Source organism: Suncus etruscus, chromosome 7 (assembly GCF_024139225.1).
Source record: "Suncus etruscus isolate mSunEtr1 chromosome 7, mSunEtr1.pri.cur, whole genome shotgun sequence".
Taxonomy (NCBI): domain Eukaryota; kingdom Metazoa; phylum Chordata; class Mammalia; order Eulipotyphla; family Soricidae; genus Suncus; species Suncus etruscus.
The window spans coordinates 21,521,633-21,665,811 of NC_064854.1; the positions used below are offsets into that span (position 1 = coordinate 21,521,633).

At 46.3% G+C, this 144,179-nt stretch overlaps 1 protein-coding gene and 1 non-coding gene across 2 annotated transcripts; one reads left to right on the plus strand and one right to left on the minus strand.

Annotated features, from left to right (window-relative positions):
* Positions 1-5,920: 5,920 nt before the first annotated feature.
* Positions 5,921-71,175, minus strand: FAM171A1 (family with sequence similarity 171 member A1). The gene is given in 9 exon segments (XM_049777760.1): positions 5,921-6,297; positions 6,299-7,859; positions 8,925-9,039; positions 14,328-14,444; positions 24,903-25,079; positions 27,014-27,172; positions 30,042-30,134; positions 31,622-31,849; positions 71,050-71,175. Coding segments are annotated over 9 exon segments (2,694 nt in total). The 5' UTR covers positions 71,135-71,175; the 3' UTR covers positions 5,921-6,138.
* On the plus strand, positions 32,979-33,170 carry LOC126014908 (U2 spliceosomal RNA). The gene has a single exon (XR_007497857.1). It is a non-coding gene; the product is annotated as a U2 spliceosomal RNA (small nuclear RNA).
* Positions 71,176-144,179: the final 73,004 nt, after the last annotated feature.

Consider the following 144,179-nt stretch of genomic DNA (forward strand, 5'->3'; position numbering starts at 1 on the left):
ATAAATAGCTCAAGAGACAAAAATATGTTTTTGGTACTTTGGGCCACACCCAGTGGTGCTCAGGGGTTTTGCCTGGTTCTACGCACAGCGATTAATTCTGGCAGGCTTGTGGTCGGGGGTGGGGGTGGAAAACATGTGGGATGATGGGGATAGACTTTGGTTGGCACTAAGCAAGGCTAACGCCCTCCCACTGTGCTATCACTCAGGACCAAGAAAGACAAATTTAATTGGCCGCATTATAGACCAATCACTGTGGATGTGTTCCAATAATGGTGGACCAGTGTGGACCAATCACTCTGCTCCTCTAGTAGATGGTTGGTTATAAGATGCTCCACCTTTTCTATTGGTATCATTCCAAGAGAAGGAGGAATTAATAACTAGAAAAAGGCATGAATATTTTCTTTAAACATATGAGGAGAAATGTCATTTTGGTATTCTAAGAATATAAAAAATGCTAATTATGAAGAAGACTTAGCAAATAGCTTTTCATCTGCCAAGTGACATATTCTATAAATGGAGGAGATATCAACACTTACTACATAGTTCATTAATTTTGTTTTTAAATAATTTAGTATGTTCATTTGTCAATCAGTATTTCTTCTGAGTGCTTATATATATTCTCTCTTACATATATTCTCTTTGCCCTTATATGTGACATACACACACCTTCTAAGTCTCAGGATAAATAGATGAGTTAAATATGAAGTTTCTGGGGCCGGGCGGTGGCGCTAAAGGTAAGCCTTGCCTGCGCTAGCCTTGGACGGACCGCGGTTCGATCCCCCGGTGTCCCATATGGTCCACCAAGCCAGGAGCAACTTCTGAGCACATAGCCAGGAGTAACCCCTGAGCGTTACCGGGTGTGGCCCAAAAAAACCAAAAAAAAAAAAATGAAGTTTCTGTTCTAAGGAGGAATTGCACTTCTTTTTTTTATACTTTTAAGCAGCATGAGAGAGAGAGAGAGAGAGAGAGAGAGAGAGAGAGGAGAGAGAGAGAGAGGAGGACAAAGGGAGGAGAGGAGAGAGGACAGAGGGAGAGGGGGAAAAAGAAGGGGAGAGAGGGGGCCGGTGAGGTAGCGCTAGAGGTAAGGTGTCTGCCTTGCAAGTGCTAGCCAAGGAAGGACCGCGATTCAATCCCCCGGCATCCCATATGGTCCCCCCAAGCCAGGGGCGATTTCTGAGTGCATAGCCAGGAGTAATCCCTGAGCATCAAACGGGTGTGGCCCAAAAAACCAAAAAAAAAAAAAAAAAAAAAAAAAAAAAAAAAAAAAAAAAAGAAGAAGGGGAGAGAGGCACAGGGAGAGAGGGAGAGGGTTAGAGCAAGGAAGACAAGGCAAAGAGAAATTACACTTCTTCCTTCCCTCTCGGTTTTCAACTTTAGTGCACTAAAGTTTTTAGAAAAATAGTTCATATAATTCATCCAGTAAATATTTCAAAGTAAAGAAAAGTGCCCTTTCTAAGCACAAGATTATATGAGGTTCAAATTTTATTGTTAGTTGGAAGGAAAGTGATGGTTAAAGCAATTTACACATGTTAGTCAAAGACCCACAGATGGCTAACACATATATGAAAAAAAGTGCTGACCATCAGAACCTTAATTATCAGGGAAATAAGAGGTCCACCTCACACCTGGGAGAACAGTCCATATCAGAAGGATCAAACCAAGTTAGCTACTGCAAGGCAAGTGCCTTACCCATTCTATCTCCCCAACCCAGTTTCAAGAACTAAGTACTCTTTCTTAATATATTGTTTCCAGAGTCCTCACGATGGTCAGTGTCACTTCCTCACCATGGCCCCAGGACGACAGAGTAGCATCTCTCTTAGTTCTCCCCATACCCACCCCATTTACCCTACTGAGAGCACCTGGGCTCCCCCAGATGCATTGGGAAACTCACCAATAGGGGGGTAGAGGCAAGATGCTATGGATGAATTTCGTTCTGTCCATACATCAGCTTCATCCCCTGAACTGCACAAGGTTTGTCAAGCATGATTTCTGAGCTTAGACTCAGAAGCAAACCCTGAGCACCTCTGGGTGTAGCCCCAACCCTCCCCACAAAAGACCCATTTGGGTGTGAGTAATAGGCACTTGCCTTGCACACAGCCAACCCAACTTTGATCACAGGCACCAGATCTTGGGACTACTTCTGTGCTATATGGTTAGTCCTCACCAGATTGGAGAGAAGAAAACAGAAATGTCTCCAATATAATGTTCTGATACTCAATCCAGACAGTTCTGGTCTGGTGTGTGGTGTGGGCATCCTGAATAAAAGAAATGCTAACCCTGAGCCCTCATTTGGGCAGGTATAAAAGCAATTAAGCTTTACAGTCAGCAGATCCTTTGGCAAAGCCATTTGTAACTCACTCAGCACACAGGGGTCTTGGATTGTCTGATGCTTCTAAAATTTTTGTGTTGTACTTGCTTCAGCAGCACATATACTCCAACTGGAATGATATGGAGTAACTTAGTGTGGCCACTGCACACAAATGACACGAAACTTGTGTCTCACGCTGACATGCCCCAGTTGATAAGGAGTGGAAAGCTCCCATCCCTTTCCTTTCGGCTAGTTGTTAGCACTGAGAGTTAAAGCATGACCTTGTTTCTTAGGGAGAAGCATTAAAACCCTCTGGGAAACTGGGGTCATTGGGAAATAGTTCCTTGTGACTTCTGGCAGACTGGGACCTTCCAGCAATTCTCTGGTGACCAAATGGTGGCCCTTGGGGTTGGCCACAGTATCCTTTTTTTTTTTTAATAAATTTTTATTGTGATCGAAGTGTATTACAAGTCTTTCACAGAATTATTTACGGTACATAGTGACAATGAATGAAGGGCATTCCCACCACCAGTATTGTCCTCCCTCCACCCCTGTTCCCAGCATGGATAGATCCCATATCTCCCTCCTTTATCCCCAAGAATACTAGTGTAACTGGTCTCCACTTTACAGCTTGTTGTAGAATGGGTATCTATTCTGTTGTCATTGACTTTGGGTTTGGCTTTCAAGTCTGATCATTTTTCATTTTCACTTCATGTTCATATGACTGGTCCTGGTATCATTTTCTCTTCTCAATTTATGAGGCTGAATGTTTATGTGATTCTATTGGAGATAAAAAGGACAAGGAAAAGAGAAGGAAAAATTGGGTAGCAACTACCAAAAAAAGAAAAAAAGAGAGAGAAAAAAGAAAGAAAAGAAAAATGCACCCAGCAACAAAACAAAACAAAACAAACAACAAACAAACAAACCCCCCAAAACAAAACAAAACACCAAATAATATCCACATGAGTGAAAAAGAAAGAAAAAAGAAAATGAAAATAATATTAAAAACAGACCAAACAAAACAAGAAAAGGAGTGCTGGAGTGGCAGGGTTTGGTATTACCCGCCCCCCCCTTTTTTTTTTGCATAGGCACAGTAAGTATTGGAGAATAAAGGGAATTTCTGTGGCCTAAGAGATTCAGGGTTTCTCCCTTCTTGAAGCATACTTTCATGGGAACAACCACTGGATTCATATATACTCATTACCATATCACAAGGTTTTTTTTTGTGTGGTGTCAGGAAACTTTCCTCTCCATTGTGGATGAGAAAATCAGGCCACTGTAGCTAGCAACCTTGGTAATTGCGCAGGTCATAGGACAAGTTCTAGGATAGAGTCACACTATCCTTTTTTAATTAGGGTCCCCTAATGGATAAATGGCATTAACTCTGGAGCCTCTATGATTTTTTTTATTTTGCTATTTTGCTTTTGGGGGGCACACTAGGCTGTGCTTAGGACTCTGAGGTGCCAGGGATGAAACCTGGGCTGGTAAATGAATATCTTAGTTTTCTCAGGGTCCTCTTGGTGAGACTAGCAAGGTACCATCTTGCCACCTATTGGTGAAAATATTCATCTTGGGGCCGGGCGGTGGCGCTGGAGGTAAGGTGCCTGCCTTACCTGCGCTAGCCTAGGAGACGGACCGCGGTTCGATCCCCCGGCGTCCCATATGGTCCCCCAAGCCAGGAGCGACTTCTGAGCGCATAGCCAGGAGTAACCCCTGAGCGTTACCGGGTGTGGCCCAAAAACCAAAAAAAAAAAAAAAAAAAAAAGAAAATATTCATCTCTCACCAAACTATCCCTGACTTGTAAAACCACTAACTCTTCTTTATCTGGACATCCCAACTGTTCAGGTGTGTTGAAGCCATGGCCCCCCTTATAAACAACATATTGAAGACCAACATCTGGAATCAGGACAGTGTAAAGCAGCAGGATTCACTCCCTGCCAGCATAAAATAGACACATACCTGGCAGATATGCCAAGACTAAAAATCCTGGGAACTTGAGTTACCACCACCAACTCGTGTGCAGATATGATCATTCAAGATGGGGCCAATCACCTAAATGAAAGAGGTTTAAAGCCAGCCCCAGATGCCCTGATATTGAACACAGAAGAAAATAATATTTCTTCGAAGAGTTCCATTGTTCCTTCTCAAACAGCACAGTAAACTGCCTGGCATTTTGAAGTGAAAAACAAAACACAAAGTGGGCAGGAGGATTTTTAATGGTGTATAAATTCCCTGGCATCTATGTGGGAGCTTGGACCATGAGTTCAGCAATATAGATCACCCAGAAATGAAGAGCTAATGCCCAAGAATGACTGTTGAGATGTAGAAAGGCATAGAAAGAATGAGGAGAGATGGGCCGGGCGGTGGCGCTAGAGGTAAGGTGCCTGCCTTGCCTGCGCTAGCCTTGGACGAACTGCGGTTCGATCCCCCAGCTTCCCATATGGTCCCCCAAGCCAGGAGCAACTTCTGAGCACATAGCCAGGAGTAACCCCTGAGCGTTACCGGGTGTGGCCCAAAAACCAAAAAAAAAAAAAAAAAAAAAGAATGAGGAGAGATTGTCCAGCAATGAAAGATTTGGCCTTGCATATAGCTGACACAAGTTCAATCCCCATAATGCCATATGCCCCTCCCCGTAATATTGCCAGGCACATCCTGAGGTACTTCCTTCACTCCCCAAGTTGGGGTGTTCTGAGTAATCAATCCCTGGAGAAAATAAAATGGGCCACACGATATGACTTTTTTTTTTTTTTCTTCAGAGTTTATTTTGACTTTTCATTTTTTGGATCACCAAGCAGCTGTTTAAGGAGAATGCACAGAAGAGTCATTCTGGCACTTTTGGAGAGTACATGAGATTTGTTTGTCACATTCGGTCCCCTCACTCAACCCGTCACTCGGATTGGATGATCAAGACCAGCCCAGAGGGTTCCAGGGTGAATACGTAACCGTCTACACACAGGCAAGAAAAACCATGGGGGCCGGTAGCCGTGGGGGGAGGGGGTGTAGGATGGGAGGGAGGGGTGAGGGGATAGAGAGAGGGCAGGTTCTCCCTAAAGTGTCCTCATCTCCACTAACCAGAATCCGGGTCACACCATGCCAACAGGAGAATTCTGCACCCCCCTCCCAAAAAAACGGGTGACTTGGCCGCATGCAGTTGAAAACAGAAAAGGAGAGCGGTTGAATCGCTTTATAAAATCCAGGCAAGTTCAACGAAAGGAGTTAAGAAAAAAACAATCCCCCCCCCAAACCCAACTTTCTCCTTTCTTTTGCTTTTCTTTTGAGGGACTGTCTGTGGTCACTGTAATAAAGGCACTTGGAGTAACTGGGACCGGAACTGAAGGGCTCTTGGCAGAGAGAAATTCCATTGGAAGGCTAGGATGTTGCAGAGACGTCGCTGAAGAGTTCCTGAAAGGAGACCCTGAAAGAAACCACCGAGAAGCAGAACAGATGAAAACGAAGGGGTCACATCTGTACAACCAAACCGGACCACACCGCACCTAGCTGGCCTAGCTGGCCTGTGCGTGCACAGTCCCACACCCCAGAGGCACGCAGCCATGCAGGAGGGGCAGGGATTTCCACCGGTGTTGAGGCGGGGGTCCCTCTTCAGTGTCTTGGGCATGAGGGGTAGGGCAGATGACATTCAGACCCTTGCCCCGGCCCTCTCTGGAGGCGAGATCCCCTGGGGGACAGGCCCCCCCAAAATCGCTTCTGTGACCTGGAGCAAAGCAGGAGAAAGTCCACTGCCTGTGAGGCTGCCTCCAAACACCGGGTGAAATTTTTGGCAATTGGGGGGGGGTTCCACTTTTTTTTGGGGGGTGGCCCCTGAGTCGGCTCATTTGATGTTGAAGGCCATCAAGGGCCTCTCCTCCCGCCGCTGCCAGGGGCTCTTCTTGTCCTCGCCTTGGTCATCATCATCATCGTCCTCTTCCTCCTCCTCATCTTCCTCCTCCTCCCGGGCAGGTCTCCGGCTTTGGGGGCTGCCTGTGGGCTCTAGGGGGGGCACCGGCAGTTCGTCGAGTGGTTTCCTCCTGCAGGCTGGGCAGCTGCCCGCCGCTCCGCCGGCCCCCAGTGTCCAGCAGGGACAGCAGTGTGCTGTCCTCGGGGCCACACGCCCCGGCGGTCCCCCCCTCGTTGCTGCCTCCGGCCACGTCCATTCGATCTAGATGCACCAGCTGCGCATAGGCCGTGCCATCTGCACCCCGCACCTCCTTGGCTGCCAGCTCCTGGCCCTGGTGGTGGCTCTGCGGCAGGGCCAGGGGGTCCCCTCGACCCTTGCGGGCCGACTTGGGCTCGTTCATGTCCACGCCCGAGTCCAAGCTGGCATCGTTGCTCCCATTGCGGCCAGCCCGCTGCAGGTCAATGTAAGAGTGTCGCACATGGGCGTTGGAGCGGCCATCCAGGGATACAAACCAGGCTCGGGGGTGCGGCAGCGGCTTGCCACCTCCCAGCTCCATCAGCGCCTTTTCGGTGAGCAGCTGCACCTCGCTGTTCATCTGGGCCAGAGCCGCCTCGTTGAGGGACGCAGGGATGGAGAGCGACTCGGACATGCGTGCACCTGTCTCCTGCAGGTGCTGCTGAGACATGGCCTGGCACGACAGCGGCTGCCCGGGGATCTGGGTGGCGGGATGCGCGTAGAGCCCCGCGTGGGGGCTGGCCAGCTCTGCCTGTAGCCTCTCAATGTCCAGCTGCTGGTCGGCGGGCATCACTAGGGGCTGGCCCACGTAGGAGTGGTCCCCGGGGAGTTTCATATAATGCGCCGGAATGACCAGGGCGGGCAGCACCTTTCGGTACACGCTGTCGTTGACTTGGTCCACGGAGCTGCAGCAGATGAGTTGGCCGGGCCTTGGGAAGGAGGAGGGTCGCTCCAGGTGATCCACGGAGCGTGACATGAGACACTCGGTGGCCGGTCTTCGCTCTAGCAGCTGCTCCTTTTCAGGCGAGGAAGAGGAAGGTGCCGGGTACAGGCTCTCCGGGAGGGTGAGTTTACTGCCCGCTGCCAGGGAAGCCTGGCTGTCCCGGTCGGCCCTTTCAAACAGTGGCTGGGGGAGCAGAGCAGCATAGCTGGCCCCTCTGTAGTCAGCACCCTGGGACTCGTAACTGTCCCTCTCGAGGGACCGTCTGGTCTTCAGGGGGAAAAGCTCCACCGACTTGTGGTAATCCGGGGCCTTCCCCAGGGTCCCGCTGGGCGTCGTGGTCAGGTTGTCAAAGGACGCCTGGCTCTTGTCATCTTCCCGATGCGACAGCAGCTCCTCCCGGGAGCTGAATTCAGGCGACGTGCTGTAGGCCAGCTTGAGCATGGGAGCGCGAGGGTCTCCTTCGCCAGCTGCCTCTCTGGGGCCCCCCAGGCCGCCACCACCCAGCAGCTCCCGGGCTCCAGGCACATCAGGGCGGTTGTGGCCCATGACAGAGATGGGCCCTGGGAAGTCGCCGTCTCGGCGCGAGAAGAGCAGGTTGATGTGTGACATGGATGTGGCCTGGTCCCTCTTGGCACTCTCCAGCGTGGCCGGGAGGAGCAGCTTGCGGTGATGCTGACGAGGCTTCAAGCATTTCCGCCTGCGGGCAGAGACCCGGACCCCGAGGTTAAAGCTGCACAGGACAGGTACGTTTCCCCAAGTCTCCACCAAACCAGTAAAGTGGAGGGTCCCTCCCCACACCCTAGCAGGGGTCCTCAAACTTTTTAAACAGGGGGCCAGTTCACTGTCCTTCAGACTGTTGGAGGGCCAGATTATAGTAAAAACAAAAATTATGAACAAATTTCTATGCACACTGCATATATATTATTTAGAAGTGAAGAAACAAAATGGGAATAAATACAATATGTGGCCCGCGGGCTGTAGTTTGAAGATCCCTGCTGGGGTGTTAACTCTAGGGTGGCTTCCTCCAGAGATCTCAGCCCTGGTCACTCCACTGCAGTGCTGGGCTTGACAACCCGACAGATACGGGAGCAAACGAAGAATTGGTTTACTGGGCTCAAGTCATAGCACAGCAGGGAAGGCGTTTGCCTTGCATATGGTCAACCCAGGTTTGACCCCCTGGCATCCCATAGGGTTGCCTGAGCCCTACTAGGAGTGATTCCTGAGCGCAGAGCCAGGAATGTGTGACCAGGGGTGTGTGATCCAAAAGCCAAACCCAAAAGAATTGAGAATTTGTCCCTGAAAATGTCCTTGTTCAAACTTTTGAAGATTCCAGGAAGGCAGCCTTTGATCGCTAGCTACCTATATTTACTGTACTGCTAAGCCATGTTGCAATGCAGAATGTTGCATTCTAGGGCCAGAGTGGTAGCATAGCGATAGGGTTGTTGCCTTGCACACGGCTGACCCAGGATGGATGGGAGTTTGATCCTCGGCATGCCATATGGTCTCCCGAGTCTGCCAGGAGTGATTGATTTCACAGCACAGAACCAGGAGTAACACCTTGTGGCCCAAAAACCAAAAAAAAAAAAAAAGTTGCATTCTAACTCAAGTCACAACTTAGATGAGAAGATTTGGATCTTAGCTGTTTTCAAGAGCATTATGATGCAATGATGGTGATGATAATAATAACTTCAGCATCACTAATACAAGAACTTTTCTGAGCTATAAGATAAACGAATGCCAGTCTCCCCCACCAAGACGTTACCTGCAGTAATACAAAAGGAGGCACAGCAGAACCAGGAGAATGAAGGCCATCCCTCCCAGGATGGCCAAGAGAAACAGCGTGTGGTATGCAGTGATGTCCTGGGTGACGATGGGACCTAGAAGGGTAGAAAAGGGCATTTTAAGTGGGCGAAAGTCTGCAAGTCACAGATGGATAGGCCTGAAACACTGATCATGTTGCCCTTTCCCCACTTTCCCCAGAGATGCCTTGGACCCCAGTGTGTCTACTTCTGAGCTTCTCATGGGCCCACTCAGTGCAAAGGGTTTTCTGCTGGTACCTGCTGAATTGTGGGCAGGAGCCATTTGCATATGTGTGTGTATATATATATATATATATATATATATATATATATACACCAAACCAGGGCAATGCCCACAGTCTCCCTCTCATTTTGCTCAATGGACCCCCTTTGATGAAAGAAAGTGAACACAGGAAAATGCAGTGGGCGTGGCCCTTATCCTTAGGAAGATGGCCCTAGTGGCAGATGAATTTCTAACACAGGAGAAATAAAAGTGCATCTGCAGGCCTTGCTATCCCTGGGAGCCAATTATTCCTGTGAAGGGGGGCAGCATGGAAGGGGCTCAAAGACATAAAAGGACATTTTTTCCCTCCAGGACCAGAGACAGCTTAGTGGGCACAGCACATGATTTGCATGCAGGAGCCCAGGGCTTGGTCCCTGGCTCTACCACATGGTCCCTGAGTACTGTTAAGAGTAAGTCCTGGGCACAGTTGGGGGTAACTCCTGAGCACTGCCAGGAGTGGCCCCAAACAAAACAAACCACCTGCTCTCTTTATAGGTTGTCATGGTATTCTAAAAGGCCTCGTTACAGAAGTCAACTCTGCTCTACCTTTTTAAGTGGGTTCGATACACCCACAGGCCTCCTAAGAGGGCCTGGAGCCAAGCTTATCCAAACAGCACAAACTAGCTATTCACATTCACAATTTCAGGCATTCCAGGAGGCTGCAGGCCTGGGCCTTTCAATGTTTAATGGCGGCAAGAATTAAGCCCCATGGGGCTGAAGCAATGCCACAGTGGGTAGGGTGTTTGTCTTGCACACGGCCACCCCTAGTTTGATCCCCGGGATCCCATATGGTTCCCTGAGCCTGCCAGGAGCGATTCCTGAGCACAGAGCCAGGAGTAATCCCTGAGTGCTGCTGGGTGTAGCCCAAAAGACCAAAAAAAAAAAAAAAAAAAAATTAAGCTCGATGTCACAACCACAGAATGATAGAAACACAAGAAGCTTTCAAACTATAGCTGGTGGGGGTGTTCTGGTTTGGAGAGTCCTGAAGTTCCCTGAGGTAGAAAAATAGGTGCTTTTTATAGTAGATATGATAATTTAACACAAAAAGCACCCATTGACTTCATGATTTAAATTTTTTTGGAAGGTCATACCTAGTGATGCTTAGGGTTTACTGTTGCCTCTGCATGTAGGGGTTACTCTTGGTGGGCTAGTAAGACCCTATGAAGTACCAGGGATTGAATTTAGGTTGGCATTGCAAGTTAAGTATCCTGGCTCCACTTCATAATATTTTTTTTTTTTTGTGTGTTGGGGTCACACCTGGCAGTGCTCAGAGCTTATTCTTGATTCTGCGCTCAGGAATCACTCCTGGCAGTACTCATATGGGATGCCCAGTATTGAACCCAGGTTGGTCTTATATAGGGCAAATAGGATATATATTCCCTCCCACTCCACTTCATGATTTTCCCAAGTGAAAGATTTACTCAAAAATCTTTTGTGTTTGTTTTGGGGTCAACCCTGGTGATGCATAGGGATTACTCTTGGCTCTATGCTCAGGAATCACTCTTTGGTGGGGCCTTGAAAGATCATGTGGGGTATCAGGAATTGAACCCAGATTGGCTGCATGCAAGGCAAGCACCCTATCTCCTGAACTATCACTTGGTCCCCTCAAAAATGTATGGAAAGAGAGGTGGGAGAGATAGCACAGTGGTAGAGCATTTGCCTTGCAAGCAGCCGATCCAGGATGGATGGTGGTTCAAATCCCAGCATCCCATACGGTCCTCATGCCTGCCAGGGGTGATTTCTGAGCCAGGAGTAACCGGGTGCCACCGGGTGCGACCAAAAAACCAATCCCCCCCCCAAAAAAAAACTCTCAAAAGAGACAAATCATCAGGAGAGGCATGACATTTTGGAAGCTGTGACATCATTTCTGTTCAAAAAGATCATTGGCTTTTCAGGGCAGGAGGGCTGGGAAATTAACTGAAACCTTATATTGCCTTAATCAGCCAGAGAAACATTTTTTCACACAAAGATAATTCTCGCAGGCCCAGAAAAGACCTTGGCTGGAGTCACCAAGAAAGATGCAACAGCCAAGAAAATCACATCCGAGTAACAAAAGCTCTTGCTACAAGGGGACTGAAAGTGCCGTCATACTAACTTCTGCCAATGGAAGCTATTTTAATTTTTCCAGACTTGAAAATGCGCTTCATGGCCTTCTTACCTAGCACATTAGAGAACTCCTAGTTCGAGAGTGTATCACCATGTCATTGTCCTATGTTTAACCAAAGGGAGAGGTCGCTCACCTCTCTGGACCTCTCCTGACTGCAGGGGCTGAATAGCTTTTCCAGGTCTCTCCTCATGACTTGAAGCTTTGGTGAGGTTACCTCAACATTTCTCACTCCCCTCTCTATGGGAACCTCTCTTCACTAAAGACAGCTGAGATGGTTTGAAATGTACCCCCCCCCCAAAAAAAAAGAGACTTTAGGCAGAGCACTTGCCTTGCTCTTGTATGCAGACAATCTGGGTTTTATCCCCAGCCTTCCATATGGCCCCTAAACATAACCGAGAGTGACTGTTGAGCCAGAAGTAGCCCAGAGACCTCTTGGGGCCCAACCCCACACAAAAATTTGCATGCCTCCTGTCTGTGGGCTCTTCTTTAAGACTTAAGAATTTCCTTCCTTCCTTCCTTCCTTCCTTCCTTCCTTCCTTCCTTCCTTCCTTCCTTCCTTCCTTCCTTCCTTCCTTCCTTCCTTCCTTCCTTCCTTCCTTCCTTCCTTCCCTCCCTCCCTCCCTCCCTCCCTCCTCCCTCCCTCCCTCCCTCCCTCCCTCCTCCCCTCCCTCCCTCCCTCTCTCTCTCTCTCTCTCTCTCTCTCTCTTTCTTTCTTTCTTCTTTCTTTCTTTCTTTTCTTTCTTTCTTTCCTCTTCCTCCTTCCTTCCTTCTTTCCTTCCTTCTTCCTTCTCTTTCCTCCTTCCTCTTCCTCCTTCCCCTCCTCCCCTCTTTTTCTCTTTCTTTCTTTTTTTTTTTTTTTGGTTTTTGGGTCACACCCGGCAGTGCTCAGGGGTTATTCCTGGCTCCAGGCTCAGAAATTGCTCCTGGCAGGGCACGGGGAACCATATGGGACGCCGGATTCGAACCGATGACCTCCTGCATGAAAGGCAAACCGCTTTACCTCCATGCTATCTCATCCGCCCCTCTTTCTTTCTTTCTTTCTTTTCTTTCTTTCTTCTTCTTTCTTTCTTCTTTCTTTCTTTCTTTTTTCTTTTCTTTTTCTTTCTTCTTTCTTTCTTTCTCTTCCTTCCTTCCTTCCTTCCTTCCTTCCTTCCTTCCTTCCTTCCTTCCTTCCTTCCTTCCTTCCTTCCTTTCTTTCTTTCTTTCTTTATCTTATCTTTTCTTTCTTTCTTTCTTTCTTTCTTTCTTTCTTTCTTTCTTCTTCTTCCTTCCTTTACTCTTTCCTCCTTCCTTCCTTCCTTCCTTCCTTCCTTCCTTCCTTCCTCCTTCCCTTCTTCCTTCTCTTTCCTCCTTCCTCTTCCTCCCTCCCCTCCTCCCTTCCCTCCCTCCCTCCTTCGCTTCCTTCTTTCCTTCCCTTCTTCCTTCTCTTTCCTCCTTCCTCTTCCTCCCTCCCCTCCTCCCTTCCCTCCCTCCCTTCCTCCCTCCTCCCTCCCTCCCTCTCTTCCTTCCTTCCTTCCTTCCTTCCTTCCTTCCTTCCTTCCTTCCTTCCTTCCTTCCTTCCTTCCTTCCTTCTTTCCCTTCTTCCTTCTCTTTCCTCCTTCCTCTTCCTCCCTCCCCTCCTCCCTTCCCTCCCTCCCTTCCTTCCTTCCTTCTTTCCTTCCCTTCTTCCTTCTCTTTCCTCCTTCCTCTTCCTCCCTCCGCCTCCTCCCTTCCCTCCCTCCCTTCCTCCCTCCCTCCCTCCCTCCCTCTCTTCCTCCTTCCTTCCTTCCTTCCTTCCTTCCTTCCTTCCTTCTTCCTTCCTTCCTTCCTTCCTTCCTTCCTTCCTTCCTTCCTTCCTTCCTTCCTTCCTTCCTCCCTCCCTCCCTCCCTCCCTCCCTCCCTCCCTCCCTCTCTCCCTCCTTCCCTCCCACTTGCTTATCCTGTCTTATTCTACTAGTTCAACAATGGAGACAAGGCCGTTTTCCTACCGTTCATACCTATCATACCCTAAGAACCATATTATAAAGGGAAACAGCATTTCTGACACACAGACACACACATTTCTCTGAACTGGACAGAAGGGGATAGATCCCAGCTCCTCACCCTTCCTGCCCCTTCATAGAAAAAAAATCACCAATAACCTTAATGCCTCCTTGAAAACTGTCTTCTTCCATCCACCCTCTTTGGTTTTGGGCTATACTGGGTAGTACTCATGGTTTACTCTTGACTCAATGCTTTGGGATTATTCTTGGCATATAGGATGCTGAGATCAAACCTAGGGTTGTTATGTGCAAGGCAAGTAAATTGCCCACTCTGCTCACATCTCCGATACGGACACGAATATTCATTTAGACACAGATCTGGGAGTTCACTTAAGCTGAGTCAAGTCTTTCCACCCTCTCACCCCCCATGAACCTGTAGTGAGGACTTATTACTAAGTTCTCTCTTGTCCTGTGTGAACCTACAGGGTTCACTTGTCCCAGACCACTGATGCTTCTGTAATTAGGGAGATGGTCTGAACTTGCTCTGTGTGCTTTAGAGAAAAAAAAATTCCTGGGGGTAGAGGTGAGAGTCAAGAACTATTTCCTTGCTTTCTAGTATTCTTTTTTTTTTTTTTTTGCAGGGGGGGGTGTGTTTAGGGCCACACTCAGCAGTGCTCAGAAGTTACTCCCTGGCTCTGTGCTCTCAGAAATCACTCCTGGCAGTTCGGGGGGAACATATGGGATGTTGGGGATTGACCCGGGTCAGCTGCATGCGAGACAAACCATCATCCCAACTGTGCTATTGTTCCAGCCACTTTCTAGTAATATTCTTATTCTCAGTGGGAGATTTCCAGCAGGACGCAAACCCTCCCTACCCCTGGCAACCCCTCTTTCCCCATGCAATGCCTAGTCCCATGTGGGGCTTCTTAGACAAGCCATGTTTGAAGTTGATCCTGGCAGAAGCTCTTTCAAAATCCTCCCAGCAGGCCACATGCAACCTGGGCACACCTGGTACCTGGATTGGGGGGAGACATGGCGGCCGCCCAGTAGCCCAGCTGTGGGGCGATGTAGGTCCAGGTCAGCTGGCTGCCCTCCTGGTGTACAAGCCCTAGCCCGCTCTTCAGCCACGTTCCTGAGGGGAGGGGATGACAAAGCAGAAATGTCACAGCTCAGGACCTTCCAGCGCTCTCTTATGAGTTCAGCATTTTGGACAAATCCCCTTGATGTCCTGTTCGTGACCAGCAGGCCTAGGCTGTGCCACTTGGGTTTTTCTTTGTTTTTCCAAAGTGCCTTCACCACACTGATGCCAGCAGTATGATTGATGCTAATTAAACCACGTTCAAGCATGAATCACTCACTGGTGGTCCACGCCAGCATGAATGTGTTTGGCAGACAGCCCCCAAATGTGGGTGAGTTCCGCCTCTGGAGTTTATTTGTTTTATTTTGTTTTGTTTTTACAACCACACCCGGCAGTGCCTAGAGGTTACTTCGGGTTCTGCACTTAGAAATCACTCCTGGCAGACTCAAAGGACCATATTGGATGCTGGGGATCGAACCTGGATTAGCTGCATGCCAAGCAAGTGCCCTCCCTGCTGTGCTATGGCTCAGTCCCCCCCCCCCACCTTTTTTGGTGTTGTTTGTTTTGGGCCACACCTTGCAGTGATCAAGGGTTACTCCTGGCTCTGCACTCAGGAATCTCTCTTGGAGTTGCTCAGGGTACCATATGGAGATGCTGGAGATTGAATGTGGGTTGGCCATGCACAAGGCAAGAGCCCTCCTAGTTGTGCTATTGCTCCAGCCCCTGTCTCTGGAGTTTAGTAGAAGAATCAAGGCAGTGGAAAGTGGACGGTCAAGTCCAGTGGTGGGGAATTCAGAGCTGTTGAATACTTTTCACTTGTAAGCAAAAAAGATGGTTTCTGGGGTTGGAATAAAGGCACAGTGGGTAGAGAATTTGCCTTGCATACAGCCAACTTGGGTTCAATTCCCAGCAACTCGTGATTCCTCCAAGCACTTCCTGAGCGCAGGGCCAAGAGTAAACCCTGAGTACCCTGCCAGGTGTGCCTCCCACAAAAAAACCCCCAAAATATAAGTCAGGTTGTTTGCTTGCATCACAGGCTATGTCAGAGTTAGTCTAGAGAGTTTTTTTTTTTTTGGGCCACACCCGGTGACGCTCAGGAGTTACTCCTGGCTATGCGCTCAGAAGTCGCTCCTGGCTTAGGGGACCATATGGGACACTGGGGGATCGAACCGCGGGTCCATCCAAGGCTAGTGCAGGTAAGGCAGGCACCTTACCTCTAGCGCCACCACCCGGCCCCTAGAGAGTTTTTTTATTTTTATTTTTTTTAGTTTAGTTTTTATTTAGTTCCCTTAACTTAAATATCCAATGACAATGGAATGAATTATGAAGATGCAATACACACACATACACACACACATACACACACACACAAACACAATAGAAAACCATGCAGCTGCAAGAAACGATGAAAATCATGTAATTTGCCACAACCCGGTTAGAACTGGAAGATAATCACATTGAGTGAAGGAAGCTGGAAGAATAAAGACAAATAGGATAATCTCACGTATCTGTAATATATTAAAATAACTGGATGAGAACATGTAAAGATGTAAAAGGGGAATTCCCAGATCACCCTTAATCTCATATCGTAGAGAGAAGGAGGAGAGACATGGAAAGAAATCAAGGTGGGAAGATAAGAAAAGGAAATAATGGGGAAAGGAGCTGAGGTTATATTGGAGAGTGGGAGAGAGGTATAGCTATCAAGTCAAAGCAGAGACTCAACAACACTGAAAACATAAGGTTTAAGCTGCAAGCACAGAACTTTGTAATGTGCCTGTCAAGGTGGCAGACAGGGATTGGGGGACTGTGGGTGATGGAATATAGGGGCATGGGTAATGGGTGATGGGATTGGTTTTGAAATATTTCAATATTCAGCTATCAATAACTTTGTGAACCACAGTTTTGGAATCAAATAAAAAATTTTAAAAAGAAAAATATAGGGGCTGGAGAGATAGCATGGAGGTAAGGCGTTTGCCTTGCATGCAGAAGGATGGTAGTTCGAATCCCAGCATCCCATATGTCCCCTGAGCCTGCCAGGAGCAATTTCTGAGCATATAGCCAGGATAGCCAGGAATAACCCTTGAGCGCTGCTGGGTGTAACCCCTCCCAAAAATTGATTTCCTTGTCCCATCTCTGGGAATTCTGACCTTATTGGGCCAGCATAAATGAGTATTTTCTAAGCTTCCTATCAGTTCTTATGCTCATTCAGAAGCAAACCAAAACTTATACTTTGTCTTTTGGTCCTTCTTCAACTGGTCCTGACTCTGAAGGCCTCCCTGCCATGTGCTGGTCATTGCTTCAGCCAGAACCAACCCAATCTAAGCTCTGCTCTCCACTGGCTAGGTCAATCACTGGGTTGTACAGATGCATTTTGCGTAATCCTTGCTAGGCTGAGTAGAACTTCCTGTCTGGTTTAGGGGAGGACACTGAAGAGGGGAGAGACATGGGCAGTTTTCCAAGGATCTTAGATGAGCAGTCACGCCTAAGGCCTGCCACCCTATCAGTTCCCATCTGCCTACAGGCTGCTGCCTTGTCTCTTACTCTAGCCGTACAGAACTGTTAGCCCTCCCCAAGGCCAAATGCTAATCTTACTTGATGGCCAAATCAGCCCACAGCAGGGAGGGGTCTGTGGTTGGTAATTAAGGCCTGGGGGAGGTGTGAAAGAAGAAGCAGGAGGAAGGAAGACACAGCAGAGGTGAAGAGAGATGAGAGACAGTATGGATGGAGAGGAGCAAGAAAGAGGCTGGTTAACTTATGTCATGTGAAATATGCACATGATAGTTGGGGCTTGTAATAAAGCTGGATGTCTCCTGACTGACTGCTGTGGGTCATTTCTTTGGCATCATCCTGACTGCTGTGAGTCATTTCTTTGGCATCATCCTGATATCTGCCAGGCCAGAAGGGCTGCAGGCATGGGCTGGACCGAAAAAGGCACCACCATCCACCATGCACCGCTAGGACTTTATAATTGATATTTAATACAACACCGAATGTTTTGCCACCTCCCTTTACCCTAAGTTCCTAGAAGGCTGCCTGGGAGATGTGGATGGACATATCCCCATGTGTGAGTCTAGACCTGCCTCCCTGCCAAGTGCCTGGATCTGGGGCATCTCAATGACAGCTGGGAGCAGATGGAAGGGGATGATGGAGCTCTGAGCCCAGCAGGGGTCTGGGGTCCTACCACAGGCCTGATAAGCTGCTCTCTTGACATGACCCATGCAGGATGCTGCAGGCCACACAGCTGTGCATGAAGCATCCACCTCTCTCTCTGCAGAAAAGAGCAACCTTTGGGGCTGCTTCAGTGGCCACAGCGAGGCTGCAACGTAGAAAAGGGGGCAGCGACAGTGAGCAACAGAGGCTTCGCGTGTAACAGGCTGAATATGTGCAAATTCGTTTGACTTTGGAGTCAAATGAAAGCAGAAGGTGGCCATGAGTTTCTGGAAGATGCTGAGACAGAGATCTAGTTCCTCTCCAGCATAGCTGGACTGTTACCCGACAGATGCCACGTAACTATTGCTTCACAAGTAACAGTCATTCTATGTATCCCAGGGGGAGAAAAGTTAAGATGGACTTCTTGCCAATGTGAATGTCTTCCAGCTCGGGCTTTGGGGCCATGGGCCAACATCCAGCATGGCGGGGCATTAGGGCATCTGTTAAGTCAGGGACTTACTGGGCTCTTTGTGGCCAAGATAAGAGGACCTTAACTCAGAATATAAGGTTCATGGGTACTAAGGAGAGTCAAAAGGGTGGCTTTTATTAATTATTAATAAAGGTGTACTTTATTATTATTAATTTTTAAACCAAGTTCTTGGTTCCAAAGGAAAGCAGGAGTGTTTGAATTGCTGTTTCCTCCCTTGGAATTGATTTTCCATGAAATCAGCACAGAAGAAAGGGACTAAATGAACTAATTCCAAGGCACAGTGTTTGGAGGTGGGCGGCAATCTAAACCTTCTTGTGAAAAGCACCCACAAGACAGTGCCAAATTGCTTCATCTCCTCTGGCTGGATCCTTCCAGCTCCGGATAAGCAGACTTCAGGACCAGTTGAAACAAGAATAAAAGGAAAATAATTCCAACCAACTACTTTCAGTTGGAAGCATCACGTCCAAGATGTGGCCACTGGTAGAAAGGGGTGGGAGATCAGGCCCATGGAAGGGGAAAAAGGTAAGAATGGGGGCTGAAGTCAGGGAAATGTCCAGAAATCCTGGGAAGGCAATGCACAGATCTGCGGGAAAGCTAAGTCTGAGGAGATGCTCAGTGGAGGGTAAGCGGGTGATGGATCTTGCCTTAGGAAGTCTGATGGGGCCAGGCCGTGGGACAAACTCCCAAAAGGCCAGCTGGGTTTTAGGATGGGCAGTTCTGTGGAAATTTATTTTTGTGTAGCTAGGCAGCAGGCAAACAAACATGTATGCTGTGATATGAGGTCACCAATATGTCCTCTTTGCAGACAGCCCTGGACCCTGCCCTTCTCTCCTACAATCACAGCCATGCAGGCCAATAGCTAAGAAACCAGTTGGTCTGAACCCCTGCCTCAGAGCTCCAGCCAGGGGCATCCTCCCATAACACACACTGGTTAAGTCTCTTCTGGGATGAATCTATCAGCTGTCAGGGACCTGTCTTGACCTTCTTCCCTCCTCTTACACACTGAAGAATGCTCAAGTGGACTGACAACTCTGCAAATATTGCCATACAAACATCTTTGTGCAAACATTACCATCTCTTAGATTCTGGGGTGACCCTGAGAGGACAATTGTCTTCCCAGGCTTAGGGGTTCTGAAGGCTGATTCCAGCTCCTTCCTCACTCACATTCCTAACATATAGCTCTGACTTCCTGCAGGGCTCTGAAGTGCATCCGGGTGGCAGTGATGGCCTCAAAGGCTGGGGCACAGGCTTTGCACGAAGAATCCCAAGTCACCAGCCCTGCACTGCAGGGACCACTGCCTGGAGTGGCCCAGGGAAAGTCCTGCTCTCTACCCAGTATGCTCTCTACTAAAAAAAAAAAATCAAAACAAATAAACTGAACACCACACAGGGAAGGGAACTTCTGCTAGTTAAAGCCTCTGCTTCTAGCTTTGGCAGAACAATAAGGCCTCTGTCCTGTGATTCTGTCATCTCTTTCCCTGCTAACATGTTAACCCCTCGTGACAGACACCTATTTGACACAGAGGAAAAGACTTTGTTATTTTTGGGGGGGCCACCCTGGTGGTGCTCATGGGTTTACTCCTGGCTCTGCACTCAGGAATCACTCTTGATGGTGCCCTAGAGACCATATAGATGCCAAGGATCAAACCTGGGTTGACCACCGTGCAAGGCAAGTGCCCCATCCTCTGTGCGATCTCTCTGGCTCTTAAGTGTGCAATTTGCTTTATGCCTCTATCATGCTGGGTGGTAACTGGAAAGCTAGTTAGATGGGATCAAAGAAAAAGTAGTGCAGTGGTTCAGACGAAAGAAGGTGGTAGCTTTCCCCAGGATTCTAACTATCGCATTGTGAAAAGAGTCAAAGAAAAATTCAGAGTCAGGGATAGAACCTGGGTCAACTGCATACAAAGCAAGCACCCCTTGTCTACTGTACTATAGCGTTTGGCCCCAAAGAGTAGATTTTTTTTGGGGGGGTGGGCGGCCACCCGGCGTTGCTCAGGGTTACTCCTGGCTGTCTGCTCAGAAATAGCTCCAGGCAGGCACGGGGGACCATATGGGACACCGGTATTCGAACCCAACCGACCTTTGGTCCTGGATCGGCAGCTTGCAAGGCAAACGCTGCTGTGCTATCTCTCTCCGGGCCCAGAGTAGATGCTTTAATTTTATTTTCTATGTCTCTGTCTCCTTCATCTTTTGTTTGGTCTTTGGGCCACACTTGGCAGTTACTCAGAGGCTGCTTTCAGGTCTAAGCGAGGATGGCTCCTAGCAGTGCTCTTGGGGTTTGGGGGTGGTGGTACTTAGGGGGCGGGTGAGAGGCCAGGGATCAGTTACACCCAGTTTCTCCTGCATGTAAGGCAAGTGCTCCATCCCTGAGCAATCGCTTCATTCCTTTTCATTTTCTCAAAATGGCAAATGCTATGCTGTGTTGTACAGACACCTAGGCCCTCACTCGTGGCCTTCCTGTGGGAGATGGTAGGACGGGAGAGAGATTGTCAGTCTCTGGAAAGCTTGCTCAAGACCCACCGTTGTGTGGGCACTCATGGAAGGGGCCAGGTCAGTGGCATAGCCCAGCCATTGGCTTCTGCCTGGAGATGCAGCACTGGTGGTCTGGCATGGGTGGGATCCTTCTGAGTAGGCCTGCACAAGCCCCATCCTTGGAAGAGGATCACAATGTCTCCATAGTTCTACAGATGCCCAGGCTGTGGCCAGGCTGGGGAAGGCACTAGACTAGAAGATGGGCAGAACCATGTTCTGGGCTTTGGAGGCAACTTTGGAGCACAAAAGAATGTCGACTTGAGGGGCTGGAGCAATGGCGCAGCAGTAGGGTGTATTGCCTTGCATACGCTAACCTAGGACGGACCACAGTTGGATCCCCCAGCATTCCATATGGTTCCCCAAAGCCACGGAGTAATTTCTGAAGTGCATAGCCAGGGAGTAACCCCCAGGTGTGTGGCCCAAAAAAAGCAAAAAAAAAAAAAAAAAAAAAAAAAAAAAAAAAAGGATGTCAAGTTGAGGAAACACTAATTTCCTGGGTAAAGAGCTGGCAGGGATTTCATGCAGCCATCTTGAATCTGGGGCACTCTGGCCTGGTTGGTCCCTTTTCAATTCCAACCAGACGAGCTTGGTTTGTATGAGGGCCCAGCCCCAGGGCAGCCAGCAGGGCACAGACTGGCCCGCCTGGTACTGAGCAGGAGCTACTGGCTGCCCCCAGTTCCATACAAGGCCAAGGACAGGTGCAGACATGCCCAGGCAGCCATGGTTGCACAGTTGTCACTTGGCCACCAAGTACTCTTGGCCAGGGCTAGGGAGGAAAAAGCTGAGTGGCCCACAGTAGGTGGGTGTAAAGGTGGTGACTTGTTCCACAGGGACACACAGACTAGAAGTAACATTCCCTGCCCTGCCCCTCGGGCCTGCATCCATGTGTGCTCCATGTCTGGGTGCTTTTAGACTGGAGAGAGGATTCAGGGCTCAAGGTACTGGCTTTGCATCGGGCTGACCTGGGTTCAATCCCTGGCACCGGGTCTCTTGAGTCCTCTCAGGAGTGATCCCTGAGTACAGCCAGGTGTGGACTCACAAAAACACCCAAATAAACCAAAACCAAAACCAAACAAAAGAACAACCCATATCCAGGGAGCTTTATAGTACCATTTCTGGAAATTGGGACAGAGAGCCACCAGCCAGTAACTCTGACTACCTTAAAGCCCCTTCAATAAATATGGCAGTGGGGGCAAGCAGGAAGAGGCCCTGTTTTAGAGGAAAGCCTGTCTCTTCCAGATGAAAAACTCAAAAGACAAACAGAGCTATTAAACAAACCAATGAGAAGCTGGGAGCAGGCTCAAAGGTTGGGAGAGCATGTTGCATGTGGGGGTCCTGAACTCTTGGCTTGACACTGCTGATAGTGACCCTGAGATATGCTGGGAGGATACCTTGACTGCTGCCAGGTAGCCCCCACAAAGCAACATCCATGAGAGAAGGCAGTAGAATCCCTTTGACAACATGCATAAAGTTCTTAGGCTGCTGGTATGCATGGATCAAAATGCCCAGGGTATGTCAAAGAATGGTCATCCCCAGGTCTCTCCAGCATGGCTGCCCCCTGGGCTCTCCAGCATGGCCGCCCCTGGGCTCTCCAATATAACCGCCCACATGACTTCCCAGTGTGGTTCACCAACATGGCTCTGTGGCATGGGTCTCCAACATGGCTCCCAGCATGTTCTGTGTGGTTTCCTAGCAGGTTCCTAGCAAGACGCCCCAGAACCTCCCAAATTGAGAAAACACTCTCTTTACAGTTAAAAACCTCAGGCTGGGGGTGGGGTGGGAAGCTATTGTTGCTCCGAGCAGTGATGTCTACCATCAACATCCTCTTGAGGGTGTCTCGGGTGATTGGGAGGTATTCATGATTAAAAAAGACACCCAGGGTGGTGGCAGGTGGTTTGCGAGGTATTTGTCTTGCATGCATCTGATTTGATGAGATGGTGGTTTGAATCTCAGCATCCCATATTGTCCCCTGTGCCTGCCAGGAATGACTTCTGAGCACAGATCCAGGAGTAGTAACCCCTGAGCGCCGCTGGGTGTGACCCCAAAACGAAAACAAACAAAAAATATACACTCTCAATTCTTTAACTTTTTGTTTGTTTTTGGACCACACTTGGTTGTACTCAGGGCTTACTCCTGGCTCTGTGCTAAGAGATCATTCCTGATGGTCTGATAGTACTTGGAGACTGTATGGAGAGCTGGGGATTGAACCTTGGTCAGCTGCAGGCAAAATAAATGCCTTCCCTGCTGGACTATTTCTCTAGCCCCATCTTCCATATTTCAAAATGTAAAAAATCTCAGATGTCAGGTCATTTTACCATCCGGTCGACGGAGAATTCTTCCTGGCTGTCTATGTTGTTATGCCCAGGCATTAATTCCTTTGGGATTACAATTACTTTGATTTGTGTTTTATTTTTGGGGGGGCACAGCTGGTGGTGCTTGGGCTAGTCTGGTTCTATGCTCAGAAATTACTCCTAGCAGACTCAGGGAGTCATATGGGATGCCAGGGATCAAACCTGGGTTAGCAGTGTGCAAGGCAAACACCCTCCCCATTGTGTTATTGCTCTAGCCCTCAATTTGCATCTTTTGATGCCTTGCATGAAGCCGACCCAGGACCTACGATGGTTCGATTCCCAGCATCCCATATGGTCTTCCAGTGGTGATTTATGAGTGCAGAGCCATAAGTAACCCCTGAGCATCGCTGGGTGTGATCCAATAAATAAAATATAATAATAGGAAGAGAAAACAAAATATCTAGTCTTCTATATATTGAGTTTGAGGAACATATGGTTTCCTTGAAACATCCCTTCAATCCTAAAGTTTTCAGAAAACATTTTCTAATTCATTTGATTATTTTGGATGATGAGCCAAACATTTTTCTCTGCACCCAGACAATCTGTCACAATTAGGAAGTTGGCAATTCATTGTTGATAGGAGATGCTGAGTTAAAAAGACCCTTGAAAATACACAATGATATCCCAGTGGGGTAAGGCTCAAGGTTCTAGGGATTATTTCCAGAGAAGACAGAACTTGATAACATTTCAGAGATGTATTGGTAACATTTCTATGTTTCCATCGCAGTCATTCATTTCCTGTGGCTCCAGTCATTAAACAAATAATCCCAAATTTGAAGAGCTTAGAGCCAGATGTATCTCTTCTCTCACTGGGACTAACATCGAGGGAGAGCAAGGCCGCTTTGTTGGGGTTCTGCAGAACCCCTTTCCCTGCCCTCTTCACCTCACAGCCCTGAATCAGGGTCCCTCCAGCCTTATCAAAGCACTTGCCCAGTGAGACTTCTCCTCTGACTCAGTCTCCTCCAGGATCCCATGGTAGGTGCTGTGTAGTGGAAGCCCCATCACCAGACACCAGAACTCAGTCCCACCTACATGGTCCTCATACCAGGGCCGGCTCACAGGGCCCTATGGGCTGGTGGGAACAAACATGTAATCGCAGGTATCAAATTTGGGTCTCCATATGTGAGCATGTGTTCCGGCTCATCAAACCAATTATACCACTGAAGGAGGTTGCCTTTCCCTTCCTTCCCCCTCCTTCCCTTTCTTCCTTTCTCCCCTTCTTCCTCTCTCTTTTTCTCCCCTCTCTCTCCTTTCTCTGCTTCTCCCTTCCTGTCCCCCTCCTCCATCCCTTCCTCTCTCTCCTCTTTCCTTCTCTCTTCCTTCCCTCTTTCCCTTTCTCTCTCTTTCCAGTTTCATAGAGCCAACAAGGGAAACAGCAAGACCATGTGTGGATCTAAAAAGACCTTCTGAAGGCTAAAGATGGAAGAGCCTATTTTAATTCCAACAACCTTTGAAGTTCATTGCTGGCATGAGCCAGGACATCACAGAGAATCCAAGCAGGTGTCTGGTGGGGACCAACCCCTCTTTCCAACCCTGACCATGCAGGAGGATGGTGGGGATGGAGGGAAGGATTGTTGGGAGGGTAGTGGGAAGGATGGTGGGGAGGGAGGACATTGGGGAGGGAGGATGGTGGGGAGGATAGTGGGGAGGGTGCTGGGGAGGATGATGGGAAGGGAGGACGATGGAGAGGGAGAGGAGAAAGATGGGGAGGGAGGACACTGGGGAGGACAGAGGGGAAGATGTTGAGTAGGGAGAATTGTGGGGAGGAGAGCAGGGAATGAGGACAGTGGGGGAATTGTAGAGAAGATGGTGGGTAGGGAGGAGTGTGAGGACAGCAGAGAGGAAAGATGGTGGGGAGAATAGTAGGGAGGACAGTGGGTAGAGAGGTGTAGGGGAGGGAGAATGGCAAGGAGGATGGTGGGTGGCGTGCACAGGCCTCGAAGGATAGGTGGCAGCAGAGCGATGGATGTCCGACTCTGCCCTGCTTACCCAGTTTCTGGTCAAAGCGCCAGGCGGCCACGTAGGCATTGTGTCTCAGCGTGCTGTGTGTGGCCAGTGGCACGGTGACATACATGGGCCCGTCCACCAGCACTGGCGTCCCATCGCTGCCCAGCAGGTGCACACTGACAGCTGTCACGGGTGTCAGGTCGTGCCGGGTACCATTTCCTGGAAGAGAGGAACACTGGGGTCACATATCCCAGACGCACCTCCCAGGCATCTGAGCTCAGCAGACCAAGGCTGGGCCGGTCCTGAGCATCCACAAAGGGAAGTTTTAGTCCAGGAAGTAGGGAGCTGGAGGCAGAACCCTTGAAAAAAGTGAGGCCCCAGACACAGGGAGATCCATGGCTAACCAGTAGAAACAATAGCTTCTCTGAATGAGGCTTTATTTTTGGGAGGTGCAGGGGACATTTTTCAAGCTGGTCTTCAATCAACTCACTCAATCTTAAAAAAAAAATGGCCTGAAATTCAGTCTTGAAATATTTATGCTATTTCAGCCACCCCCGTTATTCTGCCGGGTTCAGGAGGAATTTAATACACCAATTATTCAGCATTTGAGACCTTTTGTCTGTGTCAACGCTGCAATGAACTGTCTCCTTTCCAGAGAGCTCAGGGGATGGTTTCTGAGTGTGACATTATATTGATACACTTAAGCAAGACTAAAAATGTCCTCTCTAGCGAAATAGGATATCCCCCACCCCCGCATTCTGTCCTGATTGGAAATCTTTCCTTAAACACACCGTTAAACCATGCTAAGCTACCTGAGCAGCCAGAAATGCACCTGATTTCTTAGCAAGCATCTTCTATAGTTTTCTTCCTGTCTAACCAGCCCAGCTAATGCTAAACCCACCAAAGACGAGCAATCTGGAAATGGTTAAAGTCAAACTGCAGCGCTTCACCAAGCAGCAGTTCCATTCTCTGCTCGACCCACGTCAGCCCTGGCGTGGACACAGCAATTGGTGCCCAAGTTTCTCCACACCAGGACAGCCATGGGGCAGAGGATATGACCATGTATGTTCAAGTCCAAAAGGCTTTTGGTCTGCCACTTCATTCCAAGGGAAGGAAACTGAGATACAGGATCTATTGTAATCTGGGGATATCCCTGAGGATCCAGATGTGTTGACAATGCCCCAGGAAACCATGGAGCAGAGCTGGGCTCTTGGCTCCACTCTGGCTTTTGCTAAGCAGTGCTCAGAGCTGGGGTGGACAGAGCCAGCACTGATCTGGCATCAGTCACCCAGGGCTGAGGGGTTTTAGTCTGTAGCACCAATGCCTGAGGAAGCTGGGATGAGGTTGAGAATGGCAGGGATGCGCTGAGACCTAACATCTTGCTCTTCTTCCCCCATCCCGCTGCTCCCGAGGGTCCAGCCAGGGTTTTAGACATCTCCACTCCAATCTCAAGGTATAGCTCCCACATTCCAAGTCCACTAACAGCACTTTGGAAACTGTGTCTTTTAACTCTCACAAGCTCCTCCTGCATTTTTGTTTACTATTTTCTTATCAGGGACTGAGGGGGAGATTGGACTCAATGCTTCCTGAAGAGTTTGGCAGTCAGTGAGCCTGCTGCAAGGACTTCTGCATGCAACACACAACTGTGTGTTGGGGCCGCATGGCTGGGGCATCTTTGTTAAGAGCTTGCAATTGCTCTGAGGCAGTGCCTGTGATCATGTGAGCTCTGGGGGAGCCTCATTCCTTTCTGGGTTAGCCCCAAATCGGGCTTCTGTTTCCCACCTCCAAATGACTCTCCCAAACCCTCCATACCAGGGCCCCTCTTGCTTTCCCTCCCCAGAAAATGAGTCAAATTCAGGCACACAAAACCCTGGGTCCTCCCTAGATCTTTTCTCCCTTTTTGGACAGAATGTTGCCTGCACCCCCACAATGTTACCAGAAAGAAAGGTCTTGGCCAAAGAGGTGAGTGGGGCCAAGGCTTCAGGAATTTGAGCCAGGGAAGGGCTCAGAGTACATAAAGGGGTGGGCTTTAAGAGACGGAACTTCCAAGTTGCCTCCTTGCAAAGCTGAACTGAGTTGGGACTCTGCACAGAGGCTGTATTTGCTAGGTGGGGGGCTCCTCCAAATCCCACCCAACCCGACCCTGTGGGTACCTGTGCTGTTGGCATCCTGCCCTCGCAGATATGGGAAACTGTCCACTTCGGCGGGAGAGCTGGCAGCTGTGAGGAAGGCGGTCAGGTCGCTGTAGCTGGCATTACTGGGCAGCCGCAGGGCACGGCGCTGGAAGTGCACGCGGGGCTGGGGCCGGGCCCCTGCAGGAGAAAGAATGCCTGTTACCTTCTGCCAGGGACACCCCAAAAGGAAAGCAAATGCGTCTCCAAGGCTGCTCAGCCCCTTCCCCCTGCACGCCTCCTCCTCTCCCCCCTTCCCTCCATGGGAGCAGGACACAGGGCAGTGACAACGTGCTATTATGGGGACAGAAATAATAGCCCATTGTCACAGGAGTTTTGACACAGGATGTGATTTAGGTTTTTCACAAAAAAACACCCCAAGTGCTATTTGCAAGTCCTGTTTCCACTTCACTGGGGTGGGGGCTTGTCTATGGAAAGGGGGTGACTCTTATGGGAGGAAGACATTCAGAGAAGCAATGTCAAGGGAGGGCCAATGTCCTTAGGGGTTCCCTTTGCCTTCTGAATGTTTCTGGCAAAAATCCAGTCGAATTTTTACTGTACTGTACTGCATGGTGGGGTTCGATCCCCGGTATCCCATAGGTCCCCTGAGCCCAGTTAGGAGAGCCCCTGAGCACAGGGCAGAAGCAAGCCCTGAACATTGCTGGATGTGTCCCACAAACAAACAGCAACAATAGCAGGAAAATCCCACTGAAGTCTCCCCACCCATCAAAGCCCCTTCCCACAGCTGCGTTCAGCTGCATTCTTTCTGGAGAGACCCTTACAGGAAACAGTGAGGGATGAAGGGCCCTTCGCGCAGGACCAAGATAGCCCCCTCCATCCCCTCGTAAAACCTGGACTTATTGTTTGTACCTAGTGCTGTGGATTCAGGAATGTCGCTGACCTACTGAATCCCTGAGCACCAACACCACAAAGTCAGAAATTAAAGAGACATATAATGACCAACTGATCTACACATTTCTTTGGGTCAAAATAAGGGCTGTCCCCCAAAAGGCATCTTTGAGCTCCTTCCTCAGGCTTGTTGGAGACCCGGTCCCACTGCAGCCACCAGGGGGCACCTGCTTCCCACTCATATCTGCCAGGGTTGTGGTCCAACCCTAGTCCCTAAAATTCCTTGTAACCCCTACAGAAAACTTAGGCAGTAGTGAAGATGGCTAACTCGTGTTCTAGAAGGTATTTTAGCACTCCAAGGATGGACCAGCCCATTTTTTTTTTCATCCTGCAAGTGGTGAGATCACAGAAGTCCATGGACTGACCCTGTGACTTATGCTTGGAGGTAGGAAAGGTGACTAGTGACTGGTATGGGGTGAGTCTGAAATGTCGTGGAGTCCCCTGAGACATTATAGACCTGGGGCTGGAGCAAAAACACAGTGGGGAGGGCATTTGCCTTGCACGCAGCCAACCCAGGTTCAATCCTCGGCATCCCATATGGTCTCCTGAGCCTTCCAGGTATAATTTCTTTTCTTTCTTTTTTTTTGGGGGGGGGGGGCACACCCGGCGTTGCTCAGGGGTTACTCCTGGCTGTCTGCTCAGAAATAGCTCCTGGCAGGCCGGGGGACATATGGACACAGGGATTTGAACCAACCACCTTTGGTCCTGGATCGGCTGCTTGCAAGGCAAATGCCGCTGTGCTATCTCTCCGGGCCCATGTAATTTCTAATCACAGAGCCAGGAGTTACTGTTCCCTCTGTGCTTTCTCCTGGATGCAAAGTCTCTGGCATCTTCAGTCAGTGAACAAAATAACCGCCTCTGTTGGTCTCAATGTTCTGAGCCTCAATGTATGGTCCCCACTGTTCTTCCATTTCCAGGATGCTGATGGAATGGGCAAAGGACCAGTGCTCAGAGCTGACTCCTGGTCTTATGCTCAGAAATCAGGGGCCAGTTTGATCCCTGGAATCCCATATGATTCCCCCAAGTCCACTAGAAGTTGTCCCTGGGCACAGAATCAGGACTCAACCCTGAGCACCGCTGGTAAGAGCCCTCCCAAGAGATCTCAGTATCCCCCCCATAAATGACTCTCTCCACCCACCCCCGCCATGACATGGTTTTTCCTTGGCTATGGGCCTCCTTGGAAATGTCAACGGATGGTGGGTGATTTGTGTCCAGCTCATGTCTACTCTCTGTTCCCTGTCTTGGCAACCTCTTCACAATGGACCACTCTGTTAGCTGCCCCCATAAGTCAATGCCCCCAGCCTCTCAGGCATGCCAACCTTGCCCTCTGCCTGCACCCCTTACCCTTGTCTCTGAAGAAACACAACCCCCAGGGCTCCTGGCCTCTCTCCTGAGGGGTCCCTCCCCGAAGTGACCTTCATCTCCTCGTTTAGACCATCTGGCCTGGGATGTCCAGTGGGTGGGGGCTTCACCCAAGTCCTCTGGGTCACCCCGCTGGTCTCACTGCCCCCTTCTGGCCAGTGCACATATCTGCCCTCCTGTGGGAAGGGCCAGTCTGGGGGGGATTGATTCAACTCCCCCCCCCCCTTTTTTTTTTTTGTGGTTTTTGGGTCACACCCGGCAGTGCTCAGGGGTTATTCCTGGCTCCATGCTCAGAAATTGCTCCTGGCAGGCACGGGGGACCATATGGGACGCCGGGATTCGAACCGATGACCTTCTGCATGAAAGGCAAACGCCTTACCTACATGCTATCTCTCCGGCCCCTCAACTCCCCTTTTCTGTTCCTGCACTCCACTGCCTTCACAGTGTATTGCAAGTCTCCCGCTTGTATTTCAGCGTATGTGTGGGGCCAGCACTGCCCTCACTCTGCCCTCGTAAACCACCCCATCTTCCCTGACTGTGCTGTGGGGCTCTCAGGGTCCCAGTTCAGGGCTCTGAGGCTGGAATTCTCCCCATCCAAAGGAGCTATCTCCTTCCTGTCCTGACAGGGGAGACCATGGGGGATCCGAAGTGATGGCAAGAGATGATCCCCAAGTCATTCTGTCTGTGGGGGCAGATGTGAGCATGTCCCCGCGCCCTTCCTTGCTCCCCACTCACCTACCTTGGAATCCTGAGACTATCTGCACGACGTCTTCATACACCATGAGGGTTGCTGAGCGCTCCGGAAGAAGGCCGAGGCTCAGGGAAGAGAACACTGCAGACAGGAAGTGCACATTAGGGCATCTGGTCTTTTCTCGGGGGGCTATACCCAGCTGCACTCTTCAGGGGTTATTCTGGGCTCTGCACTCAGGGATCACTTCTGGTGGTGCTCAGGACTTACTCCTGGCTCTGGACTCAGGAATCACTCAGGGGACCATAAGGGACGCTGGGAATCAAACCTGGGTTGGCCACGTGCAAGGCTGTGCTATGGCTTCGGCCCTGAATTCTGGCCTTTCCTGCTGCAAGTGTCCACTATAGTCTGCCCGCCACCTTGTGACCTTCAGTCTCTGGACTGGCATCAGTCGACATAACTTTCTTAGGCCATGGCCAGTGTCAAGAGACAATGTGGTCTCCATACCTGAGCCTGGCAGCACTTGAAAAATCCCCCCTGAGAACCCCCCAAAAGATCAGAGCATCTCTGGTTTCAATGAGGCAGTGCAGAAAGAAGGGCCACGAGGAAGAAGAGTGGAGCCCTACTCCTGGACTCGAGGTGCAGAGCTGGGTGGTTCATTGCACATGGGGCATACCACCACAACATCTTCACACTGTGTCTTTATGAAAACCCCAGTGCCCGGGGACAGTGCTCCCAAACTCCATAGGAACAGGCTCTGGGGCCCTGGGCCTTTTGGGGATCACCTTGGCTGTGTCTGCATCTGAGTGATCATATCCCTAAAAATATCCCTTTAAAATCCTGGGCAATGAAGAAAGGGTGTCAGGGACCCCTAAATATTGGTCAGATGCCAGCACGGGCCCAGGTCTACATAGGAGGCTTGTCTGGGGGATCCGCAACAAGTCCAGAGGGAATCTCAGAACCCAGGGTTTGATTCAGTTTAGTTCTGTTGATATGGGGCCGTACCCAGCGGTGCTCAGGATTTATTCCAAGCTCAGTGCTCAGGAATCTCTCCTAGCAGTGCTCGGGGACCATCTGCAGAACTGGATTCAATCTGGATTGGTACATTCCAACCTTGACCCCTGTGCTAACTCTGTGGTCCCACAGTATAGCTATCTTTAAGTGGGTGAGAGCATGTGTGAGAATGAATGCGCATAATGAGTGTGTGAATATGTGTGAATATATGAATGAGAATAGGTATGAGGATGTGTGCATAACTGTATTTGTGTGTGATTGTGTATGTGAATATGTGAGAGTGTTTATGTATGCAAGTCAGAATGTGTGTGTAACAGTGTGGGCATGTGAATATTCGAGTGTGTGTGTATATTTGAGAGTTGTATGAATGTGTGTATTTAAGTATCTATGTGTCAATGTGTATATTTATATGACTCCTGGAAGCCCTACCAGCTCCAAGGCGCTCTCTCTTTCTCTCTGTCTCTTTTCCTTCTCCTCTCTCCCTCCCTCACCCCTATCCCCTCTCCCTCTCCCCACTCCCTTTCTCCCAGAGGAGGCCCATCATCAGGCCAAGACTAGAGCAAGTTCAAGTTCTGGACATTCAGTCAGTTGGCCCAACCCCGCCGGGCCCCACTCACCAGGCAGGCGGACAGGCTTCCATGGGGCCGAGTTGGGCACGTAGGCGTGCTTGGTGGCTGTGACCATCAGCGGGGTGCCCAGCTTATACTGAAAGCGGATGAAGGCGACACCATCTGGGCCCGAGGTGCCCGAGGCAATGGCCACCTGGTTATTGAACACCTCAATAAGGGCTTCCGGGATGGGCTGGTGGGTGCTGGCATCACTGACGTGCACTTTCAGGGTGACAGCTACAGTGGGGACAAGAACAGGCTCTGTGAATGGGGCCCCATATCTGTTGGGGGCAGCATGAGTGGGGGAGAGGCAGAGGGAATTGGGAAGAGCCGTCAAACCTGGGCACCCCACAGTCTTTCCCAGCTCCTTCTCCCACCTGCCACACTGTGTCCGGGCCAACTTGTCATTGGGGAAAGGCTGCCTCTCACAGACACCCATCAGGGATCCCCTGGGGTGCCCCAGAAAACAGAAGCCAGCGGCGGGCAGCACAGTGGTCCTTCAACTCATGTCAGAAGCCTGGAAGTGAGTAGCCCAGGGGACCTACAGAATTCGGGCTGGAAAGGAATCCCAAACACTCTGAAGGGTGAGAAGAAGGAGAAAGGCCTAAAGTTGGGGCCAGAGCTGAGACTCAAGTCATGGAGCACTACCTAACAAGAACCACAGAGGGTAGATGGCAGCTCCTCCCTTTGTCAGGGGAAAATGGGCTAATGCAGGCAGCAGGACCCCCAAAGAGCAGTCTTAGAATGTCCATAGCTTCTGTCTTCCCCTTTCCTGATTTCATGAGGCCTTCCCAAGGACAGGGTCAGGTGAAGTAGGTTTCTATCACACAGCAGGCCTTCAGCACTGTTTATGCCACACTGAAAGGATGCCGGGTCCAGGCCAAGGTTTGTCACCTCTGGGTACTGCAATGTTTACTAATGGTTGGGGTCACCCCAGACCCTGCCTGCTCTCCTGTCCCCACCCATGAATAAAACCTGGCAGACAGATCCTGCAAAAGTGGCAGATGGTTGGACAAAGCCAAAGGCAAGGAGCTACATTCATGTCCTAGACTTGGCTGAATTTCCTTGCCCATGCCCTGTGACAGTTTATCTCAAAGGAGATGGTCGAATGACTTCTCTTGGGGTGATGGTGCATAAAACAAAGACAGTGTGGTAAGAGGCTGGCCAGGAACACAAGCCATTGGGGTATGCATATACAACTCCTTAATGTTGCTGTTTGCGTTACTTTCCTTATGAAAGGCCGTGAGAGGCCCCCTCTTCGCCCTCCCCCCCAAGTTCAAGCGGCTCTCTCCACTTTTTGGAAGACACTTTTTTTGACCACACAGCTCAGAGGTTACTTCTGACTTTGCATTAAGAAATCACTCTTATTGCTTCTCGGCCTTTTGGCTAGGATCAAGTGTAGTATCTGTTCTTATCAGTTTAATATCTGATATGTCGTCTATCCAACGACAATATATTAAATGGATTTTTGGCACTAGGAACTGGAATAGGAGCTTGCTCCGTCCATTCCACGCATCGTACCTGGTATTGCAGTACCTCCAGGAATGCTGCATGCCCCCAGGGGGAATAAAAAAAAAGAAATCACTCTTGACAAGCTCAGGGGATTATATGGGATGTGGGAGATCAAACTCAGGTCAGTCGCGTGCAAGGCAAACACCCTTCTTGCTGTGCTATCACTCAAGCCTGGACACTTTATTTTTAGAGCAGCGATAGGATCTGAGCAGAACTGAGTCTGGGGGACAGGAATTTCCTGAGGGATCATTTATCCTTTTTAAGAAGAGAGGCTCAGAGAATCCACTGGCCAGTAGGACTTTCCCTACTACTAAATGCCAAGTGTGCACGCTGAGCACTGGAAAGCAGTCCAGTGAGGACATGGCCACACTTCCAAGAGGTCGAGCTATGACCCCAGTTGGTTAGGAGGATACAGAGCCAAGGGGTTCACACTGATATAATTTTTATCTCCGTTCATCACAGAGCTTAGTTCACTGACGTCTCTATGTGGAAACTTCTTGGCTACCCTTACTAAGCCTCTTTATGGGGACTAAATGGTATGTGTATTGAGTGGATGGCATGAGATTAGGGGCTGGACAGTAGGACAGTGGCCACAAGAAAGAAATGAAGTCAAAACTAGGTCAGTAGGTTGGGAACCACTACTTAGCTATACCTTTCAAGGGCTCTATATAAATAGGAGGTTATGTTCCTGCAGGAAAATGACCCAGATCCTCCACCAAGCTCCAAAAGAAAGTAATGATGGCTGAGATTTCCCAGGCAGCTGGTCCTGGCAGGTAACTCTGTGGCATCCTCATAAAGGAGGGGTACAGAGTCCCCATTTCTACATGAATTACAGCAGCCCACGCCACCCCCTACACCCTCTCACAGTTAAAACTCAGCACCATGACTTAACTTTATCAAACTTCCAAGCCACCAAATTTGTTTCAGATCTATAAATCCTGGATACTTCAATATTTCATATTAGTGCCAGCCCAGTAAAATTACATAAACTCTGCTGGGAAAGTCACATAGTAATGAACTTAATAGTACTAATAATAGTAATAAATAGTAGCAGGACTAAACAGTAACACAGAAGGCTCCATTCAAACCAACCACAGCTCAGTAAATCTTTAGACACTAACTTCAGTAACACCATGGAGAGATAGAACATTGACCTTGGTTGACCTAAGTTTTGCTAATTCCATTTGCCTTTGTGTTGTAACAAGCAATAGGAAGTAAATTTGTTTGTACCTGCACTGGGGCAAACTATAGTGGTAGGTGAAAATTTGGGACTCTGTTGAAAGGACATGGGATTGGTATTGGAAAACTTAACTCCTGAAATGGCTGTATTATGAACCAACTTGGAAAATCATAATGCTATAATAAAATTTAGAAAAAATAGGATTACTGAATTGGGGGACTGGATGCCCCCCAAATTTTCTAACTGATTTCAATAAAAGAATGTCTTAGCATTCAAAAGAAATAATTATAGTTGTTAAGTCCCAGACTGATGCTAAATATAGATCTTTTTTTTTGGGGGGGGGGGAAGGCACATTCAGTGATGCTCAGGGATTATGCCTGGCTCTGTGCTGAGGGGCCTTCCTACCTAGAGGTCATTGAGAGGATCGCATGATGTAGGAGAGAGAACGGTGGTCAGCTTCATGCAGGTTAGGAGCTTTAAGATGCATATGATGCCCCATAAAGCAATTGTACCCAGACACTGCTCCAAGGGGTGTCTGTTTTGTAGGTGTTTGAAAATTTTTGCAAAGACATGAAATCCCCTTAAGAGATTCTGGAAGGCTCGGGAACTGTGGAGTTAATGAGCAATATTAAGCTTGTCTGTAAAATTAACACATGCACCTTCGCCAAGCTTTAAAGGATCTATTGGAAGAGGGGAGCGGAATGGTTGCCAGGGGAACAATCAGAGGGAGGAAAAGAGAGACAGAGAGATAGAGAAAGACACACAGAGAAACACACACACACACACACACACACACACACACACACACATACACACACACAGAAACAGAGACAGAGAGAGCACATAGGGTTTTCCAGATCTCCCTGGTTGTGTGTGTGTGTGTGTGTGTGTGTATGCATACACTCACATGTGTAGGTTTCCAGGCCTACCCATGTGTTTTGTTTTGTTTTCTTTTTAGGGTGAAGCCCAGAGCCAAATTAAACTCCACATGTTTTGAACAAAGCAGGCTTCACTGCTGACTTTTCGGGAGCTTTTTCTCTCTTAGGTTAGAGTCGCAGAAGGTGCAAATGGCAGAGTGGGGCTTGCTCATGATGATGAGCTGAATGAAAGCAAAAGCCAGTGGGCCGGTAGGAAGTGGGGTGCCTTGCAGCACGTGAAGAATCATAGCAAAAAGAACGAGGTCCAGAGGCCACAGCTGCAGCTCCCCAAAGCCTCAATGATAAGACACACAAAAGAATAAAAGTATCCCAGATGCCTCTTAATGGTGTTTTCTGCTGTTTCAACAGAGCCCAAATATTGTGGTGGATCACTTGTGAGTCTAGGTCCGGGTGGGGACCAACACTCACTTCTGGATGGGCTAGCCACAGATCCCAGTTTTTTCCCTTTGAGCCTCTCTACTCTCTCCACCAAACAGAGGTGCCTGCCTGGCATCTCAGGGTCACAGTTGGATGTAGCAGCGGAGAGACATGTGGGCAGAATCCAAGGGCTCCAGATCATTCCTCAGCTGCCTCCCTGTCTGGCTGCTACTACCTGTACTAGGTAATAACAAACAAAATTTGAAAAACTTTTTTGCCCCTGTCATCTTCCTCTGCAAAACAGAACTTCACCTGGAGGAGCAAGGGCACAGGCTCTGAATATGCATAGCCCCTCCTCCCCCCCCAGAAGGCCCCACTTAGCACCAACACTCAGCTTCTGTTAACAACTTTCAATCCAACACTATGATAGTGGGCTCAGCAGTGGTGTTTTTATCCCAAAGATGTTCCTGGGGGTCTCAGCTCCCCATGGATGGCTGTTCCCTAGCCTGTTCCCATCTTTGAAGAAAATGAAGGGAGGTGTGGGAAGAGAGAGAGAGAGAGAGAGAGAGAGAGAGAGAACATGAGAGAGAGAACATGAGAGAGAGAACATGAGAGAGAACATGAGAGAGAACATGAGAGAGCACATGAGAGAAAGCACATGAGAGAAAGCACGCATGAGAGAGCACGTGCATGAGAGTGTACAGAGAGGGGTTAAGACATTTGCCTTGCACGCATCTAACCCTGCTTTGATCATCGGCACTATCTGTGATCTCCTGAGCACTGCCAGGGATCACTCCTGGCTGGACACAGAGTTGAGAATAATTTCTGAGCACTATCAGATGTGGCCCCCAAAACCAAAACACAAGCAAGAAAAGCAAGTGGAGAGGTAACCTGCCTCTTCACTATGCAGGTAATGCTGCATAGGTAAGAAGTATACAATGCCTAAATGTAGCTAAGTATTACAATACATAGGACATAGATGGGAAGTATAAAAGACCTAGAATGTGAATAATAAGTATAAAACTCCTACAACATAGTAAGTACAAAATGCTTAGAATGCAAATAATCAGTATAAATGCCTACAACACAGAGTAAGTATAGTATAGGATGTCTGGAATGCAGTAATAAAGATAGACTTGCCTAGAACACAGATAATAAATATAAAATGCCTAGAGCATAGGTAAAATGTATAAAATACCTAGAATGTTATAATAAGTACAAAGTGCCTACAACACAGATAAGATGCCTCAGACTTAAAAAAAAAAAAGTAAAATGTCTGTAACACGGATAACAAGTGCAAAGAGCCTAGAACGCAGACCTTGTGGGAGGGATGGCTGGTCCTTTCCAACCAACTCCCAACACCATCTGTCACCCTCTCTCTCAGCACCTCACTCGGGGCCTTTTGAAGATTCACAAAGGCCTGGAAGGTCCCACAGGGTCCCTCCCACATCTGCCTGCTGTCTGGGGGGGGGGGTATCTTCCTGGCCCGGGAGTCTTCAGGCAACCCTGAGATTTGGGAGGAAACAGCAGCCTTTAACCCTAGGACCTAGCAGGACACAGGAACTGGTCTGTCCTAGAGTGTAGGGGTGGATCCCTGTCGAGCGCCTAGATTCCATTGGCTATGCAGCAAAAGAGCAAGGGACTCCTGACCCCTGACCATGGCCATAATCTTTGGCAATGGCTTTGACCTCTGACAATGATGGTGACCTCTGGCCATGACCGTGACCTCTAGCCATGCAGCCTTTTGCTCCTGGACTGGATTTTCCAATGTTTTGCCTCCTTTTGTCACAGGGATGACTCCACTTGCCCTTTTTCTCTTGGCAAACTCTGACCACTCCCCTCCCTTATGCCAGCTTGCTCCCCATCCACCCACCCACCCACCCACCCACCAGCCACTCAGCTCTAGTTCAATAGGACCATTGTCTAGATTTACATTTCACAAGGGCAGGAAGATCAAGTGAAACTGAGGGATGGGGCTGTAGTCTTGCTGCAGGCAAACTCGGGCTCTGGGAGGCTCATTTCTAAGGCAGGACTCATTTTCCCTCTCTTAAACCTCAAGGGTAGAGAAACCATAACTAGATCACCATGGGCAATAGAATGAAAATCACACATGATGAGCTTCTAGAAGATTCAAGCAACACTTGGAAACGTACGTTGGCTTTGTGAAACGCCATCTTTGTGTTTCCTCATGTTTACATGCATCAATACTGCAATATGTAAATAAATATATAAATAATAAATAAATAATATATAAATAAATACAAGTTATTATGTATATAATAATGTTGAGTGTATTTGATATTGCACAGGTGTAAATTTACAGGGATTTATTTTGTTTGTTTTGGGGCCACACCCAGTGGCTTCCAAGGATACTCCTGGCTCTACACTTCTGGCAGTGCTCAGAGGACCACATAATATGCTGGAGATTGGATCTGGGTTGGCTCACGTGCAAATCAAACACCTTCCCACTGTGTTATTGCTCTGGCCCCAGGAATGCATTTTAGAAGATATATCTTGTACTAGTGACACAGCATCAGAAATCTGATATCCTATCATATTGAGATATCATAATAAATACAAAATACCTAGAATATAGATGTTTAGTAGACTGTTTAGTATGTTCATAATAAGTATAAAGTGCCTACTACACAGATAATAAATAGAGGGTGCCTCAGACTTAGAAAATAAGTGTAAATACGATATCTCTTCATATCTCCTGTCTATGTCACACAATGCCATCATCCTCTCAGTCACACCAGCACCTGTTCTTTTCGCCTTAAAGGGGTTTTCTAAGCAACATTAACACTCACTAACATTAACATTTGCTAATGTTCCTGCCTCCTCTGAAGAGAAATCTCGGATTGTGGTGAGAACATGGGTACTTCGGTAGAGTGACTTTCCTTTTCCCAGCATGAACACTCACATCTAGTATTTTCCATAGTCTGTGAAAACTTTTCATTTGTACTCAATGGATTAACAGTTTAGTTCTTAGCTTTTATAGCTCACGTACAGGAATCTATGCCAACCAAGGGAATTATTTAATCGGACAAAGGGACTTATTCAAAACCAGAGCTCCACATGTCCCATCCTCCCCTGTCCCTCCATCCACGACTCCAGAATATCAAACACACATTCATTTTTCCAACTTGTAGATACGAATGGACATGTTGTCTTGGACATGGATATTATGTTTAACACTCCTTCATCATAGCTTTATTAAGTGTCATCTTCATAAAGGGCCACCAAGGTATATTCTATCTGGAGTCATCAACTGGATCACATGCGTGTCACAATGGAGCATCAGGGCCAGTGAAAACATCTAGGCAGGAGGGTCACTATCAAGCAAAGGACAACCATAATTGGTAAGACCTGCAAGGTACTTTCTGCTGATGAGCCCCCATCTTCCAGAACAAAAGTACATTTATCTGAATGTTTCTATCATCAAAGATGGGGGCCTCAAGGGCACAGGTGAGGATCTCGGGGAATAAGTATTTCTGGGTGTCCTTTGCAAAGGTCCCATGGAAATGTCACATGCATACCATGAAAGGGTATGTACAGCTATGTGATCCGTCAGCTGACTTTTGTGAGCCTTTGTGGATGATAGGACCTATCTTATGTTAGGACGATCAAATTTAGGCATGAGAATGAACCCCCCAAAATCTCAGAAGGGCCAGGGAAAAACATGGCCACCAACAGATGGATGCAGAGCAACTGAATCCCTTCCAACTTCTCTGCCACGTCCCCAGAATGCAACCTGGCAAACATCCATCATGGTGAACCCTCCTGGAGGACATTTGCCTTCAATGCAGCCAACCTGGGTTCGATCCCCAGCATCCCATAGGGTCCTGAGCCTCCCAGAAATAATTTCTGAGCGCACAGCCAGGTGTGTCCCACCAAAAAACAACAAAAAATCAAAAAACCCCAACAACAATAAAAATCCACCAAAAAACAAACAAACAAGCAAACAAAAAACACTTCTAGAATTTGGCTCCATCATACAATAGCCACAATGGAGTGAGTCTCTGGTCCCTTCCCCAGTATGGAATTGCAGCATTCAGGGAGTGTAGATGCAGCTTCCTGATGGGCTGATCTGGGGTGGGTGGTTTGGGGATGAAGATTTTACTTCCTGCTTCCATGTGGAACAGCAGGGGCCGACGCCCACACACCCAAAGTGGAGCAGCTCCCTCAGCGAAGCAGTCCTTGAACTCCTGCAGAAGCTGTGAGTCAGCAGAAAGCAAGCTGAGGCTGCTTCCCACTCATTTGCCTGATGTGGGCAATGTCATGGTCACAGTCATACAGGGCTGAACCAACCATGGTGGAACCCGTGAGTGTGTGTGTGTGTGTGTGTGTGTGTGTGTGTGTGTGTGTTTCTAAAAGGTTTAAGCTGAAAGCCACACATAGGATGGCATGGTTCACAGGTCATCCTTGCATAAGAACCAAAGCCACTTGGGTTCAATCACTTACCCCAGTGAAGTAGTTCTTGAGACAGGTTAAAAGTTTAGGTAAGGCAGAGAGAGTTAACTCAGAAATAAAACCAAAGTTGGTGCCCTTCAGGAATGAGGAACTATGGGTTGAGTGAGCTTGGAATGTTCTATCTGAAAAGGCTCCCTTGACAACCAAAGTTTGAATCAGAGTATCCCTTGACAGCCAGGGTTCGAATCAGAGTATCCCTCGACAACCAAGGATTGAATTAGAGTATCCCTCGACAACCAAAGTTGAGCAGAAAAATCAGTGATTAAGACATCTATACAATGAAATTATTGTACTGTTATGCTTGTGATTTCTATATAAACTGCTTAAAGGTTTGACTCAAGGTTCTTGTCAAGACTCCCTTAGTTGGATGAGACTTGGACCTTGGCTAGCTGAATAAACTCCCTATTGCATCTTTCAAAAGGTTGTCTTTGACTCTTAGCACCAACCGACATGGCTGTCAACTAAGACCCTAACACTCGAATGGAGAGACTTGGAGGAAGATTCCCCAACAGTGACATTTATTGTTATTATAGCTCCCTAAAGGGACATCGCCCCAAAGTGTTATTCTTGATTCTTCCAGGATTGAATGTTTACTTTTCCCATCACCCAGTCACTGACCTCTCAGTGCTTATGTTAGAGCATTAGTGGTATAGGACAAAGAAAAACTTTTCATTTTCAGGAAGAGTCAATCATTGTTTTTTTTTGTTTTTTTTGTTTTTTTTTTTTTTTTGTATTTTTGGGTCACACTTGTTTGATGCTCAGGGATTACTCCTGGCTAAGCACTCAGAAATTGCCCCTGGCTTGGGGGGACCATATGGGACGCCAGGGGACCGAACCGCAGTCCTTCCTTGGCTAGCGCTTGCAAGGCAGACACCTTACCTCTAGTGCCACTCTCCAGCCCCAGAGTCAATCATTTTTGAGGTCACTGTCACACTGTCCACATTCAGGTATGAATCTTTCCAGACAAGTGACTGCTAAGGAACCCACCCAACACTGCATGTCGCACCCACATTGGGGTGTCCAGGATTCACTGATGACAGCAAAGCTGTCAACCCAGTGGGAAATTCATCAATATAGAGGAATAAGGACAGCCTCAGAAACAGACACATTCCTGCTAACATTTAAGGTTTTTTTTTTTTTTTTTTTTTTTGGTTTTGTTTTTGGGTCACACCTAATATGCTCAGGGCTTACCCTGGGTTCTGCACTCAGGAATTCTCAGGGAACAGATGGGATGCCAGGTCAGCCACATGCAAGGAAAGCACCCTCCCGGCTATACTATTGTGTTGGGCCAACATTTAATTTTCTAAAACATTTTAATTTTCTAAAGTTATAGTTTGAAAAAACTGAAACAATTAGCCACACTATCAATGGCTCCTGGGTGTAGAATGAGATATTCAGTCACCTGTGAATTTGAATCTACAAAGATCACAGCATTTCTGGAAGTTAAATGCTTAACAGCTAAATAGCTGCTTTTGTCTTCAGAAGTTTTTCCTAGTCTTCTTTGCTGCCACAACTTCTGCTTAAAAAAAAACACAGCAAAAAAACTGCTAATATTTGAATACAGAAAATCTAAGTTCTTTCTGCTTTAGGGCAGGATAAACCCTCAGTTAGGAAGAAAGAACAGTCAAAAAACACTTTCTATTTTCATGCTCCAGCCTCCAACATTGGGCCAGGTCTGGCAGTTGCTGTTTAAACACAGACACCCAATTGGGGTCCAGGTAGAAGGTTCATAATGGTAGAGCTCGGCCTGCAGACTGTTTGATGACACCGGAGTGACCTAAGAATGACGAGTTTCTTGCTTCTGCTGGGTTCAGTCATGAACTTCTCAAGCCCTTCATTCCTGCATCATGACAGAAGTTCTGTGAAGGATGGAGCCTAGCACCTGAGCTGAACTAAAGAAGCAGTTGCAAGGAGAGGCAAAAGTGGGAGTCTCAGAGCAAGGGTAACCTCTCTACTCCAAAGGCAGCAGTTACACACCCCTCATCTCCCCCAAACAGCAAATATTCACTACTATCCCCTTCCTTTACAAAAACTCCTGAATCTTAGTGTCTGATGCCAACAGAGGGAGCTGGCATCTGTCTATTTGCTTTCAGGCCCTCCCAGTGAGGCTCAGGGGTGCAGTGCTGGCTGGAGGACCATGTGATCTTGGGGTGCATGGACTCTGAGCCTCCCCCATGCACAGCTCCCTGAGCTATTGCTTTGTAGGCCCTGAGCTTTGTTAGTGGAACAATAACGTCAGATCTCAAGGCTGCCCTTGGCCATTTCCCATTTGTCTTTATCATTACTAGAGAAATAGGATATGGAGACAAAAACTCAGCCTCTATTTTCTTTTCACTGCTTTGTTCCTGTTTGCTGCCAAAGAGGACAAAACCAGGGCATGCTCCCCAACACTGAAGAAGCCCCTCCTGCCATCGAGCAAGCAGCAAACAGGCGTGGCTGTACACCCCGAGTCCCCCTTCAAGGTTCTGAGACTGCAGGGGTGGGAACTTGGCTGGACTCCAGTTTGGCATCTGCCCTAGGTCGCAGATCTCCATATCTCACCCAAGCATTTGGGAGCAAGAATCTAGGCCTGGCTTTTCAGAGGGTCACTAGCCACAGATGCCAAGTCTGTGCTTGGCCTTGGGCTACAGTGGGTAGAATAGAAAGAAAAGTTTGTTTCTGGTGACCAAGATGCTGGGACCAAAGGATAGACAGTGCTTAGATAGGCATTATCTCCCCCAAAGTCCCATCAAGGCTTTGGAGAAGCAAAGATGCCAAGGCTGCTCAGATAAGACCAGCAGCATGAGGTACTGGTGACTTGAGACTCACTGTCTTGCATGTGGGGGCATATTTTGAGGCTCACAGTCCTGCTCATTCCCCACCCTGTAAGATGTCCGGTCTTTAGTACCTTTTTCTTGTTTGCTTTGGAGCCACACTCAGCAATGCTCAGGTTACTTCTGGCTCTGAGCTTAGAAATCACTCCTGGTAGGCTCAGGGGACTACACGGACTCTGGGGATCAAATTCGAGTAGGCTGCAGGTAAAGCATATGCCCTACCCACTGTACTATCACTCTGGCCCCTGAGTGTAGCACTTTTTGAACTCCCAAGGGGATGAGTTAGTGGGGGAGACAGAGCCCAATGTTCTGGTGATCAAGTACCCGGCCTGTGTGACACTGAGTCTATCTGGGGAATGCAGCTCTGAAGAGCCCCTGGGCTTAGAAACTGCAGACACTGCATATGCACCAACTCAGAAAATTCCCCAGGCTCAGAGAAGCTGGACCTATCACCACACTGCTTGGTGGGTAAAAAGAACCTGCTTTTTTGCTGGGTGCGGCCCAGTTTCAGGGAGAAATGGACTGGACGAGACTTTATGTGCAGGAGCCTTAAGAGCATGCTGCAAAGTCCAAGGTCCCCATGGCCACACAAAGTCCAGCAAATGCACAGGGTTTTCTGCCCTGTGCACAACTCCAGAGTGTGCAAACGCTTTCCTCTGAGCCAGGAATTCCTCCTTTCTGCCCTTCCTCTGTCCTCATTTCCTTTTTTATTTGGGGGGGGGGGTTTGGGCCACACTGGGTGATGCTCGGGTTACTCCTGGCTATGCACTCAGAAATCGCTTCTGATTCCGCAGATCGAACCCCTCTCCGTCCGAGGTTAGCCGCTTGCAATGCAAATGTCCTACCGCTGTGCCGCTGCTCTGGCCCCTGTCCTCATTTCCTAACAGGACCTTGGCGGGGAGTGGGGCATGGGGGGGGTGAATCTCAAGTTCCACCAGCTGGGGGGGGGGCGCAGTATGAGGCGACAGCCCAGAGGCGACTGACCCCGTGTGCTGCTGAGACAGTCAGCATAGCAATGGTCCAACTGCTAACTCTCAACTGTCCAGCCTGCGGTGCAGCCACTGCTGCAGCTAGTCCTTAAGCAATATGGACTTGAACAAGCCAGTTGGGCCAAAACCAAGTGTGGGTCGCTTCATTGCGAGAGACTTGGGTGCTATTTGCATGTCTTTTCTGAGGGTGGGCAAGAGCCTAGAGGAAAGTCAGGCTCAGACAGAGACCTGGCAAAGCTGAAGGGAGCCTGGCTGCTCCCACGCACAATGTCATCCTTTCACCTTTAATGCACAGAAAGGAGGCACAGCAGGGTTGAAGGGGAGGAGACACCCCTTTCTCCATCAGCACCCCAAAGCAAGGCTGCCAGGGCTGGGGTCCACCTTCCACTGTGATACCTCTAGTTTGATCCCTGATATCAACACACACACATAGATACTCATACACACAAAGACAGATACACAAACAAATATAGACATACAGAGACATATCTGAAGATGCCCAGGGGTTCCTCCTGGCTCTGCGCTCAGGGATCATTCTCGGCAGTGTGCGGGGTACCATATAGGATGCTGGAGATGGAATCTGGGCGCAAGGCAAACGCCCTTACTGCTGTGCTATTGCTCTGGCCTTCCCTCCTCTTTCTAGCTACAATAGAGCAGGACTTGGCTGGGCCTCCTGTGAGTGGGAAGCATTGTCCTGCCTTATCTCCTTAGTGCCCAGAGAGGACAGGGATGGGGGGAAACACCCAGCAATGCCTATGTGTTTCTTCTGGCTCAATGCTTAGGGGGGGATCCAACCCCAGCCTCCTGCAAGCCAAGCCTATGCCAACCCACTGATTGACTCTGTTGTGTTTTATTTTATTTGATTGATCACAGAGCTGCAAAACAAAAGGTAAACTCAGCGGTTGCAGGCCACACCATAGCTCTTCCAGGCCACACTGTGCAAACTTCGACAGGAAAGAAAACTTGAATGGTCAGAATTCCTTTCTTGGGATACCCCCATGTTATCTTTTTATGCTGCAGGAGGTGAATCTCAGGCCTACAGTCATCAGAGTCAATTAGAAACTTTCAGGGGTTAAAAAAACTTTCTAAAGGTCCTAAAACACTGCTTTCTGGACAGCTGTTCAGTAACCGAAAGCAGCTGCAGTGAGGCCACGGCCAGCAGTTTCTATTTGGTCCGCTACCAGGTTCTCTGCTCCAGGATGCTTTCCAGCACACAGCCCCGCAACACTGGTCTTTGGGGCACTGAAGAAGATGCTGCTAATTTTAATGTTATTTTTTTTCCCCTCCTGTTCCAGGAGAGAGGAGAGGAAAAGAGAGAGGGAGGGAACCTGCTGTGCTATCACTCTGGCCCCCTACTGTAGCACTTTTAGATCTCCCAAGGGGACGAGCTTGTGGGGGAGACAGAGCCTGATGTTCTGGGGAGGGAAGGAAGGAGGGAGGAGAAAGAGGGGAGAGAGAAAAGAGAGGAAAGAGAGGAAGAAGAGTGATAGGAGAGAGAGGGAGGGAGGGAAAGAGAAAGAAGAAAGAAAGAAGAGAGAGAGAGAGAAAGAAAGAGAAGAAAGAAAGAAAGAAAGAAAGAAGAAAGAAAGAAAGAAAGAAAGAAAGAAAGAAAAGAAAGAAAGAAAGAAAGAAGAAAGAAAGAAAGAAAGAAAGAAAGAAAGAAAGAAAGAAAAGAAAGAAAGAAAGAAAGAAGAAAGAAAGAAAGAAAAGAAAGAAAGAAAGAAAGAAAGAAAGAAAGAAAGAAGAAAGAAAGAAAGAAAGAAAGAAGAAAGAAAGAAAGAAAGAAAGAAAGAAAGAAAGAAAGAAAAAAGAAAGAAAGAAAGAGAAAGAAGAAAGAAAGAAAGAAAGAAGAAAGAAAGAAAAAGAAAGAAAGAAAGAAAGAAAAAAGAAAGAAAGAAAGAGAAAGAAAGAAAAGAAAGAAAGAAAGAAAGAAAGAAAGAAAGAAGAAAGGGACTGGGTTGAATGTCAGGAGCTAGATTTAAGATGGAGGTTCTGAAACTTCTGGGAGAGACAGAGACAGAGACAAAGACAAAGACAGTCAGAGACAAACAACAAGAACTAAACTGTAAGGAGCTAGATTTCAGATGGAGATTCTGAAACTTCAGTAACCGAGTCCATGACCCAGGCAGGGTCCATGACCTTGACATGACCTCCATGGGAAACCCCTGTTCTCATGCTACACTATGGTCACACTCAGCTACCACTTACAGGGACCACTGACAGGGAAGCATCCTTGCTGCTTCAAAGGGGCAGCACACTTCTGGTGGGTGCTCTTGGCACACTTCCATAGAAATGCCTGTGCTCTTTGGAGGGCTAGACTCCTTCTGTCAGGCTCACTCATGTCCTGGCATATCTCTCTCTTGCAATGCATTCAGCTGGAGGGGACAGTTTTAGTGGTGAAACGGGCTGAGCCCCGGAGCGCCCACACTCCTCTGGTGCTAGGCATAGTGTGGGATGCATGTGGGTGTCCCTGGAGCTCAAGCTCATGGTTTCACTTCTGCAAGGGCATTTCCCCCCCCCCCACGCCCAGCCTCATCCCAGGCCTCCCAAAACACCAGTCTAATTTGCAACGGGAAATGCATCTCTCCTCACGAGGCCAACTCTCTCATCAGACAAGCAAACCAAGCCCAGAAGCCAAGGTATAATCAGAACATCACCTGGTGGCAGCCACAGAGAATTAGGGAGAGGGGAAACTAATGATCGGCTTCAGTGGCCCCAGGAGCCCAGTGTAGACAGCTCTCCAAGTCAGCAAAAGCCCCAGGAGAAGCCATGGAATCTTGTCTGGCTGGCTGGGATTATGTTTGCCTGAGTGGGGGGCACCACCATCAGGCTGAAAGAACTGGGCATCTCTGTGGCAGCCAGCCCCATCTACACAGCACAGTCCAAGTCTGGGATTTGCCCACCCTGAAGGCTCTTTTTCAGAACCACCGCCACAAACTGGTAGAAGAGTTCATGCTCTATGTGCATGAGGCCCCGGGTTCAATCCCTGGAACCAGCCAAACTGGACAAAGCCACAGATACCTAGAAATAGGGAGCCCAGGGGCTGGAGAGATAGCATGGAGGTAAGGCATTTGCCTTGCATGCAAAAGGATGGTGGTTCAAATCCCGGCATCCCATATGGTCCCTGGAGGCTGCCAGGAGTGATTTCTGAGTGTAGAGCCAGGAGGAACCCTGAGTGCCTCCGGGTGTGACCCATAAAAACAAAAACAAAACAAACAAAAAAAACAACAACAAAAAATAGGGAGCCTAGGGGCTGGAGAGATAGCACAGCGGTAGACTGCCAGGAGCGATTTCTGAGTCCAGAGCCAGAGTGGCCCCTGAGTGCCACTGGGTGTGACCAAAAGCCAAAAAAAAAAAAAAGAAAAGAAAAGAAAAAAATGGGGAGTTCAGAGCTTTTTCAGGAAGAAGGCAGTGGAGACCAGGCAGTGCCCAAGGGCCTTGAAGCCAACACAAGAAAATTCAGAGGGAAAGGCAGGTGGGGAAGGGCTGCTGGGTCAATGCAGCCTTTGTCACTACCCCAGATGTATAGGGGTGGGGGACGCAGGCGCCCCAATTAACATGTTGGTTCCAGCACAGCAATTTGTGTTAGTTAAACCATGGCGGGGTGTGAGTCTTTGGTGCTCTGTGCAAGTGGCTGTGTGTGACCGGCCTGGGTGCGGGCTGGAGCTGCTGGTTTATAAACGAGGCCTGTCTGGACTCCCAGTTGAAAACCACAGTCATCTGAATTTCACTTCCCACAGGAGGCGCAGGCCAAGACCCAATTCCAGTGGCATTGCTCTCAAACTGCCTGGGATTAGGAACTGGGTGAGGAAATGTTTAGAGAAAGAATCTGCTAATTACCCTCTAATTTATCTGTTGGGCAAGTTTAGAGCCTTCTATTGTATATTCTATAAATAGCCGGCAGGAATCAAGGACTCAAAAGCTTCAGAGTCTCTCTGCAGCCCACCACTGCTTGCAACCTGCTTGCAACTACTTTGTTGGAAGGAGGCTGGTCAGGGATGAAGCATCATTAGATCTTGCTGCTCCCCCCCCCCCCAACTGGGACAGGCCCAGGGTGAGACTTCCATCTCTGAGTGTGTGTGTGCACATGTGTGTGAATGTGTGTCTTTGGTATTTGTGTGTGTACATGTGTGTGTTTCCACTATTAAATGGTGACCCGATGGACCTGAAATGATTCGCCATGTCTCACTTGCCTCCAGTACCCATTAAAAAAAATCAACAATCGAGGCTGGAGAGATAGCAAAGTGGTAGGGCATTTGCCTTGCATGTGGCCAAACCAGGATGGACCTGGGTTTGATCCCCAGCATCACATATGGTCCCCCAAGCCTGCAAGGAGCAATTTCTGAGAGCAGACCCAGGAGTATCCCCTGAGTGCTGCTGAGTGTGGCTCCAAAACAAAAAACAAACAAACAAAACCAATTTGCTCAATTTGCTTATTCCTGGATGAATGTGGAAAGTATTGAGTGAAATGAATCAGAGGGAATTGGATAGATAATGATTGCACTCATCTGTAGGATATAAAGCAAAAGATATTGTAATAATATCCAGAGACAATAGAGATGAGGGTCAGGAGGACCAGTCCACGGTAGGAGGCTTGTTGCAAAGAGCAGGGGCTGCAGTTAAGAGTAGAGAAGGGACCACTATGGCAATGCGAGTTGGAAATGATCACTCTGGACAAGAACTAAAGCTGAGAGGAAGTAAAGTAATATGCATGGTACCCCTTCAGTAACAATAGTGCAAACCATGGTCTAAAAGGAAAAAAGGAAGAAAGACTTGTAATCTTGTCATTTTTTTTGGTAGAGGCCACAACTGGTAATGCTTGAGGGTTACTCCGACTCTGTGCTCAGCATTCACTCCTTGGGGAGCCCAGGGAGTAGAATCTGGGTTGGCCACATGCAAGGCCCTACCTTCTGTGCTATCATTCTGGCCCTTTCATTTTCATAATTTTGAGGGATGGAGACATTGGGTCACACCTGGCTCTGTGCTCAAGGAGTCATACTTGAAGGTGCCGAGAGTGTGGGAGAAAAAGACACCCTTAGTAGTGCCAGGATCTACCAACTGTAGGCAAGCACTCTATCTGCTGTACTATTTATTTATTTATTGCTCTGGTCCTTCTAGCATGGCTTCCAAACAGGAGAATATAAAACAAGGGCCCAAGGAGAAAGTGAGATTGGACCAAGATTTCTCCTCAGCTGTGACCTGGAGATTTGCAACTCACAAGGCCTACCTGCTGTTCCCACGGGCAAAAGTGACCACACCTGCCTCCTCTCTCCACTGGGTCTAGAGGTGGCTTGTGGGTACGCGTTCATTTTCCAGCAAAACCAAACAGTGCAAGAACAGCCCAGTTCTGTCCTGGTTTCCACAGGGGGTTATCAGAATATGGGACCTTGAAACAGGCGCATGAAAAGGTACCACAGATGTGAGATCATACGTGGTGGGGACACATACATCACCTCCAAGCAGAAGGGGGGGGGGGATTCTGCTTGTTTGTGACCTTCTCAAGTAGAGCTGGTGGGCTGGGAGGCCCGGGTGAGTGAGCTGTGAAGGCCTGGTGAGTCATTTGTTTTGTTTTGTTGTTTTGTTTTGGGGGCATCACCGGTCCACTGGACTCTCCAAACACACTGAGTGGACAATCCAAACAAACCCTGTCCCTAACCCTAACTGAGGTGGCGGGCAGGCTCTGACTAGACCAGCTTCCTCTGGGCCAAGCTCAGGATGGTGCTTGGGCTGGGGAAGGCCCCAGAGGAGGACGGGCACCTACCTGCCTTTCTGTTTCTTTTTCTAGGTGCTTGGGGCCTCCTCTAGACTCCTGGCTTTCGGTTCACTCATGGTGGTGTTTGGGAAAATCAAATGGTGTACAGAATCGGGTGAAAATTTTCAATGACTGGATCTCCCATACTCAAAAGATAAGCTCAGTACAGGAAAAAGGTGAATCATTGTCTTCTGGGTTTTCTTTCTTTTTTTTTTTCTTTTGATTTTTGGGTGACATCCGGCAGTGCTCAGGGGTTACTCCTGGTTCTATGCTCAGAAATTGCTCCTGGCAGGCTTGGGGACCATATGGGATGTCGAGATTCGAACCACTGTTCTTCTGCATGCAAGGCAAAGGTCTACCTCCATGCTATCTCTCCAGCCCTGTCTTCTGGTTTTCAATCTCTTGGGCAGGGGATAGTGTTCAAGAGGTAAAAGCACATGCAAACATATATATTTATATACATATACATATATATATTTGTTATATATGTACATATATCTAACATATATATATATATATATATATATATATATATATATATACATATATCTGATATATCTGAGGCTCCCAGTCTGATCCCTGAGACTACATACTGTCCTCCAGGGAAAGGCTAAAGTGACCCCAGAATAAATCATTGGGATCTTTTAAAAACACCAGCACACTTTTATCTTGTTCTCATTCAGATCCGAAAGCGTTAAGGAGAAATCTCTTTTGTAGGTACTTCCACAAGAAATACAAAACGAACTGGCTTATGATGTCACATCTAAACTAGACTGAAATAATGAACATCCCTTAATCAGGGAAAAGTAATTAGCACGGTCATTAAGGTCATTAATTATGATACCGCCTTTGTTCCTGATGCCGAAACCAGCCATCTCCTGTGACAGCTTCTGTTTTATTTGGGGGGGGGTGAACCCAGCGATGCTCAGATTTGACTCCTGGGCCTGTGCTCAGGAGTCTGGCAGGGCTTGGGGGATTCAAGGGGGTGCCTGGGATCAAATTGGCTAAATTGCATGCGAGGCAAGCGCCCTCACTGCTGTCCTGTCTCTCCAGTCCTATCCTTATTAGGCTTGTTAATAAATTCATGAGAGACCTCATTGTTCTCCTAGGACAGATCCACATGAGGAGCATCCTCCGATCATGGTCAGAGTCCTTCATCCCAGCACTGTGTCACTTTCTTCTCCCCTACCCAGGTGACACCTTGAGCATCATCTCCTCAGGCCTTTTTGTTTCTATCCCAATCTGAACAGTTGGGATGATTTTGTTTCATAGAAGAAAAAAAAGTCCTTGGGGCCAGAGTGGGTAGGGCAGTTGCTTTGTATGTGGCTGACCCAGGTTCAATCTTTGGCATCCCATAGGATCCCCAAGCCTGCCAGGAGTGATTTCTGAGTCAGGAGTAACTCCTGAGTACTGCCGGGTGTGACCCCCCCAAAACACAGAATAAAAACAAAAAAGAAATCTTTAAATTTTTTAAACAATTTTCAATTTTTGGCAACACCCAAAGCAAAGTTTCCCAGCCCATCTACTCTAACCCCTGCAGCCAGTATCTACTCTGAGGGGGGCAGTTTGCTGAAAGCTCCTTCTCACAAGTCTGAGTGGATACTTCTACTGTAATGCTCATGGCATGCCCTGTTGCCCTGCAAGAAATGCATGAAGCAAGTTGAGCATTTTCTATAGTTTCTCTTCATTTGCTCCTCAGAGCCTCTCAGCACCTCAAAGAATAGCTGACTGGGAGCCTGTTTTCTTGATTAACCCCCTCTGGTCCCTTATGTGTCCTTTTCCCTCAGGAAAGGCCCTTCCACTGAGGCTGGGACAGTCCTTCAGTTTTTCTAGCTCTTGGCCTTGACCTCTGAGGTGGCCCTTGTGCTCCTGTGATAGTGGCAGATTGGGGATGACCAGCAGACAATCTCATGTCAGGACACCACAGAGGGTCCAGGTCCCCTAATAGCCACACCGGTGGTGTTTGAGGCCTACTCTAGCCTCTTAGCTTTGGGGGTCACTCATGTTGGTGCTTGGGGGAAATCAAGTGAGATTTCCATAGTTAATGTCCCATAGTCTGTACGCTGCCATCCTTGGAAGGAAACTCAGCCTGGCTTGGTGCTGATCCAAATCCTCTACCAAGTACCAGTATTGCCTCCACAGCCAATGTTGGTCTCCCAAGACATGCTTAGGAGGGAAGCCAAGGGAGCCTCCAGAGATTCTCAGACATTCCAGTTGGCAAGTCCAGAGATGGCTGAGAAATTGGGACTCCTCAGGGCTGGGGTCCTAGAGATTCCCCAAGCTTCTCAGAGTCTGTGATACCCAGGCTATACCAGCAGTGCTTGGCCTGCACCCATTATTGCTCATGGGGACCATAAGTGCCAGGGTTAGAGGCAGGATCTGCTCCAGGCAAGGCATGTACTTCCCCACTGCACTCTTTCTCTGCACTTGTGTAGACATAAAAACAATCTTCCTTCTGGAAGGTTCCTTAGTGTTGATTTTTTTTTTTCTTCCCCAATGGCTGGCACAGGGCACAGTTCTATTTCCAGCCCGACTGTGCCTCTATGAAGACTGGTGATAAGATTCATGGAATGACTCAGGAGCGAGACGGGGAAAGACTCCATTCAGGGTTTAAAAATAGGTCCATCTGCCTTCAGAACATGCCGAACTAAGTAGGAAGCAGTGAGAGGGGCAGGCGGTGGGGAGCACAGAGCGGCTGTGCCCTGGCAGCTACGCCCACAGCGGACAAGACACACCCTAAAGAGGTCCCTCAACTCTGAGGGTTGCCCTCATGCCTTCGAGCACATCATAGGGGTGAGTGGAGAGGGGCACCTTCTGCAAAGACGCAAGAAACCTTCACAGCTGCAAACAGAGAGCTCCGCAGAAATGACATTGTTGGTGATGATAATTTACAACAAAATACATCAGGCTAGGCTACTGGCTCTGCTCATCCAAAGCAGAAGATTCCCCAGAGACCCTGAGTATCCCCCTCACAGGCGGGCTCTAGAACTAGCAATCAGAACCCACATGCAGGAGGTCCATGATGCCACAGACTTGTTGAAGCGATGGCTGTGATTCACCTGCCACTGCATCCAGTCATGTCTGGGGATTGCCCCATCATGTGAGCCCATGGGGCATATGTGACCAGCATCCCGAAGACCAGGAGGAGGTCAGCAGATGGCCATGGTGGCAGCAGCTGATGCTGGAATTTACTCAGCAGCTCACATAACTTTGGAGTCTCCCCAGGGATATCACCAAGACGATATCACCAGACTATACCTGTTTCAGTAGCAGCAGCAAAGGTGAGGGGTGTGCCACCACCATACCCATGAGATTCACCCCTCTGGCTGGCCCAGCCTCAACCCCTGTAGCCTCCTGATACCAATGCTGCCCACAGCACAGTGTTCATCCATGGGTCTGCCTGACCACTGGAGCCACTTTAGAAAGAGCTGGAAGCTTCCCTGCTTGAGTCACTAGGCTGAGTTTGGCCTGCTGGGTCTCCACTGTGAGCTAAGGTTCTAGAACTTTCCATTCCATTCTGTGTCCAATGTCCTGATGATACACAAATGCGGAAGACTCTGTAGGTCTCAGCCAGGGAGCCCCTTGGCCTATCATGACAATAATGTGAGAAAAATAGAATGCTTGACTCAAATACAAGCAAGGGGTGGGAAAGGAGGGAGTTGGGGGGCATTGGTGGTGGGAATGTTGCACTGGTGAAGGAGGGTTCCTTTTTTTTTTATTTGGTTTTTGGGTCACATCTGGTGGTACTCAGGGGTTACTACTGGCTCTGTCTCAGAAATCACTCCTGGCAGGCATGGGGAACCATATGGGATGCCGGGATTCGAACCACCGTCTGTCCTGGATGGGCTGCGTGCAAGGCAAATGCATTACTGCTGTGCTGTCTCTCTGGCCCTGGGGGGTGTCCTTTTTTGTAACTAAAACCCAACCACAAACATGTTTGTAATCATAGTGCTTAAATAAAGATATTTAAAATTAAAAATAAAATCCATGGGGAAGCTTCAGAAAAGTGACTTGCACCCAGTCCTTCCATTAGTCCCCCATTCCTGACTCTTGACTCAAAATCTCAGGGTTGTCCCAAATGCTTCCAGATGATTCGAAGGTCCTTCCCAACCCCAGGCTCAGACTCCATTGACAATACCTTATGAAGCAACTGAGGCATTCTTGACTGCTTCTATCCTATCCCACAACAGAACCCCTAATCAGTGATGCCAAAGAAACACCCCCTTAAGTCCTATGCATCCCTAGAGTGGGGGTGGAGGCTGCCTACCTTGTCTGTGCTGTGCCACATCCCCGTATCACAGGAGGTAGGGGAAGGGTTCTTGGGGTTGGCAGTGCCCTAAACACAAGCCTGACTTTCTAGTGGGCCATACCCAATTCTGGGGTCACCCTGGGTAAACCAGATTCACCCCCCTCCAGGCTGCTATCCCATCATAGCTGAATTTCTGCTAACCCACCTGTGGTTTTTCATTTTTAATTGGTTATGTAGTGCTCAGAGGTCACTACTGGCAGGCTTAGGGAACCCTATAGGATGCCAGGGATCGAACCTAGGTTGGCCATGTGCAGAGCAAACACCCTTTCTGCTGTGCTATCACTCTGGCTCCCCATCTGTGAAGTCCCCACTGAACTAAGATGTCTGAATCCTCAAGCCTAACTCCTCGAAGCTGACGAGAAGAGCTGATGAGGGAGAAGCCAGTCTCCTACCTTGTCTATGACTTTTCTGCTTAAAAGCCCCCACATAATTGGTCCAGATTCCCTGGTTGTTTCATATGGCTGCACTGATTCTGGAGAAAGGCAGAATGGTTTTATGGAAGGGAACATTTACAAACCTTGAGTTTGTGCCCTGACAAGCCCACGAGCTCCGGGGGAGCTGAATGTCCCCTCCTCAGTGGCCAGGACTTCTCCAAGGACACAGCTTCTGGCCCTAAACAAAGGCTGTGACCGCAACACTGTATTGTTGGCTACAGCTGAGCAAATGCATTGAACAAAAGGGGCATTCAAGTCCTGCTCAACCCACGTTCACGGAAACTTCCAGTGGCTCTGTGGGGGAACACAGGGAATGGCCAGGAAATGGCAGTGGCTGATCTCGAGATTCTGAGGGGCTCTCCTGCTCTGGGTCCCAAAGAAGGCCAGAGAAGACACCCACGAGAAGGGCAGGGTTGGGGGAGGATCATGGTCAGCTTTGCTCCAGAGAAGGGCCCATGCAAATCACCTGAATCACCAGGCTGAGTTTGACCTACTGGGTTTCCGCCAGCAGCGAAGGTTCTAGAACTTTCCATCCCATTCCAACATCCAGACAATACACAAATGCTGAAGGCTCTGCAGGGCTCAGCCAGGGAGCCCCTCGGCCTTCAAATCAGCAGGTAAGCTTCAGAGAAAGGACCTACACTAAGTCCCCCATTCATTCCCCCTCTCCTGACTCTGACCCAGAATTTCAAGGCTGTACCCTGGTCATAGTAGGGACCTTTTGTCTGCTGACAAGATTCATATATGAGAAAAAATAATAAAGGGAGACAGGCTCAAGGTTGGTCTTAATGGCAGAACATTTTGTAGCCAGCAGGTACAAAACGGCCAGTTCTATGGTCAGAATATCCCACAAGCCTGAGTGCTATCCCAGTAGCACTGCTGCTGGCTGAGAGGTCTGACAACTCCCAATATTGTCAACCCAATGGACGGGGTAGCAACAAAATAAAGGGGGAAAGATGGGGGATTAGGATGTGGGAAATATGGGGCTCTAGTCTTCTAGTCCAAACCACAGTTAACTATAATTTCTTTAAATGGACTCCCAGCCCCTAACTTGCCATACATGATTTTTGTTTTGTTTTGGGCCACACTGGCAGCACAGAGATGACTTCTGGCTCTGTACTCAGAAATCACTCCTGAAAGGTGCGGGGGACCATCTGGGTTGCTGGGAATTGAACCCCATGCAATGCAAATGCCCTCCCCACTGTGCTATCGTGCCACCCTCCCCCATACATGGCTTTTACTAGTTGCTTCTTGCACAATACTAACAGTAGCCTAGACATCAAAGTGACTGAAAGTTGCCAAGGCTTCTGGCTGGGAAGGAGGAAAAGCTGGTTCTGTGGTCAGGGAGGGTGACCTGGAACTAGGCCAGCCCTGCTCCTGGAACTGTTTGCATTGGCTCAGACACTTCGCAGGCAGCTGCAGGTGTAAGAGAACCAAGCCACTGGCCCAACTCAGGACAGTGGAGCACTGAGCACAGGAGCAGTCAGCACTGCTGCCAGATGGCATGACCATGTGCTGCTTCCTAGAAGAGATGCATCCATGTGCCACCCAACACCGGGTCACACAAAGCTGTTGCCTTCCCCAAAGCCAGGGGCTATGGAAGGGAGAAGTTAAAACTCAATGATAAGCTACAGGCAGTGTAGTTGCAAGTGGAGGCGAGCCTGGGCGTGGATAGGCATCAGGCTCACAAGCTCCTACCTCGGACTTGGGGCCATCAAGGAAGAGCATTTAGAAGCACAAGCCAAATGGGGTCCAGGGGACATGGGCCAGGCGCTGCGACAGCATCCCGTCAGGAGCTTTTCTGCTTCCGTTTTCTTTACTCTGTCTCACATCAGGAGCCACTGCTGTTTCCCCGATGGCAGCTTCAAGCTCTGGTCGTGCCAGTGGTAATTACATTCATTAATAAAAAGGGCCAGAGGAAACGGACAACATTTCCCCTGCTCTGTTTGGGATGTGATGATGTTATGGGGGTAGCATGGAACAGGAGAAATTGTTCGTTGGTTCATCAGACAACCTGGATTTTCCTGGAAATTTGGGAAGTCATGGAGACCACAGGGCTGGAAGGGGCCAGAGTGGAGGCTACATGAAACCCAGAACAGACCATATGGTCTGTCATTAGAGATTCCTCAATCTAGGAAAACCAGATCCTCTGCAGGACAGGAACCTGAGTCTCTCCTAAAATGCCTGGTGAAGGGCAGGAGGGGAATAGAGAACATTCTGTGACCGTGTGAGTGAATACAAAATGTCACTTAGAGATAGGCTCTCCCAGTTGCCCTCTGCTCCTCTGCTCCACCTCGTGTAAAGGCAAGAAAAGGAAGGGGGTGAGGAGTCCTGATCCATTCCTGACTGCCAGGAAGTCCCCACAGTCCCCAGATTGTGGCCTCTCCACTGTGGCTCTCACCAGAAGGAAGCTCCCTCTTCAGGGAATAAAGCCCATTCAAGCCCACCTTAGTCTCCACACCTGCAGTCTCATGTTTGGACACTATAGGCCTGTTGCCCCACTGCAAACTCCGGCCTTGAGCCCTTTCTTCAGAATCCTTCTACTGCTGAAACTGGCCTCGAAGGAGCTTGAACTCTCTGCGCCCTTTCTGTGGTGTGGACACTTTCCATGAACAAGAACCAGGGGAAAAAGGGAACCAGGAGCCAGGAGCACAAACGGGAGCCAGGAGTACAGTTGGCTAATCCTACTTGGGATGAATCACATGGGACTGGCAGGCCCTTTGATATGGGCAGAGCCAGGAAGATCAGCTGGGTCAGTGGCAGCAGGACAAAGGAGTCCAAGGATTTCTCCCCAGTTGAAGGAGGAAGAAAAACGCATGGACAAGGAAATAGGTTCACGGACTCAAGCAAAGGCCAGTCCTCCCTGTGCCCGGTGCCAAGAGCTCTCTTTCCCCAGGGCCTAATAGATACATCCCAGAAAATTGGCTGTGATCCAGCCATTATTCTCATTTCTCCTCCACTTCACATGGATGTCACACAAGATGCAGGTTTTTTTCCCCCTCATATCTTCTTGTTTAATCTCTGTTTGCCCCCCCTCCCTGGGGAAAGTTCCTGGAGAGGCAGAGCTGGGTCTCGGTTAGCTTCGGCTCTTCAGGGTACAAGGATCCCCTAAGCTGGGACTGGAAATGGTGAACAGAAAAGTGATGCTCAATGGGCCATGAGTGAGTCTGGCAGACCCTCTGTGCAGAAACCACGCAGTGTGTGGGAGAGCCTCGTGCCACGGAGGCACCCGCCCAGAGCAGGGAGAGGGAGGTTTGGGGGTGGGCCATCTCCTACAGTGCCAGCCGCAGAACTGCATTCCCTCTCCTGAATGCTTCTCAGTGTTACCAAGGGAGCACAACAGAGAATAGATGTGAAAGCACTTCAAAATCTATAATGGGCTGTACCGATTCAAGAAAATAATATTCATGTGTTAGCAGTGAAAGGCAGGTAGAGACTGCTGGATGGATGCAGGCATGAGTGGGTGGGCAGATGGGTGGGTGAGTGGATGGAATAGGGGGTAGGTGGGTGAGTGAATGGATGGGTGGAAATGGATGGTGGATGAGTGGGCAGAACGGCAGGTAGGTGGATAGATGGGTTAGATGGATAAGTGGATAGATGGACAGGTGGAAAGATGGAAAGATGGTGGATGAGAGGATGAATGGTAGGTGGGTGGACAGATGGATGGTGAACAGAATGGTAAGTGGGTGGAAGGATGGCTAGAGGGGTAGAAAGATGGATGGGTAGATGGTTAGAAAGATGGATGGATGGGTAGATGAGTGGATGGATGGATGAACAGATAAACAAGTGGAGAGATGGCTGGATGGGACAAATGAATGAGCTGGAGAGTAGAAAAATGGATGGGCAATTGGAAAGATGGGTGAATGGATGAATGCCTAGGTGGATGTATAGAAAAGTGGGTGGAAGACAGAGTGACAGAGCTGAAGTTGACAAGAGGGTAAGGACAGGAACTAGACACCTTTCACGTGTGTAAGCTATTCCCTAAAGATTCTTCATTTAGAAATAGGAAGATAGAATCCAGGAACAATCACCCCCGCCCCACCAATTAACAAAGCATTATCTGGGAGCCAGAGAAGTAGGAAATGGACAATCAGGGTCAGGGATGGGGGAATTCAGAGCTATTAAATACTCTTCACTTGCAAGCAAAGACGATGATTTCTGGGCTGAGCACTGCCAAAGTGCGGTCCAAAAAAATAAACAAACAAACAAAACCAAGTTTGAACACAAGTACTGATTCTAAAGAAACCACAGGTGGACATGAAAAAACAATTTTTGTTTGTTTTTGAGCCACACCTGGCAGCGCTCAGGAGCTTATTCCTGGCTTTGCACTCAGAAACTACTCCTGGCAACTCTATGGGATGCCAGGGATTGAATCCAGGTCAGCTTCATCGCTGTACTATAGCTCCAGTCCAAAGAGACATTTTTAAGAGTTGGCTTTGATGATAGGTGGGTGTGTGGGAAGATTCACTTTCTGTGGCTCTGGGTTCACTGGAGGGAGAAAAGGCATCTTCAACAATGCCAAAGGAACACTGCTCAGGACCATTTGGACACTCCACAGAAGGAGGGGCACTGCTCCAGAGCTTGGGGAAGCAAAGCCGCCTTCTCAAAGGGCTCCCTGTGTGCTGGCAGATGGACTGTAAACTTGACCACACTCACCAGTCGAACGCCCCAACTTCCCTGCCCCTGGCCCATCTGCTTTTTTGTGCATTCAAACACGGGAGGCAACAGATGGCAAGCAGCAAAGACAGACAGATCCACGAAGCTGGGAGCAAAAAATCTGGTCAAAAGGGGCCAACCCAAAGCCACCCACCTGTACCCTCAGAAGAAATATTCTCAACAATTCCCATCAAACATGCACCACTTTTTTTGTGCTGTTCATATACAGATGATCATTCTTGTGTGTTACCATATGTGGGGAAACAGATGTGTGCTTATCCAGTGCTGCTGTTTTCCAAACAAGCAATTATCATAGATTTTCAATTTTATATATATAGGGGTTGTTTTGATTTGGGGCTACACCAGTGGAACAGCTTCTCCCAGACTTTCTCCTGGCTGTCTGCATAGGTATCACTCCTGGCAGGTCTCAGGAAAACATGTATGGTGTTCTGGAGAGAACCAAGGTAGGTCACATGGAAGGGAGGACCTGAACCCTTCTTCTATCTCTCTGGCTCCTCTATCAGGAATTTTCCTAATATCAGAAGGTATCAGAACCAAAATGGGAGTTCTGAGGCAGAGTGTATCCACCTCACATGTGAGAAACGTCAGTACCACATGTTCCCCCCCAAATAAAAATGTTGGCACAATAATGAAGCCACCTGTAGCACCCAGAGAATGGCTTCCTGTGGCCATTTCTGAAGGTCTATGATTAGGAATCAGACAGATCTAATTATGATCTAATCAGATCTCATAAAAAAAAATTCTCTGTTAAAAAAAAAGCACCCTCTTCTTTGGGTCAAATCTCTTCCTTTATTATAAATAACAGAGAGGGGTTAATCTGCACCTCCAATTCTATCTTTGTAGCTGCCCCCCAGGAAGGCAGACAATTCCACAAGGGAAAGAGCCACCAATTGAGTTTTTTCTCAGCACAAACACAGTTCCTGGGTTTGGTGCCTAGGACAGGAGGGCAGTTAGGAAGGCTGAATAAGTGGAAAAACAGTTCTTGGCTGGGGGGGTGGTCCCATTTCATCACCACTTCTTCTCTGACCCTAACTGTAGTGCTCCATGTCATGAACTTTCCACGTGGGCACAATGCTAATGCTGGCAGTGGTCCACTGTTTGGCATGAAGGGTCATTTGCATGGCATGGGGGCTGTGAGCTGGTGAACACACCTCCAGGCCAGAAGCAGAGAGAGCCCTGACCCCCCCCCCCCATCAGGATGGCAACAGAGCAGCCTGACACCCCGTGTTGGTGCTTCAAGTCCCTCTCCAGTCTCTACACTGGGTCCAGGAGCTCTGGCTTTTGGGGCAATGCACCAGGAACCCTGAAGAAATGGAGGCAGACAGATGAGTCTTTCCCAACCCCAGCTCCCATCAGGAGGAAGAGGTGGAGGCACGGGTAGGGGCTGTGTGAACATTACAAAGGCTCTAGCCTTGCCTTTTTCACTCCCCTACATCTCCAGGAAAGAATGTACAGTCACGCCCGCACTGTTTTTTGGTTTTTGGGTTATTCCTGGCTTTGTGCTCAGGAATCATGCCAGGCAGGCTCATGGAACCATGTGGGATGCCAGGGATAGCACCCAGGTCAGCTGTGTGCAAAGTAAGCCTCACTCTGTTCTGGCCCTGTGCCTACATTTTCTAACAGTATCCGGGCCTCATTCATAGAAGCACCTGCTCTACCACTGGCCTAACACCCAACCCCCACAACGTCCACACACCCAGATCTTACAGGGACTGTTTAAGTCTCACGAACCACCTCTTTCTGCCACAGACCATCTCTGGACATGTGGGGCCCCTGTTAATGTTCTGCCTTCCTCAATTTTCTTAGAGCCATTTCTTCCCCCAATTTCAAGAACAGACATTCAGATGTAAAAAAAGGAATTCAGAAAAATCACCAAGATTCACGAAGGGTTAATGAAGGTTGCCCTGGATGACTTCCAGAAGTAACTTGATGAGACACACACACAGAGAGAGAGAGAGAGAGAGAGAGAGAGAGAGAGAGAGAGAGAGAGAGAGAGAGAGAGAGAGAGAGAGAGAAAGCAAGAGAGAGAGAGAAAGCAAGAGAGAGAGAAAGCGAGAGAGAGATCCAGGCATTTAGAGATCAAGTCAAGCCCCTTCCAACTGGCACAATCATTTAGAAGAACATAGCAGAAAATGTCTTTAGTCTAAGCTTTGCATCAGCTTGTTTTCTTCCCCCTCATTCTTTTCCCATCAAAACACACAGTCTCTCTCTCTCTCTCTATCTCTCTCTCTCTCTCTCTCTCTCTCTCTCTCTCTCTCTCTCTCTCACACACACACACACACACACACACACACACACACACACCAGCCTTATCTGGTAACACACATGCACTTACAAGCACACACCAGCTAATCTGGTAGGTACAAGATAACATGTATCTGCATGACTGAACTCTGGTTATTTGCCGAGATCATCAGGTCATGTGACGGGCTTACATACAATGGGTTTTATGTCTGTATGAACACATGGTGAAAACGAAGGAGAAACAGAAAGATCAAAACTCATGGAGTCTAAAAGTGGCCCATGTGCTTCAAAAACAATGTCACTTATGTCTGAAAAATGAAATATGTGAATAATATATATTTTTATAGGAACAAGTGTTTATACATGAATATATGCCTATAAATATATATAATACATAGGAATATATATGAATATATAAAGTCCACAAAAATGGCTAAAATTGAAAACATACCAAACATTAGGGAGGATATGAAACAACAGATTTCTTACCTACTACTGGATGGGAATCAACCAATTTAGAAGAAAAGTCTACCAACTTCTTTGTTTGCCTTAGTGCCAGCAATGCTACTCTTCAGTATTTTCCCCAAAGCAATGAAAACCTTTTTTTTTTTTCAAAATACAAACTTAATTTTAAAAAATGTTCAAAGCAACTCTATTTACAATAGTTAAAAATCAGAAGCAATTTGTCTATCAATAGGCAAACGAATAAACCAACTGCTTATTATGAAATTAGTGGCAGTCTATTCTGCAAAAAACTTTATTTTTCAATTGCAGAATAGAATGCCACTAATTTTGGCCACTCATGGTAAAATCCTTTCAACAATTTTGTATGGCCCAACATTTTCATTAGGGATAATAAATAAAAAACCACCTATTCTAGTCCCATCATAAGATCGTGTGACTCTTCATTCTCAGAGGGCCAGTACATAAAACACGTATACTGCCTGTGTATGAGGCCTTAGGTTAGATCCCCAGCCCTACAAAACGAAAAGAATTTAATAGGGTCACAGTAGAAGTCCAGAGGAAGTAGGAATCTTATTCAGGATAAAAAAAAAAAAATCTAGCCTTTGGCCAGTTTGTACAAATATTGAATAAATACCAGCAGTTCACACTTACTTTAGGGTGGATAAAGCCAGTTCTGGAGCAAGGGGGCCAAAGAGCATCTGGCTCTGCTTTCTGAAGCCAAGTAAACCATACAGACTGTTTCACCACCACCCCGACTTTCTGTCCCCCACCCAGACTCCCCAATTCTCCTACTGCTGCAATCAACCCATTTACCAAACATTCACAGGCTTTGAAAACCAGCCAGAAGCTTCTCCCCAGCCCAGCAGGGTGTAATCCTAAATTTTTTGCCTGCTTCACTGGACCACCCGGGGGGTCCCCTGGGAGCTTTCTGGGCGCCTTTGGAAGGTTTGCTCACATCTGGATCCCATCCACCAGCAGCACCCAGCCTGGCCACTTCTTGGGCACCCTGGGGAGCAGAGACCACACAGCAAGGCACCACCACGGTGCTCAGCCTTTCCCGAGCCTGGGATTTAGACCTAGGGTCTCTGTCTAGGTGCCTGGTCCATCTAGACCACACTGTGGACTCGGGCCTTTCCCACATGCCTCTGGGCTTGCTTTCTGTCTATACCACACAGTGGCCTGAGCTCTCTGGGCCTCCCTCTCAGTCCCTTTCCTGCAATCTGAGAAGGCGCTGGCTCAGTAAATGAATCCGCTGGATGCTGGGCACCGAATTGGGCATGGAGCAGGCACCAGGGCTCCTGGGAGAGACTTGAGAGACTTCACCTTTGCCCAGACAGGTGAAGGGTGCGCTGACTCCAGTACACTGACTTTTGGGGGGGGGGGCTGCCTCAAATGAGCGCTTAGAGCAGCGCTAGGACCTTTGTTCATTTATTTATTTTTGTCAAAAGCCTTGTAGGTACCTGTGTGTCACTTGCAGCCAGCCTTCTGGGGAGGGGTATTTGTGTCTGTTTGGTCCAGCCTGGACCAGGGCAGCAGCCCCCAGTCGTTCCTGTCCCTTCTCTGGCCCATAGCTGAACTCCCACACCACACAGGGCCTCCCCCTGGAGGCATGCTGTAGGCCAGAAAGCTGCTTTCAAGGCTTGTGGAATCATCTGGGATTCACCCCCCACCTTGAACATCAACAAGTCAAGCTGATCTTAAAAACTGTGATTCTTTAAATGCTTGGAGTGGTGGTGCAAAACAGGGAAGAGCCCTGTTTGCCTACCAGTGAAGATGCCCTAAATGCCTGATGCCTTTACTGTGTCTTTTAAAAATGAAAAAAAAAAAAAAAAGTCTTGGGGCCAGAGTGATAGTACGGTGAGGAGGACATTTGCCTTGCACTTGGCAGACTCAGGTATAGTCCCCAGCATCTCATATGATCCTTTCAGCCTCCCAGGACAGGTTCCTGAGTGCAGAGCTAGGAGTAACCCCTGAGCACCACAGGGTGTGGGCCAAAAACAAAAAACAAAAGTCTTGACCAAACACTGTCTTCCACCACATAATCATCATCCCTGTTTAATCTCCTCACTCCATTTTGTTCTTATTTATTTTTCAGCACAAAAGCTGGTTTAGAACGATGCATTGCATCATCCAGGGTCTGATTCTGGGTGGTCAACAGAGGTATGGTGAGGTCTCCAGGGTTTCTGGGCAGGTCTGGATATTCTCTTGCACACTCTGAGTTCAGGTGAGGGCCTCTCAGCGCCTTCTGCTCATCTTCCCTGACCAAGAGCAGACCAGCTTGGTTTGTCTACAGCCAGGCAGGGCTGAGGGGCTCGATACTTGCCCGATGAGGAGCCTGGGGGAGGCCGCATGACCCAGACACGCATCTTTTTGGGGGAGAGCACAGCATAAGTCAGGCCTAAATATCCATGGGAGACACGTTTCCTCCCATTGTAGATGAATGTAAAAAGGGCTGGAGTGAGAGCACAGCAGGAAGGGACCTTGCCTTGCACACAGGTGATCCAATTTTAATCCCAGCATCCCATATGGTCCTCCAAGCACTGCCAGGAGTAATTCCTGAGCTCAGACCCTGAAGCATCACCGGGTATGGCCCTCAAACAAAACAAAAGCAAAAAACCCTTCTGTAGGCTTCCAGTCCAGAGTAGCGGCTCGGACTACTCCATTTGCACACTGAGTCACAAGTATGTCCCAACATTAACGTCACACCCAAGACAGTTTAGTAATAAAATCATTTCAAGATCAGCGACAATGTTCGGAAATTTCCCATCATGGTTATATTTCACTTAAAAAAAAAAAAGCAGCAAGTTAGTGTCAAATCTGCAGTAACAATATGGTGTGAACCTTTCTGGGACAGTCTGGCATAGGCAGGACTGCAGCCATCCCAGCAGACTTGTCTCAAGAAAGCATGAGTCTCTGAATAATTCAGGTGAGCTATTGGGGGGTGCAGGGGAGAGGCCCAGGAAGAGGGCATGGGCTGGTGTTAAGGGCAGCAATCTGGAGCTCATAGGTAACCATGGCATCAGATGCTGCCAGGATGGCAAAGGGTAAGTCAGAGGATCCCCAGGAATGGAATTTGTGGTCAGGGAGAGACCTGACTTCTGCCTTCTGTCTGCCCAGCAAATAGTGCACCATTTGGGGACAAAGCGAGAACTCAGTGAGTGGACATCGAATAAGGAGTTTGCCTTGTATGCAGCCAACTTGGGTTTGATTCCCAGCATCCCATAAAGTCCCCAGTCCCTGTTAGTAGTAATTTCTGAGCTCAGAATCAGGAGTAATCTCTGAGCACTGCAGGGTGTGGCCCAAAATCAAAACAAACAAAAAGACCATTTACAAGATTCTTGTCTGGGGGCTACAGACACCAGGCCCGGGGCTTCTGTTGTTTCCAGCAACCCACACGGACAGAACCACAGTCTCTTTTTCATAAAATCTAAATCCCAGAAATGCCCTCCTGCAAGTCACTAAAAGTATTACTGCCTGACTCCATGATGGCGATGGTCAGTGATGAGGTATTAAAATTTTACATCATAAAACAGCCCGTTTAAGTGCTGGGCGTTCCACTAATAGCAGTTTCCATTAAGAAATGCTTCTGACTGACCTTCTTGGGGGAAGGAAGGGTGCCAGGCCAGGCTGTGGAAGGAACAAGCTAGAGACACATACACAAATGGGAGGAAGAAGGGAGGAAAGAAAGCATCACACTGGCATAGGGCTGATGCTACTAAAGTTAGAAGTTTTGCCAGCATGTCTCAAGTCTTGAGCACTGGCAAAAATGACCCATAATGGGCTGGAGCACTGACCTCTGAACACTGCCAGGAGTGAGTGACCCCTGTGTACAGAGCCAGGCTTGACACCGATCACCACCAGATATGGCAATAAATCCCTGGGGGTGTGGGACCAACCACTTGCTCAATAAAAATTCAATCCTTTTTTCCTATTCAAATTCTGACCTCAAAAAGCAATGCTTTCACAAATAAAATGACATTCATATGACCAGAAAAACACTTGTCCTTTCCTCATTAAATTCATGTTTCTCCATTCTGATGGGGTAGAACCAAAAACAAAACAGCACAGGACCATGTCTTGTGAACTCACTCCGCATTTCCGGGTTGTCACTTCCTGAACCCTCTGCCCCTATGCCAAGGTCTTGGCAGCTCTCAAATGTGAGTCTAGACGTATAGACAAAATTCAGGGTTCAAGACAGTCGATGAGAATATTATGTCATCCACCTCAGAAACGAGTTTTCCTGAGATATTTCTGAGATTATTACCCAGAGCTTCAGCTAAAATGGGAGATTCACTGGGACCCCAATATTGGATATACTTGCTACTCAAAATATTTCAGGACCCCAAAGGTGTCTCTTACCCACCGATGTTTCTTGGAAACATGGAGTGGAACCTGACCCCCTTTGAAATCAAGGTTCAGAGTCCCCCAGAAATAAATCCTTAAAAATTTTAGAAATAAACATTACTAATGACCAATAGTTGGCTAGGTTTTGCCATATGTTTTGCCAGACTAGGTGCCCCTCTTTGAGAGACTCTTGGCCTTCTTTGACCTTTCTGCAGCCACATTTCCTTCCTTTCTCTCTGAAGTCTTCCATCCTCCCTCTCCCAGGGTTCCCTCCTTAGAGGTACAGCGGGCACACCTGGATCCTGAGATCATCATTGGAAGAGCCTTAAGTCTAGCAGGTCCACTGAGTCAGTCTCTTTTGCCCCAAGAAATGAAAGTCACAAGTTCCAGGGATTTCTTCAGCACAAGAAGAACTTGAGTGCCCAGAGCATTTTGACACTATGTGAAATGCCTAGATAGTCATTCCAGGACATCTATCTATGTATTTGAGTCATGGCTGATTTGATGTGGGGCAAGTGGAGCCTGCAGCTCAGAGGACACTGGTGTTGAAACTGGTTGGTGCAGAGTGTGAAAGGCACAGGCCCGAGGGGGCAGGCAGGGGCCATGCTGCTAGGTGGCTCTGTCCATGATCATGGGAAACAGACTGGAAAGTAGGGGGCCCAAAGCCAGAGAAAGGCAAGGGGAAGCCAAAGGAGTAGTAAATGGCTGTAGGGAGCATGGATCAAGGAGTCTCCTCTAGCTCATTCCCTTCCTGCATGAAGGAGAAAACTCAGTCATGGCCCCAAGTGGCAGGGGGAGACATTATCCTGAAGCCTTAGACCCAGTGGCTCTCTGGCTCCATCAGTGACATGGAGGAAGGGCAAGCTGCTGACTCAGCGGCTTCTCCCCAGGAAACCTACCTTGAACCCTCTTCTGTGGTTTGCTGCACCCAAGTCTATAGCCTTAATGCAAGCAGGGCATGGTGCTGGGCTATACCCTAGACTTTCTTTTAAAAGAGTGTTATTTGGTGAAATAAAACCATCTGTTTGGACACTTAATTTTATAAAGACATTTCGGGCCATGCTCACTGGGTGTGGCTAATTGAACCCCAACTATGTGTGGTCTTTACAAGTCCTGAAGATGTATTTTGGTGAAATCCAGCTAAATTGACTTGTTTTCAACAAATCAGCCTCAAATGGCATTAATAAATCTATGAAAACTTAATGAATCTATGAAGACACAATGTTCATTGCCAAAGCAGCAAAGGGTGTAGCTATCAATAGACAAAATTCTTTCTTCTAGATCTCTAAACCCTATTTATCCCTTTCCCTCCAACAGACAGTACCAGGTCCACCCAGTTTATGTCCATGTGCATTTTTTAATTTTGGTTTTTGGGCCACACGCAGTGACACTCAGGGGTTACTCCGAGCTATGCACTCAGAAATCGCTCCTGGCTTGGGGGACCATCTGGGATGCTGGGGATCGAATCGAGGTCTGTCCTGGGTCAGCCACGTGCAAGTCAAACTCCCTACTGCTACACCATCACTCCGGCCCTAATGTGCATCTTTTGTTTGTTTTGTTTGTTTTTGGTTTTTGGTTTTTGGGTCACACCCAGCAGCGCTCAGGGGTTATTCCTGGCTAAACCACCAAATATCTATCAGCAATAATAAAGATGTAAAGTCAAGACTCACAGAGATCAGAGTTATTGGTTAGAAACCAAACATTGATTAAACCCTAGAAAGTCTTTTCATCTGTAACCTCTTAGTCTGAAAGTCCACATAGTATTTGTTCCTTTGGGCTGGGATTATTACATTTAGGGATTTACATTTACAAAATATCATATGATGTGAGCAGAGGGAAAGGACAGCGAGTAAGGCTGTCATTACTGTGCCTTGCATGCAGCCACAAGGACTGATCCCTGAAACGCAGAGTCCTGATTACCCCCAAACTAAACCAAAGTATCCTAAGAACCAATAAATGGGATACAAAAGCCCTCAATGGACTCATGTCCAAGACTTTTGTTGCTTCCGCTGACACCAGACTTGCATGAAAAGTCCCTTATACAATTTCCCAGATATATGAGACTCGAACCTCTCTTGGAACCTCGGACCCTTAATATAAGATCAGCACCAGACCTACAGGGGAACCTACACCCTGCACTGGTTTTTAGCAAATCACGACGTGCTAATAACTGATTGATCACTCAGTTATTGACAAAGATCAGGGAAAGAGTCCCACAACCACTCACCTCCATGCCATGCCAATTGTAGTTTTGTCCAAGATGCACAAAAAAGTTAGCATGGCCTTGCAAGCTGTCTGCGTCATAGATAACGAACAGCAAAATAAAGATCACACACTTCCGCCTGTGCACGTAGTTCCTGCCCCAGCCCTGACCTTTCCTCTTGGCTCATGGGCCTGGCGCCTGCATTGCTCTGCACATATGTGCTGCTCGCTCACTTCTTCCAGGCCAGCCCCTCTCCTCTCCCCAGTGGGCCTCAATGCACAGCCTTATAAGAGGTGGAAAAAGTTGAAAGAAGAAGAAGAAAAAAAAAAAAATAGAAGTCCATGCGCTTCCATAAAATTCCAGGGAGGGGAAAGAAAATCAGACATTATAAACACTTTCTAGCAGCTGAGTACATTAGAGATGAAACACATTCATGGAGTCATTATAGATGGGGGTGAGTTTCTATATTAATTAAGATCTGTTTAATAAAGAAAAACTATTAAATTCGGGAATCTCTTTGGAAACACTGCAGTATATACTTTTTATGTGTCACAGAGCATTTTTGTTTTGTTTTGCTTTGAGGGGGACAGCCAGCAATGCTCAGGAGTTACTCCTGGCTCTGCACTCGGGAATAACTCCTGGCAGTGCTTGGGGACCCAGAGGGCTCCAGGCACCTAGAACACTTTATAATTTGCAGCAAGCTCCACCCCACCCCCCTATAACTTTTCCTACAATAATCACAACACTCTTACCCAGGAACATGAAACAGGGTAGTTCTCACCTTCAAATTCAACCCAGCCACAAGGACACACTGCAGGCACTAACCCTCTGCAGCATCAGCATCAGGACAAAAACACCACAACGTGCAGTGGGAGAGTTTTTCCACCGCCTTGTGGTCCAGGCGGATGGAGAAGCCAAGCAGAGCATCGAAAACTGTCACTAGCACAGCGTCAAGACGGTTTGGTTTGGAGAACGGGAGGGAAGGAGGCAGATCTTGCCTGTGGCTCTGTCCAGTGGCCGACACGTGGCGGCCTTGAAGCCAGAAGCTGGGATGTGAAGCCCTGCCCGCTGGCAGCGAGCCGGGAACACCATCCCCGCCCAAGGAGGACCACATCACAGTCTTGGGGCTTCCCACCCTGGCCACACTGGCCTATGAGCATCCTCACAGCCTCACTGCGGGGACCACAATACCCTTCCCCGCTTCCCAGAATATTCTGATCCTATTGCCCAATCTGCTATTTTAGCAGCAGGAAACGGTGTCCTTCGACCTAACATGCCTAAAAAAAATTTTTTTTCCAAGAGAGGGCCAGTTTCTTTCTAAGCATTAGTGGACTCGGTGTGCGTCTCCACGAGGGTCTATTTCAAGCGTAAAACCCAACTCCGACCCCTGTGTTTTGACACTAAAGGCCTGGCTGGAGCACAAATACGACATTCATCTCATAGAGAGCCCTCGAGTTTCATGAATGAGGCTTCAATCCCACAGTAGTGACCTAACCTCCCAAACACTCCAGTGCCCGGCCCCCTGAGCCATGCGGGCCCTTTTTCGGTGCCTTAGCAATGACATCCCTTCCACCATACATATGGCTAAGCAGATACCCAATTTCTAATGGTCAGATCATACTGGGGGGGGGGGGGCTGCAGACCCCGCCAGACAGCTTGGAGAGATGCGAGCAAAAGGCACTGCGGTTGGGGTTGGCGGTGGGAATGGAAACCTGCCCTTCACCAGGCAGGAAACAAATGCACCCACGAAGGGACGGGGAGGGGGGGCTCATGCGATGAAGTCTCACGGATTGAGCATCCACAAACAGGGGTTCGAAATACAAGGGGAGCATTTGATAGAAGGGAAAGGTGGGGGGGGGTGAGCAAAGGGAGGTAAGGCAGGATTCGAGGAAAAATGAAGCTGTTTGCAAGGCACTATCCAAGGCACCCCGTTTTCCAGGAAAAAAAAGGCAGGAGGCATGAAATCTGGGGGAGGGGACATGCGCTGAAAAACACACCAAGGGGGTCCCTCCCTTGAGACCCCTGTCTGCCTGTCCCCGGCTTGAGGCCCAGCTAGCTCCCCCTTCTGAAAACAGAGGCCAGCAACCAAGCCACCCGATTTTGATTTTGATTCCCCACCAACGCGTGCTGCAAATGGCTTCAGGGTGCACCCCACAGAAATTCTGGTGCTAAAATAAAATACAAAAGCCAAGCCAGGGGGGTGGTGGTGGTGGTGATGAGATGGGGTGCCTTTTCCAAGGCCACCACACCAGCCCTAGGGCTTCGGTGAGGATTTGCAGTGGCCAAAGGAGACAAAAGACAGAAAGAAGGAAGCAGAGACACAGACCTGGGCATGATTTTCTTTTCTTTTTTAAATGATCGGGGCCTTCTAGGGGTGATAGATACCCTAGGTTATGGGGGGGGGGGGACCCCGGCAGCTCCCCCATGCAGGCCTGGGGACCAAGATCGGATCAGGGAATAGTGGGGGGAGAGGAAGGAGACCCCGAAACTTTCCCAAACTGCTGCAGGGAGACGGTTCCAGGGTCCCGGCGCGCCCACCCCAGGGGCACCCCCAAGAGGCGGCCACCCTAACAAAAGGGGCTGCTGGATGCGGCGTGCCCGGGGGACGCTGCAGGCCGGGCTGCGGGGTTCGGGGACCCCCCCTACCCCCGCACACGGCTTCCACCGCCGCACCCCCAAAGCCTGGGCAGACACAAAAGCGCACCGCCCGCCTCCCCGCACCCCCAAGTCCCGGGCCCCGCACCCACCTGGGGCCGCCCGCGGCGTCTTGCTCGCCACCGTCCAGACGTGGCCGCCCAGCAGGCAGAGCAGCAGCGCGGCCGCCCCGCGCATCTCCGCGCCCCGCGGGCCCCGGCAGCCGGGCTCCCCGCAGCGGCGCGTCACGGCCCTCCGGACGCCGCGCCCCGCTCCATGCGCCCGCCCGCCCGCGCCCCGCGCCCCGCGCCCCGCGGGCTTCCCCAGCCCGGCCGAGCCCAGCACAGGCGAGCCGCGCCCGCCGCGCCTTAACCCCTCCGCGCCCGGGCCCGGCTGCCCCCTGGCGGCCGCCACGCACCGCCGGCCGCGGGTGGGGGAGCCCCGCGCGCCCCCGAACCTCCTGCCCGCAGCGCAGCGCAGCCGCACACGCCTGCGCGCCCCGCAGGCTCGCTCCCGCAGGCCCAGTGCCCGGGGCGCACCTGCTCCACCCGGACCCCCAGCTGGGGGGTACCTCTTGCAGCTTCTCACGGCTTCCACCCAACCTTTCCACCACCCCGGGGTCCATGCATGATGCACACTCGGGCCACTGGCCCATTGAGGATGCTTAAGGCATAGGGGTCCATGAGGGGAGCGTGTTTGCAGAGTTTTGGAAGGTTGCTTGGGAAGGTTGGGAATTCAGGAATGCTCCACCCGGACCCCCAGCTGGGGGGTACCTCTTGCAGCTTCTCACGGCTTCCACCCAACCTTTCCACCACCCCGGGTCCATGCATGCTGCTCACTCGGGCCACTGGCCCATTGAGGATGCTTAGGGCATAGGGGTCCATGAGGGGAGCATGTTTTTGCATAGTTTTGGAAGGTTGCTTGGGAAGGTTGGGAATTCAGGAATGCTCCACCCGGACCCCCAGCTGGGGGGTACCTCTTGCAGCTTCTCACGGCTTCCACCCAACCTTTCCACCACCCCGGGGTCCATGCAAGCTGCACATTCGGGCCACAGGCCCATTGAGGACGCTTAGGGTCTAGGGGTCCATGAGGGGAGCGTGTTTTTGCATAGTTTTGGAAGGTTGCTTGGGAAGGTTGGGAATTCAGGAATGCTCCACCCGGACCCCCAGCTGGGGGGTACCTCTTGCAGCTTCTCAAGGCTTCCACCCAACCTTTCCACCACCCCCGGGTCCATGCATGCTGCTCACTCGGGCCACTGGCCCATTGAGGATGCTTAGGGCATAGGGGTCCATGAGGGGAGCGTGTTTTTGCATAGTTTTGGAAGGTTGCTTGGGAAGGTTGGGAATTCAGGAATGCTCCACCCGGACCCCCAGCTGGGGGGTACCTCTTGCAGCTTCTCAAGGCTTCCACCCAACCTTTCCACCACCCCCGGGTCCATGCATGCTGCTCACTCGGGCCACTGGCCCATTGAGGATGCTTAGGGCATAGGGGTCCATGAGGGGAGCATGTTTTTGCATAGTTTTGGAAGGTTGCTTGGGAAGGTTGGGAATTCAGGAATGCTCCACCCGGACCCCCAGCTGGGGGGTACCTCTTGCAGCTTCTCAAGGCTTCCACCCAACCTTTCCACCACCCCCGGGTCCATGCATGCTGCTCACTCGGGCCACTGGCCCATTGAGGATGCTTAGGGCATAGGGGTCCATGAGGGGAGCGTGTTTGCAGAGTTTTAGAAGGTTGCTTGGGAAGGTTGGGGATTCAGGAATGCTCCACCCGGACCCCCAGCCGGGGGTGCCTCCTGCAGCTTCTCAAGGCTTCCACCACCACCACCACCACCACCATCATTCCCGGGGCCCACGCATGATGCACACGCAGGGTGTTGGCCCATTAAGGATGCTTTGGGGTGGAGAGGTCCATGGGGGAAGTGTGTTTGCATAGTTCTGGAAGGTTGCTTGGGAAGGTTGGGGATTCATGAGCACACACATACTGGCATGCACACATATCACAGAACACATGCAGATATACCACACACAGGCATTGTACCCCACAGGAATACTGCAGCCCCGCATAGATAGGCCACAGCCCCACACATATATAACATGTTTCACACACACATATATACGTCACACACCACACAAATATATACCACACACCACACACACATAAGGACTTCTGGATGTGTCCAGGGTGGACGATATTTACATGGTTCTGGAAGATTCCAGGGATAGTTTGGGAACTCATAAACACACACATACAGGCAGGCACAAACAACACATAACACAGAGACCTCACACACATACATTGCACCACACAGATATGCCCCCCACATATACCACACACCTCCATACATATCACATACCCCCACATATACATATCACGAATATATATACATCACCCAAACCAACACCACACACACACACACACACACCACACACACACACACACACACACGCACGAGCGCACGCAGACATCTGGATGTGTCGGGGGGCTTTATTTGCATAGTTCTGGAAGATTCTAGGGTAAGGCCAGGAATTCATAAACATACACATATATACCACACACAGATACATTACACACTACACATGCTACACGCATATACATACACAAAGGTACTTCTGGTTGCATGTGTGTGGGTGTTTGGCTAGTTCTGGAAGATTCCAGGGGAAGGCTAGGAATTTATAAACACACACACACACACACACACAAATACACAAATATTTTCTCCTTGCATTTGACTCCGCCCTCAAGGGTCCCAGTGAGGCTTTGTCACCCATTTTGCAGAGGATATAGGATATAGAGGCAAATGTGGGTGAGGTAGTCTGTGCCAGCCCAGAGCCAGAGCAGGAATGGGGCAGGCCTGAGAGACAGTGCACCAGTTAGGGCACCCCACCCCAACCAGGCTTGATCTCCCCTTGATCCCTGCCAACCCCATCACTCCACAGAGAATTGCCAAACACCACTATGATCACCACTCCCCAAAATCCACAATACAAAAAATCCTAAACAAAACCCTAGACTTCCCTTAAGCTGGTACTTAACTTGGTACTTAGTACTTGACTCCATAACACACACACCCCCATACATGCCCACTTCTTGTCTCTCACCAGCTCCCTCCTCAGCTTTCCCCTCAGACCTGGGGACTCCCAACCTCTAGGCCACCTGCCCCAGTAGGCCCCCTTAGACCCAGGTTCTGAAATCTGGAAGGAATAAAGGAAAAAGATCACAGGAGGGAATGAAGGTGGGGGTCCCAATATGAATGACCCTCCCTGAACTGTGCAGGTAGAGTACAGATTTATAGAGGAAATACATTATATATGATTATACACAAATATATAGAGAGAATGACTCAGTGACAATACATTATTTACACACAATTTTCAGATCTGAAGACAGTGAACTCGGATTCTTTCTCCCAAGTCTCCTCCAAGTATAAATTCCAGCAACTGGGCCCAGCCCCTTCCAGCTGAGTCCAGATTCTTTGCAGAATTGAATTCAAGTAAGACTAATGAGTAGACATTGTGCCAATAATTGATGTCCTGGACTCAAGTTATAGATGTTACACTAGAGAAAAACAGGGTGGAAGGTATAAAGGGATTTTGGTTGGTCATTTAGGTCACTTCTGAGTTAAGAATAATTTAATACAAAATTCAAGGTGGAAGCAAAGCAAAGATTTAAAAAAAAAGTCAAAAAGGAGTGTTCTAAAAACATTGGTGATGAAGATGCCCTAAGAGAGAGTTCTAAGACTTTTCAGAGCCCATTCCCTTGGATCAGAGTCTTGACCATTAATGTTCAGGCAATGATGGTTATTGTTTCTATGTAGAAATAACAATTTCTGTGGCTGATCTGCTAAGAGGCTTATGTATCTGATAGCAATGTGTGAGATGAAATCTCAGTGCCTCTTGTGAAGCAAGACGGTGAAATATTCGGCACTACACACCATTCTCCAAGGCAGCAAAGAAATGGGCCTCTCCAACCTCCTTCCTTCCTCTCCCTGGGGGTGGTGGTGGTCATTATTTTCCTGGGTGGGAGGTGAAGAAAGCACAGGCTTAGCTAAATCGCACTTGCCTGTCATCTGCCTAGAATTATGTAACAATCAAGCACCCATCCTGCCTGGAATGAAAGAATTTGGTTTACCTTTTACATGTTCAATCACCAGATTCCACTTGGCAGGGCTGGGAAATCAACAGTTTGGGAGAAGACTTGGCAGCCCGAAAGTCCAGAGGGTTCTTTTCCTCCTAGAATTTTCCTTGTTGCTCTTATTACAAGCCTCACAAGTGTTGACTGGAGAAAAAAAATGAGGGTTGCACTCATTTGAAATCACTTCCCAGAGGCCCGACACCGAAGCGTTTGATTTTCATTTTCAAAACTTTGCCAAAAAGCAAAGATGCCACAGACAGACCTTTTCCTGGCTGAGTTTTCCAGAGAGCTTGGCCGCTGGGGCTCTGTGTCAAGGTTTCTTAGTCTAAGAGGGATATTTTCTAATGGAAGCCTTTCCTGGAGTTGGGGCCCAGGGGGTGAAATGACAATGGTCTGAATCAACTTCCAAGAGGCCAGAGACTTCCTTCTCCCCCTTTCTCTTGGGTGTCCCACCCTGCCCCCCTCACTCCTCTCCCCCAACCTAGAAGCTACTGTGAAGGACTCTTGGGTCAGGAAATGTCTCATGGATATTCCCTGGTTCTGTTTATTGATGTTTTTGTTAGATAAACCTCAGCCATGGGTGGAAATGATAAGAGTCCAGTGTTTCCTCAGAAACAGTTTGCCATCCATTTGGAAAAAAAGGAAAAAGAAAAAAAAAGAAACAAGAAAGAAAATAATGAGAAAGAAAGAAGGAAAGAAAGAAAGAAAAAGAAAGAAAGAAAGAAAGAAAGAAAGAAGGAAGGAAGGAAGGAAGGAAGGAAGGAAGAGAAGAGAGAAAGAAGAAATAAAGAAGAAACAAAGAAAGAGAAAGAAGGAAAGGAAGAAAGAAAAAGAAAGAAAGACGAAGAAGGAAAGAAAGAAGAAACAAAGAAAGAAGAAAGGGAAGAAAGAAAAAGAAAGAGAAGGAAGGAAAGAAAGAGAGAAGAAAGAAGAAACAAAGAAAGAGAAAGAAGGAAAGGAAGGAAGAAAGAGAAGGAAAGGATGGAAGGCAGGGAGGAACCAAGGAACCAAGGAAGGAAGGGTTGGGGAGAAGTGTGGGGTTAAGGAACTTGCCTTGCATGGAGCAGCTTTGGTTTGACTGCATAGTGTCCCCCCCCAAGGACTGCCAGGAGTGATCTTGGAGCACAGAGCCAGGATTAGGGAAGCCAGTTGTTTGGTAATTCATGATAGCTCCCTACTTTCTCTTTAGGGGAGTTGATTCTCCTGCAGCAAGTGTCCAACTCAGTATTTTGCTCAGTAATTTGCTGATCCCTTCACTGAATTAGTTACTGTTATCCAGACAGGGAACCCTCAAGAGGAAGTGAGTGTCTAGGAGAAATGTCTAATTGTGACGAATAAATCAATCTTCGAGACCCTGAATTTTACTTTTACTTTTGGGGGAGGCACACCTGAACTTGTTCCAGAAGTCTTTCCCAGCACTGCCTGGGAATTGTGCAGTTTGAGGGGGCTGCCCTCCAAGTCAGTCACATTGTAAGACAAGCCCCTGTAACCTTGGTCCTTTCTCCAGTTCAACTTTGAAGACATAGAACGCATATCCAGAAAGACAAAGAGGAAAATCTATTTTCCTTTATAGAAAATTTCCAGTGTTGGGGACTAGACAGAAAGATGGTGGAGCAGAAGTCTGTTAAAGGGAGGGAACTGGATTGTACTAGAAGGATTCAGTTCTGATTCGTTTCCTTTTCTTTCTCCTCAGTTCCTTTTTTCCCCTTCATTTCCTGTCTAGTTGTGAGGCTTTCTTTTTTTTTAATTTTATTTTTGCTGACCTACTTTTGTAAGTATTTTCAAAATTATTTTTATTTAAACACTGTGGATAGAAGGTTGTTCTAATACGGTTGGGGTTTTCCCCACAAACACGAAGTTATTCATGATTGAGTTTACGTGCAGTACACAAACACGTTTCACCAGTGCACATTTCCCACACCAATGTTTTTGGGGCTCTTGACCTGCCGTTGGAATAGTTCAGCACTTATTCTTGGTCTGTTTAATGATTAAATCCCAGGAGGGCCTCTCCTTCCAACAGACTATTGACTACAGGCCCCATCTACATGGAAACGGTGAGGACTACATTTGTTTAAGCAAATAATGTGATAGGGTTTGGTACATTTACTTAGCTCCCCACCTCAGTGTTAATCTCTTTTAGAAACACCCTCATAGATAAACCCATGAACAAGAATATCAAGCCCAGACAAGTTAACACATACAATGGGCATCAGAAACAAATGGTTCTAAGATATAATTCTGAAGTAAATAAAAGACACCTCTGAAAGTTTCTTTCTGACAAATCTTAGCTCAGAGTCATCTGTTCAGGTTCTCTTCTATTGCCATCTTTGCCTATAATTTTAATTTTTTTTATCATGAGAGCTTAGGTAACTTAGATATAATAATGTTAACATATTGTGATTTTTGTTTTGTTTTGAGACCAAAACCACTGATGCTCCCAGATCTGTGCTCAAGGATAATTTCTAGCTAAAATAAAGAAAATAAATTTACTTCTGGCTTCTGACTTTGTGCTCAGGGATCACTCTTTTTTCTTTAAAAAATTTTAGGCACTGAGGTTTACAGAATTGTTCATAATAAAGTTATTTCTGGCATTCAATATTCCAATACCAATCCCACCACCAATGAACATTCTCTCCATCCCTATTATCAGTTTCCCCTACCTTCCTGAAGCCTTGGCAGGTACAAATAATTCACTTCAAACTTTTAGGTTTTGGGTCAGATTCGTTGATACTAAGGAGTTGGTTACTCGGTTGGTTACTCGGTGGCTCTGAGCTCAGAAATAGCTCCTGGCAGGCTCAGGGAACTATATGGAATGCTGAGAATCGAACCAAGATTTATCCTGGGTTGACTGTGTGCAAGGCAAACACTCTACCGCTGTAATATATAACTCCAGCCCCTCTGTTGTGTGTTTTTGTTTGTTGAGATATATGACTTCTATGATAACTAAACATCTAATTTTATGTATTCCTTTTTTTTCCCTCTTTTTTTCTTCTTTCTTTTTTAGGAGGAGGAGAAAGAGGGATGAAGGATGGAAGGGGGGGCCCATAGCGATAAGCACAGGGGGTAAGGTATTTGCCAACGACAGGACAGGTGGTGGTTCGAATATCCCGGCAACCCATATGGTCCCCCAGTTGTCCTTCCCAGGAGCAATTTCTGAGCACAGAGCCAGGAGTAATCCCTGAGTGCCCACTCAGGTGGGACCCAAAAACAAAAAAACATGTAAGAAGAACGAAGAAGAAGAAAGAAGAAGAAGAAGTAAAAGAAAAGAAGATAGAAGGAGGAGGAGAGGCAGGGATGTGAGGAGGAGAGGAGTAGAAGAGAAAGAGGAGGAGGAGGGAGGAGAAGAAGAGAGGTAGGAGAGGAGAAGGTAAGGATAGAAGCTAATTTGATGTATTCTACTAGGAAATCAATATTAGAAATTATAGGGGTATCACACAGCCACATAAGTCACAGCTACACAGTCCATGACTTTGAGGATCTGGTGGAGCTGGACTGATAAGCTAATAGACAACAGCGATGGTTCATAGGGGGCCCTCTGAAGTAGTTCTAGTGCCTTCGTTGATGGACTAGTATGTCCATGAATTTTTCCTGCTCATTGGGTCCTCTCTTTCAAGGAGTTAAGATGAGTTTATGACATTGGCTGCTTGCTTAGAGATGGCTAGAGCTTTTGGATCTTGGGTGTGGCTGCTGGGCCTTCTGAAAGTACAAAGGTATGTGGGGAGAAGTGGCCCAGCCTGAATCCAAAGGTCCCTGGAGATGTCAGCCAAAAAACCAGTATACCTGGAGTTTTTTTTTGGCAGCTGGGAGTTTCTGCAGAGATGAGTGGAGAACAGGGAAAGCTGAGTGTTGGCTAGGAAGCAGTTGTAGGGGCAATTTATGTATGCAGCTCCCTGGGGCATCAGTAGGGTAAGGCTTGCCTCACCCTCAAGGGGTCACTCATTGTGGTGTTCAGATGGATGCTGGGAAACAAACCTGGGTCTGCTGCATGTGAGGCAAGTACCCTCTTTGCTTGTAGCTATGGTTCTAGCCCTATATTTGGTTTCAAGGTCTACGAGTGTCCAGGACCCTCCACCACTGTTTATGTCATTCACACCTTCTACCCAGCTCTTAATGGCAACAGTGGCTTGCGATTGTAAAACTAAGGGCTTGTCATCTTGGAGGACTGTCTATTCCCTATTTGGTTTTCTCTCCATTCTCACAAGAGTGAGGTCGCCCTGACATTTATTCTCGCTCTCTGACTGACTTTCACTTCCTAGGATACCCAAGAGACTGGGCCTTCTGTGGCAAGAAAGAAAGTTCATGCATTTTTTGGAAGGGGTAATGTCTCCCATCTGAATAGACACCCCTTACCTGCAAGTCTTGACAAATGGTCCAAGAAAGTTCCATATGAGGGTCCTCCCAGTGCTGAGGAGACCTGTGGATGCTTGGGGGGTCTCCAGGATCACACTCAGTGATGTTGGAGACCATTAGAATGGGAGAGTGAGTGGGGTTCAGGAGCTTCAAAACAAGTGCTTTTAACCCCTATAGTCTCTCTCTCTCCTTCCCTCCCTAACCCCCTCTGTCTCTCTCCAGCTCCATCTGTATATATTTCAAAATTGCATAAACAAAAAACGGCATAAACATTTCAATAAATTCTTTAGAGTTGTTATTCTCTTGAAATCTTTAGAAAGTAAAACAAAAAAAGGAGACACTTCTTTACATGAGATTTTATTTTTCAAAGAAACAAATATAAGTCAGCACCCCCCCCACACACACTTTCCTATCTGGAAGCATCAAAAAATGCTTTTCTCAAAAAAGAGATGCAGAGAGGATGGGGTGGGGAGGTGGAGATTTAACTCACTGGTAAGGCCCCCTGCATTGTACCTCCATATCACCACCACCAAGTAAAACATAGGGGAGAGGATTAGTGAAAAAGAAAACCTTCATCTTGGGGATGTAACATAAAAGTTGAAACATGTACTTTGCATGTATGAAGCCCTAAATTTGACTGCCTGCACCACTGATAATATCTTCCCCCAACCCAAACTAGCCTTCATACTAGAAAGAGTAATAATTCAGGCAAGGGGTGATGATGTCACCTATAAAACGTCCCCCTGTAACTGTCAATAGACTGTGTTACCCCTTCCCCAACTTCTGTAGATCTTACCTGGATGGGAGGGGACTGTGGTTGCTAATAAAAGGGTTGCCTGAGGGATAAGGAGGAAATTCAGGGGAGATTGAGGAAGAGAAGCTTTGAGAGAGGAAGCAACATTGAGGGATTAGAGAGGTTTAGATGCAAGACAGCTGCAGATAGGCTGCTTAAAAGGTCAATTTAGAAGCCACACATGGTGGTTAGAACCTAATAATAAAGCTTCTTGTCTCTTGAAATCTGACTGCTTGTGGATCATTTTCTCACAGATACCATGAACCTGTATCCTCTGGCTGGAAGGGGTTGTAGGTGCCTGGTCTGACTGAGAAAGGATCCACCACCATCCAGGAATCATATTAATTTAATTATTACATTAGACTGATGTTTAGAGAAGGGGGCCCAGAAGGGGACCTGAGAGAGAGCCAGCTGGTTAGGGCCCCCAGGTGGCTGGCTAGGCCACTACACATCAGCCAGATGTTGGATGCAATCTGCTTCAAGGCTTAAGTCCAGAGAGAAAATGCCCTCTTAGTTATTTGCTGAGTGAACTGTCTTTGAACTGTTGACTTAGCTGTTCTTGCTAGACACTTTGTGTCTCCTGCTCCGCACCTTGCCTACACATCTTTACCATCTCTGTTTCTTCTCTCTCCCCCCTTCCTTCTCCCATTAAATGTAGCAGTTTGGCCCCAGAGCTCCAGATTCCTCCATCTTTCTCTCTCTCTTGCTCCTTCACTCCCTCCCTCCCTCCCTCTTTCCCCTGGGAAACATTAAAAGGCTACTGTCTTCTTTTTGTTACAAGAAAATTTGGTCTTTCATCATTTTTGTTTTGTTTTTGGGTCACACCCAGAGGTCCTCAGGAGCTACTCCTGGCTCCATGCTTAACAATCACTCCTGGAAGAGCTTAAGAAACCATATGGGATGCTGAGGTTCGAACCCAGGTTGGCTGCATGCAAAGCAAGTGCCCTATGCACTGAACTATCACTCTGGCCCCAGCAAAGTGGTCTTAGGTCCAAATGACAGTCGAAATTGTTGATGAATTTAAATGAATTACTCAATGTACCTTTAGTGGATGATGATGCCCTCCCTGTAATGGCAGTTGGACTGACACATGCCTCCTGACAACTGCCCTCAAAGTGTAAAAAGGAGAGTCTGGCAGTTATTGGGGGGAGCCCAGGGAAAAGACCAGAGCAGAACCTGGTAGATAAAGCATTGGCAAGATTCTGCTCTACCTCTAGCCCTCATTTATTCTCTCTCCTTTCTCTGTCTGCCTGTCTGTCTATCTCACCTGGACCTACAGGCCTCCCCTCTGGCTCTCTCTCTCTCTCTCCTGGGCCCAGCTGCTTGGGCAGTTTGGTCTCAGTCATGAAGCTACAGTCCTTGACTTCACAGAGGGATTTTGTCTCCAGTATTGATTTGTAAGTCGCTGGCATTGCTCTCCACATTCTCAGCTCTGGTCGGTAAACCCTGAGTTTAGAGGTAGCAACTGATGTAGATTTTGGCCAAGAGGCCTAGAATGGACAGCAAAGAGAAGTTTCTCGGTTAGAGGCTCATATTAGGAGTGAACTTGGCTGGGCTCAGGGAAGCCCAGAGAGCTGGTAACTATTATTTCCGAGTGTCTCTAAGGGTGTTCCAAAAAAAGGCACATTAAAACTGGGGAACAGAGTAAAGCAGATGGCCCTGCCTGATGGAGATGGCTCATGGGCCAGAACAGAACCAAAAATGTAGAGAAAAGAAAAGCCTTCAATCTGCGTTTGGGCAGGGGTGTCTTTTGAAATCAAGAACTTTTGATTTTGGACTTTGACATTGGGGTTTATAGCATTTATGATTTATAGCCAATCACCACCACCACCACCATCACTCGTGTCTGCTGCCCAGGCCTTTGGGTTTGGATCAAAACATGCTCCTAATTCTCGGGTCACCCAATTTGCATATGGCAGATTGTGGGGGTTGCTCGGGCCTCCACAGTCGTGATTCAGTGTCTCTCCCTCTGGAGAGCCCTGAGTAATACACTCAGGAAGGATAAACCACCTACAGATTTTGAAAATAAAGCTGTGATGGAGGGACTCAGGTCCCAGCATGGTGGCAAAAAACACCTTCCTTTCAAGTCTGAAGGCAGGAGTTGGATCTCTGGAGCCACCCACATGAGTCAAGCTTGGTCTTGGCAGCTCTGTTGTCTAGAAGACCCAGCCAGAATTGTTTGTGTACCACAAGGAAAGAAATATGAACACTTTAGCAGGAGTACCACCAGGTGAGTACTGTCACGGGCACAGGGAGCATCACAGTTAGAATGTGCAGAGCAGCACACAGGCTCAAATAAGGCAAGCATCAGTGCCAGTGCCATTTGTGCGAATTGGTCCTCATCACCACGGCAGCAATAGAGAGACTGAAGGAGGAGAGAAAGAAGTGACGAAAACCTGGCCCAACCCAACTTAAAAATGTTCCTGTCAAGGAAGCTGGCTGGGGAAGTGGGTTAGGAGGGAAACCGAGGACTCTGATAGAGTTTGGGGTTTGGATCAAAACATACTCAAATGTAGTGGACAACTGGTGTTGGAACATTGTATGCCTGAAATTCATCATGAATAACTTTGTAAATCATGATGCTTTAATAAGAAAGAAAGAAAGAAAGAAAGAAAGAAAGAAAGAAAGAAAGAAAGAAAGAAAGAAAGAGAAAAAAGAAAGAAAGAAGGAAAAAGAAAGAAAGAAAAAACAAAGAAAGAAGGAAAAAGAAAGAAAGAAAGAAAGAGAAAAAGAAAGAAAGAAAGAGAAAAAGAAAGAAAGAAAGAAAGAAAGAAATAAAGAAAGAAAGAAGGAAAAAGAAAGAAAGAGAAAGAAAGAAAGAAAGAAAGAAAGAAAGAAAAGAAGAAAGAAAGAAGAAAGAAAGAAAGAAGAAAGAAAGAAAGGAAAAAGAAAGAAGGAAAGAAAGAAAATCTAGGGATCTAGGGTTGGGGGTCCTACCTGTTAGTGCTCAAGAATTACTCTTGACTCTGGGCTCCAGGATCGCTCAGGAGACTGGATGGGGTGCCAGGTATAGAATTCAAGTCTGGGTGAGCAAGGGGGGTGCCTTACCTAGTGGACTGTATCTTATCCAGTCCCCCAATAAACTTTTTTAAAGAAAAAAATTTTTATGGAATTAAAAACAAAACAAAACTCATATATGACATCTGAAAGAGTGGTTTCCATGGTCAAAACAACTCCCGCCCCCATCTTACCCCTGTCAGGGCTCCTTGGTGGAAAGGGACACTTCTAGCTCCCTGGGAAGATTATATAATGATTCAGAGCTCAGGAATTCCACGGTGGAGTTGGAACACTGAGACCGGGATTGAGGGCATTCTAGAGGAGGGCTGGCGTGCAGGTTCTGTAGTAGGAGATTGGGGTTTCTTTCAGGCACCACATGAGTCCCTGAGCCCCACCAGAAAACCCTCCCCCCAACTCCATCCCTGAAAATCTGAAACTATTGGGAGGCATTTGGCGCTGCTAACTAGGAATCTTTATCTAAACTCTGACCTCTGATAGTACACAAAGGTCTGGCATCAGCTCTGAGGGCCAATGGTTATCATGTAGTAAGTCTAGAAACTTCTCCTCAAAGAAGTCACAGGAAGTAAACTCCGGGGCCAGAGAGATAGGACTGGGCTTAGGGCTCTTGCAGAGCAGAGGAGCCTGGTTTTATCCTTAGTAGCTATCTCTGGTGTCCCAGGCCCCTTCCAGCACTTCTAGGGACCTGGGGTAGACTCCTGAGCATAGAAGCATTAAGCATCATTGGGTGTGGCCCCATTTGATGCTCCTTTGAATGAAAATCACGTTCAACGTGTGCAAAATGATATTTGAGAGTGTGATGCTTTTTCTGTAAAGATTTCATCTTCCCACTTACTAGCTTGGAGACATTTCCCTCCCTTTATTCACCACTCATGCTTTGCTCCCTCCATGTTTTTCCCCCATCACGCATGCTCAGTACCCTCCTCTTTTCCCCCCACACATGCTCAGCTCCTCCCTTTCTCTACTGCACATGCTCAGCCCCCCCCCTCTTTCTCCACCATGCACCCTCCAGCACCCTCCTTTTATTCACCACGCATGCTCTACATTGACCTGCGGCAGTGCCCCAATTCACCGTTGCCTAACACAAGTAGATTTGATTGATTGGAATTCTGTAGATGCAATGCTGGACTTTGTGGTTTATTGTAGAAATGATTCTTTGGGGACCAGCAAGATAAATTACAGCATGGGCCTCTCTGCTTCATGAGAGGGTGATACCCTTAACCACTGACATCCCCTGAGCTCCCTCCCCCCAACATCACACTGGGTGTACCTCCCTTCAGGCCCACCCTCCCCCCCCAAAAAAGAACATCTTTCTTCCAACTTTTTCATTTTTTTCCCAAATTGGTAAAACATCCAGTGTTCTCAGTGGTGCCGGGAAGAACTGGGCTACTTCCACGGGGCCACTCCCAATAAGGATGTGTTTGGCTAATGGTGCCTGGGTACCTTCAGGGGTACATCAGTGAACGGTTCATGCAGTGGTAAGGACCCATCTCAGTGCCTTGGATATATCTGGGCACTATCATATGAGCCACATCCCCAACCTATTAATTAACCCCCACATAATTAATTTTAGAGAAAAATATTATGTAGCAACATTGTTTGGGCCGATTTGTTTTCAGCTAAAAAATATTTTTGGAGTTATCATTCTGAAGGAATGAGGTGTTGTCTCCCCAACTCAGTCTACTGAACTCTTCTCCTTCAAATGCTTACCTATGGTGAGATTATGGGCATGGATCTATGAATGGGGTTTTTGGCATATGTTCCCCCCCCCCCCCACAAGAAAGATGATTTATCCTGGCCCAGCCAGTAGGGTTGGAACAGGAGCCCCTGGAGAAATCAAACCTGAACTTGGCCTGCTGGATCCCAGAAAGGGAGGCATAAACCACTGACCCTCCTGAAAACTCCACCCTCATCAGTACCTCAGTTTTCAAAGACCAGTAACTGATCCTGGCCAGTAACAATATAAACCATTATTATAGAGTTCATTAAACCTAATAAGAGTTCCAGTGGGACAACAAGATGCTATTTTTTCCTATCAGCAAAGCCTCTATTACAGAAAGGGGAAGTGCTAAGCTAATTAACCCTGGAACTCCACAAAGAATGGGAGACTTCTAGCAACAAGGACCCAGCAGTGAGCACTAGTGGAAAGTTAAGTTGCAACCCGCAGGTGGGGGTTGGTCACACCTGCAGGATGGGGACCTGGGGGATCAAAATATGGCTTATGGGGGAACCAGAGAGACAGTACATTGAACAAGATACATGCTGGGCTCTGTTCTCAATAACATATATGGTCCCCTGAGTCTTGCTAGGAGCAACTCTTGAGCACTGAGCTAAGAATAAACCCTGATCACTACCAGGTGTGGTCCCAAACAAAGCAAACATAAACAACCTGGGGTAGGTAGCTCAGTTATCTCCCTAGCTCATCTTCCCAAAGTGGCCCCAAAAGCTTGTGATTACAGTTGAATTCAGAGATTTGCAGGGGTATCTATTGAGAAACTTCTATGAGCCTGAAGATGGACCGATTAGAAGGGGAGAAGGGGTGAGCAGAGAAGGAGGATGAGAAGGGGAAAACAGTCCTTCTACTATTCCAACGCAGAACTCAAGGCCACATTCTCACCCAGGCAAAGACTCTCATCAGGCCAAAGGTTCACTGGTTGTCCCAGAATTTTCCAAAGACCAGAAGCACTGCTCCTGTGCACAGCTTACCTGAGACCACATGGTGCATGTTGCACAGAAAACAGAAGAAACCAGGACTTTCTGCTTGCTCGAGGTGACTCCACAGGTCTTTTGGTGTATCCAGGGTGATTGCCAGGGCTGGGATGATAGTACAGTGGTTAGGGTGCTTGATCCCAGTTTGATCCCCAGCACCCCAGATGTCTCCTAAGCCCGCAAGAAATAATTCCTGAGTGCAGAGCCAGAAGTAATCTTTGAGGACTACTGGGTGTAATTCCAAAATACAAACACTAAAAATATCATGAGGGCAGGCTTACCACTGCTCGAAATCAAGAGTGGGTCCTTTGCTCTCTGCAGCTGAACCTCCTGCCCCACCCTCCCCACCCCAGTTTGATGTGAGCAGTCCCTCCATCTGCTGGATTCTCTTCCCCATGTTGAGAAGGAGATGGACACTTGTGGTTGAGAAGCTGCTGCTGCTGAGAATAGTGGCAACCATCAACTTGGAGAAGAACCTAGAAAATTCTGCATCCCAAGCAGGTCAGTGTCAGAAGTTGGACTGTGAGGAAAGGAGGGATAAAAAACCAAATTGCTGTGACCTGGGAAGAGAGTGTATGTAGAGGGCTTGAGAGGGGAAAGGGGCCATAGGAAAGAGACAGGGGACCAAGGTTGTGGCTTGTGGGTTAAGCCCAGATACCACGACAAATACAGTTTTAGAAAGGCAGGCTTATGTTGAATATACAGTTTTCTTTTCTTCTTTTCTTTTTTAAAAATTACTTTATTGTGGGGCCAGAGTGATACCACAAAGGGTAGGGTGTTTGCCTTGCACACGTCTGACCCAGGTTCAATCCCTGGCACCCAATATAGTCCCCTGAGCCTGCCAAGAATGATTTCTGAGTGCAGATCCAGGAGTAACCCCTGAGTGCTGCCAGGTGTGACCCCAAAACCAAAAAAAAAACCCCTTTATTTAAACATCATGTTTATAAGGTTGTTCATAATAAAATTCCTTTTTTTCTTTTTACAGATATAAAGTTGATGGTTGAGTTTCAGTCATGCCATGGCCAACACCCTTCACCAGTGCATATTTCCCACCACCAATGTCTCCAGTTTCCTGCCTGCCCTCCCCCAAGCCTGCTTCTGGGTAGAAATTTTTTCTTTTCTTTCTTCTTTTATCCTTTTAGATACTGTGGTTTACTGTGTTGTTGTTGATATCATTCATATCACTTTCTCTCTTGTCAGCACCCAGTTCCTGTCCAGAGTGATCTTTTCCAACTCTCATCAATCACAGTAGCTCTTTATCTGTTTTAACTGCACTCTCCCACTCTTTGTGACAGGCTTCCTATCATGGTCTGGTCCTTCTGGTCCTCGTCTCTATTATCTCTGGATATTATTATATATTATCCTTTTTTAACATCCCACGAATGAGTGTGATCATTATATTTATCCTCTCTCTCTGACTCATTTCCACTCAGCATAATTGAGTCTACAGTTTTTATCTTATAAATAAATGACAGGAACCCTGGACAAGAGTATAGGGAGAAAGGGACTTATCTTGCACACAGCTAACCATGAAGTACATTTTTCTGAGCTCTGATTTGATTTTCTGATTTTCTGAGCTCTGCCAGGAAGTGATTTCTAAACATAGAGCCAGGAGTAAATGCTAGCACAGCTGGTGTGACCCTCCAAAATAAAAGCAAGTAAAGGGGACCTGGGGAAAAAACCTAAAGGAAAGTTCAAAACAGAATGAGAGTCTTACCCTACATTATTGTAATATCACTGTAAAAGGAGTCTTCCCTTTTAAAAAAAGACCTTAATCAATTGTCATTGGCTAGCATTTTGACTGGGGTGTAAAACCCCACCCGGAGTGATGCTTGGAGTAGAAGATGTAAGGTGGCAGTTAGGAGACAAATCTGTGGAGCAGCGGACTAGCGACCAGTTTCTACACACCTGGCTGTGGCTTGCTCTCTGATTTCTATAGATTCCAACTGTACTTTTTTCCTGTCTATCCTCTTGTCTTGTTTACCTGTTCCTTATCCTTGATCCTTAATCTGACCTTACCTTGGTCCCAAACCCAGCTCTCTCTCTTTCTTTCTTCCTCCTTCTCCTGGTCTAGGGGTTTGTTATAAAGCCCCTGGCCCTCTCTACCCTTCCTGTTTATTAAAATAGGCTTAAAGAGATATCTTGTCAGATCAGCGTCTTGCCTGCTTGGCCTCCTGCAAGTCAAAGGCTCCACAGACTCTGGCATACGTTTCATCACTTTAACACTCGGTGTTTTGAATCGTAGCTCTGACAGAGGCAAGTCATGGGAGAGGATCTGAGGAGTGCTCAGACTAGTCAGAAGGCAAAAGAACATTTGATTTCTGTGTCCAACCCCAAAGCAATCCCAGGAAAGCATAAGCAAGATGAGCGTGAAGCAATACAGGAAGAATGAGAGATGTTAGCAAGTTTTAACAAGATTTCAATGAGATAATTGTGATAATAATAATAATGCCAAGATTGTCTGTAAAACTGAGCTGGAAATTTATGCTTGAACCTCCACCAACCGCATCACCATAGAAGCCAAAGTGCAGTATATGACTCCCTTGGGGACTCTCTTTCCAGGAAGTCACTTCTGATGCAGAATCAGCATTTTCTACACCTTCCAGAAACTGGGCAACAGCAGCCCTGACTATTTGCAAGACTTTTGCCGATTCATTTTTGCTTTCTGACTCTGTATCCTCATTTCTGGAAAATGGGATAAGAATAACTACCTGGCCAAGTAGGTGGGTGGCCAAATGTGACAATAGATGAAGATGGCTCATTATTACCAGGAAGATCTAAGCATCAGCTTGATCCAAAGGAACTTCTCAGATCACAAATATCCTTTGTCCTCCTGGGCTTTCATTCACTTCCCTGCCTTGACTCAGGAAAAGAGTTGGAAATAATGGGCAAAGGTGAACATGTGAAGTAAAGTCCTGTAAAGCATTTGTTTGTAAAACACAATCCTGACCTTGAAGCATTTCCCATGCATTTTTAAATAGGAAGAAAACTCGTTAAGATTTGGGAAGTTGCAGGAGATGTTGGGTCACACCCACCCACACTAAGTAGCTATTCTTGGCTCTGTGCTAAGGAACTACCCTAGACAGTGCTTGGGGGACCATATATGGTGGCAGGGTTTGGACCAGGGCCAGCCACATGTAAGATAAGAGCCCTAATCCCTGTCCTATCTCTCTAGACTCACTTGTCTGAGGTTGATGGGGCCTCAGGAAGCTCATGGGAGGATTCACTGTTAAACAGAGGCAACAGGATGCCATTGATAGGTCTGGGAGTGGATTGAGGACTGTGGTCAGTCATTTTCCTGATCCTGTATCAAATGGTAAATTGTAATACAGGTTCTCATCCTGTCCAGTCCCAAGTCAAAAAAAAAAAAGAAAAGAAAATTGAACATGGGAACATGGTGAGGCAGCTAGCCTGGGGTTTCTTAGACCCAATAGTTTTTAAGCAGCTTTCTAGAATGATCCTCTTGGCGCTCATGATGATGTGCATCAAGAATTCTGGGGCCCACAGAAGGTTGTGTTTCCTTATGGTCCACTGTAAAGCTGAGGTGGTAGGGGCAAGGGACCCCGCATAAATCCAGAGGCAGGTCCACCAAGCTAAGAGGCCAGAGAATGTCTGGTTAATCACGTCCCTAGGCAGAGAAGTTGGAACAGAATGTCAGAGACCATAAAAAAACTGTGTGCGCGCTTCTGGTTTTTGTTTCAATTTGTTTACGTGTAGCCTTGTAATTCCACTCAGGAATTCTTCCTGTAAAAATAATCAGTTGAAGCCCAGGATATTTTGTTTTGTTCTTTTTATTCCCTCCCACAGTGTTGCTTAAAATAGGAAAGAAAAAGTAGACAGAACTTAAATAGAACAGCAATGAAATCAACTGTCATATTCCCCTACAATGGATTACTCTACAGGCATGCTTATTTAAATCTAAATGTTTTTGTTTCGGGGCCACAATTGGTGGTGCTCAGGGCTCCCTCCTGGCTCTGTGCTTGGGAACTGGCTCTGTGCTTAGGGATCACTCCTGATGGTGCTCAGGGCATTGACTGTATAGGCTGCTGATGGACCAACAGATCAGCTGTTTGCAAGGCAAATGCATTAACTCTAGGACTATCTCTCGAGTCCTGACGGTGTTTTTAATAGAATGGTAGAAAGGGGCTGGAGCAGTGGCGCAAGCGGTAAGGTTTTTGCCTTGCACACGCTGATCTAGGACGGACTGCGGTTTGATCCCCTGGCGTCCCATATGGTCCCCCAAGCCAGGAGTGATTTCTGAGTGCATAGCCAGGAGTAACTCCTGAGCATCACCTGGTGTGACCCAAAAACTAAAAAAAAAAAAGAATGGTAGAAATCTATTATTGTGAAATAGGTATTCATGCTTAAAAGGAAAGTATAAAGACTTTTACGCTCAGGAATTTATCTTTAAACTATTAAAAAGTGAAGTATCAGATGTTCAGGGCAGTGACAGGCAGCAACTCTGTATTTATGTCCACTGTTCTTGACATCGCTAGAACACAAAGCTCTAATAATCAATAACCTAATAATCAAGCTAAATACATCATGATGTGATTGGATCAATGTCTGTCATGTAGTCATTCAAATGATGGCCTAATTTATTTTGATTGCTTCAAAAGCCAACTAAGTATTAAGTGGGCCACAACAGGAACTGGAGCCATAGCACAGCAGGGAGGGCATTTGCCTTGTACACGGCCAACCTGGGTTCAATCCCCAGCATCCCATAATGTTCTCCAAGTCTACCAGGAGTGATTCCCTGAGCACAGCTGGGTATGACCCAAAACCAAAACAAATATGTATACAACAGTCATTAGTGTATCATTCCACACAAGTGAGCTTGAAAGTCTGTGAACTCAGGCCTTGAGTTTATGGAGAAAAGTAGTATAATCGCTAAACTGCTCATAGTTACAGCTTAGTCTAACGGTCTACTAGGACTTTCTGGCATTGCTGGGGATTCAGGAGCCAGGATTGGGGAATGGGTGATTGGGGCAGACAAAGCAGGTGGCATCATTTTGATGATTCTCTCCTTCCTTGTTTTATCTCTTGGCCATTTGCTCTGCATCCAAAAATGAACGGTGCAAAGCCCTGACGTGCTTTCTGCATGCTACTAAGACCAAAGCTCAGTGCCAGGGTCCATGTTGCTACCTAGACTTCATTGATATGGATCTGAAGCTTTTGTAGTTTGGGTTTATTTATTTATTTTTATTATTCTACAGTCCCTTCTCCCAACATTGGCTTTTTTTTTTTTGGTTTTTGGTTTTTGGGCCAAACCCAGTGTTACTCAGGGGTTACTCCTGGCTGTCTTCTCAGAAATAGCTCCTGGCAGGCACGGGGGACCATATGGGACACCGGGGATTCGAACCGATCACCTTTGGTCCTGGATCGGCTGCTTGCAAGGCAAACGCCGCTGTGCTATCTCTCCGGGCCCCCTCAGAATATCTTTTGACTTTAAACTTCAAGTAGATAGAGATAAGGCTGTTTTATTTATTTTCATTGCAACTCTCGCCTTGAACTTTTCCTTTCCTGACTCAGTTTCACTAAGCAAATTACATGTATAAAAAGCATTATATAAACAAGTAAAAGCATAAAAGTAAAATATAAAGGCATTATACATTTTAATGAGTTGTTCTGTCACTTATTGTTTATGGGTTGTTGGGTCCCACCTGTCTGTGCTTGGGGATTACTCCTGATGGGATTTAGGATACCAGGGATTGAACTTGGGTCAGTCAGGTAATCATCCTATCATAGCTCTCCTTTTGCTCACAGATTCAGTTAAATAGTAGTTACTGGGGCCGGGCGGTGGCGCTGGAGGTAAGGTGCCTGCCTTGCCTGCGCTAGCCTAGAACGGACCTCGGTTCGATCCCCCCGGCGTCCCATATGGTCCCCCAAGAAGCCAGGAGCAACTTCTGAGCGCATAGCCAGGAGTAACCCCCTGAGCGTCACAACGTGTGGCCCAAAAACAAAAAACAAAAAACAAACAAAAAAAATAGTAGTTACTGATTTCTCATAATGCTTTCCTGCATTGACAAAACAGAGTTTGGGGTATGGAAGAGGGGAGGGAAGGGGGATCTCAAGGGATAGGCTAGGGAGTGAGGGCTGACACTCCAGTGGAAAAAGCAGTGTTGGATTATCACTGAGCATTGCCAGGATCATTCCTAAGTATAGAGCTGAGTATTCCTGGGTGTAGCACCCAAACCAAAAAAAGTATATAAAAGAATTTACATTAACAGTATTGTAAATCCTGGAGCCTAAATTAAAAAACTTAAAAGTCTGGCATTGGCAGAGAAAGTAATAAGGAAATGTGTGACTAAACTTCTCAACTGGATCAAAGGAAAAGTCTGGGAGCTCATAAATGAATGATTTCTGTCCTTTTCTAAATTACATTCACTTAGCTTTTGGTAAAAATCATCTGATTTATGATAATTTATGTTTTGTTTGTTTTGGGGCACATCTGGCGGTGCTCAGGGGTTATTCCTGGCTCTGTGCTCAGGAATCTCTCCTGGCAGTCTCAGTAAACCATATAGGATGCTGGGATTGAACTGGGGTTGGCTATGTGCAAGGTAAGTACCCTCTATTGTGCTATCACTCCTGCCCCTGATTTATGGTACTTTCAAAAATACAGATGCTTTTTGAAGGCTCACATGGATTTTGGATGGGGGAATATAACGATTATGTGCCCCCTTTACAAAGCATGTGGAGGGTTGATGATATTTGACAGTTCCTGGAGAAACTCCAACTTCTTAGCTCCATCCTTAGGTAACAGAGCTCTTTAGAGCAAAGTTTGAAGAGTTTGGGAGGGAGCACATACCGGATCATTAAGTTCTCCAGCTTTTACTGGATCATTCTTGTTACATCAAACACCATCTCTGCACCCCTAGAATCCATCTGCTTGGAGGAGGGCTGGTCCCATGGTGACTAGCCTCCTAGAATTCTTGGGACTTTCTTTTATGAACTAAGCTGTTAATAAGTTTCCCTGATTCCTGCTTTGCTGAACAATCACTAAGAGGATAAATATGAGCTTCCGGAGCTGGAAAGCATGGTTTATACATCTGGAAATGCCTCCTTCAGGCTCTGCCCAAATTTGGCTGATTTCTCCTAAATGTTGGGGGGCTTTAATTTTGCCAGTTCTCCTTATGTAAACCATTTATTTTCTTTGGAGCGATCACTCTAAGAAAAATTGCTTGTTAATATTATAAAAAAAATTCTTATTCCAGTTGGAAGGGAAACTGAAGGCTGATTACTTCCTTTTTTGGCATTGAAAGATTTAGGGGGAAAAAAGTCTAGAACCTGGGTCTGGAGTTAGAGTAGAGTGGGGAAGACTCTTTCTGGCCTTCCACACAGATGACCTGGGTCAATTTAGGTCATGCCAGAAGTGATCCCTGAGTAGAGAGCCAGGAATAAGCTCAGCACAGCTGGGTGTGACCTTCAAACCAAACCAAACAAACAAACAAAAAGTACAAAACATGTCCTATAATTGTCAAGTTTTTCGTGGAAAATCCTAAAACATCGAAAGTGTCTATTTCTCTCTTGGGAAATCATCAGGCTTTTTTAAAACCTATTTTTATTACAGGGAATTTCCTGCTGTTTTTTCCAAATGAAAGCTTGGCTTTTTCTCTAAAACGGATCACCAGGCCCAGACTTCTTCAGTGAATCACTTAATCGTGCAATATAGCATTGCCTTGATTTTGTTGAGGGATGATCCAATATTTACTTGAAGTTCTATATGCAGTCAAAACCACGGGCTGTTTTGAGTCACTGAGTTTGAGACTCAGTTGGATAAATGAAAGTCGAAGAGAAAGCACAAACCAAAGAAGCTGAAATTATTCTTTTGGAAGTTTATGTGGCTCTTGGAATGTTGGCTTTTGCTGGTGTCTGTCTGTTTGTTTGTTTGTAGGGTCACTCCCTGTGGGGCTCAGGGACTATTTCTTGGTGCCCAGGAATCACTCCTGGAGGTTGTATTTTTTTATCTGCATACTGGTATATAGCCTTTAAAATAATAGATTTCCTAAGTGGGCCAGATCACATTGTTCTAATCTAGAGGAAGTGAAGGGATGGAGTTTGTGCGGTCTGATTGGACATTCTACAAAGCCTCTACTTGGGATGTAACCAATCACGGCCCTGGTAGGGAAAGCTGCCTAGGTTCAGGCTGAGCCAAAGACATTCCAGTCTCTGCTGCCTCTGCAGGCCATTTGGTACAATTACAGCCAATTGGGGGAGTGGGTGGATGAAAGGAAGGATTCTTAGATTATTTTGCTGGCAAGAGAAATCGTATAGCTGCTGCTAAAAAAAAAAAAGTCTTTATTTACAAATTTTAAATACTAGACACAAGAGATGGGATTTAAAAAAATTTTTTTTATCATGAGGATTTGCATGTGGTCAACCTGGGTTGATTCCTAACATCATTGCTGGTTCTGAGCACAGAGACAAGAGTGGCTCCTCGGCTCTGCCAGAAGTGGGTCAAATCCTCCTAATCCCCAAATTACAAAAATAATAATAATTTTCATGGAAACTCAGTGTGTAATTCAGTGACAGAACATGTGTGTTGCATGTGTGAAGTTCTGGGTTAAATTCCCAGCACCTCAGGGCCGGGCGGTGGCGCTGGAGGTAAGGTGCCTGCCTTGCCTGCGCTAGCCTAGGACGGACCGCGGTTCGATCCCCCGGCGTCCCATATGGTCCCCCAAGAAGCCAGGAGCAACTTCTGAGCGCATAGCCAGGAGTAACCCCTGAGCGTCACAGGGTGTGGCCCAAAAACCAAAAAAAAAAAAAAAAAATTCCCAGCACCTCGACACAAAGGTGCTGTGTGATCCAGTTGTTCTCCTGTTTTGTATAAAACTGAAAGAATTGGGAACAGACACACATTGGTGTTATGTGTGCAAAGTCCATAACAGCTCAGTAAGAAAATAGCCTGAACATTCATTTGATCAGGGGTGAATGCAGAAATGTAGGGTGAATGTAAGGATTTGTATAAACAAGCAAATATTCCCCTGCCACTAAAAGGAAAAAATCCCTTTTCATTTGGAGCCACGCTGTAAAACAGGTGACTTTGAAAACTTTGAAATTATTTGGACATTAAGTGAGCACAAAAGAACAGAATTTCTATGAGATTTAATGTAGGGTTGACAAATTCAGACGAAGGGTAAGGTTATCACAAATGACACCCAGAGCTTGTTGGGGATGATGGAAATGTCTGGAAATGGTGGTGGTATTCACACAACATAAATTTGTACAACATGGTGACATTTACTCTTGAAGGATGTCATTAAATGTGATGGCTCATGAGAGGGTCTTGGGAAAAAAAGTCCTTTAAATTTTGTTTGCATTATGCTCAGAAGCAGTTAAACATCTTAATAATAGTGTTCGTGTTCTCCCAATGATACTTTTGGGGCTACTTTGGACAGCTTTGGAAAAGTTTTGTTAATTTGGGGCTAGTGATAGTACAGAAGGTAGGGGCACTTGCCTTGTATGCCTCTGAGCTGAGTTTGATCCTTGGCACCACATTTGGTCTCCTGAGCTCTAACAAGAGTGATTGCTGAGTACAGAGCCAGGAATGAGCCCTGAGCATTGCTGAGTGTGGTTCCCCCCACCCCCCTTCAAAAAAAAAAAAACACAAAGAAAAAGAAAAAGGTATGAACTTAAATGTTTGAAAATCGAGTTTGTTGTCAGAGAGGGATTAAAATTGATCTCTATAAAAGTGCCAACAAAGGCATGAGGCAAATACTTGGTGGATGGAGGGTGGTGGTGCTAAAATGCGGTAGATATAAAGCTGTATAAATACTGTATTATACTGTATTAACTGTATAAATAGGATTATAAATCACAGTACCTCAAGGAAGATTAGAAAAGCCAGGGAATCAGGGCACTTAAGGAGATGGTTCAGAGGACTGGAGAGGGTATGTGAGAACCTCATGTTTGATCCTGACACCTTATCCCCCAAGCACTGCCCAAACACACCTTCAAGATCTTTAGGCCCCCCCAAAACTGGGGGTGGATGAATGAAAAAAAAAAAACTCAAGAAGATGCATCAATTCTAGTCGAGAAATTGTACTTTGGGCCATAAAAACTGTTTTCTAATCAAATATGTTATCTTGACAGAGAACAGCAGTATTGAAAATAGGTCTAACCATTTTTCAAGATATTTGGCAGAACATTGGAATAAATTCTGTCTTTCTTTAATAATTTTTTATTTTGTTTTTGATTAGTACTTAGGGGTTAATCCTGGCTTTGCACTCAGAAATCACTCCTCAAAAGCATGGGGGAAATCATATAGGATGCCAGGGATTGAACCTGGCTGGGTTGGCCATGTGCAAGGCAAGCACTTTACCTGCCGTACTATTGCACTGGTCCCTCTTTAATAATTTTTTTTAATTTTGGGGGCCACAACCCAGTGATGCTCAGGAGTTACTTTTGGCTAAGTGCTCATAAATCACTCCTGGCTTGCGGGACCATATGGAACACCGGAGATCGACTCAGGTCCATCCTGGGTCAGCTGTATGCAAAGCAAATGCCCTACCCCTGTGCTATTGCTCCGACCGTTCCTATTTAATAAATTTTGATTGCAAAAATAGTTGCTGAAGTATTCTGAGTAGAATCATAAAGACCATTTCTTCTTCTTCTTCTTCTTCTTCTTCTTCTTCTTCTTCTTCTTCTTCTTCTTCTTCTTCTTCTTCTTCTTCTTCTTCTTCTTCTTCTTCTTCTTCTTCTCTTCTTCTTCTTCTTCTCCTCCTCCTCCTCCTCCTCCTCCTCCTCCTCCTCTTCCTTCTTCTCTCCTGGCAGGCTCGGAAGACCATATGGGACGCTGGGATTCGAACCACCATCCTTCTGTATGCAAGGCAAATTCCCCACCCTCCATACTATAAGAGACCATTTCTGAGAAAATTATTTGGTTTAACTTTTTTCCAATGTCTAGATTAAACTAGAATTGAGGTTATTCTTTATTTATTCAACTTTGCTCTGAAATTACAAGACATTTTGAACCTGTAGTTTTGGATATTTGCACTAAAAATACATTTTTTTTACAAGGAGCTAGAGAGTGTGTTTGGTGGAGAAACCATATATTTTTGCATGCAAATATCAAGTTTGATTTCTGCTTTCTCATCGATTCTTTAGCATCACCAGGGAGTGACACTTGAGCACAGAGCTGGGTGTAGTCCTTAGCACTGCTGAGTGTTTCTCAAAGCACATTTATAAAGCTGGAGCACTTTCAAAGGGGTCAGACACCAAATTTTTTAGTATAAAATTCAAATCTGAGAGCAATTTACAAACAGGTGGCAAAATAATAACCAAATTCAAATAAACATTCTTTAGAAAAAATGCTTTAATATGGAGATTCCTAAAAAAAAAACCCTGGAAATTGAACTCCCATATGATCCAGCTATACCACTCCTAGGGATATCTCTAGGAACACAAAAAATCCAATTCAGAAATCTCTTCCTCACACCAATATTCACTGCAGCACTATATTTACAATAGCCAGACTTTGGAAACAACCAAGATGACCTTCCAACAGATGAATGGCTAAAGAAACTGTGGTACATATACACAATGGAATATTGTGCAGCCGTCAGGAGAAATGAAAGTCATGAAATTTTCCTACGTGGATGTACATGGAATCAATTATGCTGAGTGAAATAAATCTAGGGAAGAGAGATAGACACCAGAATAGTAACACTCATCTATGGGGTTTTAAGAAAAATAAAATGTTTTTGTAAATAATTCCTCGAGAGACAGTAGAAATGAAGGCTGGACGGTCCAGCTCATGATAAAAACGCTCATCACAAGAGTGGGTTGAGTGCAATTAGAGAAATAACTACACTGACAACTAACATACCAACTGTGAATGAATAAGGGAAGCAGAAAGCCTGCTTCAAATACAGGTCCGGGGGTGGGGTGAGGGGAAGTTTAGGGAGGTGGGAGATTTGGGGCATTGGTGATGGGAATGTTAGATTGGTGAAGGAGGGTGTTCTTTATATGACTGAAACCCAACTACAATCATGTTTGTAATCAAAATTGTATAAGTAAAGACATGATTAAAAAAAAAGAAAAAAAAATTTAAAATAAGGAAATAAAAGAAAAATGCTTTAGAAAAATGCTTAATCTGACTAAAACTAGGAAAATGCTAGATCTGGCGAAATACCTCTAATGATATGCACAGGCCATTTATATATGTATATGTACGAAGAATTGTGCTTATCTTTTAAAAAATTTACATATTAATAGTATTTATTTTAAAGAACCATATTTTAATATACAATGATATATACTATTTTAATGTTTTGAGACATTTTATTTTAAAATGTGTCTTGACATCCAAATCTTATGCTAGGCCTTACCAGTTTATTTAATTACCTAGCCAATAAATACATTTTAATATAACTTCTTTCTCTCCAAAGTCCTCCTAAGTTGGGAGTCTAATTATATATGATCCCAAAATTATTCTCTCTTGAAAGTTCCTCTCAGCACAAAACATTCACAGATTATTGCCATAACTCCAAAAAAACCAACCCCATAACCAGAAATAGAACAACAGAGAAGTAGATTAAGGGTCTCACACCTGTGTTGTGTCTGCATTAAACTTAGCCAGAAGGCTTTTATGCAGGGGTTTCCAAGAATTCCTTCTCCCAATAGTTCTACCCAATTAGGAATATATACTGGACACCCAAATTGTATTCGTTTCAGATATAGTGAAAAACCATCCCAATGCAGCATATAACCATAAGAAAGTCCCCCATCCCAGCGATGAGTTTTGAAGATCTGCTTTCTGCATCTCATTTGTTTTATTTTTATTTTTATTTTATTTTGAGGGGGTACACCCAGTGATGCTCAGGGATTACTCCTGGCTATGCACTCAGAAATCGCTCCTGGCTTGAGGGACCATCTGGGACGCCAGGGGATGAAACCGAGGTCCGTCCTAGGTTAGCGTGTGAAAGGCAGACGCCCTACAGCTTGTGCCACCGCTCCGGTCCTCATTTATTTTATTTTATCTTGACTTTTCAGCCTACTTTTCCCAACCCATAGGACAGTTCTTGAGAGTGCATAAAATCGCCAGCAGATGGTGCTACTGCACTATCTTTAGGGATGAGAACGTCCGACATTCATCTCTGGATATTAAATCTAGGCAGTGAGAACTAAAATAAAAACGTCATTTTTTCAAATCTTGGAAAATTCTGTGCTCAGTTAATCAGAAGATTGTAAACATACCATTCCTTGGACGTTTGCCCTCAAAATGTCCCACTTGCAGATTGGCAATGAAATGATTCTGCTATGATTTTCTCTCCAAGGCCCACAGTTTAGCTGGGCAGATGAATTCCCCTTACAAAGCCTTCAATTCTCCTTTCTACAGATCAAATGATAAAATCCAGAGAATGTTCGCATCCCCAATGCTGTTTTTGAATGGAGAAAACAATTTCACAACATTTTGTGTGGTGAATGAAGATGTGATGCGTGCATGAATGAATGAGTTTCGTGTTGGAAGATCTTCCCTGCCACCCCATTCTACCCATGGAGCAAGCTAAGTGTTTTGTTGTGCTGTTGTTAAATTGCTCAGAGTAGCGTAACAAACACCCACACACCTGCTTAAGAAAGAACAGAGTTTGGCTGAATTTGAACACCCTGGGTTTTATCTTCATTTGCCCTCTCTTCTCTCTCTCTCTCTCTCTCTCTCTCTCTCTCTCTCTCTCTCTCTCTCTCTCTCTCTTTCTCTCTCTTCCTCCCCTCAAATTCAACATTATGTTTTGGAAAATTAGTCAAGTCAATATTAGTTTACTCATTTATACATTTTCACCATTGATGAATTCTCCACACTTTTGTTTGAAATCAGTTTTCCACCGATGCATCTTTTTCGGCTTCCAATTTTCCATGATTGCACACATTCTTTTTTTTTTGTTTTTTGTTTTTTTTTTTTGTTTGTTTTTGGGCCCACACCCGGTAACGCTCAGGGGTTACTCCTGGCTATGTGCTCAGAGAGTTGCTCCTGGCTTGGGGGACCATACTGGGACACCGGGGGATCGAACCACGGTCCCGTCCCAAGGTTTAGCGCAGGCAAGGCAGGCAACTTTACCTTTAGCGCCAGCCTCCCGGCCCCACAACACACATTCTTGTCCTGTAGCCTATTTATATTATATGCCTTAACTATGTCCCTAACAACAACCATTAAAAAAATGGTGTATGTCATGATTGTAGGCACATTTCTACATTCCCTCATTAAATGTAGTATGTACTCTTTTTTTTTCCCTTGCAGACATATTTTGTTTGTTTGTTTAGGGTTTGGGGCTTATACCTGGAAATGCTCAGGGGCTTTTCCTGGCTTTGTGCTCAGTGGTCACTCCTAGTAAGCACTTAGGGGCACTTATGGGGTTGCTGGGGATTTGATCTGGGGTCAGCCTCATGCATAACAGGCTCCTTAGTCCTGTGCTATCTCTCCTGGCCCTGTCAGTGCTATTTCTCATAGGAGTCAATGATTCACAATATCAGAAGACAATTGGGTGGATGTTGAAAAAGCCATTGGGTTGCTTCTCTGGCAGTATTCAAGGGTTACTTCTCGTGGTACTTAGGGATCACATGGTGCTGGGGGATGGGCCCGAGGTTGGCTACACAATCTCTTCAGCCTCTAAAAAGTTATTTGAGGCAGTTATTTCTATAATATCCATTTCTCTTCAACTTGCTTATTGGTTCCTCCAAGTAATGCCAGATGGGCTGAGGATGAAGGAATCAGGGCAGACCAAGTGCTTTACTTCTGGGGTGCAGACTTTGACCCCACATTACTGTTTTGGGAAGGAACAAGAAACAGTAGCTTTGGCCATTCCCTCCGATTCCTCCTGATTTGTCGGAGATATTGGGCATCACTTTCACCAACCACTGTCAAGAACCTTTAAAATCTTGTTTTTCTGAGACTAGAGAGACCAGGGATAGGGCTTAAAACCTTGCATGTTTCTGAACCTGAACTCCATCCTGGTACCCCAGGATGTGATCCCCAAATGCTCCCTTGGAACATAAAAAATAGATGGGGATGAGAAACTTCAGGCTTTCTAGAAATAATTTTTAATGATTATTCATGGCTCATCTTGAATCATAGGTGCTTTATCCCCCTATACAACCTTCTGCTAGTGGACTACTGGAATCTTTATTCCTTGGGGTCACTCTAAAAGGGGTTTTGGGGGGTTACTCCTGGCGTTTGTGCTCATGCTCAAGGGACTATATAGGGATGCTAGGATCAAGTTGGACCGTGTGCAAGGCAAAACATCTTCCTCACTAGCGTTATCCCTACCAGCTCCTAACGGTACATTTTAAGTTTGGATGCTGGTCTCCTACATTGTTGTCTCTGTAGTTTAGAATTATGCACACCTCACCTCTGTCTATCAGAGATCCCTTGCCCTGTTCATTCCTATCTTTCTTTTCTTCCTTTCCTCCTCCTTCCTTCCTCTCTGTGCTCATTTCCACAGTCTCGGGTCCAAGGAAATCTAGCCCCTCCCTTTAATGCCCTCCAACTCCTCGTGTTATTGTTCTATAACTTGCAGGTAAATGAGACCACCTGGTATTTGTTCTTCCTCTGACTTACTTCACTCATTCATTATGATACCTTCTAGTTCCATCCAAGCTAATTGTTTTATTTAATCATGAAAGATAAATGACACCGATTTCCCCACTCCTGCCTGACTGGATTAGGAAAAGGATACACAGAGTTGGGGGAAAGTTGCTCCCCAGACCCCTAAAAAATGTGACAAGGCATCACTTCTAATATTTAGTCAGGATGTGGTTTTGTTTGCTGTTTGGGTCACATGCAGTGATACTCTGCTCTGTGCTCAGGAATTACTCCTGGCAGGCTTGGGGATGATATGGGATGCCAGGGATCGAACCCAGGTTGACTGCTTGCAAGGCAAATGCCCTCCCGGTTTTGTTGAGGGGCTCAGGCAGGTCCCTAACACCGCATTTTAATCTGGGAGCTTTCACTTCAAGGGATTGGCCGCTAGGGGTGACCCGTGCTGTCCACTCTCTCTTGTTCCTGCTGCAATGCTGGGGTTCTTGACTCAGGGGAGGAACAGCCCCTTTGCACAGATTCCCCCCCCCCCGCCCTGCCTTGCCTCCCTCCTCCTCTGCGGGGGTCTGGCCAGTGTCAGTGCACCCCTCCTGGTCCTCTCCTATCTCCCACCCTGCAGGCAGACAGGTATTTATGACTGCTCAACTCTCCTGTTTAAAATCCTTCAAGGACCCGCTTTGGGGGAATTCTGTGGCCAAGTGCCCATGCAGTTTATCATGGGGACCGGCCTGATTCATGGGGGTTCATCTTCCAAACGAGCCCATGAGGTTCCCAGGATAGGGACGAGGTCTCAGGTTTAAAGCGCTTGGGTCCTTTGTGCTAAGTGTGACGCCTGTGGAGTTCACTGGTCTCGCATGCAGTGGGGCCATGTGTGGCAGGAACTGCTGCTTCTCCGAACACTGCTGGCCCCTTAAAGTGGGCCCTGGAGTTAACCATTTTCTGAGCACACAGGAACATTTGGAAGGTTGCATGCCCGCTTGGTTTACAGTGGAGAACAAAACTGGAGTCCAGGCCAGGGTGCCTTAGAGAATTAGAGGGTCCCAGTGAGCTGGCCCAAGAAGGTTTTCACAGAAACACTTACCTGCACACCCAAACCAGGGCAAACTGTGATTACACCCAGAACAAAAGAGCATGCTGGGATTGTGCAAGGCACATGTGGGTGCCACTGAGGGTCGAACTCACAGCCTCAGACTTGCAAGGCAGGCACTTTGCTGTTGAGCTATATCTGGGCCCCTTCTCTCCCCACCCCCCCCCTCTCTCTCACATACACACACACAATTTTTTTTCTAACCTTTGGACAAAGCAATTAAGACAAAATGTCTACACAGTATAAAAGAAAAAAAGGACAGAGAGAGTAAGAGAAGAAAAATGTCTGCCCCAGAGGCAGGCAGGTGAAGGGGTGGGAGGGGAACTGAGGACAATGGTGGCAAGAAATGTTCACTGGTGAAGGGTGCTGGACATTGTAGTACTGACACAATCATGAACAACTTTTTAACTAAAAAAAATATAAATATATTATGAACAACCTTGTAATCATGGTGTTTAAATAAAGGAACTTGAGAGAGAAAGAGAGTGGGGGGGCGAGGGATAGCAAAGCAGGTAGGGCATTTACCTTACACACAGCCAACCTGGGTTCGATCCCCAGCATCCCATATGGTCCTCGAGGTTGCCAGGAGTGAATTCTAAGCTTAGAGCTAGGAGTAACCCTAATCATAATCCTAATCTTTGAGCACTTCTAAGTGTTGCTAGAGAGAGAGAGAGAGAGAGAGAGAGAGAGAGAGAGAGAGAGAGAGAGAGAGAGAGAGAGAGAGAGAGAGAGAGAGGAGAGAGAGAGAGAGAGAGGGAGGAGAGAGAGAGAGGAGAGAGAGAGAGAGAGAGAGAGAGAATGAGATGAAGCTATGACAGCCCAATCTTGCTTGTGAGGATTTCTTCTTCTTTTTCTCTTCTTTCTCGATTGGACTTTTGCAAGGACCTTCCTCATCTGTGCACCTTGGCTCAGTGGGGGCTCCATTTTTCTCCCCTCTGCCCACTACCTTTCCTCCCTATGTCTTTGGGTTGCAAGCTTGGTTGTTGTTCTTGCACACAGTTGGAAAGTTGCCTTCACTGGGGTTTGCAGGTGTGGTTGTGGCTTTCAGATTCCAGGCCATGGTGCTTGCTGGGAGTCAGGCTTCTTCTGTGATGGTGCAGCTGTGTGTCCAGTAGTAGAGCTTGTGGGGGTCACTGTGATGCTGCCAAGGCCCTTACATATGCGCTCTCACACAAGGTTGCAGAGCTGGCACTTCAGTTTCTCTGGTTACTGGTGGACCCCTCTTTACTTTGAGACTGGTGCTCCTTTAGATATGGCAGTGCTGGAAGACTGCAGGGCTGGCTGCAGCCATGGGGCCCTAGATAGAAGATTTGCCAAGTCTGTGCTCAGTGCATATGGGCAGCAGCAGGAATCCAACTCATGGCCTTATGCTTATAAAGGCAGTGATTTCTGCCGCTGAGTCATTTCCCAGTGCAGAAAGGAGAGAGGCCTATGATTAGGAAGTTTCTTTTTTGTTATTGTTTGTTTGTTTGGGGGAGGCCACACCCGCAGCACTCAGGGGTTACTCCTGTATCTGTGCTCAGAAATTACTCCTGGCAGGTTTTAGGGACGTTATGGGATGCTGGGGATCAAACCTGGGTAGGCTGTATGTAATGCAAAAACCCTCTCACTGTGCTATTGCTCCAGCCCAGGCAGCATTTATTATTTATTTATTTATTTATTTATTATTTATTTATTTAATTTATTTTTGAACGTGATCTCAACTTGGATGCTCACCTGAGCACTTGTGTTCAGCTCTGAGCATGCAAAGTCTTCAGTAGAGCACCCCCAAGTCCACAATGAGAAGAAGATGGTCACAGGCAGAGACCAGAAGTCCATAGAGCAAGTACGTCCAATGGACGGTATTTGCATGAAAAACAAATACAGATAGAAGCCCATGATGTGGTTTCTCTGAGCTGGCCACTTTTTCCTCTTTTTCACATCTTCTGGTAACTGTTCAGGGTAGAAACAAATAAATCTGGACTTAAAGGAGATGATGGTTCTGCTTTATCTTATCACAGGAACCAGGCCCAGGAGGCCAGAAGTTTAGAAGAAAAGGTGGAAATTTTGATGTATCTAATAAGTCTCCATTGTCTTTGAGGCAAAATCTTTACATGGAATGTTATACTCCAAAGACAGTCATGTTAGAACAGTTTTATATGATCTATTTGATTGTGACTTTAATATTTTAAAAAATGAGGGGCCAGAGTGGTGGCACAAGCTGTAAGGCGTCTGCCTTGCACATGGCAGGACGGACTTGGGTTCGATTCCCGGCATCCCATATGGTCCCCCAAGACAGGAGCGATTTCTGAGCGCACAATGAGAAGTAAACCTTGAGCGTCATCGGATGTGGCCCAAAAACCAAAAAAAAAAAAAAAACAAAAAAACGAAAATGTAAAGGATGACTATTCACTTTATTTCCAGGAGAGAATGTTTCAAGAGTGTTAAGATTTCCACATTTTGTTATGTGGCTACAATTTCCTTATTTAAAAAAAAAACAAACTTGCCAAAGTAGAAAACAAAAAGATTTCAGGCTGGAGTCATGTTAAGACTTTGGGCAGAAATTTTGCATTTCAAAGGCATGTCAACATGAATTTAAAAGAATTGTTTGGGAGACATAAAGCAAGAGCCGTCAGAGGCAGAAGGGAATTTTGTCGACTCAGGGAATTTCCTCAGCTGTAGGCCCGACCAGGAGGACCAAGGTAAAAAATGTAAGGGAAGTAAGTGCTCACTGCTGACAAGAAGGTAGCAGAGGGCGAAAGGGAATTTTTGGCTGAAGAAACATTTAAAAAATGTCAAGCAACATGTCAAATGCCTTGGCTGACTTAGGAACATTTGTTTGAAATCTTACAACTCGCCTACGCTCTTTCCTCCCAGCACACAATGAGAGTTTGAAGTGATGATCTCAGCAAATAACTCGGTTCATTCCTTACTGGAACCCGAGCTAGAAGGGAAAGAGAAGTGTCACATCTCATCTATAGAAAAGAGTCCAGCATTTCCCACGGAACTGCTGAGAGTCTGTGTTCTAGAAATATATATTTTTTTGTTTTGGGGGTCACACTCAGCTCTGCACTCAGAAATCACTCCTGGTGGTGCTAGAAGACCCTATGGTGATGCCAGAGATCAACCTGGGTTGGGTAACGTGCAAGGTAAAGGCCCTCCCTATTTGTGCTATTGCCTCCAACCCCTTTAGATCATTTCAGGCATGCTCCTTAACACTTGCCAATCTCCGGAGTTCACAGTAGATCTCCTGGGAGAGACAGCAGTCCGGGATGGTGCCTAAGGGAGCAAAGAACCACCAAATGCCTCTTGTAAGAAGCATTTCTTTTTCTTTTTAAATAAATAAGTTATTTATTTGAATCACCATGAGATAGACAGTTGCAAAGTTATTCATGGTTGTGTTTCAGTCTCTCTCTCTTCTCCTCTCTTCTTCTCTCTCTTCTTCTCTCTCTTCTCTCTCTCTCTCTCACTGTAATTTGCAATGCTGTTACTGAGGGGTATCATGCCCACCACTCTTTTTCCTTTCAGCACCCAGGTCATGTCCAGAGTGATTGTTTCTGGCTCTCCTGTCACAGTGGTTACAAAGAGCATTTCTTTTGACCCACTGTTTGCGCCAAAATAAAGCTTTGCTTTTTGAACATCTGATAGGAGCCACCTGTGTTGGGGACACCCTGAAGAAGAACCAGGACGATCTGAAAGTGCACACCTCCTACTGAGATCTTGGCAATGGCTTTCAGCCATGGCACGCACCAGCTGGCACAGTCTTCATGGCCTGTCTGATTCCCGGGATTCTGTTTGGGCTGAAGAGACTCACATTGTGGTCAGTTTGGATTTGCGGGGGGCAACTGGAATGAAACAGGAGTTTCCCCCATTCTTGTTCAATGCCTCAGACACAGCCTGGCTGTCCACACTACATGGGGGCTCCAAGCATCACTGAATCCAGATACAGTCTTCTGGTCCCACTTCCAGCTCATCTGTGCCCTTCCATATATCACATATCCTTCCTTCCTTTTCCTCCCTCCCCCTCCCTCCCTCCCTCCTCTCCCTCCCTCCCTCCCTCCCTCCCTCCCTCCCTCCCTCCCTTCCTTCCTTCCTTCCTTCCTTCTCCTTCCTTCCTTCCTTCCTTCCTTCCTTCCTTGCTTCCCTTCCTTCCTTCTCAGGGTCTTGGGCTAGAAGAGATGGGCAGCCAAGGAGGTAGGTTCCAGCTGGGCAGCCAAGGAAGTAAGTTCCAGCTAGGGGACATCAGAGAAAATTGGGCTCACCTCTCTGGGAGAGCAGGGAACAGTTCTCTGTGTCCCTTAAACAGGCATCGACGCCCATTGGCCTGTGAGGATCTGGGCCAGTGTCCCATTTCCACCTTTCTCTCCTTCTCCAGCCTGGATTTCCCATCTTCTGAGGGCTAGTGACCCCCACTGGAGCCCCAGGAGGTCTGGATTCCCTGGGGTGATCAAAGTGTTCACCAGAGGCCAACAGCTTGGAGGTCAGACTGGGTTAGACCCTGCTGGGCATGTGTTTCCTGCTGGAAATCAAGCGCATCGCATCAATAGGAGCAAAGGTGTTCTTGTCTGTTGGGTCACATCCCCCAGCTTTAGACCCTGCTCCACCACACTGCATCCAGCCTCTCACTCCTCCTGAAGCCAGTCCTGTGGACCTGGCTATGCAGGACTGAGCCCTTGGAATAAGGAGCTCGGCAGAAAGGGTTATTGGGGAACGGAGAACCAAAAATTCTTGCCCTCTTGTCTTTTCCAACTACTCACTGGCTGCGTCCATTTAGAGAGCAAATGCCCAGGAACACAACAGGCCCTTGCACAGCCCTGGTCTCTGCACCCGACTTCCAGACGCAACTCTCCTTGCGGGGGGGGGGGATTTGGCTCTTGAGATGAGTTGTGAGTGCAGCAATAAATACAACAAAACCCAAGGGGGAGGAGGCAGGGGCTTTTGAAGATGGAAAAGACTCCACAGGCTTTCCCAGGGGTCAGGGTTTCAGCACGCTGTGAAGAAAATTGTGGTGTTTTGTTTGTTTGTTTTAGGCAACACCCAGCAATACTCAGGAGTTATTCAGGCAGACTTGAGGAACCCTATAGTGTGCCCAGGATGGAACCCAGGTTGGTCGTGTACAAGGCTAATGCCCTTCCTAATGTACTATTGTTCTGGTTCCAGAAAATTGTTTTCAAAAATAACTAATTGGGGCTTGAGAGATAGTCCAGGGGGGGGATGACAGCTTGCCTTGCACTATGGGCCACACCCAGTTCAAATCCCCAAGCGACATCCAGGAGTAATCCTGGGCACAGAGACAGGAGTAAGCTCTGAACGCCACAAACCACATGCACCTATATGAAGACATCAAATAACACAAAAAAGTATATAGTATTAGAGTGATTTATGTAGAACAAAATGCCTCTGCAATCTTTATGAGGCTTTGTCAGACAAGTACGTTCACTGCCTAGCAGGAAAGTTCCTGATTCTGAGGCATCAGCCTATTGGCAGGGACTCAAGAGAAAGTTCCCTGGGCTTCAACAGTTTTTTTGGGCTTATCATTCATTTGTGCTGGCCATCTACTTGAGCCTCAAGAGAAGAAGTTCTCTTTTCTTCTTTCTTTATAAAATTCATTTAATACATTGATTTTGTTTTGTTTTTGTTTTGGGCCACGCTGGTGAAGCTCAGGGGTTAGTCCTGGCTATGCATTCAGAAATAGCTCCTGGCTTGGGAGACCATGTATGACACCTGGGTATCGAACAGCTGGTCTGTCCTGGGTCAGCTGTGTGCAAAGCAAATGCCTTGCTGCTGCGCCATCACTCTGGCTCCAAAATAAGATCATGTACAGTATTTATTGTTCAGGAACAATTAACATGGGCGGAAGGACAGATCACAGAAAAATACCTATTTGATGCTAGTTAGATTAAGTGGGTCTTTATATCTCAAAAGGGAAGAGGAAGCTAATGCAAAGTCTCTGTAGATTATTTTTCTCTAGAGAGGTTGCAAACAAAAGGCTAGATATGAGACACAGGACCCCCACTACCAGGGCATTTCCTGGGGGTGCTGATGTTCCAGTAATTAAGACAGTAAGAGTCCTTATATCACCTTTTATGCCCCTCTCCTCGAACTATTAACTCTCTAGCTAAGCTTATTCATTGCTTGGATGTCTTCATACCTGACAAGCAGCAGACCTGAAAAGTAACTAAGTCCCCCAGTCTGGCCGTGTTTGTGACTCTTCCTCCTGCCTGAAGCATAAAAGTCCATAGTTCAAAGTGTGAACACAATACACAAATACAATGTGTGCATATCTTCCTCAGCAGAGAAGTTGAGTTCTATCCACTGGGGATACTAGAAAAGTAAAGCAAAATGTTTATCAGAAATACAATTTTCCTGCTCAATTTTCCTGGGGTGGGGATTGAACATGTGAATAAGATGTGTGATGTCTATTTAAAATGGGTTCTATCCACTGATGTTGAAGTGGGTTCTGTCCACTGGTGTTGGTTTCTAATGGCTTGAGTCTGTCTGTTCCTCCAGGCTTAGACATCCATCTTTTCCCACCTCTGCTCTTAGTCCCTCAGCCTCAGATGGGGAAGCCAGCAAAGATGTATTGTTCTGTGCAGACTGTCCTATCCCTAGGCAGAGGCTCTCATATAGGGCACATGTTTGGAAATTGATAATCACATTGAAATCATTGTACTTTTCATTAACTCCAGGAATTACCAGGGGTTAGAGATAGGATGGTGGGGATGGGACATGCTAGTGGTACATTGCCCACCTGGGTTCAATCTCCAGCTCTACATAGGGTCCCCGGACCACCACCATAAGTGCAGTTGGTATTATCTACTGCCTCAATAAGTAAAAAAAAAAAAAAAAAAAAGTAAAAGTTGGGTTAGAGTAATAGCACGGTAGGGAGGGCATTTACCTTGTACATGATTGATATGGGTTTAATTTTCAATATCCTATGTGGTCCCCCAAACTTCTCAGGAGTGATTTCTGAGTGCATAGCTAGCAGTAACACCCTGAGCACTTCGGGTGTAGACCCCAAACCACCACCACCAACAAAAACAATAACAACACAACAATAAAAGAATCATCAGGATTCAATGTGTGCTTGTTTTAAGAGCAAAGAGAATATGGAATATTCTCTGTATGACTGTAAGTTCACTGTATGGCTTCCATTCAGATGGCTTCCATTCTGGCTAGCAAACCAAATGATATTTCTATCTGTACCCTAATTTCCTCCTTCCCTTATTACACCTCTACTTTAGACAAACCACTCCTTTTTTTCCCCCTTGTAATGAATCATTGATCTTCCGGTTTCCTCTTTCGTGTTTGGAGAAATCGGTGAGATGTGAAAGTTGGCCATCACGGGACAGGCGTGTGAAGAGGTGACAAAAAGCTTCATTTCTGAAAGGTCATGGATATGATTTTTCTTTCCAAGTGGTGCGAGATGGGGCTGTGCCTATGAGACTCTCCAAGACCAACAAACTACTGCAGAACAGGCTTTGCTGGAATTATCTGCCAACTGAAGGCTGTTGATAAAACGCCCCATAAATTGTTAACAGCTTGGGGTGGGGGAAGCCAGCACTCATCCGCCTGCAGATAACACATGCTTGGGTTCTCAAGAGGGAGCGGATGGGTGGTAGCCAGTTCTTCTGTGCCAGTGAGCTGCTGTCTTGCAGGGTCCATAGAACAAGCAAAGTTATTTCCAGTTCCTGCAGCACATCCTGAAACTTATAAGGTCTGAAAACTTACATGACCACCATGAAAAACAAAAAACAAAAAACAAAACCAGAAAAACAATCCAAGAGGAGGGTCAGGTTTCCGCCATTAATCACAGAATTCCAGCCCCCAGGAGCATCTGGGTGACAGGGCTACTTCCTGAGTGAGGCATTCTCACCCCTAAAGGATTTATGCCTCATTATTCTCCTGGCTAAAGAGTTCCTCGAGTTTCAAGAGCATTTCCTGCTTTAGTGAGATGAGGAAGTGGACAACTGCTTTTCTGGGGTGGGGTGTGGTTCTGTTCTCTCTTGACCCATCTCTCCTCTCCCTGGTGGATTTCTGCATCCCTATCAATATTGGTTTCATAAAGGTTCTATTTTGACATGACACTGCATGGGAAGTTTGGTCGAGTTTCTAACCCTGGGGATCAGTTAGGTCCAAACTGATCAATGGGATCAGCTTGAGAAGCTCTCAGGGACTCCTGAATGGGGGGGGGGGGGGGGGAGGTGAACAGCAGTTTGCTTACTCCTACAGAGAAAGTGTAAAATCACCCCACACACCATATACAAACCCCAGGTGAATGGATCTGAAGAAAGGTAGCCACAAAGAATTAATAAACCGAGCTAGTCAGGAGAGAATCATGGAGTTAGTTTGCTTCTTGCCTTGTGCTATCTCTGTGCGCCAAGCCAGAATGACCTTTATTAAACTTGTACAAATTCAGCAGGAGGGAAAAGATCCAGTGAGATCCAGGTGGATTTTTACATATCAAAGGCATAAGTGAAGAGGAAAGAGGAAGTTGGGGAAATGCCTTTGTTGTGGGTAAAGGCAGGGTGTGACCTAACAGGAAAGGAAATCTGAAACCTATTACAAGTACTTCCTCAATGCTTTACCTTTTCAACACCTACCTCCTACTCTCCCCCGGCATAGTAATTCGAGGCTTGTGCCTACAAAGTTGACCTTCTTGTGTAGCTAAATGTCTGTTATTTTTTGATAACCAGCTAGCAGGGTTGAAAGGTTTAAAAAATATATATTTTGAGAGCTTTGTCCAGCACCCTCCATGAGAGAATGCCACATGCACTGAATTTCCCAGCAGGCATGAAATAATGGACTATCCAACCTAAGGGAACCCTTTGGATGTGCTGGCTGGAAACTCACTGATTTACAAGCCACACAGGTGCCTTAGAGGACATGGGTGGTTGATGTCGACTTGTCATTTCTCTGACCCTTTGCAAGTACAGAGCCTCGAGATGATTGTGGTAGAATCACCCTGGGAATGAATGTTGAGATGACAAATGACTAGTGTCATTTTGCTCATGACACTAGTGAGGGTACAAGGCACAATGCATCAGAAAGCCACCATCACACCTGTTATTTATTTATTCCAACAATTTTGGGGGTATATTAGGCAGTGCTTAGGGCTTACTTCTGGCTCTGCTCAGGGTTCACTTCTGGCAGGTCCAGGGGCAATCATAGGTGGTGTAGGGAATCAAACCCTGGTTTTCTGCATGCAAGGTAAGCAGGCATCTTACCTGTTCTAGCTCCACCACTGCTTTCAAAAGAAGGAAAGGCTCTTCTGCATTTGGAGCACAATGAGAGAGGGAGTAATGAAATCAAGCTCCCTGCTCCTTAATTTTTGGGAATATTGACACAGGTAGAAGAGAGACTGGATACTTTATATCTTTATTTTTTTGGTTTTTGGGTCACACCCAGTGGTGCTCAGGGGTTACTCCTGGCTATCTGCTCAGAAATAGCTCCTGGCTGGCACGGGGGACCATATGGGACACTGGGATTCGAACCAATCACCTTAGGTCTTGGATCTTGTCTGCTTGCAAGGCAAACTCCGCTGTGCTATCTCTCCGGCCCCATGATACTTATATCTTAACTAGTTCTTCAAGCAGGATGCGAATGAGTTTTTTCCCAGTCATTTATTTCTAAAACGCAACCTAGAACATGTCTTAGATATTATTGAGTATTTTGAAGATAAAAGGCAAATAAGCAGGAACAAAGCAGGGTGTGTGTGTGTGTGTGTGTGTGTGTGTGTGTGTGTGTGTGTGAGAGAGAGAGAGAGAGAGAGAGAGCAAGAGAGAGAGGAAAGAGAGGAAGAGAGAGGAAGAGAGAGAGCAAATGAGTTTTTTTTCCTTCTGTCAAACAGTACTGCTTCTACAAACAGTTCCTGCAAAAAGGTGAAAGAGAGGTGTTATTCAGGTGTGAACCAGTTTTTGGGTTTCTGGTCACCTGGTTCCTCGAAGTTAAGGATACACCTTTAGGGCTGTAGTTTCCTCCACCCAGGTTTAGTATGGGTTTTTGGCAAAACTTCCAATAGTTAGATATGGCAGGGAAGAGTTGAGAATGTTTTGTATAAATGAACTCATGAGGAATCTCAACCTTTTCCTGCTCCTGTGCAGAGGGGCACCATGGTGTTATGGGCATCTCTTACTCCATTTTAGAGGAGGAGGAAGGATAGGGTAGAGTCCAACAGTTTATGGCTGGCAGAGAACAGCGAGCACCCTATACAGTAACAGTTAAAGCTCCCAAATATCCTAAAACCACCTGCCCATATTCTTTTGTAAATCACATGGTGAAATTAATTTTTTATTTAATTCAGGGCTTCTTAAACTTTCTCCACTTGTGACTCCTTTCTGCCTAAGAAATGTTGGGCCACACCTGGTGATGCTCAGGGGTTACTCCTGGCTATGCGCTTAGAAATCTCTTCAGGCTTGGGGGACCATATGGGACTCTGGGAACTGAACCTCAGTCCATCTGTGTCAGCTGTGTGCAAGGCAAAGACCCTACCACTGTGCCATTGCTCCAGCTTCTGCCTAAGACATGTTTGTGCAAGGCTATATATATGTTTGTAAAATGAGCACACAAATAAAAAATGCACTGACAATACATGATGCAGAAGTTTATTTAAAAGAATTTGAAAACATGAGAAAGTTCGGTGTAACTATTTCAGCTGAGTTCTTTCTCTGTGACTGGCAGCTGAAAGCACTTGGGCAGATAAAATACTGCTTGTACTATGTAAGAAATACTTCTTATAAATACTAAGATTTTGGATTAAGTTTCAAGAAGGAAGGCAAGACTCTTGAATTCACACCAGAAAACAAGTCCGGAACTCTACTGTGATAAGATAAAAGTGATATTGTGTCAAGACTGAAACAGGGTGGTGCTGAATGAGAGAGGGCAGAAGCCAAAGGTCACTGAATGACCCCATTTCTAGAAGGTGGCCAGGATAAGCCAATCCATACAAACATAAAGAAAACAGCTGGGAAGAGCTGGGAGGAACTTCTGATAAGTTTGGAGATTTCTTTTCCAGAATACAAAAATGTTCTGAAGTAGGACAGTGGTGATCCAACACTGTAGATATCCTAAAAGTCACCAAATTTTTACACTTAAAATGGCAAAAAAACACTTTTGGATGGATCTTGCATACACGGTTGGATCTTCTAAAAGGCACTACCTGTGGCAAGATGTAGAGCAATTTTTCTATGGATTGACTACATTTTTTGTTAAGTTTGAACATAGTTTAACATTACCCCCCAACCCCCACTATTTTTATTTTTGGATCTCACCTGGTAGTACTCAGGGGCTACTCCTGGTGGTTCTTGGGGAATCATGTGATGCTGGGGGTCAGATTTAGGTTCCTGTGTAAGCCAGGCCTTTGCTCTGGCCTGGAGCTATCTCCCAGTCTTCCTCCCTCCCTCCCCTCCCTCCCCTCCCTCTGTCCTTCCTCCTTCCCTCCTTCCTCCTTTTCTCCCTTCTTCCCTTTCCTTCCTTCCTTCCTTCCTTCCTTCCTTCCTTCCTTCCTTCCTTCCTTCCTTCCTTCCTTCCTTCCTTCCTTCCTTCCTTCCTTCCTTCCTTCCTTCCTCCCTCCCTCCCTCCCTCCCTCCCTCCCCTCCCTCCCTCCCTCCTTCCTTCCTTCCTTCCTTCCTTCCTTCCTTCCTTCCTTCCTTCCTTCCTTCCTTCCTTCCTTCCTTCCTTCCTTCCTTCCTTCCTTCCTTCCTTCCTATTAATTTGAAGTTACTAACAGCAGAGAAGGATGCAGGTGTAGAAGACAACACTAAAATTTTTAGTTTTTGTTACCAGTCAAGAAAATCCACATTTTTAAGATAGGAAGACTAGTGGAGTTTGGGAAATGCAGAAATATTTTGGAAAAAACATTTTGTAAGTAGTAAATTTGGGGACCAGAGAGATGATACAGTGAGTAAGGCACTTGCCTTGAATTAGGTCCAACATATGTTTGTGGCTCACTATTTTTATTTTTTTAACACGTTTACTGAAATAACTGAAACACTTTGGACAACTATCTATTCTGTCCTATGGTCCATCAATCAATGATAAAAAAAAAAACAATTCTCCAGACCTTATCTGTACCAGTACTGACCCTTTGAGGACCCTGAGCTATTTAAGAGAAGTTTGGTCTGAAAGGAAAAAAAATGAGCCCAATGGAATAAATAGGTTGATGTTATTTAGGTCTAATTGGCAGTGAAGATGAAATTGTGACAGATATATTCAGGCTCTAGAGAGAGGGTCTGAATCAATGTTTCAATGCTTCACATTATCTTTTAGGGCAAAACTTTATTGTTGTTTGTTTTGGGGCCACCTCAGCAGTACTCAAGGGATACTACTGACTTTATACTCAAGAATCACTCCTGGCAATGCTTGGGGGACCATATGGGATGCTGGAGATTGAACCTGGGTTCACCATGTGCAAGGCAAATACCCTCCTGATGTGCTACTGCTATGGACCTGACGCTCTGTTCTTAATTCTCACTAGATATGATTATCCAGGTAGAATTAATTGGAGACATTAGTTGAATAACCCCTCACTTGAAACATCAACCACACTTTGCATGTCTATCTATGGGCTCAGGAGCAGCCGATGAGCAGACATGGATGTTATTAAGTTTTTGGAGACTAATCGCCCACAGGAGGCCACTCTAACTCCTTATTTTTCAGTGAGGATAGGCTAGAAATAAGTAGGATATTTGTTTTTTCCCCCCCAAATTTGGAGATTTCTGTTGAAAATGGACAAAAAGTAAGCCATTCAGAGATGGAAGTATAACTTGGCCTTCCAAATTGGGCCAGAAACATGAGGAAGAGGAACTTTTCAGTTTGTTTTATACCCTCAAATGTGGTTATAAACACATGGTTGTCATCTCTGTTTCTCAGAGGGTGTGGAGGCTACTTTCTAAATGTGGATCTATTTTCAGTGGACTTGATCATTTTGGGGAGATTTTTTTCAAATGTATCTTAAAAATACACTGTGTCTTTCTGCCTTCTTGTTAAACTGAAGAGGCCTCACATGCCTAAGTATGCTGACTGAGACAGAGAAAAGAGTTCTGCACTTTGGCTCCCAATGGGCATGGGCTCTCACTTCCTCAATGAAGGCTCCTGGAACTTATATGTGACATTGGGGTGAGGTTCCTGAAATGCTGGAACTTGTCCATGATGAGACAGATATGGGTGCTCCTTGTCATTGCCCTTGAAGTCCTGGTGTTTGTATTGCATGGCCTGTAAATGATGTTCTAAATATCCCAATGACATATGATGCCCTGCTTATGGCATCTGGAACTGCTGAAGACAATAAAACTTTTCCTCATCCTTCTACATAAGATTGGGAATCTCAGGAGGAATCTCAGTTGCTTTTCGAGACTGTTGGAATTGCTTAATTTCTCCTCCTCATGCACCTCCCACCATCCCGGGGATCCTGCATGGTTGAACTTCTGAGTTTTTGTCTGTTAAGAAGCATTAGATAAGCTCTCTCTCTCTCTCTCTCTCTCTCTCTCTCTCTCTCTCTCTCTCTCTCTCTCTCTCTCTCTCTCTCTCTCTCTCTCTCTCTCTCCAAGTATGTGAAATCTGCACCCTGGGAGTCAGTAATTTTCCAAGAGATCCCCTAGACTCTGATCATAAATCCCCATAGGAAAGAATTTTTGGGGGCCAATAGTACAGGGTTAAGTAGCTTCCTTTGCATTTCCAGTAACCTTGGTTCAAATCCTGGGCACCACAAATGACCCCTTGAGCACTTCCAGGGGTCACTCTTGAGTACAGAGCCAGGAATAGTCCATGAGCAGCACAAGGTATCAGCTACCTTTTCTCCTTCACCCCCAGAAAGGACTCCTTCCTTTTGTGGTCAGCAACCCCATTTACTCAGGTCACTAAGGGGTGGAAAGCACCCCCAAATCTCCACTGTCCTTTTTCATGAGTGACCCCTCCTTGTAGAGAACCTCTTTTTGATCTTCACCCCTGACCCCTTGGTGGCTGGCCACATCCCAGAAGGAAGAGACAGGAGAGCATGAGGGTGAATTCTGATCAGAGAACCCCCATGGGTCAGGGAACGGGAGCAGGTAGGGCCTGGGGCAGAGCCAAAATCTGGACAATAGAAGCCAGAAAAGCTCTCTGGGAAGGCTACAAAATCCCAGTCCCCCCCTTCACAAGAACCAGGAGACACACCTAGAAACTCCCCAAGAAGGGTGCCCACCACAAGCTGAGTGACAAGACAGTCTATGGACAAAAATCAAAGCACTTATATGGCTCCGGTGTTAATCCTAACTGGACTTCACAGTAGCACCTACACTGAAGATAAGTACAAGGCAGGCTCTTGGGTCTTGTTGGAGGAGCTGAACCTTCAACTGAACCAGTCAACGGGAGAATCTGTTTGTATCCTGGAGTTTAGGGAAGCCTCAGAACCTTCTTAGGGAGGTAGAAATCGAAGGATTTGCACAGGGAACCAGATGTTGCTCCTGAACCTCACTGCTCACTCCAGCTAAGGCTACTACTACTGGGTGTATGCCAATATTGGGAGCTTGCAGGCCCAGTCATGCCTCTCAGTGGCAGGAGGTGGTAGTATCCAAAGACATACTCTAAGGAAGAAATTTTTTCTTTGTGAGACATTTATTTTCAGGGGAAGATGTGCAGGCTGGAAAGATCCTAGTTTTTGAAAAGCTGTACTGCTCTTTTTTATGATCTCCCATTTATTTGGGAATCTCTATGCAGTGTCTGGACCAATTGATGTGGTGCTGGATTTAGATAGAGGTCTAAAGTCAGATGGCCAGAGTGGGCTTCGAAGAAGGAATGAATGAAATGAAATGAAAAGATGAATGCACCCTCTATGCCCAATTTCTTCAATTAATTCTAGAAGATTGCTCATAGAGTTGTTATTTTTTACATAGGTCTAAAATATTCGTCGTGATTTCCTCTATCCTAACACTGCCTTTTATTTGAATGGCCCATGGAAATCTAGTGAGATAACTCATTCTGCTCTTTGTACCAGTAAAAAAACTAAAGATAAAACATTTATTTAGGTGGGCATTTTCTTCAATCCTTAGTAATCAGAATGAAAAAGGATGTTGTGCCCTATTCATAATGTGTCTTCCCATAATTTCTCTACTTTTAGGGAAAAATAGAATCCAAACCTGTCCCAATAGTGGGAGCCATCTAAATGTCCATCACAGAAGACGGGTAATGAAGCAATGGTCTGTACCCTCAATGGAACACTGTTAAGATAAATTCACAACCTTAGAGACAAAATGAATGGAACTGGAGGCGATTTTGCTCAGTGAAAGAATGACATTATCGAAGACATGTCAACCCAGATGGTTTTACTCTTGTGTGGAATGTGAATAAATTAAGCACACGCACTGACAAGGAACAACAACCTTAATTCCTATTATCAGAGAAGCCTATGGCTATTTCCAAAGAGAAGGGGATAGTGGGGAGAAATATTTGGGGGCATCTTTTTGGGGAGGGGATGATGCTGGAATGTTGATGGTGGGAGAAGTAAACCCTACACACATATAGAGTGCAGAGCTAACCCCCTGAACTTATACAGTATTTTAGATGAATGATCAATCGATAAATGGAGGAGTTACTTGCATGTGAGGTCAAAATCTAAACTTGCTAAATTTTCCCCAGATCTAGGTATTACCTACTTTCTTTGTGTTTAAGAGCTATCTGTAAGCTTAGCTGTGGGATTTGGTCTGAGTGCTTGGAATACTCTGTTATCAGACCTGTCACCTCTCTAAAGGGTCCCCCAGCTGGGAAAGATCATCTTGGTCTCATTTCCTCTACAGAGATAGCAGAATGGGAAATATTTGGCCAAGCTGTTTTATACAATAAACACTTTCATTATGTACCTCTCCTAGACCTTCTTTCAGAATTTTCCTTCTTTATTTTTGCATTGCCCAACTTCACAGAAAGTTAAATTTTGGGCATAAAAGGTGGAGATTCACCCTATTATCCAGAATTAGTGATTTTAAAAATAAAACAGGCATGCTCAGATTTTATGAAATTCATCTGAATCATTTGATGAAAGAAAACAATGAAAATGTCCACATTGTTTCAATGCCAAGTCATTATGCCAAATGACTTTCTTTTCTTTGGGGGGCATCTTTTTTCTTGAAGATGCTATTTTTGGATGGTTTTGGGATTATTTGACAAGAGGTCCAGGAAGTATCATTTTCCAGAGGCCAAAGGAGCTCCAACCCACTCACTCCTCACTGAGCAACTTTCTGGGGTGTTTAGATTTAGGGCTGGATTGTGTGTGGAGGGCTAAGGGGACTTGTCTGCCCTCTGTGTAGTGAGTGCAACAAGTTAGGGTTGCTTTCTTTATCATCCAATCTGGAAAGGGACAAACCAAAGGCAATACAAGTTCACCCCAGGAAATGCAATGTTGGGCAAGTTCAAACAATCTAGTGTGTGTGTGTGTGTGTGTGTGTGTGTGTGTGTGTGTGTGTGTGTGTGTGTGTGTGCTCAGAACCATATTTTAAAAATCAAGGCCTAATGAAAATGTTTTCTTACTAGACAGTTGTCACAATTGCAAAGCATGACCAATGTTCCAAAGGCCACTGAATAGTACCCCTTAAAATGAATAAACTGAATGGTTTTTATGTTTGTTTTTGTTTTGGGGCCACACCAAGCAGTTACTTCTGACTCTGCATTTCAGGAATCACTCTTACTGGTGCTCAGGGAATCATATGGAATGCTGGGGGTTGAACCTGGGTTGGCTACATGCAAGGCAAGTGCCTTACCCACTGTACTATCTCTTTAGCCCCTAAAGTGATTGATTTTGGTAGACATCATTGACACAATAAAGAACAAAGAAGCAATTACTTTATTTAAATCACAGAGATTTAAGCCTATGTTTTCTTCTAAGAATTTTAAATATTTAGTCTATGCTAAGTTAATTTTTTGTGTATAATGTCATTTAGGGTTCTAATATTTTGGCCTGTGGAAATTCAGTTATCCCATTTTTTAAACATTTCAGAGCATTCTGTCTATAACATAACAATACCCATAATATCAATGATTATAGTTTTTCTTATTTTTTTGTTTTTGTTTTTTATTTGTGGGTCACACCTGGCAGCACTCAGGGATTACTCCTTGCTCTATGCTCAGAAATCACTCCTGGCAGGCTCGGTGGACCATATGGGATATCGGGGGATACCAGGATCCAAACTACCGTCCTTCTGCATGCAAGGCAAATGCCTTACCTCCATGCTATCTCTCCGGTCCTATTTTAGTTTGCTTTATATCAAAAGTATTTGTGTGAGGAGGAGGTTTGGCAGGCCCCCGCCATGCTGGAGGCCTGCTTGGCCAGGCCTAGGGGGGGTGCGGGACTTGGGTAACCCCAGCACCCCTCTGCCGCCTTGCTCCAGATCTCCAGGGCTTCCCCGGGCCACACGCCTGGGCAAGCCGGTGAGTTGGGTCCCTTGGTGGAGCTTGAAGGTACCCTAGGCCTTCCCCCACTATCCATGCAGCTCCTTAGGGAGGGTCTGGGTGGGGCTCTGAACTTCTGGTCTCCCAGCTTCTTGAAGGATCTCTCCTTCCTGGGAGCCAGGAGTCTAGCAGGAGGAGGTTTGGCTGGCACTGGTAATCTCTGTCCAGTCTACATTTTCAAAATCACACGGGGGCTATCGCCCCTGCGCGCACAAGAAACATTAATAGTACTCTCACAAGAAACATTAATTGTACTCTCACAAGAAACATTAATAGTACTCACTATCATTGAATTATGTTTTTATGTATGCAGAATGTCCATTTTGTACTCTGCCCTGTTGCATACCCCTTTATAAGTTCCTATTTCTCTTTAACTTCTTTAACTCCTATCATCATTACTCCTTTTTTACCCTTTCTAACTTAAGTACTGTTGAGTCCTAAGTCACAGACCAAAGTGGTGCCCTAGAGTTAACACCCACCCAACTATTTTAAAAGGCATAAAAAGGACACATATCTTTTCAACATTTTATGGGTGTTTTCTTTGATGGCTATAACTTTTGCTAAATACTTTCTTATACAGTGATGATCCCCCCCCCCATGTTTTTTATCTTCTCTTTGTGAACTGCTCAATATGGAATTTGGTGTGAAAGAATCCCTCAGTTTAATACTTATGTTTGAACCAAGTCATGGGTCTTGTTGGAAATGTTCTTATGCCCCCATATATCTGATAGCACCACGTGGCTTTATATCTTGTTTGCATAGGCACACTAACATGGGAAAATACTATACATACCAATAAGTTCTTATCTAATAGAAATGATAACACACAAATCTTGTAGTGCAATGAGACCTTACACCCTGAACATTGACATAAAGACCTGGCACAGGCCTCAGAAGAATGGGCATTCTCCATTTACCCCTTGATCTACAGAAGACATTTACAAAACATCCAAGGTTGTATATAACATCACCCGGAGGCATTCCTGTACCAGGGACGACCCTACAGCTGCTCTGACATCGATCTACTCAAAAGAGACACCCCTTAACACTGAGAAGACAACAAGAACAATGACCTGCTTACTGGACAGGGCTTGCTGTATTGCCCCTTTATGGTGAGGTTTGTCTATAACATCACCTGGAAGCAATCCTCTACCACGGAAGACCCTACCACTGCTCAGACATCGTCCTGCTCAAAAGAGACTTCCCTTAACACTGAGAAGACTTAACAACAACAAAAACCTGCTTACAGGACAGGGCTTCCTGCATTGCCCTTTCATGGTGAGGTGAAACGAGAAGGCACTCCACATCATGACTTCAATGTAGGACATGCTGATTCCAGAATCTTTAATACAGAAACATGAGACCAACAACAGAGACTGTGTGATAAGTGTGTTGGCGCTACGGACAATGTCTTGGAGCGAACGATAACTTTCCTGAGGCCTAGAGCTGGTCTTATGCCAGGAAACTTCAGGGGTAGGATCTCTTTGTATTTAGGCCAAGGTTATTCCTTTCCATGCCTCTCATATTTTGGTGGGCCTATGCAAACAACAATTGCCACTCTAACACCGTTTTTACTGTGCTCCTTTGACTCTAATCCTTAAAACACACCCACTTAAAATTTGAGGTTAACTTAAGCTAATATGCATGTACATGGAAATGTAAAAAATACTATGCCTCTAATGTTTAAGGAGTTACGTAAGTTTGATGGCTTTAGATTGCCTTGTTAAAAAAAAAGTATTTGTGTTTGTGTGTCTATAATAGAAAGTAATGGGTTTTTTGTTGATATTTCTATAAACTTGTCATTCACACATATGTATACATACATACTTGTATTCAGCTTGTTATTGATGTAGATGACCCTACAGACAAACACAATAAATATCCTTAGTGAGCTTTTACTATGAAGACTTTTGGAGTTATAACTCTACCAGAGCTGTCTTTATTCTCCCTCAATATTGATATGATTATCTGTGCTCAGAGACTTTCAGGAGTCAATAATTAGAACATATTTCTTCCCTGATTTTTGAAGCTAATGGGAGATAGATTCAAGTTTCAGTTGGCCATATTGGAAAATAAAAAAAACACCCTTTGTTGAGTGTGTGAAGAGAAGTTGTTGGGAGTGGCTTGGATTCATAAGGCAGAAAGGTTTGCTAAGGCATCTCCAGCACTTGATGTGCTGATTTTTACAAAGTGACTAGCTCCATTTGGCAGCCTCAGACCTTCCACACAAGGGTAGATGCTTCCTTTTAATAGAAGATCAAGCCAGAACATAAGTTTTTAGGGAGGAAGGAAGTTAGGAAGCCAGAGTAGGTCTAGTTTCTTCTTCTAAACTCATTACCAGATACTAAATTCAAGGGACAAGGCAGAGAGAGAGATGGAATTTTCCATGTGAACAATGCTATTCACTTGACAATTGTGAACCATCTTTCATGGTCTATAATTGATGGCCTACAATAAAAAAAATTGGGCAAGGGGCAAGAGGCCAGGAGTGTTTCTCTGACCGGGATGGGGTGGGGGTGTTGTCCCTCCAGAAGAAAATACATTTAGTAGGTATTTAGTAAGTGAGATACCTTCCTTGTCACGGGGGGGGGGGCATATTGGGGTCTCCTCATCTCAAAGCAAACTCCAGACTTCACATTGAGTTGCTAGAAAACCAAACGTAGTTAGGACCAAAAAACTTTTTTTTTTTTTTTAGGTTAATTGATGTATTTTTTATTTTTTAGCGACTTTATATGGCATGGTAAGATGTATACTGATATCACAAAGAAAAAAATTTCCCTGTATTCCTGGAGCAAAGAAGAATTTTCTTTATCATCTTTTAGCATGCAGCTTTTTATTCCCTTTTTCTTTGTTAGTCCTGAACAATCCTTTCTTTGGGAATGAGCTGAATCTCAGCTGAAGTGAGTTATGTGTGATCAGATGATAGATTGTATCTGGCGTCTCTTAAGCCATTGGCTTATATTTGTTAAAACTAAGGAAGTTCATAATTCTGTTTTTTCAAGGGAGCCTCCCTTACTGTAATTTCCTTAATCAAACAATAATTATTTGCAGAGCCAATGTCTTTTCTGTGATTTTAATATATTTTTTCCCCTAAAAGTCACTTAACATAACCTTTAAACTCTATGTTCTTCAGGGACATTCATAGAAGCCATATGAACTCATTTTGTTTATTCTGGGGGGAATGTGAAATATTCTACAGGACAGGCTTATGAAATAAGGTGATAGGGCTAGAAGATCATCCACCCACAATGGCCCAGTCAAAACTATCCAAACTATCTCCTGGTGGACAGAAAAATCCTTGGGGTGTGTGTTACCCCTTTGTGGAAAGAAAATATTGAAAGTAAAAGGTGCACTGAATGAATGAGAGAGGCTTCTCTGACTTATGTCCTTATGCTCTGAAGGGAGGGATGGGAGAAGATGCAGAAAAGAGAAACTAAGGAGGAAGAAGAGCAGGTCTGATAAATTCTACCACTTCCAGTGACATTCATCCAAGGAGCTAAGCCAGCAATCCTTCCTGTCTCTTTAGGCCAGTACACTCTTTCCTGAAGTTGGGGATATCACCTACTGTGATCAGTAGGAGCCTGGGTGACAGTGCCCAGGGGTGGGGGTTTCCTGTTCATTCTCTGAGATTTCCAGGAGATACACTGAGTAAATTATTTTTTCCTGGAAAGGGAGAGGTCAACCATATGAGGTTGAAACCTTGGTACCATTCCTACTATATTTGCCTTCAGGGGTCTCCAGACTCACATTTGCTTCCTTTCTTTTTTGTTTTTCTTTTTATTAAATTATTTAAACACTGTGTTGTCCATAATACAGTTGTTTTTTTTTACAGTTACAAAGTTGTTCGTGATGCATTTTAGTCAACATCCTTCACCAGAGCACAATTTCCATCATCAGTGAACTCAATTTTTCTTCCCATCTTCCACCCCACTTAAGAGATTTCTCTCTCTCTCTCTCTCTCTCTCTCTCTCTCTCTCTCTCTTTCTTCTTTTTATTCCCTTTAGACACTGTGGTTTGCAGTATTATTATTGAAGGGGTATCATGCATATCACTTTATCTCCTTTCAGCACTCAGTACTTGTCCAGCCCAGACTCTCCTTTATATAGTTCATGGCAGGCCAGGAGCTTCTTACCCACAACTTTGCTTCCTGTGCTTTCAGTTTCCTAGGGGTTAAAATTCTCAAAAACAATAATAAATAATTATTTAGGGGGGCATTCAGTGCCCTGCAGTGCGTAGAGGCCATTCCTGGCTTTATGTTTAGCACTGACCACTGGGTCTACGTGGTGCTCGAACTCATCAGCCCCAAGCAAGGCAAGTGCCTTCCCTCCTGTACTATCTTTTTGGCCAAAATATTCAGAAAGGGAGAGGGTACACAGTGTGACTTTTATTTATTTTTATTTACATATTAAATATAGTCATAATTATAATAGTTTTTATGGTTATGTTTCTGGTACACACTCCTAGCTCTGTATTCATGGTTCACTCCTGGACTTGTGCTCAAGGATCACTCCTGGCCCTCAGGGGTTACTCCTGATTCTGTATTCAGAAATTATTCCTGGCAGGCTCAGGGAACCATATGGGGTGCTAGAAATCGAACTTGGGCCAGCAGTACGCAAGGCAAAGGCCCTCTCTGCTGTGCTATCACTTCATCCCCTCTTTCGTGTTTTTTTTTTTTACATTGCTTAAATATTTATTATGTTAAGCTACCGTGATTTACATTCAGGCATACAATATTCTGATAGCAGATTCACCCTCAAAATTCCATTTCCCTCCTGGCTTGTCCCTGTACTGCCATCTTCATCATCCTTAGCCCATGCTTTAGCCTCACCACCCGGGTAAGTTTTATTCAGTAGAGCAGATCTTAGATGATATTGTTCTGGGAGTTTTTTTTTTTCTCCCATGTTGTGGACTTTTATATTCCACACATAGGGAGATCATTCTGTGTCTGTCTTTCTCTTGGCTGACTTCATTCACATGATTTTCTCTAGTTTCATGCAGGTAGCAGTAAGTTAAACAATTTAGTCTTTTCTTAGAGTCTCGTGTAGTACTCCATTGTGTATATGACTATAATTTCTTTATATAGTCATCAGCTCTTGGATATTTGGGCTTTTTCCAGATTTTAACTTATGTGAATAGTGCTGCAGTAAGCATAGAAACATAGATGTCATTCTTAGTAGAACTTTAGGGGCTTTGGGACAGATGCCAGAAATGGAATTGTTGGATCATATGGAAGCTCATTTATTAGTTTTTTTGGATGGTGGAGTGTCCACATTGTTTTCCAGAAAGGTTGAACCAGATAATACTGCCCCCCTCAACAGAAGGTAAGGGTTCCTTTTCCCCACATCCATGCCAACACTGCTTATTTTCATTCACTGCTATGTGTGCCAGTCTTACTGGTGGGAGGTGTTACCAAGTTGTTTTGATTTACATTTCTCTGCTGAACAAGGACACACAATATTTTTTCATATACCTCATGCTCATTTGTATGGATGCTTGGAGGAAGCTTCTGTTCATCTCTAGTTTTTTTGAGGCGTTGGTTGCTTTTTATATTTGTTAAGCTTATATGTTTTAGAAAACAAATAAATCTTGCTAAAACAAGGCACCTTTTTTCAAACATCTCTTCAAGCTGGGGTTAAAAACATGGGCACTGTGTTCCCACAAGGATTCTGGAAAAATAGGCCACAGATGTTGCCTCTTATATCCCCAGATTGCTTTCTTGAGAATTTGCACCAAAGGAATGACTCCGTTGGGAGATATTTTGGTTCCCGAGGAAAATGGTGATGTTGAGGCAGTGGTCCTCAAACTATGGCCTGTGGGCCACATATTGTATTTGTATTTGTTTTGTTTCTTCATTGCAAAATAAGATATATGCAGTGTGCATAAGAATTCGTTCATAAGTTTTGTTTTTACTATAGTCAGACCCTCAAATGGTCTGAGGGACAGTGAACTGGCCCCCTGTTTAAAAAGTTTGAGGACCCCTGTGAGGGGTGCATTAGGCTCTGCTCTGTTTCTCATTCTAGAATGTTCTTGAATGTCAGTGAGCTTTATACCAACTCTGGGTAAGATTCTCGGTTGGTCATGAATAAAGACCGTGAGTTCTGCAATCAGAACTGAACCTTCACCAGCTCTTGTTTGCTAAAAATGAGTGTGCCGCATATTATGACACCCCAAAGCACCCAACAAAGGCCCCACATTTGGTCATCAATAGATTTTGTAGACCTCTAGCTCAGGGGATGATTTGGGACTTTAGAGATCATGAGGCATTTGGTGAGACTTGCTCCTCTTGTTCTTATGATAGTGCTCAAGTCCCACACTCCTAAGAGAGATTCATTTTCTACATTGGAGAACATCAAATTCAATGGAAGTCACAGGGGAAAGGTTTTTTTAACTTAATGCTCTGATTCTTTAGCATAGGTTGCTTTCTCACAGCCTTGGAGATGTTTGAATATTAGTTGAATATTCATTCACTCCTCAGGGAAGGCATAAAAAGGACTTGAACCCTGTAGGAATACAGCGCCCTTAGGGCTTAAAACTTTTTTTGTTTTGTTTTGGTCCACACCTGGTGATGTGCAGAGATTACTTCTGGCTCTGCACTCAGGAATCAATTCTGGCGGGCTTGGAAGATGCTATATGGGATGTTGGAAGGTCAGCTCATGCAAGGCATGTGTCCTACTCTCTGTACTCTTGTTTCAGTCTCCAAACAAAAATTTTTTTGGGGGGCCACACCCGCTTGATGCTCAGGGGTTACTCCCAGCTAAGCACTCAGAAATTGCCCCTGGCTTGGGGGGACCATATGGGACGCCGGGGAATCGAACCACGGTCCTTCCTTGGCTAGCACTTGCAAGGCAGACACCTTACCTCGAGCACCAACTCACCGGCCCCCAAACAAAATTTTTTTTAAAACACCATGATTGACAAAGTTATTCACAGTTGAATTTTGTCTGTGATTCTCTTTTTGGGAGGTGGAGGAGTCATAGCCTATGATGTTCTCACTCTTCACTCAGCTATTGCTCTGTCTATATATATATATATATATATATATATATATATATATATATATATATATATACACACACACACACACACACACACACACACACACACACACACACACACACACTGGGGGACCATATGGGATGCCAGGGACTGAACTTTGGTTGACTGCTTGCAAGGCAAACACCCTCTTTGCTGAACTATTGCTCTGGTTTCAATTATCTGGTGATGATTGATGCAGCTACAGGCTTGTTTGGTTGAGTCACATCCCCCCCCCCTTTTTTTTTATCTAGCCTGTGGCACATAGTCCAGACAAATTTGCAAGGCAAGTCATCATGCATCTTGAAGAGCACTGATGGGAAAGGGCAATATTGTCTCAATGACAGGGAAAGCCTAGTGGCAAGCGTCTCATCATGCAGACATCAGGATTGCAGCTCCCATAGATCAGAGCTATGGCTCTGGTATTTCCCCAGCTCAGTCAACAAGGGGCAGTATGGCTCAGTTCACAGAGACCACCGTGCCAGCCCAGTAAGGATTGTTTTTTACCTTGGGGCACAAGCCTGGACTCAGAGCTTCCTCTGTGGTTAGTGATTCTAAGGCATCGTGACTGACCCAGAAGAAATGAGGGTTTCCTGTTGCTCCAGGACTGGGAGCCAAGGCTGACCACCCACTGTCCTCCAGCTCCCCAGGGGATCCCCAGTATTGTTTTGTGCCTCCCCAATGCAGGCATCCTGGCCCCCTTAGCCTCCAAGCTTCTGTCTATTGCTGTTAGAAAGTTCCAGGAAGAAGCAGAGGCCCTGAACTTTGGATGTGGCTAATAGCTTTCTCCTGACTTTCTCACTCCAGGCTGGCCTGTCACCTCACCCATTGAGGACTGGAAGTTGGAGTCTGGAGGTTTGGCTTCTGGCAGACAAAGTTGGGAGACCCAAGGCTGCAGCCTGCAATTCTTGGGGGTCACTAGGTCTGTTGCTCTCTTCTTTGTTTTTCTGTCCCCGGGAGCAGCATGTAGAATAAACAGCTTTTTCCTCTCATAAGCCAACATATGAAGAATCCTGCTGGGTCCCACTGCTGCTTTTCAGGACTTGTTTTCAGGGCTCCTCTCTTGCCTGCTCTCTGATTTCTTTCCTTTGTGGGGGTGGGTGGCTAATTGGGGAGGGGGGCACCACAGTGATTCACGGAGCAAAGAGACCACAAACATGAATTTCCCTTCCATGTTGGGAAGAGTCTGAGTTACAGGAATCTTCTACTGTGTTTTCTTAAAGGTTGTTTCCTTGCAGTAATCAAGATGGGAAAAAATTCCACCAAGAAATATTTCCATTCCTGGTCATGCTTGATATCACGCATCACTTAGAATCGGAGAACATAATGAAAACAAGCAGGGGATTCGAATGCACGTAGAAATAGCAGGACTTGTGAAACGCCAGCACAAGAATAGAAAGTTGGCATCACTTCCCAGCTTTCTGGCTCTTTCTTGCCCACTTCTTCAAAGGCTGCATGAATGTGTCTTCCCATTCCTCTACCTGCTTCACCCATGGCCAGGCAGGTACCACTAAAACATGTTACTACTACAACAGACAGACCCCCAAGCTTTGCTGCTGCTGACATCTGTAGGAAACACATAAGATGTTTGGAACATGAATGTTGGTAAAATGTAAATACCATTTTTGAAAACCAGCCTGGCGGCTGGCTCATGATTAGAAATCATTCCATTTTCTTTTCTTTTCTTTTTGGTTATTTTTGGGCCACACCTGGTGATGCTCAGGGGCTACTCTTGGCTCTGCACTCAGAAATCACTCTCAGCTTGGAGGACCATATGGGATGCTGGGGGATTGAACCACGGTCCATCCTAGGCTGGCGCTCATAAGGCAGATGCCCAAAGCCCTGTGCCACAGCTCCAGCCCCCCATTTTCTTGTTATTCAAAGCACATTACGCAGGGACCATTCAACTTGGACATTTAGAGTTAATTATCTGCACTTCTAGTTTATTTAGGGGACTTCTCACTTTATATATTTTGTGGAGGAATTTAGTTTTTTTTTTCTTCTTTTATTTGTTTTGTTTTTTGGGTCTCACCTGGTGGTGCTCAGGGGTTATTACTCCCTCTGCACTCAGAAATCATTCCTGGCATATTCAGGGGACCATATGGGATGCCAGGGATCTAAACCGGGTTGGCTGCTTGCAAGGCAAGCACCTTCCCCACTGTGCTATCCTGTCTCCCACTCCTCACCCCTGCTTAGTGACCTCTGTTGTGGAGTGCCGGGGGCTCTTTGCATTGATCATTGTTGTTTCTTCTCTTGCTTTCTCTATTGCATTTGAGTGAGTTCATTTGACCTCTGTCCCTCTGTTCCTGGCTTCATTGGCTTTCCACCCATCACAGTCCTCTCCTGTCCTTGGCCACGTGGGTGGTTTTCAACTCGCTTGGGTTCCTGCACGTGCTTTTTGGGGTCACTGTGCTCTCACCTCTTTAAGCCCTGCTATTAGGGCAAGGTACAGAATCAAGATGGCAACCAAAGTGAGGGAACAAGAAAGAGCTTGTTGGCACTAAACAAGATTTCAGGTAGCCCTGGCAACTCTTGGACCCGTACAGAAGGTCTCACACCATTTTTATACACTCTTTTATGGAATTAATAATCAACCAAGCAAACATTCTTTCACCAGTGAAAGTGCAGTTAGGGCTGATGGGGCTTTGGAGAACAAAGGGTTTTGCACTAAACCAACAAGTTATTTGGCTCCGGTTTCTCCGCTCGAGTGATCTGGGCGCCTCCATCCCTGTAAATCTTCTCTACCTTGTGTTCACCTCTTCTTGGGACCGTAAATCTTCACCCTCCTGTTTCTCTCTCTTTGATGCTCCTAAACCCTTGTCAGCTGTTTTTCACTCCCCAGTTTTCTTCACATTCCCTCAAGCTGCTGCAGGATTCCTCCTCCAAAAGGCCTCGAGTCACAGAGCTGTGGGCACCAAGCTTGGCATGTGGTGCCAGGGCTTGAACTCAGGGCCCCAGCTCTCATTTTTCTGGGGGTGGGTGGGGCATACCCAGCAACACTCAGGGACTACTACTGGCTTTGTGCTCAGAAATCACTCCTGGCAGGCTTGAGGTTCCATATGGAGTGCCGGGATCAAACCCTGGTTGGCCACGAGCAAGGCAAGTACCCTTCCCACTATTGCTGTTGCTAGGCATTTGCATGCAGAACTTTTCTTCCAGAAGGGACCTGTCACCCTGTGTCTCCCCAGTGTTCTTCTTGAATGTGGACCCATAGGGGATCATTGAACCAGTAGCACTCTCCCACTCTCCCTCTCTTTTCTTTGCTTCCATTGCCCTTAGGTTTAAGCTCCATTTTCCTCTCCGCATCACAGCTGCACTGGTGCTGCCTCAGGACCTACAGCTTAGAGTCCCTCCCACACCTGCCTCCCTCAGAGGGCATGGGGGGGGGCAAGTCACATACGGGGGGCCTGCCATGCTCATGTCAGTCTACATCTCTGGGTTGCAGGCAGTGGGGGGGTTCATCCCCTACACAGACCTGAGCTCAGGGAGTCCATCCTGTGGGCCCCCACCCCCAGGCCTTGGAAAAATGTCATTCTAATCTCTGTGTAATTCTCTTCTGGGCCCTGTATCTGCTGCCAGAACCCTCACAATTGTTTTAATCTTGCCCCATGTATGACTTTTGCCTCAACCTCTACTTCAGTGGTGGCTTCCCTAGGGTTCTGACAGCCCTTCCAGAATATTCCATGCCTCGCTCAGTTCCCACCTTTCCCCAAGGGCTCAGTGGCTGTATTTTACTTTCATTTATTTTATTCTCAAATACCCTTTTCCCCTCCTTCACTTCTGCTCCTCAACTCTGCTGTTGCCTATGCCTCCCCACTTTTTCCAGCAGCTGCCTTGGGGTCTCCTGATCTCTGTCTCCAAGCAAGTTCCTTTAAGCTCTTCAGTTACTTTATGGGGTTGCCAGGGGTCTCAGTGTCTCAGATATGAACCAGCCTGGAAACCTTTATCTTGTCTTTCAAGTGAATGCTCCGAGTGTCCCGCCTAGCCCTGGCTTTGTTCCTGATCTCTGCAGCTGGCTCCATGCAGCCTATCCTGGCTTCAGGGCACTGAATGGTAGAAGTGACTCCCTTCATCTCGACTACTGCCGACAGTGGCGCTGACATCTCTCGAGGACTGTTGAGACTCGAAGGGGCAGGACTGAGGGTTCTGTCTGCCATCTGGAAAGCTTTCCCTGCAAGAGCCATTCTTGTGAGCAGGGCCCCTTTGGTTTTTCCAAGTGCCACTGAAATGTGCCTACACCCTGGCCTGCCCTTGGCATCTCCTTGAAGGCCTCTCTGTCTGCCCAGTGAGTTCTCTCTACTCTGCCCATTGAGTATGTTTGTAGTTCCCACTGCCAGCAAGTTGTGGGTATGTGCAAACAGAGACAGCAAAGGAATCAAAAGCATTATCAATCCCCCAGGTGAAAAATCCAGCATTTCATTAACACCCCCCCCCCCCATACACAGGGGCTTCCAATCAATGACTAAGTACAGCAAGGTACCTCCGGGAGACCTGAGTCTTGGTACCTTGCTTACTAAGTTTTTCTGGAATTTTGGGGTGCTGTTGGGTGAAATGGAGGGGATCAGGAAATCATTTTTATTTGTCCATAAACAATTCTGTTGTCCCTGTTAATAGCACAGATGTGAACACATGCCACTCATTTCCTGTCTTGCTCACCCTTTGCTGCTTTTATCCCCTGCCCAACCCATACCACGGGCTGGTAAGAATGATCTTGGCACTAGGGACCAAACCACAGGACCACAGGCTTGCCCTGAGCACTTTCTAAACCCCTGAGCCACGACCCACCTTTTTCTTGGGGGATCCCAGTGTTGCTGTAACTTGGGCAGGCAGCTTTGGTGTTTGAACCCCTGGCCTCGTTTTTACTGGGCAAGTGCCTCAAGCCACTGAGGTTTTCCTGTCCTAATGGTTTGCATTAGGATGTTTGGTTTTTGTTTTTGTTTTTGACCATACCTGGAAGTGCTCAGGGGTTGCTCCTGACTCTTAACTCAAAAATCACTCCTGGAGGGCTCAGTGGGACATATGGAATTCTGGGAATAGAATCCAGGCAAGACAATGCCCTATGGCTGTGTTATTGGTCTGGCCCTGCATTTGGATGTTTATCTGTTGGAAGATGTGTGTCACTTGGGTTAAAAACTGTTTTGGGCAGGGGAGTTGCTCAAAGGGTCACAGTGTGGGACCAGAGAGATAGCACAGTGGTAGGGCGTTTGCCTTGAATACAGCAGACCCGGGTTTGATTTCTGGCGTCCCGTATAGCGCTTGGAGCCTGCCAGGAACGATTTCTGAGAGCAGAGCCAGGACTAGCCAGGACTAATCCCTGAATGCTGCTGAGTGTGACCCCAAAAAAACAAATTAAGTTTTATTTAAAAAAGGGCCATAGTGTGTGTGTGTGTGTGTGTGTGTGTGTGTGTGTGTGTGTGATAACACTGGGGCCCCAAGCCCTGTGCCCCGATGGCCTGGCTGCATTGACAGCAGAATTTTACACTCCAAATTCTATTTTATTCCTCTCTAGTTTTCCTTTTAATGTGGCTTACTTTGTCCACATACATTTTTCTGGTACTCACAAAGTGACTCTTCATATCTCATTGACCAATTTTCCAAAGAAAGCACATGATACATTTTCTTATTCTTTTTTCTTTTTACTTTTATTTTTTCTAATATATGTTTAATTTTAATAATAATAATAATAATAATAATAATAACAACCTCTAACCACAGGATTGCAGGCTACTGTATACCATCTGTGCTCACTGGATTATCTGGGTGAAAAAGTTGAGCATAGGGCTTGCTTCTCAAGGAGAGGTTTTGCTTTTAGTTAACCTAGAAAGCTCAGATCATCTCTGAAATAGCCTTCAGATGTGCGAGAATATTGCATCACTGTTTAAAGAACTCTTGTTTGCTGACCTGGGAGTCTCAGAAAAATCTGGAGGTGTGAGTAAAACTGTCTTTCTCTTACATCTTTTATTCACCTCACTGCCTCTCTAAAACCCTCAAATCCTGGGCCTTCTGGTCCTGTTTTCTCAGTGACTCGTGTTTCCACTCCCCAGCACCCATTTCTCTTCCATTTCTACCCCCTGAGGAACTGCACTCTGCAGTGTAGATTGAGAAAGAACTTTCTAGAAGGAATGGAATCACACTTGTACTCATAGGGGTGGGCTTCCTCTCACCTTTGTAGGGTTCTTGGTCATGTGGGATTAGAACCCCCACATGCTGACTTTTCAGTCTGGGCTGTCTAAGACAAACCCAAATCTTCTCTTGGATTTGGGGTTTGAGGAATTGAGGCTTTTGTGAGAGATTTGTGTCCTGCTATTACAGGTACTCTGTTGCCAAGAGGGAACTGTATGGCTAATTTCCAGGGATTATCAAGGGATGAGTTCCAGGATTCAGGAGCATCAGCCTGGGGGCATCCAGCTCCTAGAACCCCCAGGCAGGCTCCTCCCCTGCCCCGGGTCCACTCTGAAACCTCCTGTCCCTGAGCTTCAGTGTTGGTTGTTTACTTTGGAAATGCCACAGACTGTAATTGGAGAGAGGATATTAGAAAAAGGCCCCAGTGTCTTTGGGGATGTACAACCTCCTGCATGTGGTCTCTGAGAAGAGGAAATCACTATAGATAATATTTGCTTTCTCTGCATTCCCCAAGGACAATAAAACAGAAACAGGAACCAGGAGTAGAAAAACCAAAACAGTGCTGTGATTTGTCCCCAGTGAAGCCTTCCATATCAGTCACTTCTCTCAGGCTCTCCAGGGAAACTTGATCTGGAGCTGATTTTGCATGTGGGGGCCCCTCCAGCACCTCCCTGCTCTTCCTGGGGGAGCTGGAGGCTGGGGGGGGCAGTTTGCACCCAACAGGTCTCCATCTGTTCTTCTCTTGTGCTGAGGCTTTCCACTTTGAAGTTTGGGAATGGTTTGGTCACCATGGCTGGAGGGTAAACTTAGGGGTCTCATGTCACAAAGGCAGAGCCTACCCCCATTTCTGGTGCACCTTAACACTCCCCACTGCAGGAATCTGGGTCCCCAGGCCATGTCTGATGTCCCTGAGGTGAGTTACTCTCTCTGCCAGGCCTATGATCCACAGAATCACTGCTCATGGGACAAACAGAGCGGAGACTGGATGTCCCCTTAAAGGTCCCCCTTCCTTTCCCTGGAACAGCTGCTACTCCAAAAATCAACCTCCAGATTTGGAAAGGTTTGCTATGAAAAGGACTTTTCTCACACAGATGGTTTGCCACAGGGCGAAGATTGGGTCTGAAATACAGGTCAGAGAATCCTTGGTTTGTTATCTGGGATCAGGGTGCAAGTTCAGTCAGAAGGATGGGTGGGTGGGCAGGCCTGTGGGTTCTAGTATTCCCTACCTGGAGGAGGTGGGGCCTATGAGCCGGGGAAAGACCATTTGCTAACTAACCCTTGCAATGTAAAGTCCAGTCCAGTGGCCCAGAAAGTCCCATTGGGGACAGGAAAGCTTGAGTGCTGAGCTTTGAGCTCTGGGTGCTCCCAGGGGAGTCACCTTGGGACAAGAAAGGAATTCCTGGGACACAAGGCATGGAGGAGTCCTGCTCACAGTGAGGTCTGGGGTTGGGGCTGCCAGTATGCTGATCAGTGTGGGAGTCGAGGAAGAAGACTTGTGGTGAGTTATAGTCACTAAGGTATTGCCAGAAGAAATGCCTGTGTTGGTAACCGTAAGCTCTTCTCACAGGGGTCCCAACTGCCCTTTGCCTATTAGGTGGAAATGCCCAAGAGAGTCTGGCAGCTTTGAGGGGTTTTATTTAGATTCAGGAAGCAGAAGGGGGACCCCCTCCCAGGTCTCCTTGCTGTGCTCAGCATTGGCTGGGAGCACTGTGGGGCTGAGATAAAGGGGATGGTGGATTTCAAGGCTGTGTAAGGCATCCCAAGTGGACTTTCTTTTTTTGTGGTCCTGATTTGCCTGTGGAATTTTCTAGGTAATCCCAGTTACTTCAGAGTCTTCGTTAAACCTTTGTTGTAGAACATCCTTCTGTGGCTTTGGGGAGAAGCTGGAGGGTCTTTGTTCCACATGAAGAGACCTGGGAGTGAGTGATGAACCAGTTCCCCTTACTTATACCTCATCTTCCAGATAGTGGGAGCTGGTACTCAACTACTTAGAACATTCAGTCTAGTCTCCGGGCTCTGGTATTCTTTCTTCCCTGCCAGCAAAGTTGTGGACTAGGTCATTGTTTTGTTTTGTTATTTTTATTTTTTTAAAATAATATCTTTATTTAAGCACCATGATTACAAGCATGATTGTAGATGGGTTCCAGTCATAAACAGAACACCCCCCTTCACCAGTGCAACATTCCCACCACCATTGCCCCCCAACTCCTTCCTCCTCCACCCCTACCTGTATTCAAGACAGGCATTTTACTTCTCTCACTCATTAACATTGTCATGATAGTTGTTAGTGTAGTTATTTCTCTAACTGCACTTACCACTCTGGTGAGCTTTCATATCATGAGCCAGTCCTTCCGGCCCTCATCTCTGAGCATTATCACAATAATGTCTTTATTTTTCTTAAAACCCATAGATAAGTGAGACTATTTTCTATCTATCTCTCTCCCTCTGACTTATTTCACTCAGCATAACAGTTTTCATGTCTATCCATGTATAGGAAAATTTCATGACTACAACTCTCTTGATGGCTGCACAATATTCCATTGTGTATATGTACCACAGTTTCTTTAGCCATTCATCTGATGAAGGGCATCTTGGTTGTTTCCAGAGTCTGGCTATTGTAAATAGCACTGCACTGTTTTAAAAATCTAGTATATATGTCTGATAATTAAAATATACAGGTGCTAGAAAATTTTGAAAATAGAGAAGCTATAGAACAAAAATATTACATATACTTGTCCAACATCTTGCTTCCCCAATTCATAACCTTTAGATATATTTTTTTACAATTGTTTCTATACTTTTTTCATATATCAAAGTGGATGTTCTTCCCTTGTATGGGGCTGATACACTTCTATTTCAGGCATCCCCTATAGTCTCCTAAACCTCATCAGGAATGATGCCAGAGCACAGGGCCAACAGTAAGTTCTGAGCAGTGTTGGATACAGCCTAACCCACCCACAATCATATTCCATGTTTATTAATACAGCAGTATAATAGAGGTATTTCCTAACCTCCATGTTGAAACTGTTTCATCAATTCAAAGGACTACATAATATGTTCATCTTTGATTCAGCTGTGAAGAATGAGATAGGAAAGCAAAGGATGGGGCCACTCTCACCACTGTTTGGGGTCTGGTCCCAATTCAGGACTTAGGAGGTGTTTCCAGTTGTGTGGGGAACCATGTGCTGCCACGGGTTGAACCCAGGCCTCCTGCAGGCAGAATTTAACCCAAGGCCTTTGAGTAGCCTCCGGAGCCCAGCAAGGGAACATTTCAGGACTTTAAAGAGTTTCATGGAAGTTTTCATGGAAAGATTTCAGAGACTTATTGTTTCAACTCGGAATATTTATCAGATGGGCAGAGTTTGCAGCTGTCCTAGTTATTTTCAGAGTGTCTCCTTCCTCTGACATTTGAAGGAGATTCAGAGTGGCTCCTTTAAGGCCAGACCCCTTATTCTGGACCCCGAAAGACTTGTGTTTCGAAGGACCTGTGTTTTGAAGGACCCCAAAGGATCTCTGCTCTTCCTAGACATCTTCCTGCAGATTCAGCTCCCTGCCTCATTTAGCCTTCAAGTTTGGGTTTTATTTGTCTTTTGAAAGTTGAAAAACAAAAGGACTTGTACTTGCTGGGACTAATAGAAATGGCCTGAGAGATAGCACAGTGGCGTTTGCCTTGCAAGCAGCCGATCCAGAGGACCAAAGGTGGTTGGTTCGAATCCCGGTGTCCCATATGGTCCCCCGTGCCTGCCAGGAGCTATTTCTGAGCAGACAGCCAGGAGTAACCCCTGAGCACCGCCAGGTGTGGCCCAAAAACAAAACAAAACAAAAAAAGAAAAAAGAAATGGTATGAGAGATTCCATCCTCGCAGCCTTTCCTAGCAGCTCAGTTCCAGAAGAGAAAGGGCTAGAACTGGGGGGAAAATATGAACATTGAACCCACACATATGTGATTTCCTTCCTTCCTTCCTCCCTCCCTCCCTCCCTCCCTCCCTCCCTCCCTCCCTCCCTCCCTCCCTCCTTCCTTCCTTCCTTCCTTCCTTCCTTCCTTCCTTCCTTCCTTCCTTCCTTCCTTCCTTCCTTCCTTCCTTCCTTCCTTCCTTCTCAGAGATCATGCGATCATTCCTGGCTGGACTCAGGTCACCAAAGGTGGGTACCTCGAATTGAACCTAGGCTAGGCACGTTCCAGGCCATGTCCTGTACTCTAGCTCTGGCCATTTTTTTCTTGTAAGTGCCCCAAATACTTTTCCTCAAACTATGTTTGTTTTCTACAGATCCAAACAAAACTGATTGGCAGCCTTGTAGAAAAATGGGCCATTCACACACACACACACACACACACACACACACACACACACACACACACACACACACACACACACACCTTGGAGCACAGGAATGTGGGGATCTGGTGTATCTGGAAGGTTCTGTTTCAGAACCTTCAGATTCAGCAGAGACAGAGCAGCACCTCTGGTATCTTTAACGCAGGAGTCGCCCTGTTTATCAATCTCCATTTGTGCACGCGGTGCTGAGACAGGGACCATCTCTGGATCCTGACAGGCTGCAGATGTTCCTGGGGCCTCCTCACCCTGTGCCCCCAGCCTCCCCCCCCCAACGCCACTTCCCCACTCTCCAAGCTGCTCAGCTCCTCCCCGACTTCCTCTCCGCGCCCCCCTCCTAAAAGCTGTGCCCCCTGCTCTTTGTCCTGCTGAGCGAATGCTGACACAGTCTTTGGAAGCAAACACAGACCCAGTTAGGTCCTGCGGATCCTCCCTGTTTTAGGAAGTGACCCCACTGCCGGCTGCTGGCTCTGGGGCTAGGGGGGAACTTCCAGCCGGATAAACATTTGTGTTCTTAATTAGCAGCTGGAGAGGGAGTGGAGGGGACCCACACAATTGGTAGGACCCTCAGAGATCCAGGCACTCTTCTACCCACATGGCTGGTGGAAGGGGTAGGGAAGTAGAGTGGTTATTTTCCTTTCATAAAGGTAGGAACCCAGTTGAGACTGGAGGCTTTTTTTTTTTTCTGAAATTTTAGGGGAGGATTCAAGAAACAGGGGTGATGCCTGTTACTTCCAGATAATGGCAATATGTGTGTGAGACCTAGACAGGAGGGCAGAGGTGTGACTATAAACACCTGAGAGATGCAGCAGATGGTCCTAGGGGATGGGGGTGGGGGACTAATGCTCAAGCCCTCCATAGCAGATAAAATTAGGAGTCCAACCCAAACCTCCAATCCTGGGTTTTTCTTCCACATCTCTTCTCTCCCCTGTTTCCAGGCCTGTCTTCTTATAATTGGCCCCACTGGTTTTCCCTTCTCTGCACCCACTTTGTTGTTGCCACAGACTTGAGTCCCCAGGTGGACACCTTCTTTCCCTGACAGGATGGGGTGTCAGCTCCCCACCATGGCCCAGTCCTCCTGGTCAGAGTGACCTGAGCTAGTCTGACCTGCAGACCTCTGCTCAGAGTCTACCCATCACTGCCCCTATGAGGTGCCCCTGCCCTCTTTGTGGGCACCTGGTTTTCCATCCTCAGACTCCTGTCTCCCCATCTCAGGCTCCTCCCTTGGCTTCTGAGTCTGGCCCTGGGCAATTGCACCTCTAGGAAATCCTCAGGGAACCTCCCCCAGCCTCCCAATAACCCTTGGTTCCTTCTTCTGTGCACACCTTCTGCATCTGTCAGACTCTGTCCCAGGAAAGGTTTCAGAGGGCATAAGGGCATACATGGTTGGAGTTAGACCCCCACATCCAGGCCACCCTGGAAGGGTCCCTCAGTTTCCATGCCCAGGGCACTGGCCAGGCTTGGCTTTGGCTTCCACTTCCCTGTTAACTCTGCCCTTCTTGGGCACCCAAGCCCTCTGCTAATTTGATGGGTGGAATATGATTCCCCATATTGGGGATATCTGGTCTTCATAGCATTTGTGGAATTTCATAGTATCTGTATTTGCAACTCTGTAGGTTGCCTCTACATTTCAGGTCTCATTCTTGCCCCCACCCCAAGAGGAATTCCTCTTTCTCACTGATCTGTAAAATGCTCTTCTCTAATCACCTTAAAAATGTATTCCTAGTATTTCCCCTAGCTTGTTATCTCCCTGTAGATTTATATTAGGTCATGTATGACTCCCCTGCCCCCAAAGCCAAGGAGGTTTCAAATTCATCAAACATTTTTATTTCTTTCTTTTTCTTTCTTTTGTTTGTTTTTGGGCTATACCCGGCAGTGCTCGGGTTATTCCTGATTCTGTACTCAGGAATCTTTCCTGGAAAGGTTGGGGGACAATATGGGATGCTGGGGATCAAATCTGGGTCTGCTGTGTACAAGTCAAACATCCTCCTCTCTGTGCTAATTCTCAGGCCCAAACTTTTTCATCTCTAAGCTACTGCCATACTTAGATCTCTATTGTGAGGATTGGTAAAGAGTCTATCTAAGTTTTAGTGACTTTTTTTTTTTAGTTCTCAGTGTAGTTATTTCTTTTATATATATATATATTTATTTAAACACCTTGATTACATATATGATTGTGTTTGGGTTTCAGTCATGTAAAGAACACCACCCATCACCAGTGCAACATTCCCATCATCAATGTCCCAAATCTCCCTCCTCCCCACCCGACTCCCGCCTGTACTCTAGACAGGCTTTCCATTTCCCTCATACATTCTCATTAGTAGGACAGTTCAAAATGTAGTTATTTCTCTAACTAAACTCATCCCTGTTTGTGGTGAGCTTCCTGAGGTGAGCTGTAACTTCCATCTCTTTTCTCTTTGGTGCCTGAAAATTATTATTGCAAGAATGTCTTTCATTTTTCTTAAAACCCATAGATGAGTGAGACCATTCTGTTTTTCTCTCTCTCTCTCTCTGACTTATTTCACTCAGCATAATAGATTCCGTATACATCCATGTATAGGAAAATTTCATGACTTCATCTCTTCTGACAGCTGCATAATATTCCATTGTGTATATGTACCACAGTTTCTTTAGCCATTTGTCTATTGAAGGGCATCTTGGTTGTTTCCAGAGTCTTGCTATGGTAAATAGTGCTGCAATGGATATAGGTGTAAGGAAGGGGTTTTTGTATTGTATTTTGTGTTCTTAGGGTATATTTCTAGGAGTGGTATAGTTGGATCGTATGGGAGCTCGATTTCCAGTTTTTGGAGGAATCTCCATATCGCTTTCCATAAAGGTTGAACTAGATTGCATTCCCACCAGCAGTGGATAAGAGTTCCTTTCTCTCTACATCCCCACCAACACTGTTTATTCTCATTCTTTGTGATGTGTGCCATTCTCTGTGGTGTGAGGTGCTACCTCATAGGTGCTTTGATTTGCATCTCCCTGATGATTAGTGATGTGGAACATTTTTTCATGTGTCTTTTGGCCATGCGTATTTCTTCTTTGTCAAAGTGTCTGTTCATTTCTTCTCCCCATTTTTTGATGGGATTAGATTTTTTTTCTTGTAAAGTTCTGTCAGTGCCTTGTATATTTTGGAGATTAGCCCCTTATCTGATGGGTATTGGGTGAATAGTTTCTCCCACTCAGTGGGTGGCTCTTGTATCCTGGGCACTATTTCTTTTGAGGTGCAGAAGCTTCTCAGTTTTATATATTCCCATCTGTTAGTCTCTGCTTTCACTTGCTTGGAGAGTGCAGTTTCCTCCTTGAACATGCCTGTACTCTCAAAGTCTTGGAGTGTTTTGCCTATGTGTTGTTCTATATATCTTATGATTTCGGGTCTGATATCGAGGTCTTTAATTCATTTGAATTTTACCTTCATACATGATGTTAGCTGGGGGGTCTAAGTTCAATTTTTTGCAAGTGGCTAGCCAGTTGTGTCAACACCACTTGTTGAAGAGGCTTTCTTTGCTCCATTTAGGATTTCTTGCTCCTTTATCAAACATTAGGTGATTGTATGTCTGGGGAACATTTTCTGAGTATTCAAGCCTATTCCACTGATCTGAGGGCCTATCCTTATTCCAGTACCATGCTGTTTTGATAACTATTGCTTTGTAGTATAGTTTAAAGTTGGGGAAAGTAATTCCTGCCATATTCTTTTTCCCAATGATTGCTTTAGCTATTTGAGGGTGTTTATTGTTACAAACGAATTTCAAAAGTGCCTGATCCACTTCTTTGAAGAATGTCATGGGTATCTTTAGAGGGATCGCATTAAATCTGTATAATGCTTTGGGGAGTATTGCCATTTTGATGCTGTTAATCCGGCCAATTCATGAGCAGGGTATGTGTTTCCATTTCCGTGTGTCCTCTCTTATTTCTTGGAGCAGAGTTTTATAGTTTTCTTTGTATAGGTCCTTCACATTTTTAGTCAAGTTGATTCCAAGATATTTGAATTTGTGTGGCACTATTGTGAATGGGGTTGTTTTCTTAATGTCCATTTATTCCTTATTACTATTGGTGTATAGAAAGGCCATTGATTTTTGTGTGTTAATTTTGTAGCCTGCCACTTTGCTATATGAGTCTATTGTTTCTAGAAGCTTTTTGGTAGAGTCTTTAGGGTTTTCTGAGTATCATGTCATCTGCAAACAGTGAGAGCTTGACTTCTTCCTTTCCTATCTGGATTCCCTTGATATTTTTTTCTTGCCTAATCGCTATAGTGAGTACTTCCACTGTTAGGTTGAATAGGAATGGTGAGAGAGGACAGCCTTGACTTGTGCCAGAATTTAGAGGGAAGGCTTTTAGTTTTTCTCCATTAAGGATAATATTTGCCACTGGCTTCTGGTAGATGGCCTTAGCTATATTGAGAAAGGTTCCTTCCATTCCCATCTTGCTGAGAGTTTTGATCAAGAATGGGTGTTGGACTTTATCAAATGCTTTCTCTGCATCTATTGATATCATCATGTGATTTTTATTTTTCTTGTTGTTGATGTTGTGTATTATGTTGATAGATTTATGGATGTTAAACCATCCTTGCATTCCTGGGATGAAACCTACTTGATCGTAGTGGATGATCTTCTTAATGAGGCATTGAATCCTCTTTGCCAGGATTTTGTTGAGCATCTTTGCATTTGCATTCATCAACGATATTGGTCTGTAATTTTTTTTTTCATAGCATCTCTGTCTGGTTTAGGTATCAAGGTGTTGTTGGCTTCATAAAAACTATTTGGAAGTGTTTATGTTTGTTCAATTTCATGAAAGAGTCTTGCCAGGATTGGTAGTAGTTTTTCTTGGAAAGTTTGAAAGAATTCATTAGTGAATCCATCTGGGCCTTGGCTTTTGTTTTTGGGCAGACATTTGATTACCGTTTTAATTTCATCAATAGTGATGGGGGTGTTTACATATGCTACATCCTCTTCCTTCAACTGTGGAAGATTATAAGAGTCCAATAATTTATCCAGTTCTTCCAGGTTCTCATTTTTAGTGGCGTAGAGTTTCTCAAAGTAGTTTCTGATTACCCTTTGAATCTCTGTCATATCAGTAGTGATCTCTCCTTTTTCATTCCTAATACGAGTTATCAAGTTTCTCTCTCTCTCTCTTTCTTTGCCAGTGGTCTATCAATGTTGTTTATTTTTTCAAAGAACCAACTTCTGCTTTCGTTGATCTTTCGGATTGTTTTTTGGGTTTCCACTTTGTTGATTTCTGCTCTCAGCTTTGTTATTTCCTTCTGTCTTCCTATTTTTGGGTCCTTCTGTTGAACACTTTCTAGTTCTATTAGCTGTGTCATTAAGCTACTCAGGTAAGCCCCTTCTTCCTTCCTGATGTGTGCTTGCAAAGCTATAAATTTTCCTCTCAGTATTGCTTTTGCTGTGTCCCATAAGTTCTGATAGTTTGTGTCTTTATTGTCATTTGTTTCCAGGAACTTTTTGATTTCTTCCTCCTTGATTTCATCTCGGACCCACTGGTTATTCAGTATGAGGCTGTTTAACTTCCAGGTGTTAAAGTTTTTCTTCTGTGTCCCTTTGGAATTCACAAATAATTTCAGAGCCTTGTGGTCAGTGAAGATAGCCTGCAAAATTTCTATCCTCTTGATATTATGGAGGTATGTTTTATGTGCCAGCATGTAGTCTATCCTGGAGAATGTCCCATGTACTTTGGAGAAGAAAGTGTATCCAGGTTTCTGGGAATGGAATGTCCTATATATATCCACTAGGCCTCTTTCTTCCATTTCTCTCCTCAGGTCTAGTATATTCTTGTTGGGTTTCAGTCTGGTTAACTTATCCAGTGTTGACAAAGCCTGTTGAGGTCCCCCACAATTATTGTGTTGTTATTGATATTATTTTTCAGATTTGTCAACAGTTGTATTAAATATTTTGCTGGCCCCTCATTCGGTGCATATATGTTTAGGAGAGTGATTTCTTCCTGTTCTACATACCCCTTGATTAATATAAAATGTCCATCTTTGTCCCTTACAACCTTCCTGAGTATAAAGTTTGCATTATCTGATATTAGTATGGCCACTCCAGCTTTTTTATGGGTGTTGTTTGCTTGGATAATTTTTCTCCAGCCTTTTATTTTGAGTCTATGTTTGTTCTGACTATTCAGGTACATTTCTTGTAGGCAGCAGAAGGTTGGATTGAGTTTTTTTGATCCATTTAGCCACTCTGTGTCTCTTAACTGGTGCATTTAGTCCATTGACGTTGAGAGAAAGAATTGTCCTGGGATTTAATGCCATCTTTATATCGAAATTTGGTGTGTCTTTTGGTTAGTCTTGTCTTAAATTAGGTCTTTCAGTTTTTCTCTTAAGACTGGTTTTGTGTCTGTAAAGTTTCTGAGCTGTTCTTTTTGTCTGCGAAACCATGTATTCTTCCATCAAACTGGAAAGTGAGTTTTGCTGGGTACAGTATTCTAGGTGAAGCATTCATTTCATTCAGTCTTGTCACAATATCCCACCACTGCTTTCTGGCCTTGAGTGTTTCTGGTGACAGGTCTGCTGTAAATCTCAAGGATGCTCCCTTGAATGTAATTTCCCTTTTTGATCTTGCTGTTTTCAGAATTCTGTCTCCATCTGTGGGATTCATCATTGTGACTAGGATGTGTCTTGGGGTATTTTTTCTGGGGTCTCTTTTGGTTGGTACTCTTCGAGCATGCAGGATTTGATCACATATATTCTTTAGCTCTGGAAGTTTCTCTTTAATGATGTTCTTG